The following is a 144,179-nucleotide window of genomic DNA, read 5'->3' as shown; positions in this document are numbered from 1 at the left end:
TTGTGTACATATGGATGCATGGCAGGTGTGAAGAGTTTGGCTTTGAATGCCTTGGCAGATGTACAGGGTGGATGGTTTTGCGGTAGGCTTGTACAGGCCTGTTCGCAGTGAGGTCAGCTGTGCAGGTGGTATCAGCTGTTTGGCAGCTCTGAATGTGTGCACGTCCCAAGAAATGAGTGGGCTTTTGCAGGTTGTATTTGAAGGTGTGGAAGCATGGAGGGCAATTGAAAATTGATGTGGCTAAGGTTGCCCTTAATTTGGTGTGAAATGGAAAGCATAAGGGTGATATGGCCATCTTCTAGGCCTTACAAAAAATAAAATAAAATTAGTCAACGTGGCTAACTATTGAAAAGCCACTTGGCAGCTTGTTTAATGGCCAGCGCAGCTGCCAGCGCATCCTCTCGAAGGTTGGCGAAGGGCGAGTCAGGTCAAAAGTGAAAGGTGGCCGCTGTGGAGAACATAGCTCTGGTCAGTCTGTAGAGATAGACACTAGCGAGAGGTTAGTGGCGCTTGGGAGCCGCCTTTGCTATAGAGGCATTTCTTCTTTTCCCAGCCTCCTTTGGTGCCCCCCATTGAGGATCTTTCTTCAGGTTCCTTCAGTTTATAGGTTGCAACCATGGCGTTTGCTTATCCTAAATTTCACGGTGATAAGAATGAGGATGTAGAGGATTTCTTGGAAAAAATGGAGTTGGCATGTATTACCAACAATGTGGATAATTCGGATCAAATTTCAGGCTCTTCCAGATCTTTTTGAAGGGCACAGCGGGTACATGGCTTTGAGGGTTTGAAGCAAAAAGAACGATTGGTAGCCCATCTCGAATGACGATGGTGGAAAACCTGAGAGAAGCCCTTACAAAGGAGTTTCAGAGAAGAGAAGATCCCAATGACGTTTGGCAGGAGCTCCAGCAGCAGCTGAAGCAAGGTGAAAGCCAAAGTGTGGCAAGCTATGTTACAATTTTCAGTGAGCTATGGACAAGATGGTGTTTAGCTCTTGAAACAGAAGTTCCCCCCATGTTTGTGAAGAAGATGCGATTCATAGCAGGTTTGAAGCAAAGTTTGTTGGTAAAAGTGGGCTTGAAGCAACCTTCTACTTATGAAGAGGCGGTGAGGATTGCAAAAGAGAAAGAATGGAAGCTGAAGAAAATGGCGGATTATGGGATGATCAAGGAGGACGAAGTGGTCAAGAATGGTTGTCTTGATGTGAATATGGTCCAGGTTGATTTTGTGCAACAAACACCTACTATGTACCAACAAATTGGCAAGGGAATGTACCAGGTAAATCCTAAGGCAGTTGCTAGGGATTTTGGGCAGTTTAATGAGAGCATCATGAAGTCTATAGCGGTGGATGTAATGCCAGCTTATGGTTATGAGAATTACCAGATTTCTAATAATGTTTCCACTAGTCATGTGTTAAGTGATGTTATTTATGCTTCTAAAGTTCGAGTAGAAAAAATTCTTGCAGAGAATAAGGTTTTGCCAATCATAGGTAGGGATTTAGATGTCGGCATACGCTTCTCTTGGCTTAAAGAGCCAGTTCAGGAACCTAAGGGGAGGAGGGGAGAGACAGAAGATGGTCTACAAGAAGAGGATGGAGTGGAAGAGCAAGTAGACAAAGAGATTGAAGGAGATGGACTGCAAATGGAGAATCTAGCACGATTTGACACGAGGGGTGAAACAAGGGAAAATCTTGAACCTAAAGAAGAACCAAAGGTGGTTGGCAATGAGAAAGTAGAGGACAAGATGATGCTTGAAGCACCTTCGGAAATGAGTCTCTCTTTCGAAGAGGACAGTGGAAGTGGAAAGCTGGTCACGGATGATCCTGTGAGTGAGAGCAATGCTTAACTGCTGGATTCTGGGAATTTTCTTATTGAACCGGTTGAAGAAGAACTAATGCTTGGGAAACCCGGCATGTGGGAGCCAGAGTCAGGTGAATTTGGAGTTATGAGGTCTGGGAATGCTATGCTAGAAAAAGACAAAAATTTTTCCACAACAATGAATGCTTATGAGCCAGGTAATCAAAGGCCCAAGGATTTGGGTTGCAAAATGTTAATGCATATGCTTTTAACTGTGGCTGTGCAGTGGGCAAGTGGGGCCCAAGTATGTTTGGATTTGACCCAAGAAGAAGAAGATGTGGATGAGGGTTATGCAGACCCAGTTTTTGGTGATGCTAAGAGTGTGCATGAAGAGTGTGATGCTAAGAGTGTGCATGAAGAGGATAGTCAGAATGGTGAGATGCCATTAGTTTTGAATGAAAGGAACTCTCAATTGGTATATCACCTAGATGAACTAGATGGGCAGGCATGTATAATTGGAAGAGACATGCAACAGTGGCCTTTTGACCCTAGAGGCTGACAGTTTATGGATACTAACTGCTAGGACATGAATGTCCTGCAGGCTAGGTGGTTGGCAAAGTATGTTAGGAGTTTTTCAGACAGGTATTTTTCGGCTTGTGTACATATGGATGCATGGCAGGTGTGAAGAGTTTGGCTTTGAATGCCTTGGGAGATGTATAGGGTGGATGGTTTTGCTGTAGGCTTGTACAGGCCTGTTCGGAGTGAGGTCAGCTGTGCTGCAGGTGTGGTATCAGCTGTTTGGCAGCTCTGAATGTGTGCACGTCCCAAGAAATGAGTGGGCTTTCGCAGGTTGTATTTGAAGGTGTGGATGCATGGAGGGCAATTGAAAATTGATGTGGCTAAGGTTGCCCTTAATTTAGTGTGAAATGGAAAGCATAAGGGTGATATGGCCATCTTCTAGGCCTTACAAAAAATAAAAGAAAAATAGTCAACGTGGCTAACTATTGAAAAGCCACTTGGCAGCTTGTTTAATGGCCAGCGCAGCTGCCAGCACATCCTCTTGAAGGTTGGCGAAGGGCAAGTCGGGTCGAAAGTGAAAGGTGGCCGCTGTGGAGATTAGAGCTCTGGTCAGTCTGCAGAGACAGACGCTAGCGAGAGGTTAGTGGCGCTTGGAAGCCGCCTTTGAAACCAGGAGCGAAAGAGAGAAAGGGTGGCCTTGGAGGCATGGCTGACAGCGCGTGAAGCCAAGTGAAGGCTCGCGGCTCTCGAGGTGGTGATCGTCTGCAGCGCGGAGTACAAAGGGTGGTGACAGACCAGAGGAGAGCCAGTGAGGAGAAAGTAGCCGCCTGGTAGATAGAAGGCTCTCTGGTGATACTACAGAGGGAGAGGCCAAGAGGAAGGTGGCCTGGTGATGTTTGGAGGTCTCAAGGAGTCGAAGCGTGGAGAGCAAATAGAGGTGGTGTTGCCGCCTGGTGTGAAGAGTCGACTGGGGAGCGTGGAGCGCAGCCGTAGGTGCTGGCGAAGAGCTGCAGCAAGAAAAGGGTGCGCAGCCGAGAACCATGATCGCTATCGCGGCGGGTGATGGTGGAGAGCTAATAGGAGGAGGCTTCATTTGACAGCGTTGTCATTCTGTGACACGTCCATGTAGGGAAAATCTTCTCTGTGATCAATTCACATGAATTCAGAGACAAGGACATGCAAGCAGTGATGTATAAACTGTACATGGGCTTGATATGCTAGTACTCTGTAAATAGGAGTTCAAATATAGTGTGATTTCAATTATAAAGTGATACACTGGCATGGTTGATTTCTTTTGGGGTATACAGGGCATTTAGAGAAGGGGCAGCGTATGTTTTAATGGTGAATATATGTGGAGCAGCTGGTATGTCAAAAAAGGCCAAAGACATTGAAGCCAGGAGACTCAGGAGCAAAGCATGGAAGCTTCGAGGGTGTAGTTCATAGACTGATCTAAATGATACGGTGCATGAGTTCTATGTTGGGTGCTTGTCAGAAATGGGCAGAAAAAAGATGATGTGGCCAATGTGCCTTGACATGGTGTGAAAAGAAGCATAATAGGGTGGCCATCTCTTAGGCCTTAGAAGTAAAAGATAATATTAAGGTGGCCATAACAAAAAGAAGAAAAGCCACTTGAAAGCTTATAGGGCTGCCACCAGCGCATCTTCTGGAAAGATGGCGAAGCTGGCGAAGGCGCAAAAGGTGGCGAGGAGGGAAAAAACTGTGGGAGCCGGGCGGTGCAGAAAAAGCCAGAAAAGGGGGAGGTCTCGTCATTCTCTGATGATGAGAGGGGAACGTGTGAAAAGAGGAGGAGACTCTCGGGTAGCGGATAGCTGCCTGGTTAAGGCGCTGCAGAAAGGAGAGTGTGGGGGTTCTCAGGTGCAGACGTACTGGGGGGGGGGCTCTTGGACGCTGTGGAGCCAGGAGCTGAAGAGCCGCCGGGCCGTGTGGAGCTGCTGGGGACACGCTAGCGCAGCTTTGTTCAAGTGATGAGCTTCAGCTTGTTGAGGCGTTGCAGATAACCAGAAGGCAAACGGGGAAGGGGGCTCTCGGGGTGTATGTGCAGGAAAAAGGGAGGCCGTCGTGTTGGTAAAGAAAGCTCTGGTGTGAGTAGAGAGGGCGCAGCTGTGGCTAGTGTCAAAGGGCTTACAAGCTGGTGACTGCAGCTGCAAGTGTATACAGAGAAGGGTGGGGTGGCTGTGTTCTCTATGGAGGGAGCCTTTGGCCGTTGAGAGATGCAGAAAATCTGCTGAAGCCTATGCTTGGTCGAGGGAAGCTGAGATGTATTGGAGCAACAACTCTTGATGAGTACAGAAAATACATAGAGAAGGATCCAGCACTAGAGCGCCGCTTTCAACAAGTTTATGTGGAGAGCCAGCATCGAGGGGGGGATGATGAGCAGAGGGTGGAGGCGCTAGAGAGAGAGAGAGACTGGAGATCTCAGCGCTGGAAACTTAAGCTTGTGGAGGTGGAAAACTCCTTGATGATTCTTGTTGCTGGAGTTGATGGCAATAGCCTTACAGTGCAGCCTTGTTAACAGTGTGGGCATGCTGCTGATATGTCTGAGGTATTATCATTATATGATCGTGTTGTTGTTGAGATTTTGGTGTCTTATTGCTCATGAAGCTATGTGTAATGGGTGCTGACGGTGTTTGGGCCATGTTCTTGCTTTAATTGAAGACTTGATGATCATGATGGTTTGGTGTTTAGCCAAGAGAGAAATCTTTTTCCCCTTGTACATGCGTCTCTGAGAGAGGAGTGAGGAGGTTTGGCGGGATTTATTTTCTCTGAATAATCAAATCAAGTGAATGCAAATCAACATAACTCTCACAGCCAGACACCCAGTGTGTTCCCGGCTAGACCGCACACGTCACGACAGCTTTGGTGAACCCGACGTGAAACCGCTGGGGTGAGAGTACGTAGAGATGGCTAGCAAAATGGAGCATTTATATGCAGAGATGAAAGAGCTTGAAGAGCGGTTCAGGAAGATTGAAGAAGAAAAGCGAAATCAGGAAGCGGTGGAAATTGCGGTGCAATTGGTATATGACAGGGTCAATATATTTGATGGGGTTATGATCCAGAAAGCTATCTAAGGTGTTACGAGACAGAGATGAAGAATCAAGGGGTTCCAGAAAACAAGATGATTCCATCTTTTGCATACCTTGTAAGTCCTGATTTAAAAGATGAAGTGCTGGAACTAGCAGAGTATCACTCCAAACGATGGAGTGATTTTCCAGATGCACTTATTTATGCTAGTTCCAGGTATAATGTGAGCTGTGATAGTGTTCCAGCAACAATCAGAGCCAATTTAGAAGCGGTTGTCGATGCATGTCTTATGGAGGACAATCAATTGCTATTCAAGGCTGATACAGAGATTGTGGAGGCTGTTTATGCTAAATTGGGACTGCAAAAAGCCATTAGTGAGCAACAAGGCCTTCACAGTACAAAAAGGGATGCTTTGCTACAGCCTCATAAAGATGCAATGGGTGAACTCTGCAAGTATAATCTGTCTTCCTTGTTTGAGGGTGCAGACATACAGGGTCCTATGATCATACCAAATGATGTGTGTATGCCTATGCTTGAGGAGACACTTGATTCAGAGAGCTTCAGGACAGGTGCTCAAGACCCAATACACGAGGAAGAGGACATCGCTAATAGTTTCCTCTTGGGCTGTGAAGCATGTAAGCTGTGTAAACTTGAGGATTCTCATGACGAAAGTGCTCATTTGAAGGGTATTCCTCAGGTGTCGTATCATATGTGTAAAGAACAACAGGAACCAATGCTTCTTGTTGAAAGCATGAATGCAGAGTTTGAAGATCTAAGACAAGAAGAAGATGCTATTATTACTGCATTCTTATCTGGTTATGATGCTTATAAGCAGGATGATGTACATGAATATGCAGACGGGCCACAAGTATGTGTGATTGATTTAGAGGGGGTGAGTGATATGGGTGATTCCAACAGTGATGTTGTTTCTGAAGCTGGTTGCCAAGGTTCTTTGGATTTGGGTTATTCTGGAATGCTAACAGGGTGTTCCAACAATAAACAGGGTGATGCTATGTCATCAATGTCAGGGTTTCCTTGCAACCACATTTGTGAGCAACAATCTCGAGCTTGGAAGCCTGTTTATGATGATGATTTGGAGAGGGAAATTGAATCTATCTTTTTGAATCATACAGGGTTCAATGACATACAGATTCAAGGGTACTTGGGTGAGGGACCCATAAATCTAAGCCCATCTGCAGACAGGTATCAAGAAATACTGGGAGATAACATGCAGGATATGCAAAGTGTGGTCACAGAGCCTCAAGAGGCTGCATATGAGCAACCAAATGGATATAGCTATGGGGGTATGAATGTTCATGATAATCAACATGTGGGATTGCAAGATAATAATGGCTTCAATGTGATTGATCCTGGATTGGATGCTATATTAGATGATGCATTGGATGATTTCATGGTATATAATAGATCCCCATCAGCTTTGGGCTCTTCTATGCTTGATGCTAGTCAACTGTTGGTTGCAAGTGAGGATGTGCAGGTGTTATGTAAGCCAAATGATTGTGATGAGATTGATTCAGATCTGGAGGCTATTTTTGATGGTGCCTTGTTGGATTTTGTATGTGTTGATGCTTTTCCGACTTTGGATGAGAAGAATGAAGGTTTGTCAGTGGGTGGGGCACAGTAGATTTGGATGGGATGTTACCAAGTGTATGTTCCATGCTGTTAATGCAGTTGTTATTTGGTGTGGCCATACAATATGTGATGCAAAGGCTTCAAACATGGCTTGAGGAAAATTTTGAAGCAAATCATTTTGAAGAGCATCCCACTTTGAATGATGAGGGTAATTATGCATATGTAGAGAATCTAAGTGAGGATAAGGCTTTACATGAGCAAAGCATATGGCACATATGCCAAAAGCGATTGGTATTTGATCCAGGTGGGAAAGCAGAACCATTCAGATTTGATTGCTAAGATACAGGACCTGTGTGGCACATACCAGAGGATGTGCAGGTTTAGAGGGGGTGGAAATCGTCCTGTGACACGTCCATGTAGGGAAAATCTTCTCTGTGATCAATTCACATGAATTCAGAGACAAGGACATGCAAGCAGTGATGTATAAACTGTACATGGGCTTGATATGCTAGTACTCTGTAAATAGGAGTTCAAATATAGTGTGATTTCAATTATAAAGTGATACACTGGCATGGTTGATTTCTTTTGGGGTATACAGGGCATTTAGAGAAGGGGCAGCGTATGTTTTAATGGTGAATATATGTGGAGCAGCTGGTATGTCAAAAAAGGCCAAAGACATTGAAGCCAGGAGACTCAGGAGCAAAGCATGGAAGCTTCGAGGGTGTAGTTCATAGACTGATCTAAATGATACGGTGCATGAGTTCTATGTTGGGTGCTTGTCAGAAATGGGCAGAAAAAAGATGATGTGGCCAATGTGCCTTGACATGGTGTGAAAAGAAGCATAATAGGGTGGCCATCTCTTAGGCCTTAGAAGTAAAAGATAATATTAAGGTGGCCATAACAAAAAGAAGAAAAGCCACTTGAAAGCTTATAGGGCTGCCAACGCATCTTCTGGAAAGATGGCGAAGCTGGCGAAGGCGCAAAGGTGGCGAGGAGGGAAAAAACTGTGGGAGCCGGGCGGTGCAGAAAAAGCCAGAAAAGGGGGAGGTCTCGTCATTCTCTGTAGAGAGCGGATGATAAGAGGGGAACGTGTGAAAAGAGGAGGAGACTCTCGGGTAGCGGATAGCTGCCTGGTTAAGGCGCTGCAGAAAGGAGAGTGTGGGGGTTCTCAGGTGCAGACGTACTGGGGGGGGCTCTTGGACGCTGTGGAGCCAGGAGCTGAAGAGCCGCCGGGCCGTGTGGAGCTACTGGGGACACGCTAGCGCAGCTTTGTTCAAGTGATGAGCTTCAGCTTGCTGAGGCGTTGCAGATAACCAGAAGGACGGGGAAGGGGGCTCTCGGGGTGTATGTGCAGGAAAAAGGGAGGCCATCGTGTTGGTAAAGAAAGCTCTGGTGTGAGTAGAGAGGGCGCAGCTGTGGCTAGTGTCAAAGAGCTTACGAGCTGGTGACTGCAGAGCTGCAAGTGTATACAGAGAAGGGTGGGGTGGCTGTGTTCTCTATGGAGGGAGCCTTTGGCCGTTGAGAGATGCAGAAAATTTGCTGAAGCCTATGCTTGGTCGAGGGAAGCTGAGATGTATTGGAGCAACAACTCTTGATGAGTACAGAAAATACATAGAGAAGGATCCAGCACTAGAGCGCCGCTTTCAACAAGTTTATGTGGAGAGCCAGCATCGAGGGGGGGATGATGAGCAGAGGGCGGAGGCGCTAGAGAGAGAGAGAGACTGGAGATCTCAGTGCTGGAAACTTAAGCTTGTGGAGGTGGCAAACTCCTTGATGATTCTTGTTGCTGGAGTTGATGGCAATAGCCTTACAGTGCAGCCTTGTTAACACTGTGGGCATGCTGCTGATATGTCTGAGGTATTATCATTATATGAGAGAGAGAGAGACTGGAGATCTCAGCGCTGGAAACTTAAGCTTGTGGAGGTGGCAAACTCCTTGATGATTCTTGTTGCTGGAGTTGATGGCAATAGCCTTACAGTGCAGCCTTGTTAACAGTGTGGGCATGCTGCTGATATGTCTGAGGTATTATCATTATATGATCGTGTTGTTGTTGAGATTTTGGTGTCTTATTGCTCATGAAGCTATGTGTAATGGGTGCTGACGGTGTTTGGGCCATGTTCTTGCTTTAATTGAAGACTTGATGATCATGATGGTTTGGTGTTTAGCCAAGAGAGATATCTTTTTCCCCTTGTACATGCGTCTCTGAGAGAGGAGTGAGGAGGTTTGGCGGGATTTATTTTCTCTGAATAATCAAATCAAGTGAATGCAAATCAATGTAACTCTCACAGCCAGACACCCAGTGTGTTCCCGCGGCTAGACCGCACACGTCACGACAGCGTGAAAGGCAGACAAAGAGGAGGGAAGCTGCCACCTGGAGAGCAAGGATTTTCTAGAGAGAGTAGAGACAGGCAGGTCGTCGCCTGGCAGGTACTTGTGCAGATAGCCGCGTGGTGGTCGAAGGGGTCGCCCTGGAGTGGTGTGCAGAGCTGAGGGCTGTAGTGAAGGCAGCCACCTTGGTAGATGAAGTGTGCTCTCGTGATTCTGCAGAGACAACGTAAAGGGTAGCCGCCTTGTGTTGGAGGTCACGCAGGAGTGATCGTGTAAGCCAAAGGGGCTGGAGCGCAGCCGCCGCCGCAGGTGTGAAGGGAGCGCAGTGGAGAGAAGGTGGCCCTTGTTGGATGCGTGGCTAGTGATTCTGCAGGGAGCCAACGGAAGGTGGAGTTGCCGCCTTATGAAGAACCAGGCCTCTCGAGTGTACACATTGAGCAAATGGGGTGCGTGCATATGTGTTGGGGAGCGCAGTGTCACTGCAGTGTGAGTGTGTGATAAAAGGAGAGTGCAAGGAAGAGTGGGTTGAAGCTTTGTCAATTGATAAAAAGCTATGTGTGATGGATGACCCCTTGTCAATGAAACAAATAGGGGTTGTGTTGATGATATGTGAATGGCTTAGCCTTGCTGACAGATAAAAGGCCTTGATAATGAGATGTGTGAGCCATTGAAGCTATCTTTTCTTTGGTCTCTGTGTGATGTTTTGAGAGATTTCTGTTTCCAGCATCGTGCTGGTGGTGCCCCTTGTGTTTGTTGTGTCTTCCAAGGCTGCTGGGTAGGTAGCTATAGAGGCATTTCTTCTTTTCCCAGCCTCCCGACAACGTGAAATATGAGATCCCAATTGGGGGGTCGTAGAATTGGCATGCTTGCCAACGTTTGCTTTAGTCGATCATAGGCTTCCTGAAACTCCTCGGTCCACTCAAAGACAATGAGGATCTTGTATAAGGGTCTGGCTATTTCAGCATAAAAATTTATGAAGCGTGATAATACCCCACATGACCCATAAACATTTGCACTCCCTTGTAGTTGGTAGGCAGTGGCAGCTCCAATATCAGCTTAACCTTGGTATTGTCCGTGGATATACCATTATTTGAGATAATGTGTCCCAATATCACACCATGCTTCACCCAGAACTGACACTTCAAGGGGCTCAGTGATATACGATATAATTGACACCTCTCGAACACTTTCCTCAAGCAGGCCAGATGGTCTACCCATCGAGAGTGTGCACATTGTGAGGCCGAACAACATAACCTTGTCTACAAATGTCCCCCCACAGTGTGTTGAAAACTATCTTGTGCTCGTCCTTTGGTGCTATGGACACTTGATTGTAGCCGAAAAATCCATCAAGAAAGCTATAAGCTTCTGTCCCAGCCACTCTTTCCAAAACGTGTTCTGTATAAGGCAATGGATATTGGTCTTTCCTAGTGGCTGCATTAACCTTTTTAAGATCAACACAGACCCTAAGTTTTCTATTATTTTTTGGCACTATCATGATTGGTAACAACCAATCCGTATGTTTTATTTCATAGATGAAATCCGTAGCAATGAGCTTGTTAATTTCCTCCTTTACAATTGTCGCATACATAGGATTCATCTGGTATGGTTTCTGCCTGGTTGGTCTCGAACCTTCCATGATTGGAATCGTATGTTGTACCACCTCAGGTGGTACCCCCTTCATCTCCTTGTAATTACAGGCGAAACAATCCTTAAATTCCATGAGGGGAGCAATGAGCTCATCTTCTTCAACCGAAGTCTTCAACCGAAGTCAAATCTTTAGCAATGTATACGGGCCGAGCTTCTTCCCCTGGTCCCGCAATATCCACCTCCTTAACTTTTGTCGGGCCATTGTACAATGTGGACAGCCCATCCTCGTTCACCCTTGTAGCTGTCAATCGGGACCACCCTTCTCTTGTGGCCAGTTTTGGAAATAGTCGCATCCGCTCGATTTCTTCCCTTATCTCCTAATTGAGCTTAAGCTCTTTTTAGGACATTGAGCGGTGTGATCTTCCTAGATTTATACACTAATGGATGGTGGCCTAATTGGTAGTAGAAGTAGAGCCATTTGCTTGGTATGGACAATACTTGATTAAATGATCAATTCCACATTTATTATAGGTGAGCACTAGCATGTCATTGGCAAAGCCGCCACTTGTTGTGGTTGATGTGTATGACCCATATTCTTGTTTGGGCACTCGATGACTCGATGTGGCCCTCCACAACTGAAAGATCCTTGCCCCCTCTGCGCAACGGATTCGGGGATGCTAGCAGCGAGACGGAAGTAGCACTTCTTGCGCGAGCAGGATCCCTAACTTGCGACCTTGCCCATGGATATTCGGACAAGAGGCTAATCCCTTGGTTCTTCAAAAACCAAACCTGAAAAAACTTCCCCCTACCGGACCCTCCTTGTGATAAGTATTTCATCCAAACTACATTTTGTATAAGCCATAACACTCTAACTTGGTCCTTTTTTAGATAATATTTCACCAAATAGACAAATCTATAAGCCTATGTTTTTATGTCCAATTTTCTAGGAATAGAATATGGTGGCATGCATCTTCATCATCAATTGTAAAAGCCAAATTTGATGTTTCTCTCCATTGTGAAAATATCTTGCCATATGGTCAAATTCTAACTTACAAGTTAAACCCTTCTATGATAATATTTCAAAATACATTGGTCAAATCCTATGCATGCATATTATAATCATAACACTATTGAATAAAGTTTTGGCCATGTGGTCAAAACCTAATATTTCTATGCAATATCTTGCCATATGGTTAAATTCTAACTTAAACCCTTTCTATGATGATATTTGGACATACATTGGTCAAATAATATGCATGCATATGGTAATCATAACACTATTGAGTAAAGCTTTGGCCCATGATAATGGAAATCCATGTATTCCAATGAAGTAAGAGAAAATTAGGATGCTAAAATAACGTATATTTTATTTAAAAATTAAAGAAGGATTTTAGTTAAGTTTATCTTTTTGCATAGATAAATTTAAATGATGAAAGAGGAATTCCCACCATATTGGAATTCAAATATTTAAATGAGGAAAGTGTAATTTTTAGCATATTGAAATTAATGGAAATTTTAATTAAATTCAAAGATGAATTTTAGATAAATTTATTTTATCTATGAGAAATATTTAAATGGTAAAAGAGGAATTCCTATGACATTTGGAATTCCATCATTTAGATGGGAAAAGAGAAATTCCTAGCATATTGAAATTAATGGGTATTTCATTTAAATTCAAAGATGAATTCTAGATAAATTTATTTTATCTATGAGAAATATTTAAATGGGAAAAGAGGAATTCCTATGGCATTTGGAAGTCCATCATTTAGATGGGAAAAGAGAGATTTCTAGCATATTGAAATTAATGGGTATTTCATTTCAATTCAAAGATAAATTTATTTTATCTATGAGAAATATTTAAATGGTAAAAGAGGAATTCCTATGACATTTGGAATTCCATCATTTAGATCGGAAAAGAGAAATTCCTAGCATATTGAAACTAATGGGTATTTCATTTAAATTCAAAGATGAATTTTAGATAATTTTATTTTATCTATGAGAAATATTTAAATGATAAAAGAGGAATTCCTATGACATTTATAATTCCATCATTTAGATGGGAAAAGAGAAATTCCTAGCATATTGAATTAATGGGTATTTTATCATGAGAAATATTGATGATGATAAAAGAGAAATTTCCATGACATTGGAATGCAAATAATTAAATGCAAAAAGAGGAATTTCCATCGTATTTGAGATCCAAGAAATTAAATGGAAAGAAGAGGAATTTTTACTATAATTCAATTTATGATTATTTATCAAAAGTGGAAATATGGATAGAATTGATTTCTGTAAATCCTATGAATTCTTTTATTCAAAAGAGGAATATTGAATATAATTCAATGGAGGAATTTAGAAGAAATATAGAAATAGTCGTTCGAGAAAAGGAACTTTTAATTAGGCCAAGCAATTGGTAGAAATTTAGAAAAAATCCCATTATCGGAATCAAACTAGAAAAAGTACTAAATGGGAATAGCATGTGAAATGGATGTGATAAGATATGTATGAGATGTGATAGGATGTGAATGGATGTAATAAGATGAAAATAGAATGTGATAAGATGTAAATGAGATGTGATAAGATAGGTATGAGATGTGATAGGATGTGAATGGATGTGATAAGATGAAAATAAGATGTATGTAATGGAAATGGGATGTGATAAGATAGGTATGAGATGTGATAGGATGTGAATGGATGTGATAAGATGAAAATAAGATGTATGTAATGGAAATGGATGTGGAAGTGGATGTGTATGTGAAAGAATGGATGTGGATGTGGATGTGTATGTGGAAGAATGGATGTGGATGTGTATGTGGAAGAATGGATGTGGATGTGTATATGGAAAAATAGATGTGGATGTGTATGTGAAAGAATGGATGTGGATGTGTATGTGGAAGAATATGGGTAGATGCAAGTGGATGAGATGTGATGAGGATAAATGAGGAAAGATGTGATGAGATGAAAAATGATGTGATTGGATGAGAATAGGAATACATATGAGTTGGATATGGATTAAGTAATGTGGACAGATGTGGAACAATGTGAAAGAGGAGAGTTCATTATAGAAACTATATTTATGACCTGTTTTTAATTGGATATGGATTAAGTAATGTGGACAGAGTTGGAACAATGTGAAAGACGAGAGTTCATTATAGAAACTGTATTTATGACCTGTTTTTAAATGACTGTTTTCTGTCAATAATAGTGGGGAAGCATTTTGACTGTCTTGAGAATGAGGCCTTGAAGACCTAACTGATAAAGTTGCAATAGCTGACGGAGAGTCAACGGAGGACGTCTCGCATAGCAAGGTCAGCGGAGGTCTTGTGATCTTCAACGGAGATTCCATCTTGATTTTTATAAGTGAATATATTGTCAAGTACTATGAGCTAGGAACTATTGAAAATGCCCCTGAGGGAGAGGTGGTGAGCGTTTCGGTTGCCAATGATGCCATAGGTACACCGATGAAGGAATGATTGGAAATTAGGACTCAACTAGATGTTTTGGAGGATTATAATCAGTGACACTATGGTTTCATTAAATGATTGTTTTAAAGATAGCTAAATCTGTGAAAAAGGCAATTGTGTGATTGGCGTTTAATTTGCATCGTTTAATTTGCATGAATATCCGGCTAGGGGGCCTGGGAACTCTTTTCCCTGGTACTCGGGACAAAACCTAACCAAATTCCTAATTGGATCCCATCACTACAGTGGTTGGGCAGTTGGCTAACCCATGGGACTAGATGGAGTTAGGCTCAACTGATGGATCCGTAAAATGAGCCTCAATTTTGTTATAGTACGATAGATGAAGTAAATCCCAGATAGTAATTGTTATGTGGAAAAAGAATCAACAGTTGTGCCTCTCGATGGGGAAAAAAGCATTGGTTTCTATGATCCATCAATAGAGGTCCTTTCCATTTGAACATCGGTGTAGAGGCACACAAAGCAGTTGGGGGAGCTAAAGAGCTCAGAGCATAAGCAACTAGAGGTTTCGCACTTGCTCATCAGGGGCAAAGAGGAGATTAGAAAGTGGCTTGACATGAGGGGGCTCTCCAAGCATTGGATCAAGGCATTTATTAGTCAATAGCATCAAGCAAAAGTGGCAACACGGTCGAGTAGGGGAAATCAAAAGCATTGCAATGGAAGTGAGAAGCCCAAGCTCCACAACTATGGAGAACAAAAAGCTGCAGAGGAAGATGAGAGAATGGACAGTAACAAATGGATGCCTTCATTACGGCTCAATGGTGTTCAGTGGCAAAAAGTGAAGGTGGCCTAGTTGATAGGTGGGAAGAGGGCTATCTCTATCAAAAAGTCTGAATGAGATGTGGTAGCGCTAAAGATAGTATACTTAGCAAAAGCTTATACCATGGAGTAATAGATACAAGAAGCGCATGAAGTAATGGATTCTCTAGAGATTCGCAATTAATATAGGAGCCAAGCGACGATGACAGTAGGCTGTGAGAGAATGGAGGGAAGCCGCCTTTGGAACTCGACGACATTAGGCAGAGAGAAGTGAAGCTGGCAGCATAAGAACCAAGAGGATGTAGATAACACTGGACCGTGGAGTGTGCATTGTGGACCAAATGAGATGGATCCTAGCAGACTGACAGGAAATCGAGTGGCCATGTTTCTTGGTGTATAAGATAGGGTTTGAAAACCTTTATTTATGGTGTAAAGAAAGAACTCTAAGCCCCTATTCACATGCTTATTCAAAAGCATTATTGTAAACTTATTAAGTGTCTCTTAAAAGGTTGTTCACACAATGGGTTCTTTGCTTGAATATAGCCAAAATGATTTGTAATTCTTTTTCACCCATCTTGGCATGAGGGTATGAGGGTAACCGTACCTGAGCTCCAAAGCTCAAAATGAGAGTTTGTTCTCATCCCCCCTGAGCATGAGGGTTCTACTACCCGAGTGACTGTGAGCTCAAAATGAGTTTTGGCATGTGTGTAATCACGATGGACTTTTTGATAAATGTGCAAGCAATTGGGCTCATCACATGGGTGTGTCGCCTGAGTGTTTGTGACCAAAGTGAAGTTTGGTGGATTCCAAACTTGTCTGACACATGCAGGAGAAGTCTAGTGGATTCTAGATGTATTTTTTGGTTACTATTATAATCCATGTTATTTGACGGATGATAATCATAAGCCTTAAAAAAAGGCTTTCATAAACCTTATATTAGGGCTTTGATAATCCTTGAAGCTTAAAAGGTTGAGGCTTACACGGGTAGTAATCGAAGAGTGAAAACGTCCTAAAGATGGTACTATGGGGGGCTATACGTACAGGGAATGGGCGGCTGTAGAGATGGTGCTGTGACTTGTGAAGAGGTGTGGTAGATGGTATGGGCAGGTGTAGCACACACCTTGAAAATCTAGAATTTTGAGAAACCCTAATGATGCAAAGACTAATGCAATAATTTTGCTATTCCTTCTTCTCAATGGCACTTCCTTTTGCGGGCACCATATTGAAGAGTTGCTGCATACATGCTCTTAAAAGATTGTCTTGGCAGCTTGCATTCTGCTCTTTGAATCTTGGGCTCCACACCAACACAACATCCCATTCCGCTTTATCCAGTTTCTTAGCATAAACAAACCCGGCTCCATAACTGGTGCTATCTCTGCATGCGTGGCCCCTTTTCTTGAATCTTTCCTTGACCTTTGAGTGGCTACCAGCCCACGGTCCCCATCTGAGGTGCTCCCAGTCCCCATAAAGTGCCACTTTATCTTTTGCCTGCCTTCGTCGTTTTCTTCAAAGCATCACCTTCCCATGGTGGTTACTCTATGAAATCCCAAGCCCACTATTATTCTTGCTCGAAGTGATGTCAGCCCCACTAGGATCAAGTTGCATGCATCTCTGATGAGCTCGAGTGCGTTTGGACCTCTCGGGCCTGTGCTAACATCTTCAGCTAGCCGGATACCTTACCTTCCATTGAACCCAACTTTCCACTGGCCTCATGGGCGAGTTGGCCAACTTTCTAGATGTTTCTTAGTTTGCCACTGGAGATGTGCTCTGGGTTTTGTATTTGCTAATCTTGTGAAGGGATAGGTGTGAATATGCATTGCTTCTTGTATAAAATCTATAGCATATGGTTTACTAGTATGCACAATGTTGCTTAAGCTCGCGATGATGATAATGGCAGTATGTATAGTGTACAACCTATTGATATCGGTACGATTGGAAATTACTAGCAACAAAGCTTTTGGGGACCTTTATATAAGGTGGGAACAAGGGCTAAGGCCACTTAAATTTAATATGTTGTGCTAAGGTTTAAGCCTTAGCTAAATCTTAGTAGGCAAGGTGGCAGCCGCCATAGTCATGTAAGAACTCCTACCACATGGAAGCTAGATTTGGAAGTTGCATGGGAAGCGTGGGCAAGCCCATGAAAAGGAGAGGTTGAAAGGTGGCATGCCTCAAGTGGAAGCTGAGAATAGAAGGAAGGTAGGAAGGCTGGAAGCTGTTGGTCGCCTACATCATCTAGATAAGTCTATGCTATTTAAGAGGGGGGAGAGGACTTGCCGGCATATACTGTGGTGCTGTTCTCATGAATATGGGGCAATATAGTGACGAAAGTGCTAGAGGGCTATTAATATTCTTATCTTGGGCTCTCATTGCAAAGAGGTGGATCCAGCAACACAAAAGGAAGTATAGGCTAAGAATCGAGCTCAGGAGAATGCTTGAAGGTTGTGAAGATATTTTTGCCACTCAAATTATGGTAATGCAAAGCCATCACACAAGGTAACCCATTTTGATGTTGGTATACAAAGATGAGCCTATGTGTAATTCACAATTTAACACCTACATCTATTGAAGACATATATCTCTTGTTTCTATTTTCCTTTTGTGCAAGTTTGATGAATATTGTCCCTTGAGTGTGTATTGCATCATTCTATCATCTGTAAAGATACATAGCATATGCATGAGGGTATTGTGTAAAGATTTTGCATGATGATGAAATATGAAGATGATGATGAGTTATTCTACCAAAATCCATGTGTAGCCAAATGATGGACAAAGAGTGTACTTGAGTGTTAAGAGTTTACGCTATGAGAGTGATAGATGCTACTAAGAGATGATCATGATGGTTTCTTCAAGTGTTGGTGTCTGGAAGTTGTGGGTTGTTGATTGTTGCTGGTGTTTGGGTCCCTTGCCTTCTCAAGGGTGGTTCCTCCGAATGATTTTAGTAGATTTTGATGCTCAAGTGTGTTGGTGGTTGATGGTGGATCAGTATATGCTAGGTAGGTTGTTGTTTGGGAGGGTTTAGAGCACAATGGATTTAAGATTGTTAGATACCTGCTACGGGCATTACCACAGGAGGGGACGGCCTCTGGCTGACCACCCAGCCATAGAGGAAGAATGAGGATTGCCCCTCATCCCCCAGGCTATATAGTGTGTGGCCTGCCGTCCACACTAGCGTGGCCGCCCATGACTCCGCATGGACGTCCTCTCCCACTGAACCCCGGACATGGCCATCCAGTCTGCCGCCGTCGGTCACACAGGCGTTATAGCCTACGCGACATTACCCCCCCTTAAGAAGAGTTTTTGTCCTCGAAAACAAACTAGGGAAACCTTTTGAAAATTACACTACGGCGTTCCCAGGTAGCTACCTCCTCATCCCTATCTGTCCATTTAACAAGTACCTCCTAGTACACTTTATGTCGAATTTGTCTGTCACGATACTGTAGAATCTTTTCAGGTTCATGTGGTATCTTTGGTGGCTCTATCAAGTCCACCAAAATCTCTGGAGAAACTGCGTTCTCTAACCCGTGAACTGATTTCTTCAGTTTACTGACATGGAAGACAGGATGGACTTGAGAACTCTCGGGTAACTCAAGTTTATATGCTACGTCCCCAATCTTCTTAAGGATTTTAAAAGGACCACAATATCTCGGAGAAATTTTATCACACTTTCCCGTTTTCATGCGCAGGGACCTTGAGGAATACAAAGTCACCTTCTGCAAAGGTCACCTTTCTACGTCCTTTATCCGCATAAGTTTTAGCACGATCCTGAGTCACCTTCGGCAAAGGTCACCTTTCTACGTCCTTTATCCGCATAAGTTTTAGCACGATCCTGAGTGCTACGAATGCTCTCATGTGCAGCTCTAAGCATATCATTCATATCTTCAAGGAAATCCTTGACAGATTGAATCTCCTCCTTTTCTAGGCCTACAGCCATTGGAGATCTCGGCTGGAATCCATACATTAACATGAATGGTGTAAATCCACTCGCACTGAATGCTTGGAGCTGTTATAAGCAAACTCCAATATGGGCAAATATTCTTCCCAATTTGATTGCACTGAATGGTGTAAATCCACTCGCACTGAATGCTTGGAGCTGTTATAAGCAAACTCCAATATGGGCAAATATTCTTCCCAATTTGATTGCTTCTTACTTACATAAGAACGCAACATATCCTCGAGTATTTGGTTTTCTGTTTGACCATCAGACTCCGGATGGTCCGCCGTACTCATACTCAGAGTAGTATCCAACTTTTTGAAGACTTCCCTGCAAAAGTGGCTCTGATACCAGTGTTAGATACCTGTAACGCCGCTACGGGTATTACCCACAGGAGGGGACGGCCTCTGGCTCACCACCCAGCCATAGAGGAAGAATGAGGATTACCCCTCATCCCCCACCAGGCTATATAGTGTGTGGCCTACCGTCCACACTAGCCTGGCCGCCCACGACTCCGCATGGGCGTCCTCTCCCACTGAACCCCGGACATGGCCATCCGGTCTCCCACCGTCGGTCACACAGGCGTTACAGCCTACGTGACAAAGATCAAAGAGGTAGAGGAGGTATAGAGAGGCAGTGAGAGCCCTACCACGAATTTTTGTCATCTTTCTGGTGCCCCCATTGAGGAGCCATCTCCAAGTACCTTTGGTGTGCGTATTCAATGGCTCTAGATTTTCCAAAGTTTCATGGGTTGCTAGGAGAGGATGCATCCAAATTTATGGATGAGTTTAATTTCACTTGTCTTATTAAGGACAAACAGGATCCAACAATTATGTTGAGGCTTCTTAGCAATTGTTTGCATGGAGAGGCCAAGACCGAGTTTAGAGGTTATGAACACACTCAACAAGCAGCTTAGCCTAGACTAGTTGCTTTGGAATATAATGCCACCAAGTCTACCTTATTGAATCACTTCAGGAGAGTAGAAGACCCAGAACAAACATCGCATGAGATCTTTGGCCTCATTTAGAAGGAGAACCAACAGTGGTGGATACCTTCTTGCAAGAGTTTAACCAACTATGGGATAGATGGTGTGCATCTTTAGGGGTTGAAGTTCCCCCCGCTATGCTTAAGAAGGACAGGTTTGTTGCCAGTTTGAAAGGGAATTTGACGTTGAAAGTGGAATTGAAGAAATCTTGGACTTTTGAAGAGGTAGTACAGATAGCAAGAGAGAAAGAGTGGAAGCTACATAAGAAAATGGAGTTTGGTATGGTGATCAATGACAAAGTAAGGACCCTCTTAGCCTTGATGTGAATTTGATAAAAGCATATGGAAGTGGAGAATCTAGACAGGTGCAGCATGCACATGCCAAAAGTGCCAGTAGGTTGAGAGAGGGATGTACTATGTACCCCCTAGTTTCTTTGCTAAGATGGACACATGCCAAAAGTGCCAGTAGGTTGAGAGAGGGATGTACTATGTACTATGTACCCCCTAGTTTCTTTGCTAAGATGGACACAATGGTGTAGCCAAAGAAGGACATTGAAGCTATGCAAGTAATGGAGGAGGAGATAGCTACAGCTTGTGCAGTATGGAAAGGTTGAAAGGTGGCATGCCTTAGCTGGAAGCTGAGGATAGAAGGAAGGTGGGAAGTCTGGAAGCCGTCAGTTGCCTGCATCATCTAGATAGGTGTATGCTATCTAAGAGCAAGGAAAGGACTGGTTGGCATATACTATGATGTTCTCATGAATACGGGCCAATATAGTGATTAACATGTTGGAGGGATGTTAATAATTGGATCTTGGGATTTGATAGAGCAGAGAAGTGGATTTGGCAACACAAAGCAAGTACATGCCTAAGAATCGAGCTCGGGAGAATGCTTTTGAAGGTCGTGAAGATATCTTTGCCTCAAATTATGGTAACACCAAGCATCAATGAGGTAACCCATTTTGATGTTGGTATACAAATATGAGCCTATGTCTGCAATTTGTTAGCTAGTGTATGCAAATAAGAGGGATAAATGTTGCTTGATTAGTCAAGTAACATTGATTTTCTATTTAATATAATATTAAATTCAATCACAAGTAAAATGTACCTACGTGCAAGCATGAGCAAATGTCAAGCTCTTATTGAATGAATCATAATTTTAAACAAGTGAAGTGCCAAACATTCTCATGCATAGGTAGAAATGTTTGGTAAAGCGTAATTACAAAAAATGTGTGCCTTTTAAAAAAAATAGAGCTTTTGTTCTTTTGATATTGACCGTTAGATGCGTTGAAAGTATTGTGTAGAGTAAATCTATGTTCGTACTTATATTCCACATTTAGTATATATAATAGACGAGTAAGCGCAAGGTTTGCAAAAACATAATGCAGAGACATTCATAAAGTTGAGTGCTGGATTCTACTATTGTACCACATTCATGGAAGCAAAGGGATGCATCATATTGATTTATTATATGGCCTTATTAAAGTTGAGTGCTAGATTCTAGTAGTACTCACATGATAGAGTAGAGTGGAAACAACTTTATCTTTAAAGTAGTCTAGTATGATTCCTTCACATGGTGAAGGAATCATACTCTCCTAGTTTTTAGTGCGAACAGCTTTCTCTCTCTCTCTCTCTCTCTCTCTCTCTCTCTCTACATATATACATATAGTGTGTGTGTATACATATATAGTGTGTTTCATCACACTATTCTCTCTCTCTCTCTCTACATATATACATATAGTGCGAACAGCTTTGTCCTCTCTCTCTCTCTCTCTCTCTCTCTCTCTCTCTACATATATACATATAGTGTGTGTGTATACATATATAGTGTGTTTCATCACACTATTCTCTCTCTCTCTCTCTCTCTCTCTCTCTCTCTCTCTCTCTCTCTCTCTCTCTACATATCTACATATAGTGTGTGTGTGTATACATATATAGTGTGTTTCATGATACTATTCTTGCGTGCGTGATCCTCAATCCAACGCTCGTGCAAGTTGAGGATGACGAAGTAGAGATGTCTTGACCCAAAGATATAGGGAATTGCTCCAACTAGGTAAATGGGAAATTCCATAGCTTTGTAGAGTTAAATTAGACCACCATCCATAGCCGTACAAGTAATAATTCCGTGATCTATGGCCGTACATTGTCTATATCCGTACAAAGAGTGGTTCAGCATTATATACCATTGAACCAACTAAGACCATTACAAAAACCAACTGTTATGTGAGTGTGAAAAGACATGACTATACAATATACTCCTGCTACGGAGGAACTTGTTGCATATGAGAGATGAAGATTGGCTAATGTTTTGGCACACGTTAGGTTCAACGGACATACAACTCGTTGGCGTTTGAAAGATTTTGGGCAACTACTTTGCGGCAAACACGAGCCTCATGATAGACTTTCCCGGGCTGGCAGAGGTAGTCAAGATGGGGCGCACAATGGGCGTCGACGGAGCAAATGCAGAGACCCTCCAGGGCACAGCCATCCGATTGGGTGGGTTGCAGAGGAGAGATGCCCAGAACGGCGTCCGACCACTCGCTGGAGAAAATGCCGTCGGGATCGAGGCGTTGCTTTACGCGAAGGAACCGGTGGAGGTTGGGGTACTTGTCCCACACACCCAGAAAGGCTACCGGTCTGTTCTTGCCCCAGTGCGGGCGCCCGCCGTACTTGAAGGCGGCCATCTGCTCGATTTCCTCCAGCACATCCTCGAGCAACCTCGGCCGCCCGGCCTCTCTTGAGCGGTAGTAGGTGATGTCCACGCTCACGCCATCGTCCTGCTCTCCGAGGAAGGCGCTGGACCCCTTTACGAAGCGCATGTAGACGCCGTAATAAAGGTCCACCCCGCAGAGGCCCTTGGCATCGAGGTCCCGCAGAGCCTTAACGTCCTGGAGAAAGGCCTGCAACTTGGTGACAGGAATGGACACCGTGGTCTGGTGGAAGAACTCCCCTTTCACACGGCTGTCCCACGCACACACGCGGGCGTCATCGGCACTGCTGCTGCGCAGGCACGAACCCGATGCTTGCAGTCGGTTCTGGTAGCCGATGACGGGATAGCCCGTGAAGGTATGGTCGTTGTTCTTGAGGCCGTTGCCGAGAGCTAGCAGGGTGGCGACCTGCACACGGGCTGAGACGCACTTGCCCTCTGCGTTGTTCGTAGATTCGAACGAAGACTCTGCGCAGGTATTATTATTCACATACCGACAGGAGAATCAGCAGTAGACTAGGTGCCTCGACCATTCACGTCCCTCCTTTCTTTCATGATAACGTAGAAAGCCCAATTGACGTACGTAGACTTACCAAGAGCTCGGACTGCCTCCACGACGGCGATGTCGGTCGGACGAAACCCAAGGAAGTCGTTTACACCGTCTCCTGCTACATCCATCGACACTCGGTCGTCCATCTTGTAGACTGCCTTTCGTCGCGAGGGATGCCAGGTAACGTCTCCGAACTCATGGGCAGACCCGAAAGCTACAATTCTCTCCTCCAGGTCCGCATCGGCCAGGACCTTATTCGTAATCGAGCGTTTGAACATCGGCTCCAGCTTCAATCTCACCTGCAAACAACGTCACGACTCCCATCTCGCATCAATTCTCTAACACATGATGGCCACACTCTGCACCAAAAGGAGACGTAGATTCATGCTTTTTACCTTCGATATCACACCTAGTACTCCCAAAGACACTTTTGCGGCGTTGAGCTCCTCCGAATCGGCCTCTGTCAAGTCAATCACTTTGGCATAACCTTGCTTTCTTGTGGCAGGAATGACAAGAGTCAGGCCCGTCACATACTCGTGGACAGCACCACCTTTCTGAAAAAAGGAGCTGCCGTGTGCCCCTGTGCTCAGGAGACCGCCGATGCTAACACCTTCCCAATAGGGAGTGTATGGTAGAGCGAGGCCTGCTGCTGCAATGCCATCGATCAACTGCCGGAGCTCCACACCGCTGTCTGCTAAGACAGTCATCTCCTCCTTGTCGATTACAAGGTTTTGGTTGTAATCCCTGGTACTGATCACCAGCCCATCATTGCCGCCCGGACAAATAAGCTTTGGTATACTGTGTGCCCACCTAGACACAACCTTCACCTTCTGCTTCTTTTGAACGGCTTCTGCCACCGCAGACATAATCTCGTCTTCCGTTGTGGGATACACAACTTTAGCTGCTGTGCACGGTGTGCGATCAGGCCAGATCCCATAGCAGCTAGAGATGTTGCAATGACTTGAACCGCATTGGACCGGATCTGTTGGCGGACTCCCTATGGTTACTCTGGACTCCTGAACTATTATGGAGGCCAGCATATAAATGCAAGCAGTAGTGACCTTGAGAACTCGCGCGTTGTTTTGCCAAACGAAGAAATCCATGATCACTTCCTCTACATGTAGGGATGTTGAGATGCACGACATCTTATGTTGGGACTTGCTTGCAACTCTCGCTGTATTCTTCTCATTACTATGTGGAGTGTATTGCACTATACGGTAAGCAAGAGCTCTAGATGTGGAGTGTATTGCACTACACGGGTGGTAATAAGAAATTTTAACGTGCGCTTAATATATAACGGTTCACTCCAAACCTACCAAGCGGTTGGTAAAGACAATGGTCCAGATTCCTATGGGCGACTAGTTCCGTGACCAGTGTTCACCAAAAACCTGGGTTTAGTGGAATGTGAATTGTTAAAATTGAGATTTAACCTGAAAAAACTATAATTAGAAGGTTTTGATGAATTGTAATTTTTAGAGGTATATAATTATTTGATCTTTATTTAAATTTTTGAACATTTAAAAAATGTTAAATATTCAAGCTTCAAAGAGTTTTAAATTGTCAATATAATTCTTATAATTTTTGAATCGATAGAAAATATATTTTTATATTAAATAATAATTAGTAAATTAGTAATAGTTATTAATAATTAATAATTATTAACTTACTAATTAGTTAATAGTAAATTAATAAAGCCTTTGTTAATAGTGAATTAGTTAATGACAAATGTGTTCACTTACATTACTATTAGTCAATAGTATGCATAAGTTATAATGCCTTAATTTTTAAAATCTTTGAAGTTTGTAACTTGTTAATTAATAAATTTAATATCAGATGGTTTTCACTCACCCACTACCCAACCATCACTCACCCACTGCTAGTGTACAGTCACCAGTCCTAGTTAATTTTACTTCCATCAACTTTATTGAGTTTAATTGTTAGGACAACGGAAATTAGTTAAAAAAATTCTTTGAAAATAAAATATTGTTCTTTTTTTAAAGGAACCCAAGGTCCCAATGCCTTCAGGCTTCATTGCTTCAACGACTTCATTCTCTCCCTGCATGTGTGACTAGTTCCTTCATTCTCATTGCTTCATTGCTTTGGACGACTAGTTCCGTGACCAAAAAAACACATGATGCTATATGATGATGATGTACCTCACGCTGCAACACTTCTGGAGAAAGATTACTTGTTGGCCCCCTGTGCCACAACCATCCGCATGCGCACTGCCATACCCCAAGGGCCGAACAGGCATGTTGAATCCCTAGCATTAACGGAGGTTTTAAAAATTTTGCACCAATGAGGTGTTCTGAGGGGTTCACTAGGGGCACCTTCTCTTCTCTCTGGAGAGTTTCACAAAGCTACCAGGTGGTAAGAATTTGAAGGTTCAGGAAGGGGAGGAGGAGGTTTGAAGAGATTTGGGTAGCATTTGATTCTGGAAGCCTCAAAAGACATGCGAAGCACGAGTTCCCAACTAGTGTACAAAAAAAAAAACAAGGGCCCCTACGAAGTACCTTTAAAACCAAGATCCACAAGAAATTTCATAAACAAAATTGGGCACCCATATTGAGGAGATTTATGAATGAGGATTTATATTGAAGTTGTACTCACATGCTTTTATTTATCAAACAAGATATTATATCACACTTTGGTTTTATTTGTGACCTTTAGGGTACTTATGTTTATTACATATAAACTACTTTTCTAATGCAAAGACCAATATCACTCCTAGAGCAAGGTTGTGAGCAAGGTTGAATCATAAAGGGATACAAGAAGGCATTTGTTTCAATCTTATGCATCTAGCAAGACTAACATGACTACTACAAAGCAAAGCTTCTAGCTTGCATGACTATCTCACTTAATTATATTATGGGTGTGTCTCTTAGTGCCACTAATGTGATGGTTGGGAAAATTTATCCTACTATGTCAATAGCTGCATGCCTCGCCAATCAAATGGCATGTGGCTGACACAACCTTATCCTTCTTAAACCTATGTATTGCTGAAAAGTAATCTTCAAAAGTTGATGTAAGAATGAAGAGAGGAGGGATCAAACTTACTAGAATTTTACTAAAGGAGGCTTTCTTGCCACCAGGAGATGGTTGTTGACATCTTAAGTTGACAATGAGGTGGCCTAGATCTACGTGTTACTCTATGTTAACTCTGAAATACTACCATAGTATAGTTCTTTGCCTTAGCATAAGAATAGTATTCTCTGTTAGGGTTCCAAACATCATTGGAGTAGAGGTGTCACTTTCATTCATGTTTTAAAATGCCTACGTGTACATGATTTGCACATTGAGCACTTATGATGGATTATCTTTGTAACACGAGGATATGTAATCTGATGATAGATGAAATTACAATAGCAAGACATGATGTTTTGTCTTTCTTTCTATTCTACTTATGTGTTTGTTTGTTAACTTATAAATGCTTCGTAATGTTTTTTGTTTGTAAATCTACCAGCACTTTTAGCCAATCATGGTTTGCGATTGATGAGTGCTTAATTATGTCTTCCATTTTGTTTTGACTTCTCTAATTATGTGGTCTCCTATATATGGATTTGGTGTAGGTTAATCTCCTTCCTCAACCCATTTGACATGATTTTTTTTAGCGATCACTACAACAAAATGTGGGTCTAGCAACGCTTTTATAACTACAAGGGCACAGAGATGTCGAGCCTATTTCATTTCTAGAAATTCTGCTATTTTCTCGCTGCAACGGGATTGTTTTTTAGCAACAAAAAATAGCAATGAAATTTTGTTGTTAATAAGCAGTGATCTAGTAAACTATTAAAAAAAACTGGGGCGAATTGGGGAGCGAATTGCTTTTGATATCCATACAGTAAAACTTCTTCAATACATTAAGTTCAAGTCATACTCATTGTCATCAACATATATAATGTAAAACTTTACAAATATATAAAAAAGACAATTGCAATTCATACTTGGCAAAATGTCATAATTCTATTACAATGCTTGGCAAAATTACATAAGTGTATGAGTCCAAAAGGTCAATGAAAACCTATGGACTTAGGGGTTGCATTGAGGGATCCACATCTCATGTATTTCGATTATTATTGTCCCTGGAAGCTCCACACTCTTCTCTCACATTTCCATTACTTCTTGCTTGCACATTTGCACCACCATTTGTAGTAACACCACTACAAGAGAAGCAAGCATTAGCAGTGCTTTATGTTACATTGCTATAAGCATCGTTATTAGTGCGACTCAACCACGCTATATAAACGGCGTTAAATAAGCATCGCGGTGTGTTAAAATGCCGCTATAAGTGCCATTATAAACACTGCTCTCAACGACATTGTAAAGAAAAACAGAATGTACAACTACAATGGAAATAAAAACTTAAACTAAATTAAAATCCAAAAAGCTTGACAAACATCCAAATCCTTTCGAAATATAACAACAAAATCACCAAATCGTTTATAAACTGATCAATGTGTACATATGTGATATATATTGAATTAGTACCATCATCAAATCCATCTTGGAATAAATCCATGCATGGAAATCGGTCTGTATCTAAATCCATCATTTTGATGGCTCCTATATCAATACAAAGTCCTATTCCACTACTCGAAGAAGATGTAGAGGTTTTATCATCATGGTTCTCATGGTGGTCATATTGATTGTTAGTTGTATCTTCCATTGAGTGATTGTCCACCATACATTTCTTCTTCAACATCTTGATCTTGAAATAAACGTCTAGATCGAGGAGCGACATATTACATACCACCAATTAGGATCCCTTTGGTCCGGATGAAACACAACCTAAAAAGAAGAACCACAAAATATTTACAAAAAAATATATACAATGCCTTCCTTTTGTCTATAGATTCATCAAAATTGAAAATCAAGTGTAAACATGTTCACAATGTTATGGTAGAACATATGTGTCTTGAATCTTGCCATGATTTAGTTGAGTTAATTTGCAAAAAAAACCATTTGGATGCTTCTTGATGGTTGCTTAAGTACCTCTATATTATACCACTTAACATTAAAGATGAACACTTTGAAAGCTCTTAATCCAATCTCCAAGTTGTCTTGAATTGTTCCACAGCATTCAAGTTTCTTTGCTATAATATTATTATCTCTTCTACTAGCTCGACTATGTTGGTCAAAACTTGCCATTACACCACAACGATACGTGATTCTAGTATTCAACATTATATATCGTAGCAAATACAATATATGTTAGTTAAATATTAAAAAATCTTTACTTACATGGTGGTTGCATCCCCTTGCATACTCCCATTCTTCTCTTGTAATCTTCTCTCTCGTCCTTTTAGCTTGCTTTAGGGCATCTTAAGCCATTCAATATTGAATCATTTGGAAGAGCCTTTAGGTTCGTTGGGTATGCCATGTGTGCCTTTGTGTTGATCTCCTAAATGCTCTTCTCTCCTCTATGCTTATCTTTCTTGCATCTTCATATTTATTAATCCACTTTTCCATCACAGAAGTGTTAAGAAAACAAAATGTAACAACCTTTTGGCACATGGACTCATCGATCTTTCGAATGCATCCTTTTCCATGTGACACCATTCATTCATCCTCATCGTTATGCATGAATCTAGGCATAGATAGATCAATTTGTTTCAAATATTTTGAGATGTATACGAGTGATTCTTGCACCAACCATCCCTCTGTCATCATGCTTCCTTCTCACCTTGCCCTTGGCCTCACAAATCCCTTCAAGATTTTCATGAAACATTCAAGAAATATCATCCACCAAATATACTAGAAGGTGCAATTGAGTTGTGAGTATGCTTCTTGGAAAGCTTTATTCAATCATACACACCACCTCAATTGACTCAACTCGATCCTTCTCAATGGAATCTCAACGAACCTCCTTTGACACTATCCACCTATTCAACAAAGGAAGAAATGATAAATTAAAGAAGAATAGATAATTTCAAAGCTATATGTTATACCAAAAGCACAAATCTATAGTTTTGACTGGAACTCACCTTGTTGCTAGTCCACCTGATTTATAAATGGCATTCTGAGATTTCTCTTCTCCGCACCTACCGATTAAAATTGGAAGTATGAATAAGTGAAATCAATTTTTGAAAAAAATAAAAGACCAATACACAACATAAACCGAGGAGTGCCCAAAAAATAGATATAGTTATGTACGTACTGCTCTCTTGGACTGAATTCCAAGACTTCTTCGATTAGAAGTACACGGATATGAAGGGTGTACCTCTAGAAGTGGTCCAGCACACCATTCCAATGGTTGATGGAGCCAGGCCGGTCAAAAATAGATATAGTTATGTACGTACTGCTCTCTTGGACTGAATTCCAAGACTTCTTCGATTAGAAGTACACGGATATGAAGGGTGTACCTCCAGAAGTGGTCCAGCACACCATTCCAATGGTTGATGGAGCCAGGCCGGTCAAACAACGAGTCTATCCTATGAACCCTAAGTACTTCAAGATGGTCAAGGACAAGATTGAAAGACTTATCGATGCTAGATTCGTCTATGAAATTGAACATACGAAGTGGGTATCGCCAATCGTGATAGTGCACAAAAAGAATGGAAAATTCAGAGTGTGTGTTGACCTCAGAAAGGTTAAGGTTTCCACCATTAGGGACCACTATCCCCTCCCATTCAGTCACTGAACATGTCCTAGAAAGGGTAGCGAGAAAGGAAGCTTACAGCTTCTTAGATGGATTTTTAGGATACAACGAGGTGGTGATTGATCCCAAGGACCAGCACAAAACTACTTTTGCCACACGCATATCGAGTCACGCCCTTTGGGTTGACTAATGCCCCTGGAACCTTCCAATGCTTAATGTGTACGGCTTACAAGGAATATCTTCGAAAGTTTCTTGAATTCTTTATGCATGACCTTTGTGTCAATTCCTCTTGGAAGGAGCACCTAGTATGTCTGCACAAAGTACTAGAAAGATGCCGGTTATATCACATCTCATTGAACCCTCTCAAATGTCAATTTTGGGTCTAGCATGGCATGATCTTGGGACATATTATCTCCAAGAACAGAATTTCAACTGATGACAACAAAGTGCAACTCATTCTTGAGTAGCCTCCCACCCACTAACTTCAAAGGTGTCTAGCGCTTCATGGGACATGTCGACTAGTATCGCCAATTCATTTTTATGTACGATAATATTGATAGACCTCTTTACAAAATCTTTATAGTTTTTGGGTGGACAAAAGAATGCCAAAGGGCCTACACCACACTCAAAAAAGCCTTGGCAAGCGCTCCAATCCTCGATCCCCCAGCTGGGATCTCATCTTCCACGTCCACATAGATGCCTCAGAATTTGCTATAGGATACGTGTTGGCTCAACCAGGCAAACACAATATGGACTTCCCCAATAGTTTTGCCAGCTGCTAACTCAACGAAGGCGATAGAAATTACAACACAATTGAGAGAGAGGGGTTAGCGATGGTTTACATGGTTAAGAAGTTCTGCCATATCTTTTGGTGACCAAGTTCGTTTTCTTCGTAGATCATCAAGCCCTCTTCTACCTGGTAAATAAGTCTTGTATAATAGGCAGAATCACCAAGTGGTTGCTTATCTTGCTTGAGTTCAACTTCACCATTGGTGAGGAAAGGCTCCCAGCATGTTCTTTGCAGACCACGTCAAACAGGGAACAGCGAGTGGGAGTAGACGATGATTTACCAAACACCAACCTGTTTCAACTTTACTTAATTCCTGAATGGGGTGAAGAAGTGGCTCACTTCTTAGCCAATGGCTATGAGTTGATCCTCTCGTCAACAAGGACCATGCCCATCATTTAATAAAAAAGGCCGACCCTTACCAGCTTATTGCGGGTTAACTTTACAAGCAGGGCAATGACAAAATCCTAAGATGTGTTAGAGAAGACGAGTATGTCCTCCTCCTTAAATAGGCTCACTCTACATGTGCTGGTGCGCACTTTGCAGCACATATCACTGATCGTAAGGTTCTCACATCTGAGTTATAGTGACCCACTTTGACGCTACTGAGTATGTTGAATGATGTGATGAATGCCAGCACATATAGCAATCCCTCATTTCAAGGATCACATGCCCCTAAATCCCATCGTGTCCTTACAACCATTTCAAGGATCACATGCCCCTAAATCCCATCGTGTCCTTACAACCATTTGAAAAATGGGGCATAGACTTTGTAGGACCCATCAGTCCGGCAAATAAACTAAAGCCAGATATATAATTGCTACCACGGATTACTACACCAAGTGGGTAGAAGCTCGCGCAACCCGCAAAGTTGATGCTCATTCGACGACTAAATTTCTCTATAAGTCTGTGATCACACGCTTTGGTTTCCCTCTCAAGCTTGTCAGTGACAATGGAATGCATTTCATCAACAAGGTAATCAAATTCCTCTTGCAAGAATTCCTTGTCACCCATAGGAAGTCCTCCCCTTACTATCCTCGAGCAAATGGCCAAGCCGAAAAGCATAAACAAAACCCTATGTGCCATTGTCACCAAAACAATGGAGGCCAGTCGACAATTGGGAACAAAATTTGCCAGCTCCACTTTGGGCCTATAGAATTTCATATAAAGTAACAACCAATGCTAGTAGGCCCTTTCAGTTTAACCTACAGTACTGCAGCGATCATGCCCATGGAGTTCTTAGTCCCAAGTCTACCTGTAAAACAGTGCATGAAAAACTCACCAAAATGCACTAAGTTGTTCCCTCTTTGAGCTTGAAAAGCTTGATGAAACACGCCTCTTTGCACTCTACAACATGATTTTAGAGAAGCTCAAGCGTAAACAATGGTTTGATGAGATCAGCTCATCAAGGATAAGCAGATTAATGAGGAAGACATGGTCCTCTTATTCAGCACAAAAACACATAAGAAAAAGCTCAAGCTTAGAGGCTTAGGACCTTTCCTAGTCTCTAAGATCACACCACAAGGCGTTGTGTGCATTGAAACACTGGATGGTGTTGAGATGGCTAGTTACTTTAATGGTAGCAAACTCAAACGCTACTATGAACCTCTCACAGAGGCCACCTTTAAAAACCATCCATGACAAAAAACAACGAAAAAAAGACCATGAAGATTTTAAAAAAACTGCGCAAGAAGAGGCTAAATCAAGGCAAGCCAAGCTTAGGCAAAAACATATTATGGTCAACACGGCCCAAGTGGTCGACTTAGAAGAAGAAGATTGGGAGGTGAAGCCAACTTGGTTATAGTTAGGAATTACCACCCTGACTAGCTTTGTCCAAAAATTAGCTCTTGTTGATGTTGGGGATAGTTACAATTTAATATCATATGAAACATGGCGTTCCCTAGAGCAACCTACACTGAAAGTAACCCCAGCCATTGTTACAACAATTGCCTCACAGCATGTTCGTTTGCATTGGTATAGTCATACTTTTATTCCACATCGAAAATAATCCCTTGGAAAGGAAGTTTTATGTTATGCTTGCAGGAATAGTGCATGAAGAATTCCTCCTAGGCTTGGGATGGATGGACCATAACAGATGGAACATCAAGACTATGATGAGCGGACAATGACCCTACCACTAGCCTTTGGCCAAGTCATTGTTCCCATGATGGATGAAGAGCTAGTTCATGCCAAGTCATTGTTCCCATGATGGATGAGAGCTAGTTCGTGCCGCTCCCCCTGCCAAGCACTCCCCAACCCACCACCCACAATCACCCCGACACCTCACCCTTCTTACTCCCCCAAAAAAGTGGCCACTCATCATGCCAACTACATCAATGTCTCTCACATCCACACTACCACCACACACAGTGAACAGCTCACTTTCGCATTGCCATCTCACCAACTAGTCGCCCCACCAAGTCACACTAACCCCACTAACACATCTAACCATACTAATAAATCTCCACAAGGTTTGATATCTCACCACTAGGCACCCAAGAAACTTCTTGCAAGACAAGGCTACTATGATGGCGCATCTCAATTGTGGATCCCCAAAAGGTCCCACCATCCCCCTCACCAAAATAGGCATCCAGAGCTCCTTGTCCCCAGCGTAGGCCCCCCATTCGCCAACCTCAAGCCTACAAAGTAAAAAATCAACTCAAACCTAAATGTTGTTTAAGGCGTTCTGACCCTTGACCGAACCCTAAACCCATGCACTCAACCTTTCGATGGATTCCAAAACCTCTTCTCCACGCCCAAAATTTCTATGAAGGCAATCATACCATTTGGATCCCCAAACCTCTCCAGCTTAAGACCCTACCTTGTGTCACACCAAAGCCACCCACACTTCAATGGGTACCTAGGGTCACATCTACGCAGTGAAGATTACTGAGGATAAAGGGAAGCAGAAGGTCTAGTGTGACACACCCACCCCCATGCTACCACTGGTGGGTACCTAGGGTCACATCTGCGCAGTGAAGATTACTGAGGATAAAGGGAAGCAAAAGGTCTAGTGTGACACACCCACCCCCATGCTACCACTGACACACCTTTTTACACATACACCTTCAACATCATCAATTCCTCTGCCTATCATTCAGAGGCTCAACATGACTGTAAAAGTCCCATCAACCCCTCAGCCCACAACTACTTCCTCACCCTCATTGGAATCTCTTCAGGAAGCACTACCACCTATCTCGCCATTGCCTAATTGGAATAGACTCCTCTCCTTGGCAAACTGGGCACGCGGTCAATACAAAACCCACAATGGGGTGCTGATAGCCTAGCCTCTATGTACAAAACCTGTTACTAGGTGCACAAAAAACAATGCCATGGCCTTTCTCTTCTCAGAATATGGATTGCCACGAACGTTCCAAGATTGATATGGTCGTTCCTTCTTCCACTGGTTTCCACGGCCATACCAATTCTTGATCCAAAGACCCCAACCATCCCATTCACTGAAGATCCCATGCCCATTCACTAAAGATCTCACACCCATTCACTAAAGATCTCATGCCCATTCGCTGAAGATCCCATGGCCGTACGTTGAAGTTCACATGCCTGTGCGCTCACCCTATCTGACTTCGCACACCCGTTCCCTAGATTTTCCATGGCCATGTCTTTCCCCCAGAACTATAAATATGCCCCCCCTCCAATTCCTCACTTTTCACTTCCACCCTAGCAAAACTATTGCAAAATTTTCTCCTAAAATTTTCCCTTCACCTACCAACCACCAGCACTATGTCAAAAGCTTCTGACTCATCTTAGGAAGTGATCCACCACACTTCTCTTAGAGGAGGAAGAGACCTACCAGCGGATGCTTTGAAGAATATGCCAAGAACCCAACCTAGATTTCCCATTTGGGTGAGGCATTGATGAAGCAGTGCAATAGACACACGGTCCATTCTTTGATGAAGAACAACTATAAAGTCGATCACAAGCTCCTTCACTACACAGGTCCCTAATATAAAGCCTTTGCTCTGCTGTTGCTGCCCCCCATGGTGGTGCAGAAGTTAGAGTTGCCTGGATTGGGGAGACTACCCACCTTGGAGCCTTGGGGGCCGAACCTCTACATGTCACTATTTTTCACAGAGACTTATGACGCCAATCAGCACACTGGCAAAGTCCTGGACAACAAAGCATAGAGGCTCAAAGTACAGCTCAGTGTGTGTAGCTTATGTGAGAGGCTCTTGCACTCCCACATATGAAGATGCCATATGTACGCCTCATTAACGCCACAAAGCTCACCCGTAGGGGCAACCCCAACAAGGATGGCATAGAGTGGGGTAATATTACCCAAGAAGACTTGATTATGTCGGCCCGAGCCTTGTAGTTCCTCCTCACAACAATTAGGTGGACTGAGTGCTTCAACAGGTGCAGCCTAACCACCCTTTCTCGAGTCTACCAAGGCCAGATGGTGAACTGGTTTACATCTTTCACGAGCTACATCTGATTTTCTCCAACCCACAAGGAAAGCCAACGGCTGCCACCCTACTCATGAGGGTGCTTTATTATGCTATTGGGTGGGACAAATTTCCAAGGGCAACCCAGCTGAGTGAGCCAAATGCAGTGGTCCCTCCTCTTCCCTCACTAACCACTTCCCCTACTCCACCACCAGCCAAGGAGGCCACGTCACATGCCAGCTGTCACCAATCCAGCTCAAGCAAGCCCTAGGCCCACACAGAAAGAGCTCGCTCTACGGGGCTACACAGCAGCTGCTGCTAAAGCCACCAAGAAGGCCACTGAGGAAGTAGATAGGCACACCCAAGAAATCCTAAATAGAAGCCTCTATGAAACACCAACTCAAGAGCGGTTCCGGGAGATGCCCTCTTATGCGGAGGCAGGGCCCTCTTCACCCAATGATGCACAAAATACCATCAACACTCTCCGTGGACCATTGGGCATGCTCATGCAGCTTTAGTTCCAGCCAAGCTTATGCAGAGAGCATCCATGCGGCCCATGGAGATATTCCAAACTTCACCCTTGGATTTTCACTCATGGTGCAGCAGCTCATTACGTAGATGACAGATTATTTATATAGGCAACAGGAAATGGCCTAGGCGACTGTTATGTCTGAGGATCTATACCAAACAAACTTACATTTTATGGAGCTGTAGAAGAAGTTTGACCAGCGCATTACTGAACTCCAACAACAGGTCCACCAGGCCCATGCAACGGCCAAGAGAGCCCATAAAGAGCTTACAGTCATTAAAGGCTTGCATCAAGAGGCCATAAGTCAGACCCAAACAGCGAAGGATGCCATAGCTCGCACTACCACACATTTTGCAAAGCATCAGGACCTCACGGAAGCTACCATCCATTCCTTGCAAGAGCAGCTCAGAGACGCAGAGGCCCAAGCAGCCCAGTCTCCATCTACTTCATCTGCTTGTTCTTGCCTCTTGCTTGCCTCCTTAGCTCTCACACGAACCAGGCTCTGATACCATAAAGAGAATGTGGGTGAGAGGGAGAGCTTCAAACCCTAGCAAGCAAATAGACACACACACAAGAGAGAGCAAGACACAAGAGAGAGATGGATAGCTGAATTTTCTTCTATCTTCTTCTTCTCTACTCAACCAACATAACATAAAGATAAGAGTACACACTATATGGGTTAGTACTCAACTACTACAACATACAAGGGTCGGTCCATAATGTGAGCCTGACTAAATGAGTTGGTGCTATAACTATGCCAGTCTCTAATAATCCAACTACTACAACATACAAGGGTCGGTCCATAATGTGAGCCTGACTAAATGAGTTGGTGCTATAACTATGCCAGTCTCTAATAATCCAAAATGGCTCTGTCACACAGCCTATCATCCCACTGGCCGCATATCACCCATAATCTCACCAACCATGCTAGTGGTGTAGATGCAGAAGCTATCACCCAGGCGGGTCATCAATGTCTGCCATAGCACTAGTTGAGCTCGATATCTCAACACTTTCTCCAGCACACTCAACCACAAGGTGGACGTGCTCATGGAGACTGCACCGAGCTCCCAATTTTGGCATTCCCCCTGCAAACCCCTTACCTCCTTGATCTCCAATTCCACGACATCCCCCCTAACCTTCTACAACATGATATCTATGTTGGATGAGCCACTCTCCCACCACAGCAATATTCCTATGCTCTGACTAAGCACCCCCCCTAAATAGCCTCAGCCTCCTTCCCCACTTTTTCTTCCAAGGGTTTCTCTCCTTCCAACACCCCCATGATTGTTTTGAGCTCCCTATTCACCCTCTTCAAGCCACCCTCATAGCCTGGAGCCTCCTTCTCCGCTAGAGCTTCCCTTCCGACCCTACCCACCTCGTCGATCAGCTGACCTCTCTTTACCGGATGGTGTTTGCCCCCTATCCATATCTCCCCCTTATCTCTAGTCAGGTGTTGCAATACCTCTGCACTACAGGGACATCACGTCATCCATGACACTTACCTCTCTCTCCTACATGATCCTCTACCACCCTACTAAGCACCTGGCTTACTTATCCTCTACCACTTCTACTTTCTTGAGGTCAAAGTCATGGAGTCCACTAGCATATGCCAATTTGATGACACACACATTGCCTTTCCATGCGAGTATAGCGAACACGAGGCCACCACTGCTATCAACTTTTTTTATGCTCACGATCCTCAAGTTGCCATCACGCTAAAGGTGGCCCTACCCTGGAACGACAACGATGACAGCAATAATGGGCAGGGCAACTTGCCTCCTCCACCCCCACAACCTTCTTCACCACCACCCTCCTCCCCTCTCAGGCTAATCATTTGCAACTCCCCAAGCACAACCCCCACCCTCACCACCCCCCTCAAGCACCTCTACTCTTCCTCTTTTTGGTGCACCACCTTCTTCTACCCCCTTCACTTTCCCACTCCACCCCCATCACCCACACCCCCCTCGCCGCCGCCTTCGCTATCCCTCAACTTAGGAATGCACACAACATTCTAGGATATACCCTCCACATCCGCCAAGCCCCACCTTTTCTCGACGCGCCGACCTCGCCACGTGCCCTTCATTGTCTCAACACAGAGGCCGAACTTGACCTATGAGACAAATCAACGTCAATGTCTTATGGATGTCTAGAAAAAAAAGGACAAAATGAACATGAAATAAACTATGAAAGTACTGAGCTAGTGGGGGGTGTGATGGATGGAGCACTACTACTAGAGGCTCAGTATGCAACCTATATGCATAGGGTATACAAGAATGCAATGCAGATATGTCTAGCTCCAACCAGTACCATAATGGGGATGTAATATGTGATACATAGGTGATGGTGAGGCAAAAATACCTCGGAGCATGATCTCCGGGTGTGAGTGTAAGTGAGATATGGTGCTGATGTGTCGAGCCCGTATCTCTGTGATCTCCCTCTAATGTAGTCTGGAAGTCTGGTAGCGTGGTGCTCTTAGTATCCATCTAGCTCGAAGGTCAACAGCAGCACGCTGAAGTGTAACCCCCTCCTATGTCAGGGTAGGCACTTGGATAGATCTCTAGAAGAAATCAGTGAGCTTGGAGATGTTGCCCACCTCTCCCTGTGGGATGAGTCCATATCAGTGTCTCTTTGTGGCACTGTCTCTAGTAAGAATTGGACAAATCTGCACTGGTCTGCAGACTCCATGATCTGGTGGAGTGAGGGATGTCCACTGAAGATGGTTGTGTATCTCTCTCTAATGACACTATATGCTCTGCATTTGCATACATAATGTTCCTCACTCTCAACCTCCTCCTGGCATAGTCTGCATATCCTCTCTGCTCTGGGGATCCATACTGCCCTACCTACCTCAATCTCAAGCTGGTCTGATGACACTCTGAGCTGGCCAATCACCACTCGGGCACTGTGAGTCATGTACACATCCATGTATCTAGGTCTTTGTATGAATCCATCCGCTAAGATACGCATAAACTGATCTCTGTAGTATAGCATCTTCAGCGGTAGAGGCTGACTGGGTGTAATCCAAGTCTCTTAAGTGTATCGTTGCCATAAACCCTGCCAAAGGACTCTGTTCCTCTCACTGTGAGAGAGCTAGATGTGTGGTGCATGTATATCATACTGGAAAGGTGGCAAGTGATCTATGTCGAGACCATGCTAAGAAAGCCACCGTATTATCTGCGAATACCATGATCTCCTATCTCCACTCTTTGCGACCTGCCTGGATGCCTCAAAAGCTCTATGTGAGAGTCAATCCAATGGCATATCTCTGATCCTCTGTATCATCTGGAAGAGGGCCTCTACTAGCATGGGAGGTGTAGCAAACTCCGTCCGGACAATGTCATGTAGGACAGAGGGTTTGCTCTGCGGATCATCCGTCAGAGCATGAGAATCTAAGGCCTCTCTATCTGAGACCATGTGGAGGTGGCAAGCCCAGGTGCCCATACTGCTGTAGCATACATCAAAGCAGGGGTTTGCTCTGCGGATCATCCGTTGAGAGCATGAGAATCTAAGGCCTCTCTATCTGAGACCATGTGGAGGTGGCAAGCCCAGGTGCCCATACTGCTGTAGCATACATCAAAGCAGGGGTGACTAGTGTGTCAAATAACCACCCCTTCGTGCGGGGCTCCTAGAAGTGTGCCTGGTGACACTGTCTCTCTAGCATGGCCAGAGCTACATACCTCATGTTGTGAGTCTATTCTCCTGGCTGCCAATGCCATAGTAAATCTTCTTGGTGGAGTCATAAATGTAATCCCCAAGTACACATATGAGTCTACCACCTCTATTTGTCCTCAATTGAGAGAGAGAAGGCAAGACTCAATTGAGACAAATGGGATTGTCCCCTTTCATATTTCATGAAATGTCATATACATGAGCTCGTATTTACAATGTCCGGCTGCCCAATTACAAATGGGGGCCCAAAACTAGTCTTCCTAGTTTAACTAGCTCTATGTACATTAATTCACTATGAGGACCAACAGTAGACAAGTCATAAGCTCAGTCATCCCATGTCTCTTTTATAATAAGCTCTTAGCGCGGTTACAAAAAGATGAGTTACAAAAAGGCATAGTAGCCACGCGAAAGGTCATGTTAACCCCGGAGTGGTTAACATACCCCCCTCCCTATAGCAGGCCCATCCTCAGAACTGGTTGAAGAAGCTATCTGTAGTAGATAGAATAAGTTCGGACAAAGTCCCATATCGCAAGGTAGGAGCGAGAGGGGCACGATGAAAGACCCAATAGCTAGTCCAAAAGGTGGTCTCCATCATGTCTTTAAAAGTATGGAGCCTCCAAGTTGGCATCCACATGGTGTGCTCGTAGTAGCCGAATAGTTGCTTGAGAGTTGGACCTTTGTTGATGTCAAAGGCGAGACCTTGGGATCCTTTGAAGTAATGGTCCCAGGTGGGAAACGACTCCAGCAAAGTGATGAGGTTTAAGAAGTATATTGTGTTGCTGGTCCAGGGACCTGATTGTAGCAAGTGTGATGGATAAATTTGTAAACATGCTTGACCATGGATTCTTCAGTGTATGGATGTTGCACGGATGGGGGCGCGAACCATGGGAAGTTGAATTGCAACTTCGGATTCTTCTGTTGTTCTTCATGGAACGTCTTCCAGGCCCACTGTCGTGTCGACTAGGAAGGTAATTGGGGCTAATCCTCACGGGGCATGCTATAGTAGACTTCCCATATGAAGGGCTTTTGTTGAAGAAGTGCCATTGCCAGGCCGGCTACTCGCCCATGAGATTGAATGTGATGGGATGAGCAGTGTGGCGGGTTGCCAGTGGTATCCACCGCGCAGGTTTGCGGTGGGTGGTCATGCTGCCAGGTGTTGTGCTTTGTGTCAAGGTATGAGTGAAGGGAATGGATGTCGAGGCAATTGGTGATGCAGGTGATGGGGTGATCTTGGAGTTGTCGACCGACCAGGATGGCGATGGCCTACTCGAACTCCGTGCAGTCGAGAGGATCATGCCAATTTAGAGGGTTAAGCGGAGGGTCGACTTCCTCATGCTCAGATGGTGGTGGTGGCGAGATTTCTCCTTCTTCGAGTGGTGGGTTTGTGGGTTGTGTTGCCAGCGACGTTTCTTTCTTTCTTCTCTCTCTCTCTCTCTCTCTCTCTCTCTCTCTCTCTCTCTCTCTCTCTCTCTCTCTCTCTCTCTCTCTCTCTCTGTTTTGCATTTATGGTTGCTTACTTGCTTGTGTTGTGGCTTGCTTTCTTAGATTGTTGGTGTATATGAGTAGGAATGGTAGTGCTCCCCCTTCTCTTCTCTTCTTCTCATTGCTATCTACCATGCCCTATTTGCATACTATTGGCATGAGGTAGAAATTGAGATCTCCATAGCTCTTTCCCTCTTGCTCATTACCTAGCCTTGGATCTCTCTTTGGGTGACACAAGGAGAGTGTGGAAGAGCCCCGAGCAGCCTCACATCAGGGAGTTAACCCTCATAGGGTTAGCTAAGTGCCATTCACGAGATTTGACCCTTGCATGCACCTTTCTCTTCTTCTTTCTCTTGTGTGTGTGAGGAAGCATGTTATCCATTAACAGTGAGATGAACTATCTACTGGCCTTGCCCACTAAGCACAATGCACATACCTTGATCGGGCAATCCAGATTTCCATTATTTCACATCACTGAAACATTGCATGAACTAAACATGATTGGTAGATCTATCATGATTGGCCATGAGCTTGGAAGTTTCTATGGACATGAGTCTAGATGACTCCTTTGGGTCATGTGTAGGTCTTGGGTCATGTGTAGGTCCTTGGGTCATGTGTAAGTCTTGGGTCATGTGTAGGTCCTTTTTTGGTTAAGGCAACATGCAATCCTTATGCAAACCCCCTTCCTAAAATTGTTCAATATTGCTAGAGTAGGCATCTAGAGATTGCAAGGTTAGTGGGATACCAACTTTGAGCATTTATAATAATGTAGGACCAATTATTTTATTTGGTATAGAACCAGTCACTATGGGAATTAGCATCACAAAGGGTTTTAAACTTGATGGCACAATTGGACTTGTCACATGAATTCCATAGAAGCTCCAAATATAGTTGGCCCACCATTGACCATCTTGTAGGATCTTGTGAGAGGATTCGTCATCACTTTGCCAGTGAAATGTCCTCTTGCAATTATGTAATGTGGTTCCCCTAGAACAACAAGGGATTCGTCTTCCCTTACACAACACCTTGGCACATGGTCATTATGTAGTTTATATAATTATTTGGCTATTAATTGATAGGGGACTACCAAAACTGAATAAATTATCACATCTTATCCTTATTTAGGGCCTTATCAGTTGAGAATCCATAAGCGAGGTACTCAAAAATTTATCCACTCCATTCTGAGTAACAAGTCGAGTTTGAACAAAGTTGCATGTGGTAATTCATCATTACGTATGCCATTAGGGATCCTTTACATATGCTCTACTAGTACATGTTTCCCCTTCCAAACTGTGATAGTACAATTAAATTCCATCAATAAAAGTAACCATCTTGTAATTTACCCAGTTATGCATGGTTTGTTAATAAGGTATAACATGGCTTAGTGATCTATAAAGTGTTAATGGCTACACTAGCCTTTCCAAATGTAATGGATAATGCTTACCTTAACCTACCATGGGGAACTTATCGGCTCCAAGCTTGTATCTCTAAAGCTGCACTTGTCATACTTAGCTCCACTCCTTTACCTCCTTCCTCAAGCTATCACCCCAAGAGGTTGCCTCTCTCCATACAGTACTCTCACTCCTCTCTACTCTCACACTCATGAACACAAGCATAAGAGGAATATTCACCAGAATGAAGTACTCTCTCTCCTCACCAGAATGAAGTACTCTCTCTCCTCTCAACTCTCTCTCTCTCACACACCATAGACACAAGAGAGCAAGGAGATAAGAACTAGACTCAATTGGCACAAAGGAGGATTGTGTATTTGCATTATGAGAATTTGATATTTATACAATTGGCCCTTATATTCACACTTGGGCACCCAAAACTTAAAAAGAGATGAACCCAATGACTACAAGAATTACATAGGCTTGGACATGGTCAATTGTTCTCATAAATTAAAACATTTGCATTTTCATTTCATGACACTTGTTATGCTATCTCTCATATGTAATGGAGATATGCTAAGTTAACCTTAAAATGGGGTTGAGATCCCCTCTACCTAATGCAAATTTAAACCTCATAATCTATTGCCACAGTCCTTGTAGCAGCTTTTTCTAGTCTAGAGCATGCGAGAAGACTTGTTCAAAGAAAGTACAGTGTCTTCCCAAAGTTAGTATCTATCATGTCTTCAAAGGTGGTATGCATGTGGGATGGAAGACCCAAAGCGTGTGGTAGTAGAACATTACTATGCCAATGTCTGAAGGCCCTATATTGAGGTCAAATCTCATGCATGTAGCATGTAGCATGTAGGATGGAAGACTTGGAGCCTGTGGTAGTAGAACATTATTATGCCACTATCTGAAGGCCCTATATTGAGGTCAAATGTCATGCCCTCATGACTGTATCTATGTAGATTATCATCCTCTATGTCCATAAGAAGTATGATAAGCTTGAATGTCTAAAGGCCCTGTATTGAGGTCAAATCTCATGCCCTCACAATTGTAATTATGTAGATAACCATCCTGTATTTCCATAAGAAGTATGATAAGCTTGAAGAATCTCATGATGGTGATGACTACTGGATCTCGAATGGCTCCCCATGCTTGCACCATTGTGAGCATAAATTAATGCTGTTGATTTAAAGTGTCAAATTTGCTATGCTAAAAAATGAGGGAATTTTAAATAAAATGTGAATCTCTGGCCCCCCTTTCATTGCACTCCTTCTTTTAACTAGCATGTACAGTGGATCGATTCTAAGATGTCATGGGCATGCCCTGTCAATGTTTGTATATTGCTTTATTGCAAGGAAGGACAACCTCCAATCTAGATGGATACTAAAGTCTTCAGTTGAAGCATAGCCGCCATCAGCATTTTATTTCATCATATCCTCTATGCTACTCTTTTTCATGGTCTTGCTTCAACCTTTTATAAGCATGTGCTATCATGTAGGTGACAAGGCGTATTTCTAGTAGATCTGCAAGAAGCCATGGATTTGCTAGTCTAGAGCTTTTTGCGACATTGGCCCACAAGGACTCCTGTTGCTCCAAATTTCTAAGCTTAATTACCTTTGGCATATCCTCTATAAGGGATATGAGATTGGTTGCCTTAGGTGCAGTTGCATATGCTTCTAGCTGGTGAATAAAGGTATCAAGAAATAACTAAGTTCCTTAAAGAAATTTATTGAAGAGATGAATCTATTGCTATAATATTAAAAAGTGTTGATAAAGGACCATATGAATCACTTGTGGCTACACTTAAATGTACCTAACACAGTTTCACGACATAGAATCATCTTTTCTTGAGTATGAATCAAAATTCAAGAACAAAGAAACATTAACCTCATTGTCAAAAGCACTCTATGCAAAGAGTGGGAAATTTTAAAGGAATATTGAATCAATTTCTTCACTTACAAGATGCTATCATTGTGGAAAACTTAGTCACACAAAGAATGAATGTCACAAACACAAGCCAAAGCTTATGTGTGACTTCTAGGAAAAGTTGGTCACCTAGAACAAGAGCGCTAACATAAAAAGAATCAAGAAAACCACATCAAGGTTAAAGATGCTACGGATGAAGACAAAGAAATGCTCTTCTAGAGAAAGAACCATGGTGTTCCTCACCCCTTGTATCTCTACAAAAAGTGTTGCAATCAGCCTATGATGCACTCAAGCTGAAATTTTTAGCCAAAAGTAGCTATAACACCAAAGTAGCCTAGCACATGGGGAGAGAGAGGAAGAGTCAAAGCCTAAAAACTATACCTAATCAAGCATCAAGGGGGGGTGTTGAAATAAATGCTGCTAGAGTGCCAAGTCACCTAGCCAAAGAAATCCCATAAGCTCATAGCAAGCCTTGTTGTACCTACCTTATATAAAAGGGGCCACTTTTAAGCAATAAATAGAAGCAAGCTCTCAAGCCTCTCTATGAGTACAAGTCTTAATCTTATAACCTAATTGTGCTTGAGTCTAAAGCTTAATTAATGTAGTTTATTGATTGTTATGATTATACTTAGGTATCATCCACACTAGCTTATCTTAGCACTAATCCCATTATAATTAGTATAGGAATAATTCACTATCACCATCACCATATCCATGGAAGCTTGGATCCTCAAGTTTTAACATGTTGGAGAAATAGAGTTAGGTCATTAGGGGGTGATCTTAACTCTTTTTTTCTTTGGTTGTTCTATTGGAGCTCAATCTAAGTTTTAGCATCAAATACTTTGTTTTGGCTAAGAATGTCAAATGCTTCTCTAATCCTTTTTGCAAGGCCACTTTGTCCATGGGAAACTCTTCTGGCTACTAGGAGTGGCTATCTGGCAAAGGAATCTCGATGACATGGCTAAGTGCCTATGTGAGGATGTACAAGTTGACAACTTTGTTACCATGCTTACTAAGGTAATGTGTGAAGTCTCTATGCATGCCTAATCATCTCTCTCTCTCCTTTGTGCAGCCCATGTTATATTTATTAGATGGTTTTACCTACAATGTCAGAATCATAGATGCCAACCTACATGCTTTCTCCAACTTGGGATCCTAGAGAGTAAAGAATTCAATATTATCATTGTTTACTTTGTCGGTTCATTAGATCTTAGAGAAATCCAGCTTTTTTGAGAAGGGTGTAGGCTTGGTTTTGTTGGGCGGCAAAGTTCAAGGTTTCTTTGATAAGCTTCTTTGTTATTAGGATTTCTTTCTTCAATCCATCCATGCTGGTGACTCTTCCTCTCTTTGAGCTTTGTTGATAAGAAGCCAAAAACTTGACGCAGAGCTTTGTGTCACCTTACACTATACTACCTCTCCTAGAATCGCGAGCCCTCTTTGGATGAGCTTCTCCTTCACTTTAGCATCATTATTCCATTCCATGCACCTTGGAATGGTGTTGAAAGTACACATTCTTGTTATTCACTATCTCAATGTGACAGGATTCTGCTCTGGCATTGGGGACTGACGTAACTAGCCTTCTGATGGGACAGGCTTACGGTTTCTCTACCCTTGGTCTTCTTCTTTGGGGTTTTTGTCATCTCTGTCCCCCCTCCCCCCCGAGGATAGTGGGGTGACCTTGGGTCTTCATATTCAAAGGATCAAGGCTCACGTCTTTACCTGCCCATGATACTAAAAAATAGAAAGCGTATTAGTCAACTAACTGGAAGGATTACCTTCTTCCCTTGTTAGAGTTCTTTATTATTAAATTGGGATTGCTGGTGTGAGACTATGATTTGTGTGTTAGTACAGAGGTGGTTTAAGGTACTGGAGGATGATTTGTAGCTCTCTGGGGGGGAATGCCAATTATGGCCGTGATTTTATAGATTATAGAATCACAGTCTGAGGCACCCCTTGGATTTCACCTTCATGTGTGCAGTAGAACTTCAAAGAAGGATCAAGGATTAAAAATTTGAACTATGCATGATGGATAATCCCCCGTGATTATGCAGTTATAGTGAGTGATGATTGGTGATATGTGAAAAGATGCAAGGGAGGAGAGAGCTTGAGCTCTTGCAAAGCACACACACACTCACAAAACCCTAAAAGAGAACACACAAGGTGAGAGGCTGAAAATCTTCTTCTTCTTCACCCAACACTCAACACTCAACACACCATATACAAAGATAAGAGTACACACAATATGAAAAGGTACTCAACCAAATACATACTAGGGTTCTCTATAGTGTGAACCCAACTAAATGAGCTGGCGCTATAACTATGCCAGTCTCTAGAATGGCTGTCACACAGCCTGTCATCCCACTAGCCGCATATCACCCATGATCTCACCAACCATGCCAATGGTGTAAGTGGGGCCTATCCCCCAAGCGGGTCATCAATGTCCACCGCCTCACTAGATGAGCTTGATATCTCAACACTCCCCCTCAAGCTCCACCCCAACTCATGTACACCAAGCGAAGCCCTGAATCCGTGGAGCTTCTCTGTACCCAATGCTTTGGTGAAAATGTCAGCAAGTTGATCCTGTGTGTTAACATAAACAAGGTCAATGTCTCCTACCAAAACCTTCTCTCTGGCAGCAAAATGGTAGTGGATCTCTATATACTTCATGCGAGCATGAAAAACTGGGTTCCTGGCCAACTTGTGTGTTATCACAGAAAATGACAACTTGTCTATCCACCACTGATAGACCCAAATCTGCAAGTAGCTTTCTCAACCAAGCTACCTCACATGCTACCATAGCAGCACCTCTGTACTCAGCCTCTGTATTGGATAGAGCAACCATGCTTCTTGCTGCTCCAAGTCACAGCAGCACTCCCCAAAGAAAACATGAAGCCACTAGTAGATCTTCTATCTAAGATACTACCAGCCCAATGAGCATCTGTGTACCCATGTACACAGATCTCTATCCCAGTTTCATAAAATAGTCCACAATGCAAAGTAGACCTCACATACCTTAGTATGCGTCTCAATGCATCCAAATGCGGCTTTGGAGGAACATAAACTGACTCACCAACCCAACAGCATAGCTCAAATCTGGCTTGGTGATCGTCATGTAGATCAAGCTTCCTACTATGTGCCTATACATAGTAGGATCCTCCAAAATCTCTCCTGAATCTGCACTTAACTTGCCATTCTGATCCAATGGCACTGAGATAGGATTACAGCTTGTCATACCATACTTGGACAACATGTCCAAGCCATACTATCTCTGCAGTAATCCAATACCATGTGGTGACCTAATCACCTCAATGCCCAAGAAATATATGAGCTCCACTACCTCATCTACTCCTCCTTTAAGTTCAAGCATGTGAAATATCTAGAGGTGGATGAGGCTGAACTTAAAAAGCTAAAGACTACTTCAGAAGGCCCACTTCAAAAGGATGGGGGGCAAGGATGATGAATGTAGCCCACATCACGAGAGGAGTCCCATGGTGTAATAGAGACCTCCAAGTATTTGGGTGGAACTTATAACCCAATAAGTGGATATAAACTTCCCTCTCCAACTCCATAGGATCTCATTGCCTCTATAGAATCCATAAGTGTACCATGTACCACATCGCTAACCTCTTCAAGGAGGATCTCTATTTACCATCACCAGCACCCTTCCTTCAGGGTGAATGCCCTCCATTAAACCTCCACTGATTGGGCATCTCCTTCACCCTTTCTTCAAGGTGAATGCCCTTTCTCCATTAAACCTCCACTGATTGGGCATCTCCTTCACCCTTTCTTCAAGGAGGATCTCTATTCACCACCATTCACCCTTTCTTCAAGGTGAATGCCCTTTCTCCATTAAACCTCCACTGATTGGGCATCTCCTTCACCCTTTCTTCAAGGAGGATCTCTATTCACCACCATTCACCCTTTCTTCAAGGTGAATGCCCTCCATTAAACCTCAACTGACTTGGGATATCCTTCTCATCGACCCTCCGTTGCTAGAGAACTCAAGGACCCATCAACCCTTGCCCCAATCTCAACATGGATCATGGCCATGCCAATATCCTTTCTCCCTGAATCCCCACTTGGAGATTTCTCAACCCACAACCCATACCTCACAACCTCTCTCCTCATCACCACCCTCGGTAATGGTATCACACAATCACCACCCAGGAAGAAGTACGACCATCTCAACCCCCACCTCTTCTTCCCCGTTGCCCATCCTCCAAGGTGGCAAAGAAGAGGGAAATGTTGATAACCTATGGATCCCCAACTAGGCAAAAATCAATCCATCAAACGTTAATAGGTTAGAGGGATCCACTAGATGTGTGCACATTTAGTGATGCCATGGATAGTCTCACCTACAAAATCCTTATAGACATCCTCTACAAACATCCCTTAGAAAGTGATTTCTTATTCAACAAGATAGAGCTCTACATCATCTTTCCTCCACCTCAACCATGAGACACATGTCTTGAAGAATTGCAGAGTCCAAGAGAAATACAGATGGGAGCATTCAGAAGAGCACACCCTGCCCATCATTGCAAGGAGCTGCATGGCCAACCCAAGTGGCACATTCCCTACCTTCTCTAGAAGTACTTGGAAGTTTAGGGTGACCAACTATCTAGGATCATTGGGCTCTATTACCCCATCAAGCTCCTAGGAGGACTTCCTCAAAGCAAAAAAGGAGACCGAGGGGGGTGGGGTGGGGTGGGGTGGGGTGGGGTGGGGTGGGGGGAAAAGGTACTCTACAAATTCCTAATCATTCCTCCCCCAAGAGAGAAAGAGATTATTAATATTCTGAGACTATGGACCGCTTTTGTGAAATAGACAACCAAGTCTTGGAGCCAGCAATCATCACTACCATCAAAAGGTCTTATCTGATCCTTTTCTAGCTAGAAATCCCATTCACATCAACCAAGGCCCCATTTTGCATCAAATTTTTAGATACTAAGAGACCATCGTATATATCAACTTTGGAGTTATCTTTAATACTCAGTTCTGTGCCCCTTTAAGGATCTTTTCCCACCACAGCCTTCAACCACAACCATCATAAGTTCATGACCACCTTCACAACAACTACAATTGATATTGATTTTGAGGACAAAACCATCATTAGGGAGGATGGCATGCTAACCACATTATTTATCATTACTCCATATGCGTGGTATCATTTTATGACACACCTTTTAAATATATGCTTCATGTAATGATTTTGGAATACAACAACTGAGCTTTCAACTTACAACTTGTGTAACAATGCTTGTACTTACCATCGAGCTTATGACATGTACATAGCCTAGTAAACTAGCTTATTTTAAATTTTGGGCCCCCAGATATTCCATGGATGGCTGAGCATTGCAAGTATGAGGCTTGTATATAAGTCATTTTTTATAAATGAGAGTGCACATAATCCCATTATCACAATTGAGTCTAGTTTTATGCTCTTGTAGTAATAGCTTGCTTCCTTCTTTGCTCTCTCTTTTTTCTTACTTGCTTTCATGCTCATGGATTGCATGAGTGTATTCTATTCTCTCTCTCACTCTCCATTTTCAACTCTCCCCCATTCCTCCTTACACTCACATTAGCATTGAGATAGAGAGAGGGTTCTCCCTAGCTCTATCCCTCCTTGCTCCATAACCAAATTCAAAGCTCCATTATTGTGGTGACACCAATGGCGGCAAGGTTGAGGACCCTCACTTCTCCACACAAGAGAGGCTTGTTTGATCTTGAATGGCTAAGAGTGTAAAGCAGCTATGGCCCTTGCATTTCTCCCTTCTTCTCCCTCATGCAAGGTATAAGAGTTCCTATTTTGGTGAACATATTTGCCATTGTTACTGTGGAGGCACCCTTGCTATACTTTTGCATTTTATTGTTTGGAATGCATGGACCACTTCTATGCCATGTACGACCAAATCTCATACCCCAATAATTCATGAATTACATCTGCAACATGTACGACCACTTCTCAGACCCAACAATCATCACCCCACCACCATATTCTTTTGGCTCATCAAAGATCTTATCCAAGCCTTTCCCAACTAGATAGCCCATTCCAATTCATGGGCTTGCATTTGACATCAACTAGGGCCCACTCTACATCAAATTTTTGGATGCTACCATTGATGAGTGGAGCGGTTCGCAGCCCACTGCATAATTGACTTTGAAGATAATTTGTTGATACTCACTTATGGGCCCCTTACAAGATCTTATTGAGTTCATGGGCTTGCATTTGACATCAACTGGGGACCCACTCTACATCAAATTTTTGGATACTACTAGCAAAGTGGAGTGGTTCCCCAACGCACCGCATAATTGACTTTGAAGATATTTTTAATACTCTCTTTTAGGCCCCTTACAAGATCTTTGGCCATATACCCTTTTTAATGAAACGACCATCACAAGTTGGTGAGATCGCTTGACATGACTATGACATTCTAGCTCTCAGCACTAATTCTAAGGATGGAATCATGATTAGGCAAAGAGGTATGGTAACCCCATCGGTTAAATTACTCCGATGGTCAATAGCACCTTTTTATTACATCTTCGGTATTAATGCAATGCAATTTAGGCAGTGATTTAAAGATATCACCAAGCTTGCCACTTGTGTAATGCCACTTAATCCATACATATCAAGCTTATAAAATGTGTAATACTACTAGCGTATGCATAAACTAGGAAACTAGCTTATTTTAGCTTTTGAGCCCTAGAACATTCCTTAAGAGGTGGGGCATTATAAATATGAGGCTTGTATGTTTTTCATTTTTTACTAATTAGAATACACATAATCCCACTACCACAATTGAGTCGATTTTTTTACTCTTTTGTGGTGATAGCTTGCTTGCTTCTTTGCTCTCTCTTAATGCTTGCTTCTTATGGATTATGTGTGAGACTATTGTGAGTGAAAACTGCTTGCTCTTCTCCCTCTCCCTCTCCCTCTCCCTCTCCCTCTCCCTCTGTCCCCCTCATTTCTTACACTCACATTACCATTGAGGTAGAGATAGAGCTCTCCATAACTCTCTCCTTCCTTACTTCCTCCTACTTCATAACTAATTGCAAAGCTCCATTATCTTGATACTAATGGAGGTAAGCTTAAGGACCCCCTTTCTTTTCCCACAAGAGAGGGTTTTTCTATCTTGAACGACTAAGGGTGTAAACATGCTATGACCCTAGCATTTCTCTCTACAACAAGAAACTAGGGTTGGCCACTCAATGCATGGAGTGACAACATGGGTGTGGGTCACCATCCTAACATCTCAAGAGGGAGAAGTTCACCATGAAAGCTTGGAGCTCCAAAGAGTAAGTGTACTCACATATGAAAATGTATAATGATCAAAAAAAGGGCTCAATGCCCATGATCCCTATGTGTAATATAGCCTAAGGCCCCCAAAAGTACACATGTAAATGACCCTAAGCCCAAGTGCCTAGGCCCCATCCCCCATGTGCATGTGCAACCAAATCTACATTACAAACCATCCCGTCCTACAATGATTTTGTCCTCAAAATTAAAGGATGGTCATGCACAAAACATATACAAGAGGCTATATACAAAAGCCAAAAAATGCACTTATGACCTAGGTGTATCTGCAATAATCAAAAACATGTCCACAACACCCACCCGGATCGAATGAAAAGGATAGGAGGGTGTCATCGAACGACGGCGGTGAAGATAATGATAATGATGCTGCCTAGATCGAATGGAAATCCAAGCCATGCGTGACCCATGAGCGTATTGATCCCGCCTCCTCCTAGATCAAATGGATGGTGTAATGCACCACATCCATCGATGAGATGCATCCAATGTCCCCCTGGGTCAAAAGGATAATGCACCCATGCATAGAACTCTATGGGTACATGATAGCCTGTATAGAACTACCCACTCGGATCATATGTGAATACATCATGATGGCGTATCAATCCCACATACACAATGCTCCCCAAATGATACACATCATGTCCAAAAGTGAATGCCTGATAGACTATGTCTGAGAAATGCATAGGCATCCATGAGAAGCAAAAGAGAATGCCTCATACTCCATAGCATGCTCCATCAAATGTAAATCCATGTCCTCACTGCATCCATCACCATGCATAGGTCCATAGTAGGCATGATCCACATCACAAGTGAATCCATGTCCTCACTACATCCATCACCATGCATAGGTCCATAGGCAGCATGATCCACATCACAAGTGACTACCTAAGCATAATCCACATATACCAAGGCATAATCCTCATCGCTATCCACAGCATAACCCTCAGTAAAGTGTTAAATTCGATTAAGAGCAAATTTTAGGATGTATTTCCTCATGGATTACCTCCTAAACGAGAGGTGGGCCATAAAATTGAGCTAGTATTGGGTGCACTACTTGTTAGTATTCCTCCGTATATCGGCTTAGTCAGACTGAAGAAGATGAGGTAGCCAAGCAACTAGCTGAATACTTGAGGATGGGCCAGATTAGACCAAGTAAGTCTCCTTGGGGGGTGCACCAGTTCTCTTGGTTAAGAAAAAAGATCAAGTTACCTAGCGGATGTGTATTGATTACAAACGTCTTAACAAGGTTACAATTAAAAATAAATACCCATTGCCTAGATCAGACGATCTTGTTGATAGGTTGCAAGAAGCTAAGTATTTCACAAAGCTTGATTTGCGAACCAATTATCATCAGATCAGTATTGCAGAGAAAGATGTTCCTAAAACTACTTTTAGGACATGTTATGGCCATTACGAATTTTTAGTGTTACCCTTTGGTCTCACTAATGCACTAGCAACTTTCCAATAGATGATGAATGATTTATTTCGGGATCTGTTAGGAAAATGCACGGTGGTTTTCTTAGATGACATTTTGATATACAGTGAAACTTTAGCTGAGCATGAGAATCATCTTAAAGAGGTTCTACGAAAGCTTAGGAAGGAGAAACTGTATTGTAAATTATCTAAGTATGATTTCTTCAAGAAGGAATTGTTATACTTAGGTCAGAATATCTCTTGAGATGGCTTAAGTATAGATTTGGATCGAATTCAAAAGATTTTGGAATGGCCAGTTCCACGTACAGTCAAGCAATTAAGATCATTCTTAGGTTTAGTGGTGTTTCTTTGAAAATCTATCAAGGATTATTCGAAGTTGACAATGCCTTTTACCAATTTTCTTAAGGGTAAAAATAAGAAGTCTGATTCTCTGATTGAGTGGAATGAGAAGCTACAAGGAACTTTTGATACTTTGAAAAATAAAGTTCGAGACGCTCCTGTGTTAGCCTTGCCGAATCGTAGCATACCTTACATTGTTGTTGAGACTCATGCTAGTGATTTTACGGTAGGCACAACTTTGTTCCAGGATGGAAATCATGTGGCCTTCGAGAGTAGAAACTCAACGATGCACAAACTAGGTACCCAGTTCACGAGAAAGAGTTGTATTCAATCATTTATGCTTTAAAAGCATGGAGACAGTATCTCTATGGGTCCAGCAGCATGTAGCTCTAGTATGAAATGGCAAGAGAGTAAATACTATGCTCTACACAAGAGTGACCCTTGGTTGTCTGACCCTAATCCCAACCCAAGGTTAGGTCTAACCCTCGTCCCACTAGAGCATATTCCCATGCTCCCATGCTCACATTCCTAGAGTCGGTTAGCCTCCTAGTATATGCACATAATATGACTCCTAGTATATGCACATAATATGATGCACACATAACACTGTTAAAACCCCATAGATCTCTCTAGCTAATCACTATGCATAAACACAGATAATCCAAGCATATACTCATCCACTCGACCACCCCCGAACCCAAGGGTGCACACATTAAAGTAATGAAGAACCACATACCTAACCTTGGTGTCTCCTACCACCAAGAGGTGTGCCTTCAATCCAGTAGCACATAGCTCTAGTATATGAAATGGCAAGAGAGTAGATTCATCCACATCCACATTCATACATCCACATCCACATCTACTTTCATACATCCGTACATCCACATTTACATCCCTTGAGAGTGTCCCATGTCTCTATTATATAGGAGAGCTCTCAAGTGACTCTCGACTCTCCATTTCCATGTGTGACCCCGTAACCCCAACCCAAGCTTAGGTCTAACCCTTGTCCACTAGAGCATGTTCCCATGCTCCCATGCTCACATGCCTAGGGTGGGTTAGCCTCCTAGTATATGCACATAATATGATGTGCATATAACATACATCCCCTCTCTCAAAACATTGTACTCTTGTAATGAAAAGAAGGAAACATGCGTTGACGTTCTCTCAAGTGACTCTTGACTCTCCATTTCCATGTGTGACCCATACATAAGAATGAACGGACTATAACCAGTAGTTGTATGCTTAGAACTGTTATAGGAAAATTCCATCATTGGAAGATACTTTTCCCAACTCGATGGTTTTCCAGAGATATATGCGTGAAGCATATTCTTTAAAATATGATCCACATGCTTTGTTTACCCATTAGACTGCGGGTGATCTCAAAGGAACTCATACTCAAAGTAGTTTCCAATTTCTTGAATTGAGGGAAAGGAAACTTTGTAATCACTTCATCCCTGAGGTTAAAATTAAGTGGAAAGATAGGGAAATCAAGGATTCGACTTGGGAGTCAATTGAGAACGTTTAGCGCAGGTTTCCTTCTTTTCATTGTAAGAGTGCAATTTTTTTAGAGAGGGGAAGTATGTTATGTGCACATCATATTATGTTCATATACTAGGAGACTAACCCACCCTAGGCATGTGAACATGGGAGCATGGGAACATGCTCTAGTGGGATAAGGGTTAGACCACCCCTTAGGTTGGGGTTAGGATTAGGGTTAGGCAACCAAGGGTCACACATGGAAATAGAGATTCAAGAGTCACTTGATAGCTCTCCTATATAATAGGGGCATGGGGCACTCTCAAGGGATGTTTTCTTGTGTGGAGCATAGTATCTACTCTCTTGCAATTTCATACTAGAGCTATGTGCTGCTAGATTGAACGCATACCTCTTGGTTGTATGGGACACCAAGGTTAGGTATGTGATTCTTCATTACTTTGATGTGTGCACCCTTGGGCTCAAAGGTGGCAAGGTGGATGAGTATATGCATGGATTATGTGTGTTTATGCATAGTGATTAGCTAGAGAGATTTATGAGGTTTTAACTATGGAGCTCCTCACCACCATTCTCACTGCATTAGGGAGGAACAGTGAGTTGCAAGGCTGACACCCCAGGATCATTTGTGGAATTGCCAGTGCAAGGGGAGGATACATTGCCAAATGAAGGTAAAGAGATTGACCCTCCTAAAGGCACTCAATAAGGGCAATCTATGGGAGTAGTACAATCCCCTCAAGTAGGGATAGAGTAGACATAGATCAAAACATTAGATTGGAAGTGTTTTGTGGACGTGAGAATGGTCATCAAAGTGATTACTCACTTCTTTTCACGATGGTGGCATCAACATTTGAAAGAAGACTGTGTTGCATGGCAAAGGGCCAACCCTTCCACATTCATTAACTATTTCGACAAGCTTCACTTCTTGGCTAAGCATTCCCTCATCACATTTGATGTTATGTTCACGACCTATTTTTGGCCACTATTCATCTAGTTCAAGTGAGAGCCTCATAAGCTTCTCATTTGCCATACAACTTACCATAATTACTTTAATGCCAAATCTTGATAGATTTCAAGGATGGAACATGTTCAAGAATGGTGGTCAACAACATTCACCAAAGATAAATAGACCTTGTTCTTCAAATCCTTTGCACCAAACAATGCATACTACTCCCACCCCCTTGTAATCTCTTCAGCATTATGAAAAAAAAACTTGAAATGCGGTTGATACAAATCTTTCATGTAACCAAGCATGCCTTCAAATGTGTGCATGCAAAACTATTTCAAACCCCTTCACAAGACAGTGCCCCCCATTGCACATATCCCATGCGAGGTATTTTTTGATCAGTTTGTTGATGGTAATAATCATCAAACATGCCATGGCTTTAATGACCATTTGAAATACATATGATTCAACGTTTCGCCCTTTCGTAGAGTGAAAAGACCACTTACACATTCTACCAGCACAAAATCCTCCAATGGCTCACAAAGACCACTTACACATTCTACCAGCACAAAATCCTCCAATGGCTCCCAAAATGCGAGGTCTATATCAGTGCTATCAACACCAATAGTCACTAAATGAGTCAAACAGTTTTGTCAACTTCACAGGAGTGGGCTTGGTGACCTTGTTTATCTTGGTGACCTTGTTAACACTAGGGTTAAATGGAACAGTGCCAGCACCAGAATCAATAGACTTTTCCCTACTTCTCACTATATAGAGATTTCTAACTGCCATATTTCTTACATAACAACATGAGAATCAATAAACTTTGCCTTGCTTCTCACCATATAGAGATTTGTTGAAATTAGGGTTAGGGTTGCAACAATGCACACACACAAGGTAGAGAAGCTTGAGAGCACAAACTCACTAGATTAGAATAGGATAAATGTGTGCCAGAAACAAAAGATAAGTACACACCCCAAAATGAGTAGATAAGAGGGTGTACATACACACTGGGAAAAAAACCTCTTAGTGAGGGAAAAAGTGCCCCGGTGGTCCTAAGTGTGTTCACACACATCACTACCATATAATGCTACAAATCCCCCCTAGAGTGATGATGTGAACGTGTATAGGGTATGGCCGATCAATCTTGAAAAGGTAGTAAGCCCAAAGCTTTACGAAAAGCTTCGAGCTTTTTACGAGGACGAGCCTTCGTGAGAATAAATCTGCCATGTTGTCATGTGTAGGCACATAGACCAAGTTGATCTCTGCTGTAGACAGTCTTTCCCTAACATAGTGGATAATACACCTCAATGTGCTTAGTCTGAGCATGAAACACTTGGTTCCTCACATAACTGTTAATGTGCTCTGGCTGTCAGTGAAAATCATAGTGCTAGACAACTATCTAACACCCAAATCAGCCACCATAAGATGTCTGCGCCACACACACTCAACTGTTACAGATATAAAAGCCCTATACTTAGCTTCACAGTTGGAAGTGGCCACGGTAGGCTGCTTCTTGTTGAGCCATGATATACATGGATCACCAAGGTGAAAGCAAAGCCCACTAGTGGACACTCATGTGTCATAACATCCTGCCTAATTTGAATCATTGAAAGCATGCAGCTGTGACTCACCCCCCTTTGGATAAAATAATCCAAAATATTGAGGGCCCTGTAAATAGCAAAAAATTTGCTTAACAACCTGCCAATGCTTCGTACCTGGGCTATGCATAAATCTGCTCAACTATGAGACCACATATACTGTACATCTAGCCTCATGTTACACGCATAAAGAAGGGATCCAATAGCCTCATGTTACACGCATAAAGAAGGGATCCAATAGCCTACTAATACAAATTAGCATCAAAAGAGTCTCCTGTATCTTGAAGACTAAGTCGAGTACCTATCTCCATAGGTGTAGTCACAAGTTTACACTCTTCAAGATTAAACTTCTTCATCAATAGCTTCTGTATATATTTAGACTGCAACATAACAATGCCATCATTGTGCTGCATAAAGTGAATTCCCAAATAGTAATGCAAGGGTCCCAAATTTGACATCTCAAAACGATGACTACAAATCAGCCTTAAAGACTGAAATCTAATCTATATTGGGTCTCGTGAATAGCATGTCATCAATGTATAGAACGATGACCAAAAATGTGTCCTTACTCCTCTTCGCATAGAGGATACTGTTGCAAAATTAATTTGCAACCAAGTATGCATGAATCTTCTCATACCATGCTCTAGGATCCTACTTAAGGCCATAAAGAGTCTTTTTGAACCTGCATACTTTAGACTCTTCTCCTTTCACAGAAAAACCAAGAGGCTACGATACATACACCCCCTCATGTAAATCACCATTCAAGAATGCAGTCTTAATGTCCAGCTGATGTACATTCCACCCATGATGTGCTACCAAAGCAATGAGACACCTAATGGTAATCATACGAGATGTGGGTCTCATCATAATCAATGCCCTTTTGTTGGGCATACCCTTCAACAAGTCTAGCCTTGTAGCAATCAATGCTACCATCTTTTAAGTAGAGTTATATTCATCCTACATAGCATGCATCCAATGATCATCATCCTGTGCTTCCTCAAAAATGAAATAGATTCCTCCTCATTACATAAAGTAGAAATGAGAACATGATCCACATGAGAATAATCTACATGATCCACATGAGAATAATCTGCATGATGAGAACCTACACAAGTTCTGCTAGGTAAAGGAGCTGCCAACAGGGATTTCATTAACGTCTTCACAATTTCGTGATCACGTTAACAAAACCTGTTGTTAACATATTAAAACTTGTGATCACATTGTATATTCACATGACCTGAGCAATGACCTGCCAGAACCCACTAGTCCCGTAACACCTCCGGGCTTTTGGTTTTCCCGGTTGGCCCGCCGAGATAATCAGTTATCCCGACGGGCCCGCCGGGAAAAGAAAAGAACACCGACGGGGTTCTATTCTGTTTGTAAACACTGCCCGACACCCATAGTGGAACTTTTGGGGAGATAGTCCTTGTTTTGGGGGCGTGATATCTCTCCTCAAAGTACTTGTAGAGCTCTCGAGTTGCTAGAAGTGTCCTCTTGGGAAGAACGTCCTTATCTTAGGGGCTATCGTCTTTCCTTGTAGGCACTCCTAAGGCTATTGAGCCACTCGTCCTTAGTTCTTTGAATTGGGGGCAGGGTGTGGTTCGTAGCTAATACTTGCGGAGATTTAGGGCCAAATTTGGAGTCATTCAGCTTTGCATTTGAGCTACGTAGGTAATCTACCTCATTCTGCTTTATGAATGGTTGGATGGAGCCAAGAGTCCTGCTTAGGGGCTTGTATTGGTTCTTGATACTTGATATAGTTTAGAGTAGACAAGGGTCTATTGTCCTATACTAGAGTATTGGGCAAGGATAGATCTTTGATTTTCTTTGTGAATGTTAGAGAAGGTCTATTGTCCTATACTAGAGTATTGGGCAAGCATAGATCTTTGATTGTGTAAAGTATCCTTAATTGGGTACAAAAGGCATCCTTCATTGGGGGTGCAATGTGCATGATAGTTTCGAAGTAGTTTTGTAGTAAGACCTTGCAAGATAGTTTCGAAGTAGTTTTGTGTTATGTGATGATCTTTTGTATTTATCAAGATAGTTTCGAAGTACTTTGTCTGCTAATGTATGTTTTGTAATACGTGAGTGACTTTGTTGTTTTTTCATTTGTGTATTCATTGTTATATGCTTGGTTGAATAGGTTATTTGTTGAGATGGAGGACAATGTTGGATCCAGTGATACCTCCAATAGAGTCCAAATTTCAAATAGCAAGAAAAAAAAGGCACCTGGGATAGAGTGGCAATATGCAATTAATGTTGGTCATCGATTCATAGATTGGGAGTGTAAGCTATGCCATGCAGTAAAATCAGGTGGGGCGCCTCGACTAAGAGAACACTTTTTAAGCGGACTGAAGAAAAAGTCATGTACCCACCCCTCTGCACCTGTAGTGGCCAAATGCATAAGAGAAGAAATTCAAAAGAAAGATTCAAGAAAACATGACACTCCTACCGTTAATGTATCAAGGCAGCAAGAACACTGTTGTTCTAATCATCAAACTCCCGCTACATCGCCTGCTTGTACCCCGAACGGCAATGTGCAACCAGAAAGTAATCTACCCAGTGCATCTTCCTGCAAGCGAAACTTTGACGTAGGAAATATACCCATGCGTCAAACTTCATTGCAAGAAAGACAATGTCAAGGTCGACTCGATGATGCACAACTCGCCCTTGCTGCTCTGCTGAAGCGATTTACTTTTCTGGGAGTGCTATGATGATGGTGGATAGTGAGCATTGGAAGAGAGCATGGAAGAAAATTGGTGAGTTTGGACCAGGGTTTTCACCGCCTACGTACCATGCTATGCGAAATGATCTATTAGAGAAATGTTATGCACAAGTAAAAGAACATGTACAAAGAATAATTCTTAGCAATATAGAGCTTTCTGGATGTAGTATAGTAAGTGATGGATGGTCTAATGTACAAAGAAAACCATTAATTAATATAATGGTTATTTCACCTAGAGGTGAGACTTTCATCCGTACCGTGGATTCAACTGGTTCAATCAAAATTGGGGCTTACATTGCTCAAGTCATTGGCTCTATGAATAGAGGAAGTGGGTGCCAAAAATGTACTCCAAGTCGTCATGGACAATGCAAAGAATTGCAAAAATGCATCCAAAATCCTACAACGACAATATCCACATGTTTTTCCGGTAGGCTGTAATACTCATAGTTTGAATCTTGTATTAAAAGATTGGTATAAAAGTGATGATACCAAATGGTTTGCCTCAATCGTCGCTCGCGACACTGCTCGCCAGCTTGTGAGATTCATGCTCAAGAGACAGAGAGTGTTAGATATTTTTCGACCTCGCATGTTAGTTATGTTAAAGCTTCCAGCAGAGCAGAGACTAGGTTTTGCACTCACTTTTACACTTTTGAGTCTCTTCTTAGAAATAAAGATGCAGTTTGCGAAACATTTACATGCATGGCATTTCATGACTGGGAGAGCACTCAACTTGAAAAAGTGAAAGAGAAAATCAAAGTCTTAAAGGCAGCACTTACGAGAAGAAGTTGGTGGAACAGTGTGATGGATGCATACCATGTAATGATGCATGTTATGTATGCCATACGAAGTCTTGATCAAAGAGCGCCTAATCTCGGAAAAGCATGGATGCAATGGTGGACTGTCCAGCGGAGTTTGGAGTGTCCTGAGAAATTAGAGCATTCAATGGTGGAAAAGCAATGGCGTGTACCATTCTCCAGTAGACAAAGAAAAGTCCTATTGAAGTACTTTCATGCTAGATGGATTGGAGCGCATTCACCACTACACAGTGCTGCTTACATGTTAGATCCTGAATATTGGAATATGGATTTGATGTCCAACGTTGAGGTGGTGCAAGATTTTTATAAAGTGGTAAACACTTTCTATAATAATGTTGATGAGTGCATAAAGGAGATGACCTCATTTCGATTGAAAGAGGGTTTATTTTTCAACTCCCTTGTTCAACAAATGGCTAAAGAGCAACCTGCATCGAAGTGGTGGATGATGAATGGTGGTGAGCATTATGCTTTATTGCGCAACCTTGCGATGAAGGTTCTAAGTCAGTGCTCTTCAAACTCGGGCTCAGAAAGAAACTGGAGCATGTACAAATATATTCACAGTACTATTCGCAATCGACTTCTTGCAGATCGAGCAGATAAACTTGTTTACATGTATTGCAATGAAAAGATCTTGCGAGACATTAAAGCGAAGAGTATGAAGAAGATATGCCCAGATGGATGTACAATTGTGATGATGTAGTAGACGAGAACTTTGATGTTGGATGCACATCGTGCACCACCCTTAAGATAGAAGACAATTTAGACATTGACTTAGATAAGCTTAATTTAGCAGACGAGAGAGTAAACGGTGAAAGAATTTTGGAGCAAGATACTGACAGAGGAAGAAGTCATTTCATTAATTTCATAAAAAGTACTTGTACAAATGATCGTATTTGGAGAAATTATCAATACAAAAGTAGGATTTATGTCTTTCTTAGCTTTCATCTTGAAATAAATTACGAATTGCACTAGGAGTTGCATCTAAAGGTCCTGGTGGTTTATATTCGCTAGCCATGCCGAACACTATATAAATACCTTGATTTATTAGGACACTGCACAATGCACATGTGGAAGTATTTTGCATTTGCCTCACTAAACATATTAAGTGGTAGTAGTGTCCAGAGGGTAGTATATACTGGCCGCTCCACCCATTGAATACTTTGTAACATACAGGACATTGGGGGGTGGAGGAACTAGTAGCCTCAGCAGAAACTCCCACAAGATCAGGATGTATCAAAAAATGAGAGATGTGGTTTCCTTGGCACACAGGAGCAATACGTGAAGAGATGCTCTAGCTGATCTTTGTGAGCTGCTCTTGAATCCCTCTATTGGCCGGGGGAGGAGTTGACGCTTGAGATAATCGCTCAGCTTCTTTCTCCTTCTCTGCTAACTGTGCCCCTAAGCTTTCTTTGACCTTGTTTAACTCCAATCCAGCGCCCTCCACCATGAGAGCAAGTTCCTCCCTTGTGAATGTCACTGTCTCCACGTATGTCGTGGTGGGTGTTGACAGTGGCCTCTCTAGAGGCGAAGTCCACTGGAGTTTCTAGGATAAATTGTGCATATAGCATCTTAGCAAAATAGAGTGGAGCGTCGGCTATATTTAGAGGACGACCGTACACCTCCAAGAAAATGCGCTCGGCATTAGTTTTGATATCATTGTGAGTGCAACGTGAAATCTTCCATCTTCCCTTCTTAATCTCGCCATCTGGACATGGCCATATTTCCTTTATCATCTCTGTGGTTACGCATTTGTTTATGTCTTTCCATTGGGCATAAGTAGGATTTGTCCATTTCGACAACCTGCATGCTGTTCTTGTAGCTTCGCGGGCTGTCAGGCCATGTGCAAGGGCCTTCATTCACTCATATGCCTTCTTGGCTAACTCTTGATGCTCGTTTGCTTGCGTCTCTGCCATATCTGCATGAACGTAAATGACTTTAGGATTTTAATGAACTGTAAAGATCAACGTAAGATAAATTGACCATTACCCTCAAAAACTTAAAGTTTAACACCACGAGAGGAGATATGTATTGCAAAGACTCAATGAGAAATATCCACTTGACTCCAAAAATACTTCAAACAATGCACGCACATCAAATTTTGAAGAGAAAACATAAACTTAAACACCACAAGAGGAGAGAGATATTGCAAAGACTCAATGAGATAATATTTCAAACAATGGACACATCAAATTTTGAAGAGAGAAAGAAATTGCCATTCCTGAAACTTAATCTCCTGATACTGTATCATTACAAAATTGGGGTGAATGACACCGATAGCTCTACAAGAGGACGTTGTGCCCTCGTTGGGTCAGTATTTAGTGATCTAAAAAATTCCAAAATTGGGGTGAATGACACCGATAGCTCTACAAGAGGACGTTGTGCCCTCGTTGGGTCAGTATTTAGTGATCTAAAAAATTCCACTACTTGCAAAATTGATTTTCGCTCATCGTCGCGATTAGGCAGGCACATCCAATTTTTGACTCTATAAATAATAGTATCCATGGTAACTTTGTATAGGAACTATTGTCCATCCACAACTCTTGTACTTTCTGCCAAAAGTCATATAAAGTTTGTAATAAATATCCTAAGGCAAAAATATCAGATGATGCAGGAGTGTATGCATCTGCCAAAAATGGATCATAAAGCTCCGGGGCTATCCACGGCCGTTTATTTCGCTCTCTGTCTGTGTAGGAGACCGCCTGTGCCACCTTCTCAGGGTTCTTGTTTGCTTCAAATACAAAATTGAGAGACACCCGTTTTTTGGGCGCTCTCAGCAGTAACCCCCAATCGATAATACCTACGCGTGGCTTCAACTCTTTTGTAAAATCCAACACTACATTGAATGGATGTAGGTCGGTATGTACAATTCCTGCCAGATGTGCTACCGCTAGGCCTTCCACCAGGGCATTCATGATATGTGACATGGTTATTACTATTTGTTTTATTTTAGAAAGTTCTAGATGACTTGAAGGAATATTATCGGGTGGGGGTTGTCTCCATCCTCGATCCAAACGAAAAATTACTTTGGTGAACTCACTGAATCTGAAGGGGACCTTCAGAAGAGTATCACCAAGCGAGCCGCCATTATAGTATGGGAAAATAATGATCCAAGGAGATTCTTTTGTGAAGGCAATACACCTGACAATTGATGGGTGTAGAACCTGCATGCCCTGCTCTGCCCTTGAAGCTCTCGAACTTGGCGCTGCCTTCTCCTTTGTAGTGCTTTCCGCAAAAGTAATGTGCTCCGGCAAAAATGATATACCTTTAACTGTATACTCTTTTACTGTGCCAAAAACACCAGAGCCTATTGTTCGCCCTTCGAACAGAGCCTCGTGCGGGATGCCAATGAGGTGTGTGCACATAGAATTGTAGATGGTACGATTAATAACACCTGTCCCACTTGCATCTGCCTGGCTGGATGTTGCAGCGACGTCCTGGGCAATGCGCACTCTTTTGGGGAGGGACTCTGCATCCAGCGCCTTCATGCGCTTGCTCTTGGCTCTTTGCTCGCTCCATACGTCCCATAATTGTAGACGTTGCATATTAGCTTCAGGCGGGGCAGCATCTCTAAGATCATTGCATGCTACACGCATGCTCCCCAAAATGGTTCGTGTTATATGTTGATGGTTGAAATCTACTATCTTCTGTCTATCAAGCAACTCAGCGTTGCCTCCACTTCGAAGCCGACGTTGTGCATTTTCCCATATCTGGTCTATGAGTATCTTAGACTCATTGATCTTTTTGACGATGTCATCAGCACATTATGACACTGTGATGAGGCTTCAATGCGAATTGCTCATAGAACGATTTTACGCTCTTCAGGAGAAAGCATGTTGGTCGTCTTCGTAAATCTAGCAAATATCACTAAACACAAAAAAACAGAATATTAAACATTACGTGAAATCAACATCAAGCAAACGTGAGAGAACAGCAACAAGTGTATCATTACTTATCAATGTTCAAACAAAAACGGAATATCAAATAATTTTAATGAACTCAACATCATCCAATACATCATCAAACGTGAGAGAACAGCAACAAGTGTATCATTACTTATCAATGATCAAACAAAAACGGAATATCAAACAATATTACTGAACTCAACATCATGCAATACATTATCGAACGTGAGACAACTGCAACAAGTGCATTATTACTTATCAAGTGTATACATGTTGCACTCCTCATCTACACACCTATCGACAGAGAGAGAAAGAGAGAGTTGTGAAGGGTATTATGAGAGAGAGAGAGAGAGGGGGGGGGGAGGAAGAGAGAGAGGTGTGACAGATAGAGAGAAAGGGAAATTACATGACATTTTTAATAGTTTTGTGAGTCCTAAAGAGAGAAAAATAATGTTTTGTATTTCTAAAGCACTCCTCATCTACACACCTATCGTGATAGAGAGAGGGTTGTGAAGTGTATCATGAGAGAGAGAGAGAGAGTTGTGAAGCGTATCATGAGAGAGAGAGAGAGAGAGAGAGAGAGAGAGAGAGAGAGAATTGTGAAGTGTATCATGAGAGAGAGAGAGAGAATTGTGAAGTGTATCATGAGAGAGAGAGAGAGAGAGTTGTGACAGATAGAGAGAAGAGGAAGAGAGAGAGTTGTATCATGAGAGAGAGAGAGAGGAGAGAAGAGAGAGAGGAGAGGAAGAGAGAGAGTTATGAGAGAAGAAACATTAGATGACATTTTTAATATTTTTGTGAGTTCCTAAAGAGGAAAATAATGTACTGTTTTAATTTTTAAGTAAATAGAGGAAGAAAAAAGAAATTATTAAGAATTATGTATATTTTAAGAGAAAAAAAAAGAAATCCTTATCTACACATCTATCGTGTTGTGAAGTGTATCATGAGAGAGAGAGAGAGAGAGAAAGAGTTGTGAAGTGTATCATGAGAGAGAGGGGGGGCAAGAAGAGAGAGAGAGAGATTCATTTTTTTGAGTTACGAATCACGATATTATAAAATAAAACGTTTAGACAATATGATGTAAACTTTGATCCATGAAATACTCATGCCGCGTTAGCAACCAAGTATCGCATGGATCAAACACAATAAAAACAATACAAGTCAAATCAAACAAATTTACGACATTTTTTCGACCTCGCTAACGATCATATGCCGTAATATGCAAGCAAATTTACGACATTTTTTCGACCGCGTTAACGATCAAATGCCGCAATATGCAAAAAACAATATATGCACTAGCGGACGACACCAACTTGCCGCGTTAACGATAAAATGCCGCCCGATTCTATGGGAATACGAATAGGATACGAACATACACTGGCCGCGTTACCGACCATATGCCCGCATTTGACAAAGGGAAGGGAAGGGAAGGTGACATCGCCATAACGATACTATGCTTGCCGCGTTACCGGCTAGTACCGCTACGGCGTGCCATACTTACCATAGGACACAGACTAGCCGTGTTACCGACTAAGTGCCCCAGGGTAAGCACCATTCCAAAGAATGGCCTTACACACACACCCCTCGTGTGGCAGACCACCCACATCCTGCCGCGCATTGCGACAATGGGTGGCTGCCCGCACGAACACACACCCACACACACATTCCTCGTGTGGCGGACCACCCACATCCTGTCGTGCATTGGGATAGTGGGCGGCTGCCCGCACGAACACACACCCACATACACACACACACACACACAAACACAAGTTTCATTACCTATGTATACTGTCAGCAATGAACTCCCAAAGGGTCCCCCGGGCCCATATATATAGAAAATTATACCCCGCTGGGCTGGATGACGACCCCGCCGGGACCTGCCGGGGTTTCTTTTTTCCCGGCGGGACCGCCGGGTATAGCAAAACCCCGACGGGATTTTATCCGGTTATCAGGGAACTTCCCACCGGCTTTTTTGGGAACATGTTAACATGTTAACATGTTAATAACATGTTAACAAAAAAAAATTGTGATCACGTGAATATAAAATCATTGGCTGCCAACTTGCTATCCCTCTCAATGTCTACACAAGCCATTTTAGCATACGCCTAGATTCTTCTATGGCTACTCTCTCCTCATCCAATAATTGCCTCATCAAAAGGTTGATTTTGCACCCGCAATAAAGGCTGAATTTCAACACTTGGTTGAGCATTCAATTACTCTACATATGGCTGCCCTCCATTAAACAAAGGTAGGAGCGAATCAAACATGTCCTGTGAACATATATTCTACTGTGTTTTGCATGAAAGCATGGGCTAAATTGAGTTTTTGACAAAAACAACATCTCTACTTACCAAAATCCACTTTGAGGCTGGTTGCTAGAGTCTATATCCCTTGCTAGAGTCTATATCCCTTGCTTTCTGAATTGTATTCCACAAATATGCATTTAACTGCCTTATCATCAAGCTTATTGCGTTGTTGCTCAGGCACAAGAGAATAATTAAGACAACCAAAAACACACAAATGAGCCAAAGAAGGCTTCCTACCATGCCGAGCTTCATAAGGAGTTTTAGACTGCAAAGCCGTGGTAGGGCATTTGTTCAACACATAGTTTGCGCACATAGTTGCCTCTAACCAAAGACCATGAGGTAAATCTTGGGCTTTCACCATACATTGTGCCATCTCCATGAGAGACTTGTTCTTCCTCTTAGCCACACCATTTTGCTGAGGTGTGTATGGCACTGTACATTGATGCCTTATGCCTTTTTCAGCCATATATGCATGAAATTCTTTGGACATATACTCCCCTCCTCGATCTGAACGAAGGGTGCCAACTTTACATTGCTTAAAGCACATAAAAACCTCTCACTTTTGCTTTGATGGATACACCCAGCTATATATGGAGTAATCATCAATAAAAGTGATGAAGTAGAGATATCCCCCAATAGATGGTGTCCTCATAGGACCACATGCATCACTATGTATAAACTGTAATTTCCTAATAGCTCTCACAGATCCATCCTTTGGAAATGATGCCCGATGCATTTTACCAAGAATACACCCCTCACATACATGTCTAGCAAGGGTCTCAAGAGTTGGCAACTCAGACACCATATCATGCCTTTGAAGGCGTAACAAACTGCCATAATTTAGATGGCCAAATCATGCATACCATAATTCTACATCACTCATAGCACGAGTCATATAGAGACTGAGCAAGCATCATGCTGCAACTACTCAAATACATTCATCTTGTATAGGCCATGAAGCAAGGTACCTGAGGCAATGATAGAATAACCATCATTTCTATCCTGAACTGTACATTTGTCATCCACAAATTTCACCATCAAGCTTGACAAGGCTAAGGTTGAAACGGACAACAAGTTCTTCTTAATGCCAGGCACATATAAAACTTTAGAAAGAGTAAATGTGCCCCCATTTGTAGTAGTCAGCACAACTCTATAAGAATATGGCACAGCAGAAAGAGATAGCAATACAAAGCACAATAGACAATGCAATAGATACACAATGGAGAGAATTTAAAATTCTAATTATACCAAAGAGGTACAAGTGATGGTGTTGTCCACTTGTGTGCTCTCAAGTAGAGTTTAGATGGCGATCTAAACAGACTCTAGATGGAGTATGTACGAGATGTAGAAGGTGGTGGATACTCACAAGCATTGGATACATTAGTTCATGGCAAACATGTCCATATATAGTACTGTAGGCAGTGTGGTAGACGCATATACAACGAGAGCGGTTACACTACATAGACACAGTCACCCCCTGCATATCAAGAACGCGGCCCACCGACCACCACTGACAACCGCCCACTAATGATGGACCTAGTATCCGAGGAAATAATTTAGGGAATATTCCTCATATCGTCGCCTCGAGGGCTCCCGCTCTTGAACCCCCCGCCAGGGGGGCTGCTAGCCCCCTGGGATCCCCCCCCAGCTGGGGTGATGCCCCTGACCCTAGCTAACGCTTGTACCCCTGACCATCTCCTAACCATCATCAATGGTCATAGTAATGACCCCATCGACGTCTAAGCCGGGGTTCCCACTAACGACATATGCACCATGGCTACTCCTCATCATAAATGGGGGCCTAACAAATGTGCATTATACATCAAAGTGAGATACATGCTGAGAGGCGGGCATTGAGTGTATACTAACAAACTCTACCAACTCCTTTGATAGGATATGAGGAACCATTTGCACATGTAACGGTTCTTGGACTTGGGATAGATTCCAAAGACGAGAATAAATTTTTTTGTGAGGTAATGTGCTTACTAGCACCATTGCCAAAGTACCAAGCATCCAATTATGCCACTCACATGCATACATCATGAACAGAAGGGTCATAATTGCAATGTATAGTCCATGCCCAATCATCTTGAGCAAAACTTGCAGATTCCTTCTTCTCTACACTTGGTGCAGATGCATCAGTCCCACAACCACGCCCAATTCTTTCTTTTTCTCCTTCTCTAGCCTTTTCTTGCACTCATTTATGTAGTGCCTTGGTTTCCTGCAATAGTGACACTTGCCCTTCTTTTTAGGAGCTTATACCCTTCTTTCTCTGCACCCTTACCTAAGAATTCTGATTTTGGCTTATAGCTACCATGCAAAGAAGCTTTACCTTTACTTTCAGACTGGCAACAAAAGCTTGGTCACCAACTCGCATAACAGATTTGTTTTGCCTAGACTGCTCTTCTTGCAAGAGTACTAAAACCAGTTTATCAAAAGTAAGGGCATTTGGATTTCCCTTCATCATCATGACTCTAAGGGTAGAGGCAAAACTCTGATAAGAATCCGATAATGCATTGAGAATTGTGGGCACCAATGTGCTATCAGGATATATCTCATCCACACTAGCAAGCTGCTCCTTAAAATCTTTGATCTTGGTTAAGCAGCTGTTCAGAGTCTCCCTCATTCATGTGCTCAGACTCCAACTACGCAGATATGCAACATGTGCTTCATTGCGCACGTGGTATAATGCAGCAAAGTGCATCCCATGCCAGTTTTGAAGTCTTACATGACCGAATATGAGAAATAATGCTTCGCTTCATAGAAAGTGCAAGCAATGCATGTGCCTGTGCATCTCTTCCATCCCATCTCGTTTGAGCAGCAGTGGGAGGTACTGGTGGTGCATGTGGAGGAGCCACATCTATACCAAAGGCCTTTAGCAACCAGTACATGGCCATCATATAGGACCACAATGGGTAGTTACTCCCATCAAGTTTGTCCTCAATAGACAACATGTTGAATACATCACACAGATTTTAAAAGCAAGCCAATGTCACCAGTACGACGACCAGAAGGAACATCAAACAAGGTCATCATTTCCCCACCAAAGCGAGCCACCCCTTGCATCAAAGAAACTTGCATGCAACCGTAACGCGAGAAGGAACTTCACACAAGGAATAATGATAAGGGCTGCCACATCTCATCTCCACTTGTCTGTCAACACTAGCATCACAACCACGACGACAACGAGCCACAAGGAACAACAAACAAGGAGCAATGTCATTACCTCCTCCAAAGCAAGTCTGCATCAAAGAAACGTGCACGAAACCATAACAAGAAGGAACTGCAAACAAGGAGCAACGTCCATCACCTCCACTCCGCCCTCCCACCAACATCACCAAGTGTCAAAAACACATGCGATCTTTCACATCACTAAATCTACCATCATCATAACAATCTCCTCTTCTAAGGTCTTCAAACATTAAAAACAAGGATCATAGTTAATTAATACTAGAAAAATCATAGTTAATTAATACTAGAAAAAAGGAGTCTTGGGTGGCTTATAAATAGAAAGCATATGGAGGTCATCATTTCATTACGTTAAATAGAGAGGAATCGAGGATATGAAGGGTCATCATTTCATTACGTTAAATAGAGAGGAATTGAGGATATGAAGGGTCATCATTTCATTACGTTAAATAGAGAGGAATCGAGGATATGAAGGGTCATCATTTCATTACGTTAAATAGAGAGGAATCGAGGATATGAAGGGTCATCATTTCATTACGTTAAATAGAGAGGAATCGAGGATATGAAGGGTCATCATTTCATCAACTTTTTCAAGCATTAATAGACTAAAATAAAACCTTAGAATCTCATAGAATATATTTAATGGAAATGCAAGAAAAACATTTTTGGTGGCAATAATATCTATACAAGATTAACCACAACCCCACCTCCCTCCATGTGGGCAAAGGAGGTCCATCACCTCCACTCTGCCCTCCCACCAACATCACCAGGTGTCAAAAACACATGCGATCTTTCACATCACTAAATCTACCATCATCATAACAATCTCCTCTTCTAAGGTCTTTAAACATTAAAAATAAGGATCATAGTTAATTAATACTAGAAAAAAGGGACCTTGGGTGGCTTATAAATAGAAAGCATATGGAGGTCATCATTTCATTACATTAAATAGAGAGGAATCGAGGATATGAAGGGTCATCATTTCATCAACTTTTTCAAGCATTAATCATTATAGACTAAAATAAAACCTTAGAATCTCATAGAATATATTTAATGGAAATGCAAGAAAAACATTTTTGGTGCCAATAATATCGATACAAGATTATCCACAACCCCACCTCCCTCCACGTGGGCAAAGGAGGTGGGGCTAATTCAAAATAACCACTCCTCCTCTGCAAGCGTGAGGAGAGAAGCCAAATCTCACATCTTCCAATGTAATTTTGAATTTGAATCTAAGAAGATCTCATCTCACATCTTTCAATGAAATCTTTGTATACATGCTTACATACCTATAGATACACACATTTATATATATTATGTATGTATGTGTATCTATAGGTATGTAAGCATGTATATATAAATAGATTTATATGTATGTCGACGCACACACATGTATGTTCATGCGTACACACACACACACACAACACACAGACACCAGCACATGATATGTGCACACATGCATACAAACACACATACACACACTCACACACATGGACACACGTGCAACATATAGAGATATGCACACTTGCACACATACTCAAGCTTGCACATACACACACAAACATATATATTATGTGCATGTGTAAGAGAGAGAATATACATACACACACACGTATACATATTATGTATGTATGTGTATCTATAGGTATGTAAGCATGTATATATAAATAGATTTATATGTATATCGACGCACACACATGTATGTTCATGCATACACACACATACATAACACACAGACACAAGCACATGATACGTGTACACACGCATACAAACACACATACACACACTCACACACATGGACACACATGCAACATATAGAGATATGCACACTTGCACACGTACTCAAGCTTGCACATACACACATGTGTATACATGCACACAAGCACATGTGTATACATGCACACAAGCACATAAATACTCACATACACACAAGTACATGTGCACACACATGGACATGGACATGCACACACTCACACACACACATATGCACCTGCACGTGTGCACACACACATAGATGTACACACGAGTATATTCACATGCTCACACACACGTACATGCAGACACTCACTATGGATACACATATATAAAAACATACACACCATGTACACACAGACACACACAACAAATACACACTAACACATACACACAATCAAACAATCAAGACACTTGCACAATACATGCACGCATGAAGACATTACACAATCACACATACGTGTGTATGTGCACACACAATCACATACATATGTATGAAAAAGAGAAGACAAAAGACATTGTATATAAGATACACTTATTTAAGAGTGAACACACCTCATCATGCATCCCCACATGCTAAAATTTAATATTAATTAAAAATATATGTGTGTATGTGTTTATTTATTTTATAAATGCACATGTATATATAGATATACGTCTCTAAATATAATAAAATATAATATTATAGATAATATATATTTACATGTGGGTGTGTGTTTGTGTGTGTGTGTGAGAGAGAGAGAGATAATATATATTTACATGTGGGTGTGTGTTTGTGTGTGTGTGAGAGAGAGAGAGAGAGAGAGATAGAGAGAGAGTGTTTGTGTGTGTGGAGAGAGAGAGAGATAGAGAGAGAGAGTGTGTGTGCACGTGTGCATGAGAAAGAAGTGTGTTTGTGTGTGTGCATTGTTACCATATTATAGTAGTGATGTGTGTGAACACACTTAGGACCGCCGGGGCACTTTTTCCCTCACTAGGAGGTTTTTTCCCCCGTGCATTGTATATACGCCCATTATCTTCTAGGGCTTGTTATCTTTCATTTTTGGCACTCATAATACACTACTGTGTTGTGCTCAAGCTTCCTCATCTTCTTGAAGTTGTGTGTGCATTCCTGCAACCCTAATTCCAACAATTGGTATCAGAGCAGGCTTCCTCCTCCCGGGCAGCATCACCGGCACCTGCCGCGTCATCTCCTCCGATTGCGACGAAGTTTCACGAGCGTCTGCAGGTTAGTATATGCCGTGGGAGAGCCCGTAGGGCCTGGTCATTTCAGAATTTTGATCTGAAGTCATTTCGCCCTCCGTTTTTGCATTCCAAGTACTGCGCAGGCAAAATCGTCCTACTGTGCAGATTTTCTGTCAAGATTAAAATCTGCAGGACAGGTGCCCATTCGTCTGTTTTGGGCTGTGCTACATAGCACAGGTCGATTTTATACAGGTTTACCTCTTACAGACAGCATTTACATCCAGTAGTACAGTCATTGGCCATGGCTGACAACAATGATGTATTCCGCATGTTGGCTGCTGAGGATAAGTTGGATGGCACCAACTATCCATTGTGGGCATATATGATGCGACATGTATTGGTAGCAAAGGGGTTATGGAACATTGTGCAGGGTATTGATGCACGTCCTATTGTGGCTGGGAATGCTGCAAACACATCAGAAACAGGTACTGTTGATGATGGTGCAGGCACAAGTGCTGTAGCAGCTGTTCGAGAACCACCACTTTCAGCAGAGCAGATTCGTTGGGATGGTAGAGATGCGCAGGCTCATGCCTTGATTGCGCTGTCTGTCAAACGTACCATTATCCCACATATTCGCTCCTGCAGGACTTCTAAGGATGCTTGGGATGTACTTGCCACATTGTATCAGGCAAGAAATGAGGCTCGTGTTGCTTACCTCCGAAAACAGTTGGAGAGTGAGCATATGAACGAAGGTGATTCTATGGATAGCTTTTTGACAAAGATCAAGGATTTCAAAGAGCAGCTCATTTCTGCAGATGAAATCCTATCAGACAGTTCACTTGTGCAGACTATTTTGAATGGTCTACCAGATTCTTATCAGGGTTTTGCTTCCACTCTTCGCTTGATGATGAAAGGCAATCCCAATGCCTTATCATTTGAGGAGTTAGTTTCTGTTTTGCTGCAAGAAGACCAGTCAAGGCAAAACAGGAATATTATGCGTGTCGCAGATCAAGCTTTCGTTGCTAGTCAGAGAAGCGGGAAAGGTAAAGCAGGCTTTTCTTCTAGTAAGCAGAAATCTGCAAATGCTGCGCAACCAAAGAAGGAAGACAAAGATGAGAAGAAGGGTGACAAACAGAAGACATTTTGCAAGTACTGTAAGGGAAATGATCATGTCATCAAAGCGTGTCCTAAGCTGGCTGCGAAAGAGGCTAAGAAGAAAGAGGCTGGTATGGCTGTTGCAGATGCCTCTCCTTCTAACAATGAATCTGCTAATGTTGTGCTAGATACAGAATGGGCATTCAATGCGCAGTGCAGTTATGACCCATCTTTGCATGACACATGTATGTCTGCAGTAGATTCAGATGTATGGTACTTTGACAGTGGTGCCACTAAGCATATCACCTCGCAGCGCAGTTTATTCACTTTCCTTGAGTCTGCTCCCACAGGGAATACTGTCACTTGTGCCAATAACTCCTCTTATCCCGTTAAAGGAGTTGGACAGATTGTGCTGAATGTTGCAAATGGCAACACCTTTACACTTTTTGATGCATTGTATGTGCCAGGGATCAAAAAGAATCTGCTGTCAGTCTCCGCATTTGCCAAAACAGGTTTGGTTGTAAAATTTGTGGATGACAGATGTACTGTTCATGATCTCTCTTGTGGTGACATCATTGTAGCATCTGGTTCACTATGTCGAGGGCTGTATAAGCTCAATATGGATGGCAAATGTGTAGAGGATTCAGCATGTGCTATTATGGATACGCAGGCTATTTCAAATGCAAAACTGTGGCATGCACGTTTTGGTCATCTGAATTTTGCAAGTTTGCTGCGCCTGCAGAAATCTGAAATGGTGTCTTCTTTGCCTAAGCTTGAGGCACCTGTCAAGCATGTTTGTGAGGGCTGCATATTGGGTAAAATGCAGCGTGCTTCCTTTCCCAAAGATGGATCAGTGAGAGCTGAACGCAGATTGCAGCTTGTTCACAGTGATGTTTGTGGTCCCATGCAAACTCCATCATTTGGAAACTACCTTTACTTCGTGACTTTCATTGATGATTTTACCAGGCATGCATGGGTATATCCTTTGAAGGCAAAGTCCGAAGTGTTTTTGTGCTTCAAACAGTTTTTGGTTATGGCTGAAAATGTGTCAGAAAGTAAGATGGGCACCCTCCGTTCAGATCGAGGGGGGGAGTATATGTCTTCAGAATTTAATGCATATCTGGCTGAGCGTGGGATAAAACACCAATGTACAGTGCCGTATACACCACAGCAAAATGGTGTGGCTGAGAGAAAAAACAGGTCTCTCATGGAAATGGCAAGATGTATGGTTAAGAGTCAAAGTCTACCACATGGTTTTTGGCTTGAGGCTGTCATGTGTGCCACTTATGTACTAAACAGGTGTCCCACCAAAGCATTACAGGTTGTCACTCCATATGAGGCTTGGCATGGCCGCAAGCCATCTGTTGGCCATTTACGTGTTTTTGGTTGCCTGGCATATGCATTAGTGCCTGTGCAACATCGCAGAAAATTGGATGACAAAGCTGTCAAATGTATTTTTGTTGGATATAGTGCTGAGAGCAAAGGCTATCGTTTGTATCATCCACAGACAAAGCGCATTTTGGTTAGCCGTGATGTTGTATTTGTGGAAGATGCAGTTCAGCCCTTGGTTTCATGTACTAAGGAGACAGATATCAGCTCACGTGATGTCTATGATACATTGTTGCCTCTTTTCAGTGGTGCACAGTCAAGTGCAATACCTCATGAGGCAGTTTTTCAGCCTATGCAGGTTTTAAATGATGGCACAGATCAGCCTATATCTGATGCAGATATGCATGATGCACTTGAGGATGAGAGACAAGAGATTGAGGGCTCTAGGAATATGCCTAGATGGCTGGTGCAGACTTTGCGTGACAGCAAGTTGGATGCCCCTTTGTCTAGTCGCACTCGTTCTGGCTCTCATGGTGCCTCTTATGCGTCAGATTGTTATGCATTGGCTGTTTCTAGTATGTGCGATGAAAGTGAGCCTGTTTCATTTGATGAGGCACAAACTTCAGAAAATTGGATGGCTGCTATGCAAGCAGAATACGATGCTATTATGAAGAATGGTACATGGTCTTTATGTGACTTGCCCCCTGGCAAGAAGGCCATTGGCACTAAGTGGGTATACAAATTGAAGCGTAAGCCCGATGGCACAGTGGATCGCCATAAGGCTAGGCTTGTTGCAAAAGGTTATGCTCAAGAGAAGGGCATTGATTTTGATGAGACTTTTGCTCCCACATGTCGTATGACCACTGTTCGTAGCATCTGTGCATTAGCAGCTCATAATGGTTGGAATGTACATCAGCTGGACATAAAGACTGCGTTCTTAAATGGAGATTTGCATGAGGAGGTGTATGTATCGCAGCCTCGTGGTTTTGTTCAAAGAGGGCAGGAAAACAAAGTGTGCAGGTTAAAAAAGGCTTTATATGGTTTAAAGCAAGCTCCACGAGCTTGGTATGAAAAAATACATGCATATTTGACTGCACATGGATTTCAGAATAGTCCAACAGAAAGCACTTTGTATGTTAAACGTGTGGATGGTGTACATCTAATCATTGCTCTCTATGTCGATGACATGCTGCTCACAGGACCAAATGAGAGTCATATTGCTGATTTTAAGGCTGATTTGAATGCCTCTTTTGAGATGTCAGATTTGGGGCATTTGCATCATTATTTGGGGATACAATTTAAGCAGTGTGATGGAGGTATTGCTTTGTGTCAGACAAAGTATATTGAAACATTGTTGCGGAGATTTGGCCTTGAAGACTGCAAGCCTATTGCTACTCCAATGGAGACAGGTTTGAAGTTGAGTCTTCATGATGCTGGAGATCACTTTGATGTCACACTCTATCAGACAGCTGTTGGTTGCCTCATTTATGTATGCATTACGAGGCCAGACATTCAGTTTGCAGTCTCACAGGTGAGCAGATTTATGCATAGCCCAGGCATTAAGCATTGGCAGGCAGTGAAGCGTATCTTTCGCTATTTGAGTGGTACTCGGCATCTTGGGTTGTTTTATCCCAAGGGGGGATCATTGCCGCCAGATTTACATGTTTTTTCAGATTCTGACTGGGCTGGTTGTTATGACACACGCGTGTCCACGAGTGGTTTTTGCTTCATGCTTGGAAGCTCATGCATATCATGGTTGAGCAAGAAGCAGCCTACTGTGGCCACTTCTAGTTGTGAAGCTGAGTACAGGGCAGCTTTCACAGCTACGGTTGAGTGTGTGTGGCTCAGACGCCTTATGGCTGATTTGGGTGTTGGGCAGCCATCTGCCACCACCATCTTCACTGACAGTCAGAGCGCATTGGCAGTTGCGCGGAACCCAGTGTTCCATGCTCGTACGAAGCACATTGAGGTGCACTACCATTATGTCAGGGAGAGACTCTCTGCAGGAGAGATCAGTTTGGCTTATGTGCCAACACAGGATAACCTTGCAGACCTTTTCACAAAGGCTCTGCCTCGTGAGAAGTTCGAAGCTTTTCGCAAAGCTTTGGGCTTACTCCCTTTTGTGGATTCGTCCACATAGCTAGACACTTCCCTATACATGAGTGCTAGCTCTTGTTCACCGCATCACTCTAGGGGGGATTTGTTACCATATTATAGTAGTGATGTGTGTGAACACACTTAGGACCGCCGGGGCACTTTTTCCCTCACTAGGAGGTTTTTTCCCCCGTGCATTGTATATACGCCCATTATCTTCTAGGGCTTGTTATCTTTCATTTTTGGCACTCATAATACACTACTGTGTTGTGCTCAAGCTTCCTCATCTTCTTGAAGTTGTGTGTGCATTCCTGCAACCCTAATTCCAACATGCATGACTGTATCTGTGTGTGTGTGTGTGTGAGAGAGAGAGAGAGAGAGAGAGAGAGAGAGAGAGAGAGAGAGAGAAACACAGAGAAAGACAGAGACATGGAAGTCTATGTGTGAGAGTGTGTAGGGGGAAAGAGTGTGTGTTTGCATTAGTACATGTGCATGTGTGTGTGTGTGTGTGTGTGAGAGAGAGAGAGAGAGAGAGAGAGAGAGAGAGAGAGAGAGAGAGATTACATGTAAGATGCATTTATTTGAGAGTGAGCACACCTCACCACTCATCCGTATCATTAAAATTTAATTTAAAATTTAATTAATTAAAATTATATATGTGTGTGTGTGACAGAGAGAGAGAGAGAGAGAGAGAGAGAGAGAGAGAGAGAGAGAGTTTCTATGTGAGAGAGTGTGTGCATGAGAGAGAGAGAGAGAGAGAGAGAGAGAGAGAGCTTGAGAATTTTGATGCAATAAGATAGTTTGTGTGGGAGGAGATAGTGTGTGTTTTCATTAGTGTATGTGTGTGAGAGTGTGTAGGGGAAAAGAGTGTGTGTTTGCATTAATACATGTGTGTGTGTGTACATGTGTGTGTGTGTGTGTGTGTGGAGGAGAGAGAGAGAGAGAGAGAGAGAGAGAGAGAGAGAGAGAGAGAGAGAGAGACATGGAAGTCTATGTGTGAGAGTGTGTAGGGGAAAAGAGTGTGTGTTTGCATTAGTACATGTGCATGTGTGTACATGTGTGTGTGTGTGTGTAAGAGAGAGAGAGAGAGAGAGAGAGTTTAGACATTTGAGAGAGAGTTTAGACATTTGAGAGTGTGTGCATGTGTATGTGAGAGAAAGAGGGTGTGCACGTGCACGTGCATGTGTGTGTGTGTGTGTGTGTGAGAGAGAGAGAGAGAGAGAGAGAGAGAGAGATTACATGTAAGATGCATTTATTTGAGAGTGAGCACACCTCACCACTCATCCCTACCATTAAAATTTAATCTAAAATTTAATCAATTAAAATGATATATATGTGTGTAAATCTATTTAAGTGTGTGTGTGTGTGTGAGAGAGAGAGAGAGAGAGAGAGAGAGAGAGAGAGAGAGAGAGTTTCTATGTGAGAGAGTGTGCATGAAGAGAGAGAGATTGTGTGTGTGCATGAGAGAGAGAGAGAGACAGAGAGAGAGAGGCTGAGAATTTCTATGTAGGAGATAGTTTGTGTGGGAGGAGATAGTGTGTGTTTTCATTAGTGTATGTGCGGTGTGTACATGTGTGTGTGGTGTGTGTACATGTGTGTGTGTGAGAGAGAGAGAGAGAGAGAGAGAGAGAGAGAGAGTATATACATGCATGTGCGTACATCTACATCTATGTGTAGAATGTGCTTGAGAGAGAGTGAGATGGGGCAGACCTGGAGAGAGAGAGTGAGATGGGGCAGACCTGGGGAGAGAGAGTGAGTGAGAGAGAGAGAGTGAGATGGGGCAGACCTGGAGACACAGAGAGAGAGAGAGAGAGAGAGAGAGAGAGAGAGATGTAATGAGGGAGGGTGAAAAGAGAGAGAAAGAGAGTGAGAGATAGAGAATAAAAAGTAGCTTTTAATAAAATATAAATTAAATAGAAAACATATATGTATATGTGTGTATACATGTGTGTGTGTGTGTTTATTTACATTTATATGTACATACATACATATGTATGTATGTATATATACATATATATGTATGTATGTATGTATGTATGATATATCTATCTATATATTTAAAAGTGACCACAACTTATCACCCATCTCTGCACATTAGAATTTAATCAAAATTAATTAAATTATGTCGATGTATGTATTTATATTTTTAAATACATGTATATGTGTATAAGTATATGTGTCTATGTATAGGTTTATGTATCTAAAACATAATATTGTATATACTATATATTTACATATGTGTATGTGTGCGTGAGAGAGAGAGAGAGAGAGAGAGAGAGAGAGAGAGAGAGAGAGAGAGTGTGTGTAAGTGAGAGAGAGAGGGCGCTTCTATGTGTGGGAGAGTGTAAGAAGAGAGAGAGAGTGTGCATGTGTGTGTGTATGAGAGAGAGAGAGAGAGAGAGAGAGAGAGATGTGTGCATGTGAGAGAGAGAGAGAGAGAGTTTCAACATTTGAGAGTGTGTGTACGTGACATGACAGAGAGAGGGAGAGGGTCATGTGCATGTGCATGTGTGTGTGTGAGAGAGAGAGATGGTTGTAGAGAGGGAATAGTTCTTTTCTGGAACCTTGTGCAATACTAGTATATTATTAGGCTCAACATAAAACTTAAATAGGTGGTGTACCTCGAGCACTTTTTTTGCGCGCACTTTGTAATAAAAGGCCAGCATTGAAAAAGAAATCACTCTTTTTTCTAACGCACACGAATCCTATCCTCCACACTGCGAAGTCGCTGTTAACTTTGTTGAATCGTGCACGCTCTTTGTCATGCCACCTCTCAGCTCGGCTAGTTTGTTGTAATGATCTCTGGTCGCGGCTGAGGTGAGGCTTGCTCCTTCTCCTAATGACGGAGTAGCCCTCCGACGACGATCATCCTCAGCCTCATCAACAGCAATGATGTCTCGCGGGTGTGGACGAGAATGCGGTTGATGGTGTTTGGCTATGTGAGATAAATACGTGAAGGATGCTGGCCGAGTCTAGCTTGGGCCGTCTTCCCCAATGGTGCCCTCACGATTCCTCCTTGGCGTGGGCGGGTCTCAAGAACAGAGCTTGCGCTGGAGGAGGGAAAGAGAAGAAAAAGAAGAAGAAACGATATTCTTCTTCTCCAAGACGATCACTCTTTCGCAACTTCGAAGATGGTAATCGCATGACAAGCCTGGCTGCGGCCCTCTCTGAGAATTCATCTGCATCCGTAACCTTTTCTTATGAAAGTTCATCGGAGGAGCAAGCCACCACAGTATCTAGCGAGCAGCCAATATGGAATAGGGACGCCTTCCCAAGAGACTCCTTTTCAGTGGAACCCTTCGACACAGTCTCAGCAGATCAGGTATTAGTGTATAAAATCCTCTCCCTTTCCACCGTCATATGTAATGCTTGAATCCATTTTGGGTGGCAATAGGACTACACATGCATTCCTTGCGGGTTTGGAATTGTAGTATGTGCCTGCGTAGCATTTGGACTCATTGAGAACTACTTGGCATCTAGATTCATTGAGAACTTGCCATTCTTATATCAACAGATGAGAGACGAAGATCTGTGGCATTTTCGGCATGGACCCTTGCCAGGTGATCTTGCTGAGGTCGAGGCCTTTTGTCGAATCTTTCGAGTAGCAGAGCAAGTGCATAATGCTGTTATGGAGGCCTTGCGCTTAGTGAATGATGCTAGAGAGCTTTCAGGCCCCCAATCTGATAGCTACAATGGTACAGCTTTTGGTGATTTAGAACCTCTTAAAGCTCAAGACGTTCCCTTGCTGGAAGAGAAAGTAGTCTCTGGTCTGGGGTGTATTGGGGCACTTCTCCACCAACAGAAACAAGAGGTTCTTGGTGGAAGACTCAGTCTGGGATCCACGTCCATCGCAAGGCACAGCTTAATACCGCCACTTGCCCAATTTCGAGCCAAACTGAAGAGATGCTGCGAACAACTGGAGGCTTTGCTTCTCTCTTATTTTCCCATAGATGATGACCAGTTCATGATAATGCACAAGAAATTCCAGAAGCTGCGGAATGTTTGCTTTGATGCTGGTTACCCCAGGACAGAAGGATCACCCAGCCATGCAGACATCCCAAACTGGGGGGCTGTGAGGTCAAGGACACCATGGAATGAGAAGACATCAGAGACAGACAGTGAGGTAGTGTTTTGGAGAGGTGGCCAAGCAACAGATGATGGGGTACATTGGATGATAGAAAGAGGCTTTAAAGTCATTGTTGATTTGCGAGCTGAAGACAGTGGAGACCATCTTGCGAAATCTGCTATCACTGCTGCGGTTTCTTCAGGTAAATTAAGGCGTATCAGCTTGCCTGTTGATCCAGGGAACAATCCCTCTAAGGATCAGGTAATGGAGTTTGCCAAGTTGGTGGCTGATACAAACAGCCGTCCTCTTTATCTACACAGCCAAGAGGGGGTAGGTAGGACTTCCGCTATGGTGGCTAGATGGCGTGAAATCGGTCTTCTAAGTCCGTCTTTGGAAGATCATGCCACCCCAGCTCTTTTGAATAATCATGTATTCTCTATGGGAGTTGATAAAGAGCTTGCAGACAATCTGTTACAATGTGAAGATGAGATTGCTGGCCAAGCTGACATCAGATCCACAACTGGAAGCGTAGAGCTCGTCAGCAGCTATTCACTTGGGGCTTTAGGTGAACAGAGAGTTACACTGCAAGAAGCTGCTGCAGCTTCTACACCTTTTGAAGCACAAAAGCCACCACTCAACTTTTTTTCAAAGCAAGATATGTCGAATTTTCTCAAAGGAAGACAGGTTTCACCAGCCAGATTCAGGTGGAAGAGGAGCTTAAAGGCAGCCAAGTTAGCAATTACTCAAGGAGATGAAGCTGTCCCTTCGCTCACAAGTATTGCAGAGCCTGCTGGAAGGTGGTGTTTAGATGGTCCAGGGATCCCTAGAGCTGGTAAAAAGGAAGACAGTCTTGATGCAGCAGATGAGAGTATACAATCCAGGAAAACCAATATATTTGGTCTTGCTGAAAGCACAGGAAGTATTGTTACAGGTGAACAAGAAAAGATTGCACAGAAGATCCTCACAAAGGGAGCACTTCTTCGAGTTCCCGGCATTGATAGTGGTCTTGTGGATGACAGTGATGAGGTGATGGTTGTTGGTGATATGTGTGCTTCTACGACAGGTGTAGTCAGACTCCAGTCTAGGAAGAAGGCTGAAATGTATCTTGTCCGGACAGATGGGTTTTCATGCACAAGAGAAAAGGTGAAGGAGTCAACATTGGCGTTCACACACCCCAGCACTCAGCAACAAATGCTCATGTGGAAAACTGCTCCCAAAACTGTTCTTCTTTTGAAGAAGTTGGGTGCTGAGCTCATGCAAGAGGCACAACTGGTACTCTCTGGCACACTTAGCTATCTCATGCATTCATGCCAAGAAATGGCATTAATTTATTCTGAACTTTGCAGGCCCAATGAAGAAGCTTTTTTCTTTTTGTAACATGCGGAAGCTTACAAACGAAGATTATATTTTAATAAATACTTTCAGCCCTTGGTTCTTGACGATGAATATCACAATGTAGAGAAGATAAGAGTGTAGAGAGAGAGAGAGAGAGAGAGAGAGAGAGAGAGAGAAGACAAAATTGGGTATACCCTCTGAAGGCCCCCCCATCACGTAGGGTGTATTTGCTTTATTGAATTAGTAGAATGACAGTGTCTTCGCTGTAAATAGCCTAGACTGAACTGACTTGACTTGGACACCTCCCTTGGCTGAGATACCTTTCAGCCTAAAGTTAGAGAAAGCAGGGGTTTCTTCCAAAAAGAAGGGGTTTCTATCAAAATGGGCAGCGGAAATGAGACAAAGTACTGAGAACAGAAGTACAGAAATGAAAGAGAGGAGAGGGTGGTATAAACTCTACTATATACACCAAAATCCGGTACAAACTGAGTGGGGGAGCAAGGCATGCTATATATACAAGAAGGGCAGCGAGTCGGCCAGTAGCAACTGAGCTGACAGCCCCTGATGGGGCCCACGACTGGAAAATGCCTAGTCGGCCAGGAGATACACGCTGGCCAGCATTAGGACCTCAATGGAGTCTTCTTGGGCCCTTTTATTTGGCAGTTTAAGGGAGTCAAACCTTTTCTCTTAAGAAGAAACGTTTTCTAATTTGAAGCTTCAAAACGGCTACTTTATTCGAATTTGAATTTTGGGGAGAAAATGGAATTTAAAATCTAGCAGATAAAACCATATCATGTAACATATCTATGGAAAGCTCTTGATGCGTAGATCACGGATCTGTAATCTCCGCTCAAATCGGAGCTTGTATGTAGAAGTTATGGAGGTCCGAAAATTGTAAAATTGCCCCCTCCTCCCTCCCTTCTTTTTGGGGAGAAAAGTGCACCCTTTGACCACTCTTACACCTCTCTTAATCACCAATGGTTTTTGCTTACATGGCGGGCTCCTATTTGTCAAAAAGTTAAACGTTTCCATAACCTCATGGCAAATTAAAGGGCCCAAAAAGACTCCATTGAGTTCCTAATGGCAGGTACAGCAGTTGGCCAGCTCATACAGCCCCCCTACTCCCAGCAAAGCCCCTACCGAGTAATATGATACAGACAGGAGATGTCTGCTAATATCCTCTCTCAGCTCCTGGATGTGGAACCAACCCCAGTGAGCTAGAGTGCTGATGGAGCATCTGCTGAGGTAGAGGCTTCGTGAAGAGGTGTGCCGCATTGTTCTCTGTTGAACAAAAGATAAGCAAGATGTCACCAGCCAAAATCTTCTCATGAACAAAGTGATATTATATCTCTATGTGCTTGGTCCGGGCATGGAAGACCGGGTTTCGAGCAATAGTTATACAGCTCTGGTTGTCGCACTACTGGATGACTGTGGGTTCCTTCTGTGGAAACCCAATCTCACCAAGTAACCTCCATAGCCACACCACCTTGCAAGCAGCACCACAAGTAGCCTGATACTTTACCTTAGTGTAGAAGACAAGGCAATAGTTGGCTACCTCTTGCTGCTCCAAGAAATAGCTCCTGAGCCAAGGGTAAAGCCGTAGCCTGAAGTAGATCTCCTCGTGTCTGGATCTCCTCCCCAATGAGAGTTACTCCAACCTTAGAGACTGACTCGGTCCTTCGTTCCCCCTCTAGTGTTATAAAAGAGTCCAAGATCCTTCGTACCTTGTAGAGTCCAAGATCCTCTGTACCTTGCAGAGTCCAAGATCCTTCGTACCTCCAGTGTTATAAAAGAGTCCAAGATCCTTCGTACCTTGCGGATCTTGCAGATACTGCAAGATCCGCAATCCTGCGTCCCAATGAGTCTTCAGAGGTGTCTGCATAAATGAGCTCAATAGCCCCATTGAAAAACTAAAGTCCAATCTAGTGTTCAACAACCAAATCAATGAACCAACAAGATTCTGATACAAGGAGGCATCAACCGGCTCACAAGGATCATGTACTGTAAGTTTGGTATTCGGGTCCATCGGAAATGAAATAGGCTTGCAGTTCTCTATCCCAAAGGCCTCCAGCAACTCATGAGCATATTGTTGGTGAGAAACAAAGAATCCCCTCTGGATTTGCCAAATCTCCAATCCCAAAAAGAAATGGAGTAAGTCTAAATACATTAGCTCAAACTCCTTTGACAAGGCAGCCTTTGTCACAGCTATGTGCTCCACATGACTGCCAGTGAGAATAAGATCATCCACATAGAGGATAATCAAGGTGCCCATATCACGCTCCCAAAAGAGATATAAGTTCGGATCTGCAACTGATCTCTCGAAACCCTTTTTAAGAAAGAAAGAATCAATCTTTTGGTTCCAAGCCTTGGGAGCTTGTTTAAGACCATACAAGGCCTTCACTAACCTGTAAACCATACCTTTTGATCCTAGAACCTCAAAGCCTGGAGGTTGCTCAACATACACTTCCTCTTGTAAGTCACCATTAAGGAACGCAGATTTCACATCCATCTGATGCACTGGCCACCACTGAGAAGAGGCAAGGGCAAGAACTATCCGAATTGTGGTCATCCTAGCTGCCAGTGCAAAAGTGTTCTCATAGTCGATGCCAGGCCATTGAGCATAGCCCTTAGCCACAAGTCTGGCCTTGTGCTTGTTCACCGACTCATCAGACTATATTTTGACAGCCTTGGAACCAACTCCCAAGTGTTATTCTTCTCTATGGCTTCAAGTTCCACTTGAATGGCTTTTCTCCAAGTTTCATGGGAAAGAGCTTCCTTAACTGAAGTAGGCTCTTTGTCTTGAATGATACGAGACATCAGTATATTGTTCACCTATAAAAGCTCCTCTGATTGACTTTTATCACGAACTCTGTGATCTTCGAGGTTCATCCTCTGTGGTCCACTTGGAGGGATACTCCGTAACACCCGACTCTCGAATGGTGTCCAACAACCACTTTGGTACTCGAACAGAATGTAGAGCTCCTGCAGATGCTAGATGCTGTGGCTCATCTCCAACCTCGGGCAACTGACTGAGGTCGGCTAGTTGGAACAATATCCTGGGAATCATCCTCATACTCATCTGGTTCTCCAAGAAGTGGTGGCTCCTCAACAGTGGAAGTTGGAACATGCTCATCAAAGACAACATCTTTGCTGACAACAACCTCATTCCGCTCTAGGTCATATAATCTATAGCCTTTGGAAAGAGAGTTATATCCCACACAAACAAGCTTCTGGGACTTTGAGTCAGGCTTCCCCCTCTGCTTCTTTGGTATGTGAACATAGGCATCACTTCCAAAAACACACAAATAGGAGACATTTGGTTTCCTGCCAAAATAAGCCTCATATGGAGTCATTTTAGATATTGAAGTCGTCGGAGATCGGTTGAGGGTATGGATAGCCGTAGCCACAGCCTCTTCCCATAGTGGACGAGGAAGATCACGATGCTCCAATATCGTCCTCTCCATCTCTGCCACAGTCCGGTTCTTACGCTCACCCACTCCATTCTCTGACGGTGACCCTTATTGGCCAGTTCCCACTTAATGCCATGCTCTGCACAAAACGGCACAAAAGCATTAGAAGAAAACTCCTCTCCTTTGTTAGCCTGAATAGTCTTCACCTGTGATCCAGACTCCTTTTCCACCATAGCATGCCAATCCTTGAACCGAGCAAAGACTTGGTCCTTGTGGAAAAGAAAATACACCATGTGAACCTCCTACAATCATCCACAAGCATCATGAAATACAAGGAACCTCCCAAAGATGGGGTTTGCATAGGTCCACACAAGTCAGTGTGTACCAACTCCAAAGGTTTCCAAGCCCTTCTAGTAGCTTGCTTCGGAAAAGATTCCTTGTGTTGCTTCTCATGAATGCAAGAACTGCAATGTTCCTGCTTGTCGCCAACATCTGGTAGCCATCTTGGAAAGCCCGCCACAGCGCATCCACATTCAAGTGGCGAAAACGAAAATGCCACAAATCACCGAGCTAAGTATCTGGAAGAGAAGAGATTGCTGAGAGTTTGTAAATCTCATTCTCCACTCCGCCTTCCCAAACAACCTAGCCTGTTGCTTTGTCCTAGAGAGCAACAAAATGCTCATCAAACTCCACCTGCATGCTAGTCTTGCAAACCTCATGCACTGACAAAAGGTGAAAACCAAGAGATGGAACATAAATAACCCGGCAGGAATGCTTTTCCGCTCTGCCATCGGGAATGATCTCCAACCTGCCCTCATTGTGAATCGGGATAGTGGATTTGTCACCAATAAAGATGTGACCTGTTTGCCTTCGAAGATCCTATAACAACTCTCCACAATGGTTATAAGTCCGCTCGGCCTTCAAAGCATCACTCTTTGAATCGGGCTTCTTCTCAGAAGACTTCGCCGGTGAAGACTTCCCTTTGCCCTTGTTGTTATTGTTGTTGTGGCCTTACAACCGCCGATAGCCAGTCAAAGCCTCAGAACCCTCGCCTTGTGGATCTTCCCCCCGTACACAAGTTGAGGATCTGACTGTCTAGCCTACATATACCAGGGATCTCCAAGTGATGTAGCAAGATTCTCTCATCCTACCAATCAAGTGTACACTACCAGTCTACCTTGCCAGATTTTTTAGGTCTCTCAGCAATTCCATATGGAATACTAAGTGGACACGAAAGTTGTGAAGTGTAAGATAGAGAACCTAGGGATTGCACTCATTAACATGGAGTACACTCATGTCCCACTCATCAGAGGGAGTAGCACCTACTGCACTCATAACGGAGTACACACATAACTTCTCAAGAGAGAGAGCTCACCATGGAAGCTTGCTCTAGACAAGAAGATAACCAAATGGTTAATGTGTCAAAAGGTATCAAAAAAGGGTATACAAACTATCCCATAAGTGACTTATATAGTCACTTGCTCCTAGGAACTTTCACACATGGGCTGTCCATAAACCATAGTCACAAGGGACGGGAGACGAGGACAGGGACGGGGACGAGGGACGGCCATAAGTAGGGAACGGGGATGGGGGAGGGAACGGCACTCAAAAAAGACTTTTTTTTAAAAGTTTTCTACTCTACACTTGTTCTACTTTGGAAGTACATCAAAATGAGCACAAATTTACACTTATTCTACTTTTTAAAGTCTAGATAGGAGAGAGTAGGGCCTTGTGTGAGAGGCTTGGAACTTGGAAGTTGGAAGTTAGAAGAAGCTTGAGGGAGAGAGACTAGAGAGAGTAGATACACTCATAGAGTGTAGCTTGAGACTTGAGGCTTGAAAGTTGAGAGAGAGAGTTGCTTGAACTTTGAAGTTTGAAGCCTTGAAGCCTTGAAAGTTGAAAACTTGAAGGGGTGTGTGTGTGCTTGTAGCCTTGTTCTTATATAGATATTAGATAGGCAAGGGCAAGAGAGAGAGAGAGAGGCAAGGGCCAAGCCTCAAGGCCCAAGGCCCCAAGCTAAAGGCCAAGGCAAGAGAGAGGCAAGGGCCAAGGTCCAAGGCCCAAGCCTCAAGGGCCAAGGGCCAAGGCCCAAGCCTCAAGGGCCTCAAGGCCCAAGCCTCAAAGGCCAAGCCTCAAGGCTCAAGGCATCCCCAAATGGCCAAGTCAAACAGCCATAAACGACCAAGCGGCATCCCCAAATGGCCAAGTCAAACAGCCATAAACGACCAAGCGGCATCCCCAAATGGCCAAGCCAAACAGCCATAAACGGCCAAGGCAAACGGCTAGAAACAGGCAAAAAAAAAACAGTCGGACTGCACGCAACGGCTCCGTGCCGTCCCCCCCCACAGTGCCGTCCCCGTTCTTGTCCCCGTTCCTGCCGCCGCCGTCCCCTTGCCCATCCCTTGTGAGGGATGCCTCGAGGGGGATGTCCGACCGTCCCATACCGTCCTCGTTGCTGATCCGTCCCGACTTGGCGTCCCTCCATTCCAACTGTCCGTCCCTTCCGTCCCCTGTGACTATGCCATAAACCCAAGTCTATGCTCCATATCATGTGCCTAGGCCCTCATCCTACATGCGTACATAATTTCCTACGTTACAAACCATCCCCTTCTACAATGATTTCGTCCTCGAAATTGAAGGGTGGTCATGCAAAACAAACCAAAACCGACCCATAACATGTGGAGTCATAGACCATAGTAAGTGGCACTAGTGCACGATCCTATGTAATGAGCCGAGTCGCCACCAGCATCAAATGGAAACCCTCGAATGTCGATGCGCAACAACATCAACATCAAAAGGTCCTCGTAGCCTCCTGGATCGAATGGGAAACTCCATGGATCAACTCCCAAGTTGTAGAACATGATGCTGCCCGGGTCAAAAAGATGATGTAGCCATGCATCCTCAATCATGACATAGTCCCTTGGATCAAATGGTAGTCCAAAGAACTAGTGGTCCATATGCACACATGCATAACCACATGTACTGAAGGAAGCTCCATCCAATAATCTACCAAAATGATGATCCACATGACCGCTGGGATCAAATGGAAAATGTGAAGGACCATCATCTATGATGAAGATAGTCATGTGCTCTCCATCAAAATAACAAATCCAAATTGCACAAAGCACATCCGAAAATGAATGCCCAGCTGCATAAACTATCATCTCATGTCGGCATCCACAAAGTCCAAAGATACACATCTCATAGCGGACATCTGTATGGGCATAGGTGGAATCATCCCAAGGTAGGATCAAAACGTACGTATGGATCCAATCCGTACCGTACATCCGTACCGTACGGGGATCCGTACGTACGGATCGATCTGTACGTGTTTCCCACCCCCCCGTTTTGTCCTTCTGTGCGGCGTGCCTACGTCTTGGGTTTGGACTCTGGAGGCCGTACGACCTCAACCTTCCGGTAAGGGCCAGCCGCCATGCTCTCTCTCCTCCACAGTCGCACTCTCTCTCTCTTCGCTACTGTCGCCGCCGCCTTCTCCCTGGGCCGCCCCCTGCTCACCGCCGCCTCAGTTCGCCTCTGCCTTCACTGCCCCTGTTCGCTTCGCGCCTTTGTGCGTAGCCGCCCTCTCTGTTCGACACTGGCGCCCAGTACGGCTGGCAATATGCTGGCATGCCCCTTTTCCCCACCCACCCTTGCTCCCCTTTTCCCCACCCACCCTTGCTCAGGCCCCCAAGGCAGCAACATAACTCTCTCTCTCTCTCTCTCTCAGAGCCTTAGCCCACCATCTGTGGACCGTGCACACTGAGCTCTCAGCCTCTCTCTCCTTCAAGTCTCTCTCTCTCTCTCCTTCAAGACCCACCCTTGCGCCTGTTCGCCTTCGCATATCTGCACCAGTTCGCCTGTTTCGAACCTGTGTCGCCAGTTCACCTCTTGTTTCGCACCCGCCCTTGCTCAGGCCCCCCCTTTCCCCAGTTCGCCTGTGCCCGCCATTTCGCCTCTGCCCCCCCTTTCCCCAGTTCGCCATTTTGCCTCTGCCCGCCAGTTCGCCTGTGAAAGCCATTTCGCCTCTGCCTGCCAGTTCGCCATTTCGCCTCTGCTCGCCATTTCGCCATTTCGCCTCTGCCCGCCAGTTCACCTCTGCCTCCCCTTTCCCCAGTTCGCCCGTGCCCATCCCAGCTTGACATGCTGGCTGTCACCTGGGTGATGTTTTGCAACTTAAAGGAATGCCTCTTATAATATTGATTTCTTTCTGCATATATCCTTATGCATCCACTTGAAAATGGGGTACTGAAAAATAGGTTACGTGTCCTTACAAAGAAAGATGAAATGTGTCCCACTATGACGTGGCATGATGGTGTGGTATTGGGATCCTATGTATTAGCATTTCTTGCTCTTTTTAGTAAAATTTTTAGGGTTACGGTTTTCATTTTGTTGTAATGTTTTGACAACTATGTTTACAGCTCAATAAAATTTGAGTTATGAAGGACCTAATTTGTCATCAAAACCAACGTTACTTCAACCGCAGGTAGCATCATTTTTGCACTACCAAGAAGGAATGAATGTAATTGTTGAGCCAGAGGTTCATGATCATTTCGCAAGGGTTTCTGGGTTTGGCTACATTCAAACATTTTTCAGTCAGGACATAAGGTTGGTTTGTTGGGAACTTTCAATGTATAATGATTTGGAAATGCATTAAGTTATCAAAAAGATGTTGATTTTAAAACATATGTCGATGTAGAGATGCACAGCTGCTAGGCACATACATTCATGCATACATGAGTACATGCACACTTTCAATCTTGTGAAACTTTGTAAACAGTGATTTACATGAGAGAGTCGATTTTGTGGTCTGCCTTGGTGGTGATGGTGTGATCCTGCATGCCTCAAACCTTTTCCGAAATGCGGTGCCCCCTGTCGTCTCATTCAATTTAGGTTCACTCGGTTTTCTGACTGCACACCCTGTAAGTAGCATCCCACTTCAAACATGTTTTGGATATCTTCTTTAAAAGCACTGCACATTTCTCAAAGGAAAATCTTGTGTTTAAGGTGATTGTGTTTTCAGCAGATAAGCTACAATGCTGGATAAGTGACACATATATGCTGGGTGGTTGGCAGTTTGAAGGTTTTATGCAAGATTTGAGGGCAATCATTCATGGTAATACCAGGGTGGAAGGCGTGTACATAACACTTCGGATGCGCCTACGGTGTGAATTTTTCCACAATGGGAAATCGGTCCCTGGTAAAATATTTGATGTTCTTAATGAAGTTGTCGTAGATCGAGGCTCCAATCCTTATCTTTGCAAGATTGAGTGTTATGAACGCAATCGGCTCATCACAAAGGCAAGCTTTGTTGCTTTCTGCTCCAACAGTGTTATCACATTGTTTTGAAGTCAAAACAAATTTTTTGATAGCTAAATGCATTTCTAGTCAATGAGATTGTAAATGTTGGCCAATAATACAATATTTTTGTATAGGTTCAAGCTGATGGAGTGATTGTGGCAACACCAACGGGGAGCACAGCCTATTCTACAGCTGCAGGTGGATCTATGGTGGGTGAACACTAGAAGGAAATTAGAAAGATTGGCTACATCTTAAAAAAAAAAATTAAGTTTCATATCAATTACTCTTTTATATCAGCAGGTGGATCTACGGTGGGTGAACATTAAAAGAAAATAAAAAAAACTGGCTACATTGTTTTTAATGAAGTTCATATCAATTATTTTTTTCCTATCCTAATTTTCAAAAACTTGGGAATAATGTAAGAGACAATTTTGGATCGAGCGTGGAGCTTCCCCCCTATGTGCGGTCCAGCATGCACAAGGGGGCTTCCTTCACGTGCCTACATCTTTCCTGCCCCTTTGCCCTTCCTTACTCCTCATCTTTCTGGCCTGCACCTCCTAGGTGTTCCATCATTGTGGAGAATACATTGTCATTGAGCTTGCTGGCAGTGCAGAGCTCTTAGGTTTATTTTGCATGGTGGAAAGACAGTTTCTCCAAGGTTCGGACCCACTAGTAGAAGCAACTGGTTTCCCAGTGATGGTATGTGTAAGATCCCTGTTCCCACCGAGCAACAGATTCGGGATACTAGCAGCGGAAGTAGCACTTCTCGCGCGGGACAGGGGTCCCACATTCGGGGCCTCACCCACGGATATCCGGATAAGAGACTAATCCGTCGGTTGTTCCAAAACCGAACTCGGAAAAACTTCCTTTACCGGAAAGCACAGGCGATTCTACCAGGATAACTTTTTACTCTAACGTAGTCAAGATCATTTCTGATCGAGTTGATCCAATTACATCTATAAGATATTTGGTCAGATCAAGGGAGAAACTTGCACTTGGATCATTGGGATCAACGCTTTTTTCCCCATTCAAGAGGCACAGCCGTTGATTCCTATCCATAGAACAGTTACTGTCCGGGATTTATTTTATCTATCGTAAAAACAAAAGTTTGAGTCTCGATTTATGGATCCATCAGTCCAGCCTAACCCCATCCAGTCCCATGGGTTAGCCAACCGCCCAACCACTGTAGTGATGGGGTCCAATTAAGAATTTGGTTAGGTTTTGTCCCGGGTACCAAGGAAAAGAGTTCCAAGGCCCCCTAGCCGGATGTTCATGCAAAAATAAAACTAGTCACACCACTCACACACCCAATATGAAATTGCCTTTTCACAGATTCAACCAGTTTAAAACAATCCTTTAATAAAACCATAGTATCACTGATCACAATCTTCCAATTTATCCGGTTGATTCTTAAATTTCCCATCATTCCTTCATCAGAGTATCTATGGCATCATTGGCAACTAGGACGCTCACCACCTGGCCACACAGGGGCTGTTTCCTAATCCCTAGCCCATAATACTCGGCAATATAATCTCTTATCAAGATGGACTCTCGTTGAAGATCAGCAAGATCAACCAACAGATCCATATAAAGAGCCATGGACTCATCCATTGAAGACCAGCAAGGTCAATCAACCAGATCCATGCCCGATTTCAGAAAACAACTCCTACTCTTGTTCCAATATCTTCCTCGACGCACGCGTGGGTATCCTAGGCGACCCAGAGCCCGAGCACCGTATGGTCAGCACCCTCTAGGATCCTTCGCAGGTGACATAGCGCTTCACTCATAGGCCGCTTCCTTGGCCCCTCATCCACCGTACTTACCGGAAGCTTACCATTTTAATCGCACCGAGGCTGGTCAAGACCTCGGCCGACGTTGCTACGCGAGACGTCCTTCATTGACTCTCCGTCAGCAGTTGCAACTTTATCAGTTTCACAAGATGGTCAAAATGCTCCCCCAGCATTCTTGACATAAAACAGTCATTTACAAACAGCATTTACAAACAATTTACAATACAATTTCTATTTTAACTTTCATTTTTTCACATTATCCCTCATCAATCTACATTACTTATTCCATATTCCATTTATATGTATACTCATCCCATCACATCACTTCAGATTCCTTCACATCACATATCATATATTCACATCCATACATCCATATCTACATCCATACATCTATTTTCACATCCACATCTACATGCACATTCATGCATCCACATCCATCCATCCGCATCTACATGCACATTCACATCCATACATCCACATCTATATGCGTACATTCACATCTATATGCATACATCCACATCTCTATGCATACATCCACATCCACATTCACATTCACCTCCATACATCTACATCTACATGCATACATCCACCTCCACATTCACATCCACATCTATACATCTACATCTACATGCATACATCCACCTCCACCTCCACATCCACATCTACATCTATGCATCTACATGCATACATCCACATCTCCATTCACATCTACATCTACATGCACCCATCCACCTCCACATCCACATCTACATCTATACATCTACATCTACATGCATACATCCACATCTCCATTCACATCTACATCTATACATCTACATCTACATGCATACATCCACCTCCACATCCACATCTATACATCTACACATCTACATCTACATGCATACATCCACATCTCCATTAACATCTACATCTATACATCTACATCTACATGCATACATCCACCTTCACATCTACATCCACATCTACATCTACATGCATACATCCACCTCCACATCCACATCTACATCTACATGTATACATCCACATCTCCATTCACATCTACATCTATACATCTACATCTACATGCATCCATCCACCTCTGCATCCATCCACCTCTGCATCCATATCTACATCTATACATCTACATCTACATGCATACATCCATGTCTCCATTCACATCTACATCTATACATCTACATCTACATGCATCCATCCACATCTCCATTTACATCCTCATCTATACATCTACTTCTACATGTATACATCCACATCTCCATGCATACATCCACCTCCACATTCACACTCACATCCATACATCTACATCTACATGCAAACATCCACATCTTCATGCATAATAAAATTCTTTTAATTAATCTAGGATGATAGTTCCTAGAATATGGTAGGAAGTCCTCTTTTTATGCTTTGAATGAAATTATTTTATGCGTAATTTCTATAAAAATTTTTGCCATAGCTCCACTACTATGACTGATAAATCTCAATTTTTTCTAAGAGACAAGGCTTATCATTAAGGAAATAATTAGAATGGTCTCTAATTGGATCATCAATCCATAATGGATTGAATCATCAATATACATAAACTAAAAGCATAGAAAAAAGCCATTAATTTGACCTCAAGCATAGCTTAATCTTGGATTAAGGAAAAGCCTTATGAAAAGCTTCATTTGGATTGAAAAGGATCATGAGTATGACCATTTCTTAAGTGAGAGAGAGAAAGACCATTAGAATTAAATATAAGTAGAATTTTATGTAATTCTTTACTATCATTAATTAACTTCAATAGCATTTCAAAAACCATATCAATTAAGCTTCTCAAGCTTGAGAGGGGTTGAGAAGAGAGAATCATTGAGAAATTATAGAAAAGATCAAAATTCACTATACTTATCTTATAATTTGCCCCAACTAATCAATTGGTTTAGTATGTTGATGGAGCCACCAATGGAGATTGAAGAAAGAGAGAAGTATCAAAAACTAGTGAATTATTAAAGAATTCACAGTTCTTGGCTTAGGTAGAGTAGAGTAACAATGCATAAGACACTATATCTTTTTCAACAAGGAAAGGCTTCTATTTATAGGAAAAATTGAGCTCCTAACCAAACAAACTGATTCTAGAATTTTTCAAGTCAGTTTGGTTGAATTTGGACTAGATTTGGACCTAGTTTGGTTACTTTTTGATTCGATTTGGTTCCATTTTGATTTGGTTTGGTTCAAGAGATATGAGAGATAAAAATATCACATTATTTTTGAGTTTAAAACTCATTCAAGCATGTGAAATATGCACCTCCTTTAAAGAATTCCCCTTCCTTACATATGTGTCAAAATTTTATTGCTCATAGTTTTTTACTAATAAACTTTGTACATTTTCAACTCTTCATCTTATGTGAAATATGCACGTTCTTTAAAGAACTCCCCTTCCTTACATATGTGTCAAAATTTTATTGCTCATAGTTTTTTTCTAATAAACCTTGTACATTTTCAACTCTTCATCTTATGTGAAATATGCACCTTCTTTAAAGAACTCTCCTTCCTTACATATGTGTCAAAATTTTATTGTTCATAGTTTTTTACTAATAAACCTTGTACATTTTCAACTCTTCATCTTATGTGAGCATTTACTCATTTTTGGATACCCAAAATATCTCATATTTTTAATATTGCTCATAGTTTTTTTACTAATAAACCTTGTACATTTTCAACTCTTCATCTTATGTGAGCATTTACTCATTTTTGGGTATCTTCTTTTACAATTTGGATTTATCTCCTCCCTATACATGGATTGATGCTATTGGCCCATAGGAACCTCAATTGGACCATAATCCAAAAAATTTCTGAAAATCTAGACCCTTAGACTAAGGTTCTTTATACTTATTTTCAATTAATTCCAATTGCACATTGAAAAATTCTTTTTGAATTTCTGTTTCAGGGGAACTTATTTTAATAAGATGAGTTATTTTTCTATCCAAAAATATTCATAATCTGAATATTCTCTCTCTAGAATAATTTTCTCTCTCTAGGTTAAAACAGTTAGAAACAAGGTCTTTATATTTCTGAAGAGAGATTGATTACAGGGGAAGATACTAGACATCAAAAAGGGGTTGGGGGGAGAAATCTTACAGTGTGCTTCCCCGGACTCCCCAAAGAGTTCCATGAGCTTTCCCTGAGTTGGGGCGCTCTTTGGGCAAGGTTTTGATTCCCCTCTATGGCAGCACAGCGGTGCGATGGCAGCAGGGATCCCAAGTGGGATTTTTGGTAGGTCACATCCGCACCTCCCGTGAGAGGATAAACACTACTCATTCTCCAAACCATCTTTGACAGCCTCACGAGCTGAGGAGAAAACCTTCAGGCCCTGCAGCATCTGCACTTAGTCATATGGATAGCCTCGTGGAACAATCTGAGGACTGGGTGGTGTTGTATGCAACAGGTGGAAGAAGGTAGTGTGCGAGGAGCTTCAGAGGGTCCTAGTTTGGGGAAACCTAGATGTACTGATGCTACAGGAGAATCACTTGACTGTGTGCAGGACTAGATGGTGCAGAAAGTACTGATCCAGTCACATCCATACCTTTTGGTCACCCGCCTATGGGACCTATGGGCAACCAGCATTGCTATCTAGCTTTTCCCACAGGTGGTGGACTAGCGGACCATTGTTCAAGGCAGGTCTTGATGGGTGCTCTTATCTTTGGAGGAGAACCATGTCAGCTGACCCTAAGGAGGCACAAGATCGTACAGAATTCTGGATCTAGGTACACTAGGGATTATCGTGAGCTGACTTTTGGTGCATGAGGAAGGGGGGGGGGTGGGGAGGAGGGATTAAACATGGTAGAGACCTCGGAGGATTGCAGCGGTGGCTGCAGTGATGTTATTCTGGCTGGCTTGGAAGGGGCATCGTGGGAGGAGCTCTTCTTAGTTTTACATGGACAGGATGCTTGGCACCTTCCACAGTTTGGCCAGTCCTCTCGGAGCCTCAACTTCTCCAGGTCTGACTGGCACTTGCTGGGGCCAAGCATGGCTTGCTTGGATTGTTTCTATGTGGATGAGTGAGCATGTGAGAGGGGAGGCATGGTGGGCACTCTCACGGGGGAACCACTTTGTCAGACCATGCTCCGGTTATTCTTGATCCAGAGGTCTGTATTTGCATTGAGGAGACCAGGGCATCTTTCCCTTTTTGCCCAGGATTTGCTGCAGCTGCCCTGGATGGGATACTTCAGGAGATCAACACTTTTCTTCAGACCTCGGTGAGAGTGAGAAACACCCCAAGTATGAAGCCCACTTACCTCTGTGTCCGTCCAAGATCCATACACGCACAAACATACACATGAAGTATATCCAAGCATTTGCAATCCATGGTCATCTACACATAAACAATAAACATTATCCTGAGGACATAGGTGGGTTTGACTAGCACTCGCCACCCAACCGTATGCTCCAAACCTATGGATATAAGGGTAAGCCACCCCGGAACTAGAGACTAATACAATCCCAATGAAGCCTGCACCCTCGAGGCATGCTTGCCCCATACAACGCACCCAAGACTTTTTTTGTGCGGCTAGTCATTGCGCTTACGGATAGTTGGGTCCTTGAGGTCCCTCTACCAAGGTTAAGAGTCCCACCAAGGCCCAAATGAGCCATAAACCCAACTATATAGCACATAACTCACTTCACACTATAGCAAACTGTTCGGCTTGCCTCTAAGCTAAGCTCGTTATGTCTGGACACGGAACACAACATTCTCCCCCTCCTAGTAGAGCGAGAGCCTGTTGCATATCCTGCAAGAAATCTATGGCCTGCCGGTCTTGGATTTTGCTCAATCCTATAGCGATTGGTGATCAAGGTTGAAAACTATACATAAACATAAAAGGACTGAAACCTATTGCCGACTACTTATTGCTGTTGTACGCGAATTCAAGTTGTGGAAGGGACCTTTCCCACTCCGATTGCCAAAGGCTTGTAGCATATCTTCCAAAGTCTGATTAGTACTGTAACATGCAGTGGAATTATGCGTAGATGAAGGATCCTGTCACACAAAGTCTCACACCACCTTCTGTATCCTGAGTTTCGTGAGTCTTTAGCAATCCACTTTATCACTTCAAACTTTGAGAGAGAGAGAAAGAGGAATGAAATGAAATGAAATGTTATATTAACGTCTTCAAAAGGCCAAAGTGACCTATGAGACCAAAGTTACAACCATATGACATCTGATACACTATCTGGAAAAGAAAAGAAAGGACTGAAGTATCTAGCCCTACAATACATCAGTAGGAAGCTTCAGAAGTAGTAACTAGGGAGAGTGGGAAGCTAATGCTACTAGTCAAAATGGGTTACATGAGTACATGGATACATGAATACATGAATATGGGGGAGTAAGGCTCTCCAATATCATGCATAGTAAGCCGTACACCTGATTCTACTGGAGTAGAAATGGGCTTACATTCATCCATGTGAAACTTTTTTAGCAAACGTTTTATGTACTTAGTTTGCTGCATAACAATGCCATCATCTGTATGCATAAATTGTATGCCGAGATAGTAGTGTAAAGGCCCCAAATCTGACACATCAAATTCAGCTTTGAAATCTGAAATTTGTGCTTTGCTAGTACCTGTAATGAGCATGTCATCTACATACAAGATGACTATGAGAATATCGGCACCGGTTTTCTTCACATACAATGTGCTTTCAGCTGGACTATTCACATAACCTTGGCTGGTTAGATGAGCATGTATTTTATCATACCAAGCTCTTGGAGCTTGCTTTAACCCATACAATGCTTTGTGTAACCTGCATACTTTATGTTTCTCACCAGGAACTACAAAACCAATGGGCTGATTTACATATACTTCCTCCTGTAAATCCCCATTTAAGAATGCAGTTTTGATGTCCAATTGATGCACTTTCCATCCTTTATGTGCAGCCAATGCAATCACTGATCTTATTGTGGTCATTCTCGAAGTAGGAGCAAAAGTCTCTTCATAATCTATTCCCTTTTTCTGGGAGTAGCCTTTAGCCACAAGTCTTGCTTTGTACCTGTCAATAGTACCATCAGACTTCCTTTTGACTTTGTACACCCACTTTGTTCCAATGACATGCTTGCCTTGGCTATTCGACAAGATCTCAAGTATTGTTCTTCATGATAGAAGAGATTTCAGCTTGCATAGCTTGCACCCAATGCTCATTCTCATGTGCTTCTTCATAAGAAGAAGACTCTTCTGAATCAAAGAGACCACCCATGGCTAATGCAGACTCCCCACGATGTATATTTAATGCATGGCTGGAACTAGCCCTTGTTCTACCTGTGAGTGGAGCTGCAAGTTTGCTTTCTTGCAAAGTTTTCAGCAACCATCTTGGCACTGACTTGGCTGTGTCTATGGCTGTTTGCTCTTCTCTGACAAGATCTTTCACTTCTTCCATAGAAGGGGGCTAAATGGCTGGCTGTTCCACATGTTCTACATGAGGATTTTCTTGTGTAGGGGCATGGTTGATATATACGTACGTACGGATCTGATCCGTACCGTACGGCCGTACTGTACGGATCCGTACACGTACGGATCGATCCGTACGTGTGGGTTTTTTAATGCTGAAAATCGCCGAGCGTGTATGAATGGGCGCCCGCCTGGCGGCTGCCTTTGGGTACATACTAGGCCTTTCAAGTTTAATTATTAGACTCCAGAGAGCGTGCGTTACAGAGAGGCGATAGCAGGAAGATTTCGAAAAAGCCCAGGCGACCACAGCGTTGGAAATTTGCCGCCAGGCGTGCGTGTAGGTAAACTGAGCATCTTCCTCTCTCTCTCTTTCTCTCCCTCTTGAGTCTTGAGTCTTATCTCTTTCTCTTGCATATGTGCTGCGCACTTGGCAGGTGCAGACAAAAGTCTCAAGAGCCATCATGCCTAAGCCAACTAACCCGTATTGGCAAGAGCACACCAATGTGATCCGCATTGTCAACACGCCAGGGCAAGCTGGATCTGGCACGCGACGATGGCAATGCAAGTATTGCAACTTTCAGCTCACTAGTACCATTTCTCGCGTCGTTATGCACTTGACAGGCATTGGCACAACCAATAACTGTGCAGGGTGCAAGGCAGTACCAAAGGACATTAGGGATAAGTTGATTGCTGAGAATTTTCCAGCAATGGGTGCAGGGAAAAAGGTGAAAGGTAGTCAACAGACACAGGATGCTCTCCATGATGCACTCTTGGGAGACTTGGGTGGTTCTTCACAGGTTCAGGAGGAGCAGCCCACTGGTAGTAGGAAGAGGGCTCGTTCCATGCATGAGCAGCAGGACTATGTGGAGGATGATGGAGAGATGCATGCACCAAGGCAGACTACCTTGCCTTCTCGAGTTGCCTCTCTTTCTTGGGTGAAGGAGCGCCAGAAAGTGGCTGAGATGGAGATTGCTCGCACTCTCATTGAGTGCAACATCTCCTTTCATGTCTTGAGGACTGAGCAGTGGCAGAGGATGGTCAGAGCCATAGCCCAGGTTGGACACACAGAGGATTGGTCGGGGTTGGAATACAATAAGATGCGGACCACTACGCTTGAGGAGCAGAAAGCATTGATAGATAAGGCATTGGTACCAGTGAAGGCAGGTTGGGGGCAGTTTGGGTGCACCATCATTTCAGATGGCTGGAGTGACATTCGTAGGCGACACATCATTAATATTCTTGTGTCGTCTTGCCTTGGCACGTACTTCTTGCGTGCTGTTGATGCAGGAAAGGCTGGAGAGCGGATTACAGGTCAGTTTATCTATGAGCACATCCGGCAGGCTATACTTGAGGTTGGCCCAGAGAATGTGGTGCAGGTTATTACTGACAACGCCTCCAATTGCAAGGCTATGGGTGAGATGATTGAGGCAGAGTTTAAGAACATTGTCTGGACTCCATGTGCAGCTCACTGTCTTGACTTGTTGATGGAGGACATTGGGAAGTTAACATGGGTGTTGCCTATTGTTTCCGATGCCACAAAAATGACTACTTTTTTTCGCAAAAAGCACAAGGCATTGGCTATCTTTAGGAGTCACAGTACACTTGACATGGTGCGGCCCTTGAAGACCAGATTTGCATATATGTATCTTGTGTTGCAGCGACTCTATGCAGTGAGGGATCCACTTCTACAGACAGTAGTGGACCCGAAGTGGAGAGAGATGCATCACGCACAGGAGGAGTCCACTAGATACATACAGCGGCGGGTGCTTGATGAGTCCTTTTGGTCGGAGGTGCAGGCTATGATAGTAGCATTGCAGCCAATTTATGTGTTGCTGCGTGTCACAGACATGGAGGGCTCCACCATGGGCCTAGTCTATCATCTCTTCTCAGAGATGAAGACACACATCAGAGGCTGCAGATCACTGGCGCTTGATCGGTATGTACTTGCTTCTGCAATGATTACTCTCGAGTCTATTAACTATTTAGTACAATACTATAATGTATAATAGTAAATACTATAATCAAAATTCAGCCTGTTAACTAATGTTGCGTCAATGCTTTTACAGTCGGGAAGAGATCTTGGCTATTGTAGACAAGAGATGGACATTTATGAGTCGGCCCATTCATGCGATGGCTGCATTGCTTCATCCTTTCTACAAGAAGCCAACTCTTTTTAATGACAGGAGTCTACTACAGGGCAAGGATGCGTACATTGGCTTGATTTGCGAGGAGGATGAGCAGTTGGACATTGATGCAGAGCTCGCAAGCTATGAAAATAATTTAGGGTCATCCTTTACTAGAGCTGTGGCGTTGAGGCCGGAGGCAACGAAGTTCTCTCTTACATGGTGGCAGAGTTATGGAAGACAAGGTCTTCCAAAGCTCACTCGTATCGCTTTACGTGTCCTCTCACAGGTAAAGTTTTCTATCTTTACATTTTTCATACATGTGTTTTGGACCTGGGACCATGGTTCATTGTCCAATCATCAATGTCTATTGTCTATGACCATGTCCAATGTCCATTGTAATTTGTCACCATTGACACGTCACAATGCACATGTGACATGTAGGATTGCTCTGCTGGTGGATGCGAGCGCAATTGGAGCGCTTATTCGCTAATTCACACGAAGATCCGTAATCGACTCAGCACTGCACAGCTAGAGAGATTGGTCTACTGCCGAGCAAATATGAAGCTTGTGCGAGATTACCACGCTTTGGGGACACCCAAGCAGGTTAGAAAGTTGAAACTTTGGGCTAGCGTTTATACATATTACAAGCGAATATTTGTAATTACTAATTACTACTTTCTACGCTGTTAATAATGTGAACACTGAATTGCATTTTGTTTTTTAACAGACAGATCCATCGAAATTGAAGTTGGTCTCGGAGGGGAGTGCAGAGGAGACTGAGCAGCAGCAGCAGCAGCTTGTGAAAAACGATCAGGAGGAGATTATTCGCATGCTGCACAGAGAGCTGGAGAGTGTGGATCGACGTGTGACGAGGTCACGTGCGCGAGTTCTCAGTCTCCCGTTAGTCGGGCGAGATGCAGGTCCAGAAGTTTCACGACGAGAGACCATTCGGCGAGGAAAGCTTCCTGTCCGTACTCCTCGGAGACGGGCAAATGAGGCTGTTCCTCTCATTCAGCCTACGGAGGATGATGATCCAGGACAGCAGAGTATGATGGCAGAGCCAGAGTATGATGAAGAGGGCAACGTCCTGACAGATGGGGACTTGCTCTCTTCAGGAGTGTCATCATCCTCATCCGATGAGGAGTTTTGAGATTCAAAGAGTAGAGTCTCGAGAGTCGAGTCGAGACTCTTTGTTATTGCTTAGTGTTTTTTACTTTTGAGTCTTGACTCTTGACATCAGACATTTATGATTTGTTATTTGTATGCTCTAGTATGAGCCTTTTAGGTTGACATCAGACATTTGTTATTTTGTCTTGACAGCCATTGTGTCAAGTATATGATGTGTGTTTTGAAATTAGTACATACTACATGCAAATTGGTTTATTTTGATTCTTGAATGTTTCAAACTTTTATGTACCTTAAATGTAGAAAGGTGTTGAATGTCCTATTGTTTGCCAATGGTACGTATTTTTACGTACATAAAAAATTTTACTGTACGGAACACCGTACAGTACGTACATATACACAACGTACAGTACGTACACATCAACCTTGTGTAGGGGCTGGCTGATCGGAATCCCCCCTAATTGCAATGGGTAATAGTCCCTTAAACATGTCCTGTATGCCTGTATCATTACTTTTATACAAGCTATACATGGGCTGTTCTGAATTTTCAGCAAATACCACATCTCTACTGACAAAAATCCTTCGTGTTGTTGGATTATAAAGACGGTATCCTTTGCTCTCATTGCTATAGCCCACAAAAATGCATTTCATTGCTTTGCCATCTAACTTTGTTCAGAGTTGTTCTGGCACATGTGCATATGCCAAACACCCAAATGTACGCATATAATCCACTGTTGGCTTTCGACTATACCAAGTCTCAAATGGTGTTATGCAGGCTTAGTTCCGTACGTCGTAATTGTATGATATAGCCCCTCAGTTCTTTGTACTGATGATATGATCGCTCGCTGAAGCTCTCACGCTCCCCCCCCTGCTTGCGCTGCTGCCTGTGCACACTCCCCCCCTTCTCGCCCACGCGTCTGCTCCCCCCCGCCTGCCCTCACGCAAGCTCCCCCCCCTCCGCCTGGCTTTCTTGCGCGCCCCAGCGTGCCCGCGCCCTGATTCTCACCTTCGCGCCTCTTCATCAGCACCCCGCCCCCCCTCCGCCAGCCGTCGCCCTCTCTTCCCCCCCCACCCCCCCCCCTCTGCACGCTGCTTCTGCCGCCCCCCCCCCCCGCGGATTTTTTTTTCTGTCCTCGCCGCCTTATCCCCCCTCCCCTTCTTTCTGTGTTTTTTTCGTCCCCTGGGGTTTTTTGCCTTCCGCCTTCCCCCTCCGCCCTTTGTGTGCAGCTCAGTTCTTGCAGGACTCTCCGCATTCGCTCCGCCTTCGGCATAGCTTCAGACTCTGATGGAGGCTCCTCCCGTCCCACCTCAGAGGGACTCTCTCGCAGCCCCCTCGCCCGCCCCTGAGGATACCCCCATCAGGCTCTCTTTCGCCAGAAGAGGAAGCGAGCCTCGCCGTAGAGGTGGAACACCTCCAGGCACATTTCACCATCTGGCGTATAGTCGGCACTCGCCCTAGCAGAGGGGAGATCCGGGATCTTCTCCAGGCCCGCCTGCTTGCAGATGTGGGCAAGATCCTGGACGTTCAGCTACTGGGCCTTGGACACTACTAGATCGAGTTCGAGACAGCCCAGAGCGTGGCCAAGGTCCTTGCCATGAGTCCCCTTGACATCAGGGGCGCTTGGGCATTCTTCAGACCTTGGCAGCATGGCTTTGACCTAGCAGCGGCCGAGCAGGGAGAGCGCCTTTTCCATGTTACAGTTTGCTTCCCTGGGCTCCGCCGTGAGTACCTCCCGCTCCTTTCTAGGCTAGGAGCATTGGTGGGTTCGGTGCTTGAGGCTGGCCCCATAGCAGCTTCAGTGGTGGCCAGAGCAGTTGGACTACCCTCGGTCAAAGTTTGGGTTCCTGACATCTCCTCCCTTCCGAAGGTCATTTAGCTACCTAGGATAGGGGGGGGGATGGATTGATCAGAGAGTGGAGTTTTCGGGACTCCCGAACCAGTGCTTTATTTGCAGGCAGGTCGGCCATCTGGCCAAGGCCTGCCCTCGCAGGAGACCCAGACCTTCACCGCAGCAGCAGCATGCCCTTGATGGCCCGCCCACCACAGCTGCAGCTCGGCAGGCACCCTCTGGGACACCTGCTCAGCCCACAGAGACCTCGGATTGGCAGCCTGGTCAGGGGCGCCGTCGAGGGAGACAGCCCCAGCAGCATGCCTAGAGACCGATGCAGCAGCAACCACAGGCTGAGCATCACTGGGTTCCCGTGAGGAACAGCTTTGCTCCCCTACAGGAGGAGACCTCAACGCCGACTGAGGACCAGGAGATGCCAACACCCCCTCCTTCGCCCCCACCCCCCCTCCCCCGTCCCCCCCTCCGGCCTCGCTTCCACCTTCACCTCCTCCCGTCCCCGCTCCGGTTTTGGCAACGGCTCCTTCTCCACCCCCTTCTCCCTCCCATCCTCCCCCCCGCTCGCCTCAGCTCCCCGGGAGGCCCTGGCAGTTCCCTGGCGCTCACCTGCAGTCCGACGGACACTGAGCACCGACCTTGCTCGAGCACCGCAGAGGAGACTTACCATGCCAATTCGGGCTTCACAGATATCCTCTATCCGCAGTCGGCTGAGTCGTCTCGATTTTAGACAGCGCTCCGGGGCTTTTGATTATTCCTTCACACGGCTTTTTGGAGCAAGAGGGCCCCCATGAGCCAGCACCCATCAGAGTGCATGTAGTGATGCCTCTGGCCCGAGGGGAGGAGGCACTTGATTCAGCGGTGGCCTTCTCATTCCCTCTCTGTGGCCCTAGCGACCGGGAGTGGACTATGGATCTCGCTCTTAGCACTTTGAAGACTCAGGCAGTTGAGTTTTCCCACCATGTGAGCGATCTGGAGGTGACAGATGTGATAGGTCGACTATGGGAGTTGGCTCATTTTTTCTTTGATCCCGGGAGTGTTGATGCCTCCGGGATTCGACATTTGGTGGTTCGCATAGTGGCAGACTTAGCACGCGACCCTGGATATGTATGCATACACGAGGTTGCTCTGTCTGAGCGGGAGGCAATCGCCATGGGACACAGCCACTGGCGCCTGGTCCGAGATTCTTGCAGCACACCGGGTGGGCAGATTCGTAGCCGCTCGGATGGGGACTATTCTCCATCCAAGCCGCTTGCGAAGGCCCGCCGTACGGCTGAGACAGCATCCACCTCAGCAGGTCATCCATGAGGATCATCTCATGGAATGTACAGGGCCTTGGCGGCGCACACTATATACGTTACCGTGGTTGCTTGAGGCAGGAGCTTCAGAGATGCCTGGTTGGGGACAATATTGACATTTTGATGATGTAGGAGCACCATTTGGGTGAGAGCAGGATCCGGAGATACGGTTCGGTGATGCCTGGTAGATGGGACACCTTTGGTCTGCAGGGTTTGGCCCCTTGGGTGGGCAAGGAGGAGTATGTATGGTCATTGCGGATGTATGGCGGCAGGCCATTATGGATCGTGGGATCATTGTGCCTGGTAGAGCACAGTATGTCATTCTGAGGATGCATGATGCGCTCTTTGGTGTGCTCAATGTCTATGCGCCGAACCATGCTAGTGCTAGAGCAAAGTTCTGGACCCAGGTTATGGATGCATTGCCAGTGGCCGCACACTGGTGTGTCGGGGGAGACTTCAACATGCTTGAGGACCCGGCCGATAGGGTGGGAGGCAGTCATGTAGTGCACGGCACAGAGCTTGCAGCTTGAGAGCGATTTTGCATGACATTGAGGATCACTGATGCATGGCAGCATGAGGCTTTCTCCCGCTCTCAGGACAGTCTTAGTTTCTCTCGGTCGGATCGCCGGCAAGGAGGGACTAATCTATCACGGATTGATCGCTTCTATGTGGGCGATAGGTTAGGGGAGCGACGGCTCTCCGTTGGCATTCTCGCTGGCACCTCTTTTTCAGACCATGCGTCAGTTATTTTGACACTTGAGGAGAGGACACGGGAGACCAGCTTGCAGTTGAGGATCCCAGAGAGGATACTTACAGATCCTAGTCTCGCTGAGGACATTGAGAGGATATGGCATGATAGCCAGAGCTCTGACCAGGATGCAGCAGGCCAGTGTGTCCAGGGACTCAACGAGCTCAGCTCTTTTTTGCACACTGCAGCCTTGACACGGCTGGGAGAGACACGCGAGCGGGAGCGGCGGTTTAGACGCAGCCTTGCTTCGCTTCAGCGCCTTCAGGAGCAGCAACCTACATGTGAGTGGGTGGCGTCCCAACTGAGCCAGGCACGCCAGGAGGTTAGAGAGGCAGAGGAGCAGAGGCATGAGTTTTACTATCACTGCCAGGCCTCTCAGTGGACGCAGCTTGGTGACAGAGTGACTGGGGAGTTTTTTGAGATTACTGGACCTCGCCATGCTCGAGCAGGAGTCCGCCAGCTCAGGAGGCAGGACGGATTGGTAGCCACTGAGCCCGAGGAGATCAGAGCCATTGAGTTCTATAGAGACCTGCTTTCAGCGGAGCCAGCCACTGAGGCTCGGGATGCTTGCAGACAGACTGTGCGGCCCATGTGCACAGGAGGGTCACAGATCATATGCGTAAAGTTTTGGGTGAGCCTCTTTCAGAGGTTGAGCTTGCTGAGGCCTTGAGAGTCCTTCCGCGCCACAGTTGCCTTGGGGAGGATGGATTGACGCCTGCCTTTTTTATGCGCTATTGGGACCTTTTGGGGCCAGGCCTCCGTAGGGGCTTTCAGTATGTTTTGGACACTGGGGTGATGCCACACAGCTTTTCACAGGGCTTGATCTTTCTTATCCCCAAGGGGGAGGAAGTATCAGATGATATTCGGCATTGGAGACCTATTACGATCCTCAATACTGTCTACTAGGTCTTAGCAAAGGCCTTGAGTTTGAGGATCCAGCCCTTCCTGGGGGAGTTGATTCATGCTATCCAGACAGGATTCGTTAAGGAGTGTAGTATCCTTGACAACATTTTCACCTTCTGGGAGGCGACGGCCTGAGCTAGATTTCTCGGTGAGGACCTTGTCGTGATGCTTCTCGATTTTGAGAAGGCATACGATCGAGTCGATTGGAGTTTCTTAGAGGGCACAATGCTTCGCTTGGGCTTTGAGCCAGTTTGGATTCAAGGAGTGGCGGCTCTATATTCCACAGCTCGTAGCTAGGTGCTGATGGGGCAGGCGGACGGGGGCCGAGTTTTGAGTTGACCAGATCAGTCCGTCAGGGGTGTCCTCTCGCCCTGTGTCTTTTTCTCTTCTTTGCTGAGGCCATGAGTATGTATCTGACGACAGAGGAGGTTGGTTTGAGAGGACTCCAGCTCCCAGTTCGGGGGGAGGACCTGCTCGATGCTGAGTTTGCTGATGACAGGGGTTTATTTTTGCATGGCCAGGAGGCCAATCTTCAGAGGGCAGAGCAGTCGCTTCAGGTTTTTAGTACAGCTTCGAGAGCATTGATCAATTGGCGCAAGACAATGGCCTTTTGGATCAGTAGCGCTCCCACTCTGGCATGGAGCCCAGACCCGGGCTTTCGATGGATTCCTCCTAGCACAGCAGTGCGGTATTTGGGATGCCAAATTGGACTAGATTTGTCACCTGAGCAGCAGATTGCCCCGCTTCTTCTGAGCATTCGGAGGAAGCTTTTGTATTGGAGTACAGCTCGGCTATCCTTGGCCGGGAGGGTGGTGGTGGCGAATCAGGTGCTTTTAGCGACCATGTGGTACATCACGTCTTGCTGGATCTTCTCGAGCTCTTGCATCAGCCAAGTACAGAGGCTGATCAGGAACTTTCTTTGGTCTGGGCGGGACGGTCAGTCAGCCCGAGCTAAGGTCGCTTGGGCAGTTATTACACTTCCGCTGGCCTGGGGGGGGTTTTGGGCATTATAGATCTAGTTGATCAGAGTAGAGCCTTGTTGGGGAAGCTTATTGTTCGGGGGCTGCTTCCAGGCGCTGAGCTTTGGAAAGAGCAGCTTTTGCAGCGGCTGCAAGCTCGGGCTCCTCCAGCAGGGGGCACTTGGGCACCGGAGATACGATGGATCTTCATAGAGATGAGGATGATAGGCCTCAGTAGAGGATGGGAGGACAGATTTGCCTTGAGCATCCTGCGAGCTTGGGAGTTGCTGAGACCGAGACTCTCTTTTTTTTTTTTCCGAGAAAAGATCATGTCATTAGTTATGTAAAAAAAACGCCTGTAGGGCTACAAAAGAGATCTCTCCTGCTCCTAACAGAGAGAGGAGCAGTGCATACATCAAGGCAGCCCGGGAGACTCTCCCTGGGTGCTGCAAAATACAAGCTTCAGTCTAACGGACTGAGCGGCTAAATCATACAATGGGGGGGGGAAAGAGCCAAACAGGTGGCCTGTAGTGCCAACGGGGGGATCCCGTATGAAGGGTGTAGAACGGACCACAGCGCCAAGTGGTATGGAAGGCCTGGCGCCGTAAAATCGCCTCATCCGAGTCTCCCCGGATGCGGTCGTACTGTCCTCGCAGGGTGTGGATCAACTCCTGCCAAATCCCCCGAATAGTCTCTGCGGGTGGCTCTAATCTCCCCTCAAAGGCCGTAAAACACCGGGCCCTCCAGGTGAACCAGATGGTGAGGCTGCTGAGGAGCTCCCATCGTAAATCCCTCTCCTGTGTCCAGCTGGCGGATGAGAAATCCGGTGCCGGAACCAGTCGAGGCTGGCCCCTAATAAATCTGATGGCCTGACTGCCCTGCTCCATCTCATAGCCCATAGCAGGCCCTGACGAAGTCGACCAAGCAGCGGCACCCCACGTAAACATACCCTCTGGAGAGAGGGGGGCCAGAATACGCAGCATCCGCAGCCAAATCTGCTGTGCCTGAGGGCAGTCCCAAAGGCAATGTCTCTGTGTCTCCATAGGGTGGCCGCATCGGACGCTGGCCGCCGGAAGACCGCTGTAAACAAGCCAAGTGCCAACTGCTGAGCCCCTGTGGGCGACCAGCCACTGAAAAGCCGAGATCCTGCGGGCCTGTCGACTAGCCCAAAGCCGAGCCCAGAAATCCTCCAGGAACTCCTGTGATAGTCCCTGCAATCGCCAATGCCCCGCTGCCGCTGGAGAAACCGTCCTCCTCGCCGTCAGAATATGCCGTCCCAGCCGAACAGTATACTGGAAAAAGGTGATCTCTGTGGCCTCAAGGGATGCATAAGGATCATGCCACTGGTACTCTCCGGGGTCCCACTGTAGCCGGGCCAAGGGACGCGCTGCATATGCCCATATACGCCAATCCGGGAGCACGTCAGCAGGGTCGGGGTCAATATGCCACTTCCGAGAAGCGGCAGCCACTACCCGAATCCTCTGAAAGGTGCACTCTGCAACCAAAGGCGACTCCACCTCCACTCTCTGGAGTCGGCCCTCATCCTGAATCTCATAATAGAGGCATCTGCCATCCTCAGTGCTAGCTCTGACAGCAATCAGGATCTCCAACTGTGTAAAGGCTCCCATCCACCGTGGGGCCACTGGCTCGAGAGGTGTGAACCACTCCTCTGTAAGTGCTTCCTGAATATCATCCCTCATAATCAACCCCCCTCTGAAGTGACTCAGCCTCTCCACCTGGGTCTCCTCTGGTAGACTGCAGAAAGCCTGCCAGTCTCCAAAACTACGAGCTGGGCCTGCCGCTAAAGGTCCCCAGGCTAGACGAGGCCGAGAGCCCAGCATATGACCCTGCTCTGTACGAACCGCTGGGCTCCAGATAAGCGGCTGCCTGGCCCGCTCCTCAACACAAGACGGAGGCCGCTGAGAGAGCCCCGGTCTCAGCAGCTCCCAAGCTCTCAGGATACTCAAAGCAAATCTGTCCTCCCATCCTCTACTGAGGCCTGTCCTCCTCATCTCTATGAATATCCAGCGAATCTCTGGTGCCCAAGTACCCCCTGCAGGAGGCGCCCGGGCCTGCAGTCGCTGCAAGAGGAGCTCTTTCCAAGGCTCAGCGCCTGGAAGCAACCCCCGAACAATAAGCTTCCCCAATAAGGCTCTGCTCTGATCGACTGGATCTATAATGCCCAAACCGCCCTGAGCCAGCGGAAGTGTAATAACTGCCCATGCAACCTTTGCCCGAGCTGGCTGACCGCCCCGCCCAGACCACAGAAAGTTCCTGATCAGCCTCTGTACCTGGCTGATGCAAGAGCTCGAGAAAATCCAGCAAGACGTAATGTACCACATAGTCGCTAACAGCACCTGATTTGCCACCACCACCCTCCCAGCCAAGGAAAGTCGAGCTGTACTCCAATACAAAAGCTTCTTCCGAATGCTCAGAAGAAGCGGGGCAATCTGCTGCTCAGGTGACAAATCAAGGCCAATCTGGCATCCCAAGTACCGCACTGCTGTGCCGGGAGGAATCCATCTAAAGCCGGGGTCCGGACACCATGCCGGAGTGGGAGCACTACTGATCCAAAAGGCCACTGTCTTGCGCCAATTGATCAATGCTCCCGAAGCTGCACAAAAGACCTGGAGCGACTGCTCTGCCCGAATAAGATTGGCCTCTTGGCCATGCAAAAATAAGCCCGTGTCGTCTGCAAACTCAGCATCAAGCAAATCCTCCCCCCGGACTGGGAGCTGCAGTCCTCTCAAACCAACCTCCTCTGCCGTCAAATACATACTCATAGCCTCCGCAAAGAAGAGAAAAAGGAAAGGGGCGAGAGGACACCCCTGACGGACTGATCTGGTCAGCTCAAAACTCGGCCCCCGACCTCCTGCAATCAGCACCTGGCTGCGAGCTGTGGAGTACAAAGCTGCCACCCCTCTGATCCATCCTGGCTCAAAGCCCAGGCGTAGCATAGTGCCCTCTAAGAATCCCCAATCAACTCTATCGTATGCCTTCTCAAAATCGAGAAGCATCACGACCAAGTCCTCGCCAAGAAACCTAGCTCGGGCCGTCGCCTCCCAGAACGTAAAGATGTTGTCAAGGATACTGCGCTCCTTGACAAATCCTGTCTGAGTAGCATGAATCAACTCCCCCAGGAAGGGCTGGATCCTCAAACTCAAGGCCTTTGCCAAGACCTTGTAGACAGTATTGAGGATCGTAATAGGCCTCCAATGCCGAATATCATCTGATACTCCCTCTCCCTTGGGGATAAGATAGATCAAGCCCTCGGAAAAGCTCTGCGGCATCATCCCAGTGTCCAAAACATGCTGAAAGCCCCTGCGGAGGCCTGGCCCCAAAAGGTCCCAATAGCGCATAAAAAAGGCCGGCGTCAGTCCGTCCTCCCCTGGGCAACTATGTCGCGGTAGGACCCTCAAGGCCTCGGCAAGCTCAATCTCTGACAAAGGCGCACCTAGAACTGTGCGCATATGGTCTGTGACCCTCCTCTGCACATGGGCCCACACAGTCTGTCTGCATACATCTCGATCCTCAGTGGCTGGCTCCGCTGAAAGCAAGTCACGATAAAAAGCAGTGGCAATGGCTCTGATCTCCCCAAGCTCAGTAGCTATCGATCCATCCGGTCTACCAAGCTGGCGAACCCTTGCTCGCGCATGACGGGGTCCAGTGATCTCAAAAAACTCCCCAGTCACTCTATCACCAAGCTGTGTCCACTGAGAGGCCTGACGACGATAGTAAAACTCATGTCTCTGCTCCTCTGCCTCTCTAACCTCCTGGCGTGCCTGGCTCAGCTGGGATGCCACCCACTCACATGCAGGCTGCTGCTCCTGAAGGCGCTGTAGCGAAGCAAGGCTGCGTCTCAGCCGTTGCTCCCGCTCGCGAATCTCTCCCAGTCGTGTCAAAGCTGCAGCGTGTAGAAAAGAGCTAAGATCAATGAGTCCCTGGGCACACTGGCCCGCTGCATCCTGGTCTGAGCACTGACTATCATGCCAGATCCTCTCAATGTCCTCAGCGAGACTGGGGTCTGCAAGTACCCTCTCTGGGATCCTCAATTGCAAGCTGGGCTCCCGTGTCCCCTCCTCCAAAGTCAGTATAACTGGCGCATGATCTGAAAATGAGGTGCCAGCAAGAATGCCGACGGAGCCCCCTCGCTCCCCCAACCAATCGCCCACATAAAAGCGATCAATCCGAGATAGATTAGTCCCTCCCTGCCGGCGATCCGACCGAGAGAAACTAAGACTGTCCTGAGACCGGGAGAAAGCCCCATGCTGCCATGCATCAGTGATCCTCAAAGTCATACAAAACCGGTCCCAAGCTGCAAGCTCCGTGCCGTGCACTGTAACATGACTGCCTCCCACCCTATCTGCCGGGTCCTCAAGCATGTTGAAGTCTCCCCCAACACACCAATGTGCGGCCTCTGGCAATGCATCGGTAATCTGAGTCCAGAACTCTGCTCTGGCACTAGCATGATTGGGCGCATAGATGTTGAGCACACCCAATAGCTCATCATGCATCCTCAGAATGACATACTGTGCTCTACCAGGCACAATGATCCCTCGATCCACAATGGCCTGCCGCCATGCATCTGCAATAACCATGCATACTCCTCCCTGTCCACCCAAAGGACCAAACCCTGCAGACCAGAAAGTGTCCCATCTACCAGGCATCACCGAACCATATCTCCGGATCCTGCTCTCACCCAAGTGGTGCTCCTGCATCATCAGAATGTCAATGCTGCCACCAACCAGGCATCTCTGTAGCTCCTGCCTCAAGCAGCCTCGATAGCGTATAAAGTGTGCTCCGCCAAGGCCCTGTACATTCCATGAGATGATCCTCATGGATGTCAAACTGAGGTGGGGGCTGTCTCAGCCGTACGGCGGGCCTTCGCAAGCGGCTTGGATGGAGAGTAGTCCCCATCCGAACGGCTGCGAGTCTGCCCACCCGGTGTACTGCAAGAATCCCGGATCAGACGCCAGTGGCTGTGACCCATGGCGACTGCCTCCTGCTCTGACATAGTAACCTCGTGAATACTCACATATCCTGGGTCGCGTGCCAGATCTGCAACTATGCGCACGACCAAATGCCGAATCCCGGATGTATCCACACTCCCGGGATCCAAGACAAAATGAGCCAACTCCCAAAGTCGGCCTAGCACATCTGTAACCTCCAAATCGCTCATGTGATGAGAAAACTCCACTGCCTGAGCCTTCAACGTGCTGAGAGCGAGCTCTAGAGTCCACTCCCGGTCACAAGGTCCACATAGAGGGAATGAGAAGGCCACCGCTGAGTCTAGTGCCTCCTCCCCGCGGGCCGGAGGTATCACTACATGCACTCGGATGGGTGCTGGCTCATGGGGGCCCTCTGCTCCAAAAAGCCGTGTGAAGGTATAATCAAACGCCGCCGAGCGCTGTCGAATGCCGAGGCGACTCAGCCGACTGCGGATAGATGAAATCCGTGAGGCCCTAATCGGCATAGGTCTCCTCTGTGGTGCTCGAGAGTGGTCAGTGCTCAGCGCCCTCCGGACTGCAGGTGAGCGCCAGGGAGCTGCCAGGACCTCCCGGGAAGGCGAGGCGGGCGGAGGGGGAGGAGGGGGAGGCGAGGGAGGAGGAGAGGGAGCCGCTGCCGAGACCGGAGCGGGGGCGGGAGGAGGCGATGGTGGAAGCGAGGCGGTGGGAGGGGATGGGTGTGGGGGAGGTGAAGGAGGGGGAGCTGGCATCTCCTGGTCCTCGGTCGCTGCAGGGGTCTCCTCCTGAAGGGGAGCAAATCTGTTCCTCACGGGAACCCAGTGAGGCTGAGACTGTGGCTGTTGCTGCAGCGGTACCTGGGCGTGCTGCTGTGGCTGTCTCCCTCGACGGCGCCCCTGTCCAGGCTGCCACTCCGAGGTCTCTGTGGCCTGAGCAGGTGTCCCTGAGGCAGCCTGCCGAGCCGAATCTGTGGGCGGGCCATCCGTGGCCTGCTGCTGTGGTGAGGGCCGAGGTCTCCTGCGAGGGCAGGCCTTGGCCAAATGACCGACCTGCCTGCAAATGAAGCACTGGTTCGGGAGCCCCGAGAACTCCACTCTCTGATCTATCCACCCCCCCCTATCCTAGGTAGCTGAATGACCTTAGGAAGGGAGGAGATGTCAGATACCAACACTCTGACCGAAGGTAGCCCCGCTGCTCTGGCCACCACTGAAGCTGCTGAGGGGCCCGTCTCAAGAACCGAGCCCACCAATGCTCCGAGCCTGGAGAGGAGCGGAAGATACTCCCGGCGGAGACCAGGGAAACAAACTGTAATATGGAAGAGGCGCTCTCCCTGCTCCGCCGCAGCTGGGTCAAATCCATGCTGCCAAGGCCTGAAAAAAGCCCGAGCACCCCTGATATCCAGAGGACTCATGGCAAGGACCTTGGCAACGCTCTGGGCGGCCTCGAACTCGATCTGATAATGTCCCCGGCCCAAGAGCTGTACATCCAGGATCTTGCCCACATCTGCAAGAAGGCGAGCCTGAAGTAGATCCCTGATCTCCCCTCTGCTGGGGCGAGTGCCGACTATACGGCAGATGGTGGAGTGAGCCTGAAGGCGTTCCACCTCTGCGGTGAGGCTCGCTTCCTCTTCCGGCGAAAGAGAAAGCCTGATGGGGATGACCTCGGGGGCGGGCGAGGGGGCTGCGGAAGAGTCCCTCTGAGGCGAGGCGGGAGGAGTCTCCATCAGAGTCTGAAGCTCAAGCGAAGGCGAGGCGAAAGCGGAAAACCTGCAAGAAGCGGTCTACACACCAAGAGGCGGAAAGACGGATGACGATGAAGGGAAAAAAATAAAAAACCCCCAAGGGGTGAAAAGCAGCACTACAGAGGAGGGAGGGGGGGGGGAGGGGGGGGGGGCGGCGACAACGCGAGAAGGAGGGGGGGGGGGGGGGGCGCTGCTGAATGGAGGCGGGCGAGAGGAGGCGAAGAGGCGGGGGGGATGGCGAGCAGGCGGCAGCGGGGGGGAATGGCGAACAGGCGGCAGCGGGGGGGAGCAGGCGGCAGCGGGGGGGGATGGCGAACAGGCGGCAGCGGGGGGGGGGGATGGCGAACAGGCGAAGAGGGGGGGGAGGCGCAGCGGCGAGTAAGGAGGGGGGGGCGGCGCAGCAGCGTGAAAGGAGAGGGGGGGCGCAGCGGCGAGCAGAGCAAGCGGGGGGCGGAAGGAAGAAAGGCGCGAGGAGGGGGGGGAGCGATGGTGCGCAAGCAGGGTGGAGGCGGGAGCTTCAGCGAGCGGGGCACATATCCTCCTTCAGATCTCTCGAGACCGAGACTCTCTTAGAGACCTCCTTCTTGTGATGAGGAGCGGGCCAGACAGCCGCTCATCTGGAGCCCAGCGGTTCGCAGAGAGCAGGGTCATATGCTGGGTTCTCGGCCTCGTCTAGCCTGGGGACCATTGGCGGTAGGCCAGCAGGTAGTTTTGGAGACTGGCAGGCCTTCTGCAGTCTCCCAGATGAGATCCAGGTGGAGAGGCTGAGTCACTTCAGAGGGGGACTGATTATGAGGGATGACATTCAGGAGGCACTCACAGAGGAGTGGTTCATGCCTCTCGAGCCAGTGGCCCCATGGTGGATGGGAGCCTTTACACAGTTGGAGATCCTGATTGCTATCAGAGCTTGCACTGAGGATGGTAGATGCCTCTACTATGAGATCCAGGATGAGGGTAGACTTCAGAGAGTGGAGGTGGAGTCGCCTTTGGTTGCAGAGTGCATTTTGCAGAGGATACGGGTAGTGGCCGCCGCTTCTCGGAAGTGGCATATTGACCCAGACCCTGCAGATGTGGACTCTGATTGGCGCATATGGGCTTATGCAGCGCGCCCTTTAGTCCGGCTCCAGTGGGACCTTGGCGAGTATGAGTGGCATGATCCTTATGCATCCCCCGAGGTCACAGAGATCACCTTTTTCCAGTATACTGTTCGGTTGGGACGACATATTTTGACGGCGAGGAGGATGGTCTCTCCGGCTGCATCAGAGCATTGCCGGCTACAGGGACTCTCACAAGAGTTCCTGGAGGATTTTTGGACCAGGCTCTGGGCTAGTCGACAGGCACGTAGGATCTCGACTTTCCAGTGGTGGCTGGTTGCCCACAGGGGCTCTGCAGTTGGCACCTGGCTTGTCTACAGCGGTCTTCCGGCGGCCTGCGTCCGATGCGGCCACACTATGGAGACACAGAGACATTGCCTATGGGACTGTCCCCAGGCGCAGTAGATTTGGCTGCGGATGCTGCGCATTCTGACCCCCCTCTCTCCAGAGGGTATGTATACGTGTGGTGCCGCTGCTTGGTCGACTTCGTCAGGGCCTGCTATGGGCTATGAGACGGAGCAGGACAGCCAGGCCATCAGATTCATTAGGGGCCAGCCTCGCCTGGTTCCTTCACTGGTTTTCTCGTCCGCCGACAGCTGGACACAGGAGAGGGATCTACGATGGGAGCTCCTCAGCAGCCTCACCATATGGTTCACCTGGAGAGCCCGGTGTTTCAGGGCCTTTGAGGGGAGACTGGAGCCACCAGCAGAGACTGTTCGTGTGAGGATTACTATTATTACTTAGTAATTCATCTACTATCTGTGTATTAAGACTGAAACTGAAAGTAGACTTGAACACAGATGTTTGATTGATTGATTGAAATTGTGATACAATAGGCTCCTTATATAGGAGTTCAAGAGACACAAATGAAAAGACACATCCCATGACCAATAGTCATGACTCTAGGTGAAGAGACACATCCTTTGGACGAATAGCTGCAACCATTGGATGAAGAGTTGCAACCCTAGAGCGAAGGGGTGTGACCAGTCGTCGAAGGAGTGTGGCTCTTGATGAAGAGGCATGTCTCTAGAGCGAATAGTCGTGACCATCCAAGTGTAGGGGTCCTCTGTAATCATGTCACTTCAGTATCTGTAATCATGAGGAGACTGTGTATAATGAACTAAGTCACAATCGTGACATTCCCTCCCATTTAAAATAAAACCCAGGGGTAGTTGTTGTGACTTTGGAAGAAGGGAAATGATTGTATTGCTTCTGCATCCAAAGCTCTAGCTGCTAGATCCCATGTCATGGCATTATTGTTGACCATAACAATCTTGCATATACCAAACTGAATATTAACTGCATCTGCAACTTGCCTCATCTTTACCAAAAGCATGAGAATCATATCTGTAACTTGAGTAGAACTTTTGTTAACATCATTGGTAACTTCGAGCTTTGTCCAAGAAAAGATTGAATCTTTATCTGCTTCAAGTGAAACTATTGGTAAATTATCTGATTGTGTCACCACGCTTTCCGGCTGAGAGGCGACAACCACCTGTTGGATGTCCGAAAGAGATTCCACTGATTTTTCTGGAACACAAAAGTCTTCAAGTGTTGTCGTAGGTTGAGAAGAAATATCTTCCATATGCTTTTCTGTGCTCAGAAAGTTGTTCTCGGGACGAGTTATGTCCAAAGATTCATTTGCACCACTGAAGGTAAGGACTGGAGTCTTCATTTTTGAAGAATCATCATTCACCACGGCATCCGGTATCTGGTCAGAGGCAAAGACTCCGTTTTGCACGGGCGGTGACGAGGCTATTGCTTCTGCCTGGGTCACGGCAAGAGAAGGGGTTGTGGACATTGTATTTGTCATACATGTACCAGAATCTTCTGAATCTTCAGCTTTCTCAGCAGGTATTAAGGCTTCCAATGTAGAAGGGGGAGGTTGAGGTTGTTTGCGCCTCTTAGACCTCTCAAGGAGCCTCTTGCACAACGTGAGAATGAGTAAGTCTTCAACACTGCCACCAAGAGCTTGCAAGGACTTGAATGTAGGGCATTGCTCGCGAGGGGAAACTTGTCCAACGTCGCGGCGTTCACGACCGAGTACTCGACTAGGGTCGGACACACGTGCCACTAAGTAAGCCCATCTTGATATGGCTGATTTCTTTCCAAGATGTGATCCTTTGGAAGCTTCATGTTGCTGCTTTGGCTTTTGCTGATAGTGATTCAAAGATGGATCTTTCTCATGACTGTTGTAATGCTGAGAATGTTTGCGATGAGCATGCAGAGGCTCGAACGAAGTTATTTCATGTCTGGTGGTCTCCACAGAACTGTGCTGAGGACAAGAAACCTGTTGTGGGTGTTGTACGCCGAGAAGTTGCTTGTCGGGAGCTTGAGGAGGCTTTGGCTCACCATGGATCAAGTGTGACGAAAAAGTAGCCAGAGAAGGCTTCAAGAGTAGTTGAAATGCCTTCATTTCATGCCCGAGAAGGAAAATCGGTGAAGAAAATGAGGATTTGAGGCCGCTTTCAACACTTTATGCTTGTTGTAATTTCTGGACAGCAACAAAATTCTGCACTGCAGGGTTTGGTGGAAGCCTTACATGCCAAGAAAGTCATTGCCAAGACAAGAGGGGCATACATGAAGAGGGCTGCATCCGGGGGGTTGGGGGTGCCGGTTCACATTAGCGGGGGCTGATTTCGTGCGCGCGGAAGGAGGCTGATATGCTCGCGCGTCAAAGAGGGGGGCTGAAAAAAATATTTTTTGAAGAGGAGAGGGCGCCCAATGGGCAGGTTTTTAAAAAAAAGTCTAGGGTCACTTTTTTTTCTTTTATAAAACATGCCGTTTTAATGTGAAAGGGCATGTTTTAAAAGATGTGTCCTTTCGAAGGGGTGCATCACTTGGAGAGGCTCCGAGAGGGTAAAAGGATCATGGAGGGGGCTAGACAGGCACGTAGGCCGAAGGGCAGCAAGGACCCGTCTAGGCACGAGGCACGAGGGCGGTGACTCCGGGTGCACGAGGCGCGTTCACGGGACCGCCGAGGGCGCGGGCAGAGGGGGACGGCTGTAAGAACTCCATCGGATTGGGACGGGAAAAAAATTTCAGCGAGGCTTAATCTTTAGGCATTTGCTACGGGTGAGAAGATCTTTCCTCCGCCTCCATACAACACCGAGAAGAGGGGTGGACGAGGGAGTGCCGCGGAGAGGGTGAGGGCTTCACAACCCACGGGTAGGAAAAAAATTTGCTCTGATACCACTGTGAGGATTACTATTATTACTTAGTAATTCATCTACTATCTGTGTATTAAGACTGAAACTGAAAGTAGACTTGAACACAGATGTTTGATTGATTGATTGAGATTGTGATACAATAGGCTCCTTATATAGGAGTTCAAGAGACACAAATGAAAAGACACATCCCATGACCAATAGTCATGACTCTAGGTGAAGAGACACATCCTTTGGACGAATAGCTGCAACCATTGGATGAAGAGTTGCAACCCTAGAGCGAAGGGGTGTGACCAGTCGTCGAAGGAGTGTGGCTCTTGATGAAGAGGCATGTCTCTAGAGCGAATAGTCGTGACCATCCAAGTGTAGGGGTCCTCTGTAATCATGTCACTGCAGTATCTGTAATCATGAGGAGACTGTGTATAATGAACTAAGTCACAATCGTGACAGTTCAGGGGATTTGGCAGGAGTTGATCCACACTCTGCGAGGACAGTATGACCGCATCCGGGGTGACTCGGATGAGGCGATCTTGTGACGCCAGGCCTTCCACACCACTTGGCGCAGCGGCCCCTTCTATACCCTACACGCAGGCTCCCCCCGCTGGCACTACAGGCCACTTGTTTGGCTTTTCCCCCCTCCTATTGTATGATATAGCCCCTTAGTCTGTGTACTGATATTTGTATCTCTCTGCACCTAGGGAGAGTCTCCCTAGGTGCCTTGCTTGGATCTCTGCTCTGTTTTCTCATGAGCAAGAGGGGATCTTTTGTAGCCTTCGGGCGTTTTTATATAACTAATGAAAGGATCTTTTTTGGGGGAAAAAAAAGGTTCCGTATGTCGTATGGATCAGATCGTACGTACGTTTCGTACCATACTGTACCGTACGTATCCGTACGATCAGGTACGATTTTTCCCTGTTTCTGCCCGTTGGAAGTAGCCGTTTTTTTGCCCATTTTTTCTGACCGTTTTGTGTCCTTTTTTTGGCTGTTTTCCTTTCATCTCTCCTGAGTCCTATAATAAAAGATTCAAGGACCAAGCCTCTCCTCCATCTACTCCAAGCCTCTCCTCCACCACCCTCCATCTACTCCAAGCTTCTACTCCAAGCGGCAAGCCTCTCCTCCACCCTCCTCCACCCTCCTCCACCCTCCTCCAAGCTTCTTCCATCCCACTTGAGCCTCTACTCCAAGTTCTCTTCCTCCAAGCTCTTCCCATAGTTCATCTTCTCTATGCTCTCTACTCTACTCCACGCTTTAGCCCTTCTCTTATCCATCATGCCTCGGGAGGAGCATGAGGCTTTTGATTTGCATTGCCTCAATGTGGAGAAGGACACCAAGAAGTTCAACTCCCATCATTGGACATGCCGATATTACGGCAAGTCATACACCAGTGGTGCAACAAGGCCTGTCAAAGATTGGGGGACAAGTTGCCCCATGCAAGGAGATTCCGCAAAGCATTGCCGATGACATTTTGTGGAAGATGAGCGGCGGCTCAAATTCAAGTAGAGGAGCATCATCAACACACGCAGCGACACCACCACTAGCACCACCATCGGCACATGATGAAGCGGCCACCGGCTCTTTCATTGGTGTATCCTCCACTGCCACTTCCACGGATTCACGGTCCGCCTCCGCACCGGGCAAAAGGCAAAGGGTGGTGGAGCGTGAAGGGGTGCAACCCTCTCTCCACCAAGTCACGGGTAGTGTGAGAGGTTCGGTTGCATTCCTTAAGGAGCGGCAACGCCTTGCGGAGATAGAGATTGCTCGCACCATTATTGAATGCAATCTTGCCTTCAATGTACTCCAAAAGGAGCAATGGAAGAAGATGGTGACGGCGATTGCGAATGTGGGCCCATGTGAGGGGTGGACGGGGGTCTCTTACACGGCTATGCGTACGAGGAAGATTGATGAAGAGAAGGAGAGAATTGATTGAGCCCTTGACCCGATTCGAGCCGCATGGACGAAGTATGGATGTTCTATTCTCGCAGATGGATGGAGTGATCAAAGGAAGCGTGGCATTATCAACATCCTTGTGTCTTGCCCGCTTGGCACATACTTCTTGCGTGCGGTTGACACCGGGAGAAGGGGGAGAAAGACTACCGGGAGTTTCATCTACCGCCATATTAGGCAAGCGATCATAGAGGTAAGCATTATTTTACTTAAGTGTGGCTGATTTTGTCATTTGTGCAAAGCCCTCAACTCATATGATTTATCTACCATGTAGGTTGGGGCTCAAAACGTGGTGCAAGTCATCACCGACAATGCATCAAATTGTCGACGCATGGGCCGCTTGCTGGAGGCGGAATTCCCCACCATTGTGTGGATTCCATGTGCGAGTGATTGCATTGACTTACTCATGGAGGATGTGGCGAAGCTCGGGTGGGTGAAGAGGATTGTGCAACAAGCTACATCTATTGTCAACTTCTTCATGCTAAAGGTGAAGGTGCTTGCTATGTTTCGTGAGCATAGCAAGCTTGACTTGAAGAAGCCATCGGCCACGCGCTTTGCCTACATGTGGCTGGTTTTGGAGCGTCTATACGATGTGAGGCCCGCCCTTCGCCAGACATTCGTTCCACCATGTGGAACGAATGGGATGAGCACGTCACTGAAGAGGCCAAAGCCATGCAACACTTTTGCCTAGAGGAGAGATTTTGGACTAGAGTCCGAGCAATTGTCATTGCTATGACTCCATTCTATAGGCCAAAGCCATGCAACACTTTTGCCTAGAGGAGAGATTTTGGACTAGAGTCCGAGCAATTGTCATTGCTATGACTCCATTCTATAGGCTCTTGCGGATGACAGATTGCGAGGGGTCCACCATGGGCCTTCTTGTCCACTTCTTTAGAGCTGCCCTTGTGGAGTTGGAGGCTTGCACAGACATTACATTTGACGAGCGAGCACAAATCATGGAGATTGCACAGAAGAGATGGAGGTGGATGCACAAACCAATCCACGGGTTTGCAGCATTGGTACATCTAGCCAAGTCTCCAGTAGTTTGCACCGATAGGGAGCTTCGACAAGATCGGGATGCATATATGCTTCGAGCTGTGCGAGTTGATGAGCACAATGCCTTTCTTGAGGAGTTGGGCTGCTATGTTGATCAGAGAGGTCAAACCTCCTTTTCGTCTCCCACTTGCTGGAGGAGGGAGTCACTTGTGAAGCCTCTTTTTTGGTGGGACAATTTTGGGTATGAACTAGAGCATCTCCAACCCATAGCCTTAAGGGTCCTAGCCCAGGATTGTTCTACGGGTGCATGTGAGAGGAACTGGAGTTCCTATTCTCTCATACACACGAGGATACGCAATCGACTGAGCACACGACAGTTGGAGCGGTTGGTCTACTGCCGCACTAACTTGCGCATGATGCAGGGCATTCTTAGTATGGGTAGTCCCAAGGAGGTAATTGACAAGTCTAGACTCTAACTTGTCATGACTCATAACTTTTTAGTTTTGTGTACAGACTCTAACTTTTGTGCCTTAATGTGTAGGTCAATGTTGACACTTTCACGTTGACGAGTGAAAACTTTGCAAGTGTCAATCAACAACCTGATGAGGAGGAGGAGGCAATCTTCATGGAGCTCTATAGTGAGCTTGTGGCAGCAGATACTCGCTGCACCAGGAGTCAGCATGGACGGGACCGAGCAGTTGGAGTTCATAGGCCTCCGCCTTCGACATCGACAGAGGGTGGCCTTCGCACATATGTGAGGCGGGGATCCTCGAGCTCCAATCCCCGCCTTCATGATGATATTCCATTGCCCCCTCATGATGATACCCCACTGCCTAGAGAGCCCTTGTTTGATGATGACAGCAACCTACTTAGCGAGAATGATCCCCAGAGTGTCTCGTCCACCTTCGAAGAGTCCTCTTCAGAGAACTCTCGTGATGGACACTCTAGTAGTGATCATGTTGATGATCATGCAGATGTTGGTGATGATGTAGACTTTTGATATGTTATAGCTCTCTAGGCATTGGGCATCTATCTTTCTAGCCCATTGATGATGTATTGTAGTATGTAGTATCATGTATGTATGCATGTTGGCGATCGCCCATGCCATGAGTTTTTGGCCTATCCTCTTGTAGCAATTTTGTACTCTAACGGCATGATGACATTATGTTCATGGTTCTACTATTTTGTAACTTCTTGTCTACAATTTTTAAGTTTAGGAAGTATTTTTTCTAAAAAAGACGTACTAATATTGTACCGTACCTCAAAAAATTTTAAGGTACCAATTAGTACCGTATTTTATCGTACCGTACCGTATCGTACCTTTCGTACTAACTAAGCTTGGTGTTATGGTTTTCAAAGCTTTTGTTGGACACTTGTTCTCAACACATGAGTTGCACACATTATAGCTTCCATCCAAAAATTGTGAGGCAACTTTTGTGCTTTCACCATGCATCTTGCCATCTCCATGAGAGATCTAGTTTTCCTCTCAGCTACACCATTCTGCTGCAGTGTATAAGGCACAGTACATTGGTGTTTGATGCCCTTTTGAAGCATATAATCCTTGAATGCATTTGACATGTATTCTCCACCTCTATCTGAGCGGAGTGTTTGGACTTTACATCCACACATATTTTCAGCCATTGCTACAAAGTGTCGAAAGCATGCAAACACCTCTGCTTTCGCTTTCAAAGGGTAAACCCAAGCAAACCTGGAGTAGTCCATAGTTACCACGGAACGGGAACGTTCCGGGAACGTCGGATGCTAGAACGGGAGCGGGAACGGGAGCGGGAGCGGATCGGGAACGTCGCGGAACGCCACGTCATATGACATGTCAGCATATGACACAAAAAAATGTAACTTTTTGTATACGGATAGCCAAATATGCTTCCTAATATTTGCTCCCCCAAGACATGAACATACATTTCTGCAAGCAAAACAAACGTTCCGCAAAAAAAAAAAAAATAAAAAAATAAAAAAAATTGCGGAACGTTCCGGCGTTCCGGGAACGTGCCTTCGCCCGGAACGGCGTTCCGGCGTTCCAGGAAGGCGGAACGACGTTCCGTGGTAACTATGGAGTAGTCATCAATGAATGTGACGAAGTAAAGATGCTCCCCTATGGATGGTGTCCGCATTGGACCACATACATCACTATGTATGAGCTGTAATTTACTTTCAGCTCTAACAGCTCCATCTTTGGGGAATGGTTTTCGTTGCATCTTTCCCAAAATACACCCCTCACATACATGTCTTGGTGGAGACTCAAGAGGCGGCATATTATCAACCATATGATGCTTCTGCAAAAGCATCAAACTCCGAAAATTTACATGCCCAAAATGAGCATGCCATAGCTCTGCATCATGCATTGCAGGAGTGTGGGCAGCCACTGTATTTGCATCATAAGTACGCTTATCATAGCTGTCCAACTTATACAAGCCTTTGTATCGTGTTCCAGAAGTGACTATTTCATAACCCTTTGATGGGTCTTTTACCAAACACTTCCCATCTTCAAATTCAACCTTTAAACCTTGGTCGTTTATGGCTGAGACGGAGAGCAGATTTTTTTCTTTATCCCTGGAACATACAATACATTTTTAGTACATATATTGGCACCATTGGCTGCAATAAGTATGACATTGCCAATTCCCTTTACTGGATATGTGGTATCTGCACATGATACAGCGCGGCCATTTGAAGCATAAACCAAGTGCTAAAATACATCTTTGCATGAAGTGATGTGGCTCGAAGCACCACTATCAAAATACCATGATACATCCTATCTGTCAGATGCAATGCAAGACATATCATTGTCTGAAGCACTTGGTGTGTCACTAGTGCATGTGACCAAAAAAGTGTACTCTTCTTGAATTACATTAGCTGATTGTTGTGCTTTGTCATCAGAAGAGTCTGCTACTACTGCATTGCCTGCTTCTTTCCTTTTCTCCTTTGCAATCCGCTTTCTGCATTCACTGATGTAGTGTCCAGGCTTATGGCAGTAGTGACATTTGCCCTTCTTTTGGGGCTTGTTTGCATCCCCTTTGTCAGATTTTTCACCACCAGAAGAGGGCTGTCCATGACCAGCCTTGCTAGACTGTTGTCCCCCATGCTTAAAGCTCTTTGCTTTACCCTTATCCTTGGCTGTAAATGCCTTATCTCCACCACGGTTGCTCGATAAGTTTGCTCTTGTTTGCTCTTCCTGCAAGAGTAAACCCACCAGCTCTTCAAAAGTGACGACCTCCTCTCATAGAGAGGTTGAGAGAGGTGTGAAAGTCCAAGTAGGAAGGTGGTAAAGAATGAAGAGTGTTGGTGACCAGCTGTCTGTCTGGGATAACCTCATCAATGTTGAGCAATTGTTCCTGCAAATCTTTCACTTTGGTGAGATGATCTGCCATGGAGTCACCCTCATCCATAGAAAGAAGATCCAATTGCCTCTTCAAGTAGGCAACTCTTGCCTCGTTGCGTACCTGATACATGCTTCCAATGTTGCCCATGCAAGCTTCGATGTCTTGCAAGAACGAATGTGCGGAATAATAGTCCTTTTCACTGAAAGGGCTATCAATGACATGGCCTGTGCATCCCTAGAGTCCCATCTCTTCTGCTCTTGTGTGGGAGCAGGTTCTACTTCAGGAGCTCTTTGAGCACCTCCCCTTTGAGGCGTGGTTGGCTGTATGGTAAGTGGGCGTGTGTCATCACCACACATGATGCCCCAAATCCCTTTGGCTACCAGCAAATTACGGATCATGAAACTCCAGAGGGAGTAGTTAGATCCATCCAACTTGTCCTCCTGGGTGAGCACACCAAATACATCTGTTGCATTTTGAGTCATGTCAACAAAATATACCTGCAAGCAAACCAAGCATCAATGTGCACTGCCAGGCAACCAAATTTCTTGTGCAAATGTTTGCCTGCAAACTGAAGCAAGTGTAAACCTGCACCAAATTGTCCAATCACACACAATGTGTATACGTATGCGACAAATCACACAGCTGTAATGCCCAATTACATGCTCCAATCTGAAAAGCCCTAATTTTTATGCACTCCAATTGCTTCAATGTGCAGTTAATCGGCCAATTTTCACAAAAGCCCCAAATTTATGCAACTGAAAGAGGCTCAATTTGTTGATTTTGACCTCAATTTGGAAAACCCCCAAATTCCAACCCAAACAACAGGAATGGCACCACCTGTAATTTTTCTGGCAAAGGGGAATTTTTGGCAAACCCCTAGAAATTTCTAAAATTGACCTGTTCTGAAATAGTTACAAAAGTTTTTTTTTTTTGGATAAAAATCTGGATTAAAAGTACCTGCAGGCGAGGACAATACGCGGATGGTAGAGACGAGGACAGTACGGAAGGCACGTAGGCGTCAGTCGGGCAGTACATGGACGTGGAGAAGAGCAGGTGAAGGTACAGGCTGGTGTGTGATTACCCACAAACAGGCGAAGGAGGTACAGTCGTCGTTGTCGTCAGGCGTGCACCTATGGCGTGTCAGACAGCGCGGGAATTTGAGGCCGGCGGGGCTTGAGGCCTAGGCGGTGGGAAGGAAGACGGCCCACGGCCTCAAAAGAAAGGAAAGTCGCTGGCACAAATGAGCGGCAGCGTTTCCTTGGTACTAGAGACACCGGCGTGGGAGGCGCAAACGGGCGGCGACGTAACTGTGCGCACTAGCGACACTCGTGGCGCATGTCAGAACCTGCGTGGCCGCCGACAGAGTCCATCGGTCGGGCGGCGGTGGTCCTCCCTGCACTAGTGCCGCCGGCTGGGCTGGTTGGAAGAAGCGGACGGAACGAGTGACGGATGGACTGGCTCCATCGATGGAATTTCGCAGGCGACGGACAGATTGGCTCTATCGATGGAATTTCGCAGGCGACAGACAGTCTGTTTGTTGTCGATGGAAATCTAGACGTAGCTGCCCCAGCTCTGATACCAATTGTTGGTGTTGGACTCACATACACACACACACACAAACCTGCATATTAGGGTTAGGTGCAAGATGGAGAAGCTCACATAGAAATGAGAGAGAGAGAGAGAGAGAGAGAGAGAGAGAGAGAGAGAGAGAGCCAAAAGTGTGGTAGCCACAAAAGTAGAGTGTCCTTTCACACTTGATATCCAAGGGAAAAAACCACATGGGAAAAAGTGCCCTTGGTTAAGCCCTGTTCACACATAGCACTACCATAAGTGAGCATATGCCTACAGAACATGACTCGCTTTGAGACGTATTTTGGTAGGAAACCAGATGTCTCCCATTTCCGTGTGTTTGGGAGTGATGCATATGTTCACATTCCAAAGAAGCAGAGGGGGAAGCTCGACTCAAAGTCCCAAAAGCTTGTCTTTGTGGGATACAGGTTGTATGATCTAGAGAGGAATGAGGTCGTCGTCAGTAGGGATGTGGTTTTTGATGAGCATGTTCCGGTTTCCATTGTTGATGAGCCGCCACTTCTTGGAGAGCCATATGATTCTGATGATGATTCCCAGTCCATTGTTCCAGCTGGACAGCCTCAGTCAGTTGAGGAGGTTGAGCCCGCAGCTACAGATGAGCCCCCTCAGCAGCAGGAGGCTGTGTGTTTTGTTGGAGTACCCAGGTGGATGGTAGACACCCTTCGGGAGTTAGGTGTTACGGAGCTTCCCTCCGAATGGACCACAGAGGACGGACCTCGAAGATCGCATGGAGTTCGTGATAAAAGTCATTCAGCGGAGCTTTTACAAGTAAACTATGCTTTGATGTCTCGTATCATGCGGGACAAAGAGCCCACGTCCGTTAAGGAAGCCCTTGCACATGATACTTGGAGGAAAGCCATGTAGGTGGAACTAGATGCCATTGAGAAGAATAACACTTGGGAGTTGGTTTTGAGGCCGTTGAAACAGTCTGTCATTGGTGTCAAGTGGGTCTTTAAGACCAAGTATATGTCAGATGGGTCGGTGGACAAATACAAAGCCAGACTTGTGGCTAAGGGTTATGCTCAGTGGCTTGGCATCGACTATGAGGATACCTTTGCACCGATAGCGAGGATAACCACGATTCGGACCATTCTTGCCCTTGCTTCTTCTCAACTGTGGCCCGTATTTCAGGTGGATGTTAAATGTGCGTTCCTTAATGGTGACTTGCAGGAGGAGGTGTATGTTGAGCAACCTCCAGGCTTTGAGGTTCCAGGATCAAACGGATGGTTTACAGGTTGCAGAAGGCCTTGTATGGTCTTAAGCAGGCTCCCAGGGCTTGGAATCAGAAGATTGATTGCTTCTTTCTACGGACTAGATTTGAGAGATCGATTGCAGATCCCAACCTATATCTCTTTCGGGAACGCGGTATGGTCATGTTGATCATCCTTTATGTGGATGACCTCATTCTCACCGGCGGTTATATGGAGCACATTGCAGTGATGAAGGCTGCCTTGTCAAAGGATTTTGAGATGACCGATTTAGGCTTACTCCACTTCTTCTTGGGATTGGAGATCTGGCAGGCCCAGAGGGGGTTCTTTGTCTCTCAGCAGCGGTATGCCCAAGAGTTGCTTGATGCCTTTGGGATGGAGAACTGCAAGCCTATCACGTCATCGATGGGCCCGAACACAAAACTTACAGTGAATGATCCTTGTGAGCCAGTTGATGCCTCTCTGTACTGGAAGCTGGTTGCTTCATTGATCTGGTTGCTGAACACCAAATTGGACTTAAGCTTTCTTGTGGGGCTATTGGGCTCATTTATGCAGACGCTGTTGAAGTCTCATTGGAACGCGGGATTGCGGATCTTGCGGTATTTGCAGGGTACAAAGGATCTTGGACTCTTCTACACCACTGGAGGTGCAACGAAGGAACAAGTTCGACTCCAAGGTTGGAGTGACTCAGATTGGGGAGGAGATTCAGACACGAGGAGATCTACATCAAGCTATAGTTTTACCTTCGGCTCAGGAGCTGTTGCATGGAGCAGCAAGAGGCAGCCAACTATTGCCTTGTTGTCTAGAGAGGTAGAGTACCGAACTGCTTGCGAGGTTGTGTGGCTGCGGAGGTTGCTTGGCGAGATTGGGTTTCCACAGAAGGAGCCCACAGTCATCCAGTGCGATAACCAGAGCTGTATCGCTATTGCTCGGAACCCGGTCTTCCATGCCCGGACCAAGCACATAGAGATACAATATCACTTTGTTCGTGAGAAGATCTTGGCTGGTGACATGTATAATGTTTGGTGGTTCCCAGTTTTTTTCCCTCCATTAGTCCTCATTGAGCCCAAAGTGAGCAAAAGACTCAACAACAAAGGGATAAACAGATTTGAGGATGTTTGGGATGGTCCTCTTCTGGGGTGGAGAGATGAGGATCAGCTATTTGTCATGTATGGTCTCTCAAGATTTGATAAGAATCATCTGCATGTAATTATTGGTAAGCTCAAGACGCTAACTATCAATACTTCTAAGCTTACGGAAAGGTGGATCAAAGATTGGGGGTGGATAGATGGACTTCCCCTTGGTCGGGAATCAATTGCCAAGTTTTATCAGATGTTAATGCAAGAGAAGAGAGATTTTAAACATTTCAATACAATATGGAAAGTAGCTTGGCCGAACAAATGCTGGGAATCCAAATGCAGAAGATTTTGGGGATCCAAACTGCCAACACATGCTCAGACTTTTTTGTGGAGAATCATGGTTGGGGCCATAGTAACATGAAACTTTTCGTCCGTTTCGTCATTTCGAAGGTTTTGTTTGGTTTCGTTTCGTCTATTTTGGACGAAACACAAAGGTTTCGAAATAACACTTATATACACATACCAAATTTATAACATAGCCAACAGAAAGATGAAGATACATTTTTTGGGACTAGTGGGTATGAAATTCATGATTTTGGGAGTATGTTTTTTGGTATTTTCAAAATTTGGGCAAGAAAAGGAAAGGAAGAAAGCAGGAAAGAAACAAGTTGGAAGGGAAGAGGGAGGTGAGAAGAAAAGGGAAGGAGGTGAGAAAAAATGGAGAGAAAGCTGGAAGACAAGAAAAGGAGAGAAAGAGAAGGAGGAAAGAGGAGGAGGGAAGAGGAGGGGTGGACCGTGGAGGAGAAGAGAGAAAGAGGAAAAGGGGGCATGGAGGAGAAGAAGTGACGGAGCGAAAAGGAGGAGTGGACAAGGAGAACAGGCGAAGCAACAGGTTGCGGCCGAGAAGAAGTGTCGGATGCTTGAAGTGGCAAATGGGCAACAAACAAGGATGGAAACGACGGGAAAAATCGCATTTGCAAAAATAAAACCTTTCGCCCTTTTTTTAAACCTCACTTTACATTTGGGTGAAACACCGTTTCGATGTGCAGGTTTCGTTTTGTTTCGAAACGTTTCGTGCCAGAAATGTTTCATGCCGTTTCGAGAGGGCAAAACGGGTTTTTATATGTTACTATGGAACTTGGGGCTCTTCCGTTAGGCTGTAAGCCGATGATCCGAAATATGGCCTTAGGGATATGCCCAAGATGCAAAACAACATCCGGGATTTCAAGCATGCCTTTTGGGATTGCCAGGCATTAAGATCCTTTTGGACACAGCTCTCTAAATGGGGGGTGTTGGGGTAAAGGCGTTATGCCCACCCTTATAGTGTGTACAAGCCCATAAGTTATAGTACATAGTACACTTAGTACTTTTAATGTACTAAGTGCACTATGTGTACTAGTGCAATATACATGTGTGATAGGGGAGTCACACACTCATGCTTTTCATGAGTTGACTTATCCCCACAACTCTCTCTCTCTCTCCCTTGCTTCTCTGTGTATGTCTCCCATGAATGAACTCTAAACCCTAATTCTGGAATTCTCCCCATCAACTGGTATCAGAGCAGGTGTCCTTCGAATCTCTGACGACGCAGGCAGGCAGCCAGCAGCTCGACTCTCCAGCAGCTGCTTTGCCACAGTAGCACACAGTCGAGACAGCAATCTTGAAGGGCAAAGCCAAGGGGGCAGGCGTGTCAGATACAAGGCAGCGTGAAGCGATGGCTTGAAAATACGCATGCGAAGGCGTAATACAACGAGCTGGCTACGTGGGCGAACTCAGGCCTAGAAGGCGCTAGGCGAATACACGGCGCAAACAAATACGTGTAGCGAGGTCTAGGCGGAGGAGTTCGCGGGGCAGGGTGGTACAGTCCAGCCTGCGCCTGCGGGCAGCCACTTCTGCATCTGAGCGTGGAGCGAAGGAGCCCGTCGAACTCAGGCTAATCGGCTGCAACGCGCATTAGCACTGGAGCCAAGCGAGCGAAGAAGATAGGCGAACGTCGAGCGTGTAGCACCAGCGCTTGGCGAAGGCAGCAGTACAAAGCGAGACTTGCTCAAGGCGCCCGTCAGCCTGTCCGCCCAGCACTTCGCCTAGCGTTTCTTCTCACGCTGAAGGAAGGGCCAGCGCTACACGTATAGTTGGCTTCGCCTGTGTTAAAGCTCGCCACCTTGTACTTCGTTCACTGGTAGGAGCGTAGCTGGCGGACGTCAACAGTACGAGTGGGTTTCATCTCCTTACTCCTTTACCCCAGGAGTCTTGAAGCTCTTCAGCAGAGGGTAAACCAGTCCCTACCTACACAGCTGCAGGAGCATCAGCATCAGCATCAGCATCAGCATCAGCATCAGCATCAGCATCAGCATCAGCACCAAATTCGCTTGCAAATCTCAGAGAAATTCAGAAAATTACAAGGTGCCCAATTGCTCAATTTTTGAGCAAAATTGGCAAAATTGGGTGACATTGGTCACAATCAGGATAAATTTGCAGGAAATTGGTCAAATCAGGATCAATTTGCAGGAAATTGGATGTCGAAATTTGGGGCTTTTGATGTAATTGTGCAATTAAGCACTCATACATGCTGTATGATGTAAAAAATTGCACATTTGGGCAAAATTGCAGCAAATCGCAGCAAATCGCAGTGCAAATCAAGGGGCTTTTGTGCCGTTTTGGTTGATTTGCATGCAGGCGATCGCATTTGATGCTGTGGATAATGTGTTGATGCCTTACAAGCACTCAATGTGCCTGTAAATCAAGGGGCTTTCATGTATTTGATGTATATGTGGCCAGGGGGAAGCATCGTGAACACTCTGGATGCCTTCATGTGCGTCAATGTACCATGTATGATCAGAAATTGATCTCAAATCAAGGGGCTTTTCAAGTTTGTATGCTTGTTGAGCTTGGCAAAGCAGCAGGCAAGACATTTATGCCTTGAATCCTCAGAAATCAGCTTGCAGTCAAGGGGCTTTTGCCCAATTTCTGTTCGGAACTGTTGTATGCAGTGTTCGTGACTGTAAAAGTCTGATTTTCACTCATTTGGACAGCCAAGAGAGCATTTATTGCTACTGTACCTGTTGGTACAGATTTGGCACAGCTTTGTGCATGTTTTGGCATGGCTGTACACTGTTTTGAGTGATCAAAAGGTTCAAATTAAGCTGCTGAAATTGCCGATACAGGTTTGGTACATCATTGGTGAGCACTTGGTACTGCTGTACAGTACTTTTGGAAGGGCAAAAGAGCACATTTAAGGTGCTGTCCAAAATCTGCAGCAACCAGATTTTGGTGTTTTCATCACATAAAGTGGGAGAAAAGTTGCATTCTTGCTTCCGCAGTGGGAGATAAAGCTTGGGAGAACATTTGTGAGCACTTTGTGTGCTCTGGGTGCAGTGTTTGCACATCTTGGGTGCAGTGTTTGCACATTTGCAGGGAGTCAGGCATTAAAGGTTGCATATTGCTATGGCAACCACAGGTGAGAGCTCTTCATTGCTTCACATCAAGAAGCTTGAAGGCTCGCATAATTATGATATTTGGCAAACCCAGTGCTACAATGTGTTGCTTCAGAAAAAGCAGCACAAGCCTATCAAAGAAAGGGGTGTGATGCCCGCTTCTCTTACTGCTGAAGAGTGGGAAGATATGGATGAGCTGGCAAGATCTACTATCATGTTGTCTGTGTCAGACTCATTACTTTTCAGCATTCGTGAAGAGAAGACAGCTTGGGGAATGTGGCAGAGATTGCAGGACTTGTATGCCCAACAAAGTGCCTCAAGCAAAGTGTATTGGTTGAAGAAACTCATAGGCCTTCAGATGAAGGAAGGGGCATCTATGACAGCCCATCTAAATGAGTTTAATGGTATTGTCAGCCAGGTCATCAATCAAAAGTTGGCAATGGACGATGAGTTCAAAGCCACTTTTTTGTTATGCACTTTGCCAGAGAGTTGGGACACATTCAGGACAGCCACTAGCAATTCGCATGCTATGCTGTCATATGCAGATGTTGAGGGTGCTCTTCTTCAAGAAGAGATGAACAGGAAAAACAACTCTGTGGGAAAGTCCAATGCAATGAATGCACGTGGGAGATCCCAGCAAAGGGGAAAAAGCCAAGAAAGGGGAAGGAGCAAGTCTCGCTCCAAAAAGGATTTGGAATGCCATTATTGTGGAAAGAAGGGACACATCAAAAAACAATGCTACAAATGGAAAAATGATCAAAAAGAAAAAGGAAAAGGCAAAGACAAAGAGAAGGATGAAGCCAAAGATGTAAAGCCGAAGGGCAAAAGTGGAGTCAAGATCGAAGAAATCAATGTGTCACATGCAGGTGGCAGTGAGGATGAGGTCCTCTTTACGTCTTCACTTGATGCCCATTCACTTCTTACAGGTGGTCATGGTATGCACTCATGGATCATTGATTCAGGTGCCTCCTTTCATGTCACAGGTTGCAGAGACTTGTTTGTCAGGTACACTGCTGGCAATGAAGGAGTGGTTTATTTGGGTGATAACCATGCATGCAAGATTCTTGGCAGAGGTGATGTAAGGCTTGTATTTTCAGATGGCTCACAGCTTATGCTCCGTGATGTCAGGCATGTGCCTGAGATCAAGAAGAATCTGCTTTCTACTCGACAGCTTGATGATGCTGATTATGTTACCACATTTGGTAGTGGAAAGTGGAAGATTAGTAAGGGCTCACTGGTTGTTGCCAGAGGCTCTAAGGTGGACACTCTTTATTTTATGCATGCAGGTGTTTGTCACCATGCTAATGTAAATGCAACCGAGCTGCCGGAAATTTCTATGTGGCATAGCCGGTTGGGACACATGAGTGTCAAGGGAATGGAGCAATTGTCTCGTTTGGGTTACTTGCCTTGTCTAAAGTTTTCAAGCTTTCAGTTTTGTGAGCATTGTATATATGGTAGGCAACTACAGTGCCCCCACAAGAAAGCTCTTGGACAGAAAGATGCTCAGTTAGAGCTTGTGCATACAGATGTATGTGAGATGCCTCAGCTTTCTTTGGGAGGGGCAAAATACTTTGTGTCTTTTATAGATGATGCCACACGCAAGGTGTGGGTTTATCCTCTTCGTTTGAAGAGTGATACATTCTCAGTGTTTGAGAAGTTTGTTGCTCTTGTTGAGAATCAAACTGGCAAAACACTGAAGGCTTTGCGTTCCGACAACGGTGGAGAGTATATGTCCAAACAGTTTCAGGACTTTTGTGATGCTAAAGGCATCAAGAGGGAGCTCTCTACTCCTTACGATCCTCCACAAAACGGGACAGCAGAGAGGATGAACACGACCATTCAGGAGAAGGTCCGTTCTATGTTGTCACATGCTGCATTACCTCATGGTTTTTGGGCTGAAGCTGTTATGACAGCCGTTCACCTTATAAATAGGTCACCTAACACGAGGCTTGGTGGGAAAGTGCCAGAAGAGGTATGGACTGGGAAGCCTCCGTCATACAAGCACTTGAGAGTGTTTGGTTGCGTTGCGTACGTGCACATACGCAGGGAAATGCGCACCAAACTTGATCCTAAGTCTCATAAATGCATATTCCTAGGATATGGTGACAGAGGTGAAATGGGGTATAGACTTTGGGATCCCATGAATAGAAAGATCATACGCAGCAATGATGTCATTTTTGATGAAACATGCATGTATAAGGAGCCTGCAAGGCAACATGAGCCTGGCAGAGTCATCTTTGATGATGATGGACATCATGGACAACAACAAAGGGCTGTAAATCAGCCATTACAGCAGGAAAACCAGCCCTTAAATGGTGCTGAAAATGGTCCAAATGGACAGCCAGAGATGGCAGAAGATATCCCTATGAATATACCACAGTTAGAAGAAATACCGGGCATGATATTTCAGCCTTATGGCATGGAACAGGAGCCACCAATGGGTGATATGCAGGCTGGACAGCAACCTGCAAATGATGATCATTGGGTACGGAGGTCCACTAGACCCTCCAGAGCCCCTGACAGGTTTGTTCCAGGGGTTGACTACTTGATGCTAACTGACTGTGGGGAGCCCTCATGTTACAAAGAGGCTTTACAGAGGGCAGACAAAGCTCTATGGGAGCGTGCCATGAAGTCAGAGATGGATTCTCTGCATAAAAATGAAACATGGAAGTTGGTGCATTTGCCTGCAGGCAAGAAGGTTTTGCCATGCAAGTGGGTATACAGGCTCAAAGTTGCACCAGATGCAAAGCCAAGATACAAAGCCAGGTTAGTGGCTAAGGGCTTCAAGCAGGAATATGGTGTGGACTTTGAGGAGATCTTCTCTCCAGTGGTCAAAATGACCACACTTAGAGCTGTGTTGGCTTTGGTTGCGCATGATGATCTGGACTTGATTCAGATGGATGTTAAGACTGCTTTTCTTCACGGTGATCTCCATGAGGAGATATATATGCAGCAACCAGAGGGTTATGCAGTAAGTGGAAAGGAGAAGCTTGTATGCAAGCTGAAAAAGAGTCTTTATGGGCTCAAACAGGCACCAAGGGAATGGTATCACAAATTTGATACATTCATGAAATCCCAGAAATTCAGGAGAAGTGACACAGATCACTGCTTATACACCAAGAAAGCTTTGGATGGCAGTCTCTTGATTCTCATTTTGTATGTTGATGATATGTTGATTGCCGGGAAATCTCGTAAAGAGATGGATGCTTTGAAGCAGAGGCTGCATCAAACCTTTGATATGAAGGATTTGGGTGATGCTAATCACATCTTGGGTATGCGGATACTTCGGGACAGAAATCAGCATGTGTTGTATTTGTCTCAGAAGGAATACATTGGCAAAGTCTTGCAGAGGTTCAATATGGACGGGGGGAAGAAAGCTAGTACTCCTTTGCCTCCATATGTGAAACTCAGTGCTATGGACAGCCCACAGTCAGATAGAGACAGGGCTGATATGGCCAAGATTCCGTATGCTTCAGCTTGTGGCAGTCTCATGTATGCCATGGTTGCTACTAGGCCGGACATTGCATTTGCAGTGGGAGTGGTTTCTAGATACATGGCCAACCCTGGCAAGAAGCATTGGGAAGCAGTGAAAGGTGTCATGAGATACCTGAAGGGCACACAGGATTTGTGCATTTGCTTTGGCAAACAGGATGCATTAGTGCATGGTTACACGGATTCGGATTATGCCGGTCATCCAGATAACCGGAAGTCTACTACCGGTTATGTATTTACATTCACAGGAGGTGCTGTGTCATGGATATCCAGGATGCAGAAGTGCACTGCCTTATCTACTACAGAGGCCGAGTATATTGCAGCCACAGAGGCTTGCAAGGAGGCATTATGGCTATCTCGGTTAGTGGTTGATTTGGGATATACAGGGGATATTCCATTGTTGCATTGTGACAGTCAGAGTGCCATCCAGTTGGCAAAGAACCCTGTCTTTCATGCAAAGACGAAGCATGTGGATGTGAAGTATCACTTCATCAGAGAGGTGATAGAGAACAAGCAAATTCAGCTGGTTAAGATTCACACGGATGACAACCCGGCTGATCTGTTGACAAAGAGTTTGCCTCCGGAGCGTTTTGCTCATTGCAGACACTTGATGGGCATTGGATGAGGCCATTTTCAGCCTTGATATGGCCTTGTATATTATCATGTACATGCTGATTTTTTCTTTTCCTTTACTTAAGGGCACTTTGCCTTTAAGTGGGAGGTTGTTGGGGTAAAGGCGTTATGCCCACCCTTATAGTGTGTACAAGCCCATAAGTTATAGTACATAGTACACTTAGTACTTTTAATGTACTAAGTGCACTATGTGTACTAGTGCAATATACATGTGTGATAGGGGAGTCACACACTCATGCTTTTCATGAGTTGACTTATCCCCACAACTCTCTCTCTCTCTCCCTTGCTTCTCTGTGTATGTCTCCCATGAATGAACTCTAAACCCTAATTCTGGAATTCTCCCCATCAGGGGGGGGGGGTGGAACATTTTTGGGCTGCAATGTACATGGTCCCATTGGGTTTTGGGTAAAAAGATTGGTCTAGCAGAGGAGAGTAATAGCCTTTTTGGATTTGCAAGATCTACATGCCTGTGGGAGATATGATCTAGGAGGAACACTCTGGTCTTTGTTAATGATGGCATGCAAAGTGTAGAGCCTAAGAAAGTTATTTTTTTTCCATGAAAAGATCCTTTCATTAGTTATAAAAAGAAAAAAGCCCAATGGGCTACAAACCCTCTCCTGCTCATAAGAAGGCAGAGCAGAGATCCAATCAAGGCAACTAGGGAGACTCTCCCTAGTTGAAGAAAAGTACAAATAACTGAGAGGCTATATCATACAATAGGAGGGGGGAAAATCCAAACAGGTGGCCTGTAGTGCGAGCAGGGGGTACCCGCGTGTTAAGTATAGAAAGGGCCGCTGCGCCAAGTGGTGTGGAAGGCTTGGCGTCGCAAGATCGCTCGAAAGATCAAGCCCTCTGAAAAACTCTGTGGCATCACCCGTGTCCAAAACATGCTGAAAACCCTTGCTGAGGCCTGGCCCCAAAAGGTCCCAAAAGCGCATAAAAAAGGTAGGCGTCAATCCATCCTCCCCAGGGCAACTATGACGCGGGAGGGCCCTCAAAGCCTCACCAAGCTCATTCCTGAAAGGGGCTCACCCAAAGCTGTATGCATACGATCTGTGACCCTGCTCTGCACATGGACCCACACAGTTTGTCTGCAAGCATCACGTGCCTCCGTGGCTGGCTCCGTTGAAAGCAGGTCTCTGTAGAACTCAGTGGCAATAGCTCTAATCTCCCTGGGCTCAGTGGGGCTAACGATCCGTCCTGCATCCAGGTCAGAGCTTTGGCTATCTTGCCATATCCTCTCAATGTCCTCAAAAAGACTGGGGTCTCTAAGTATCCTCTCTGGGATCCTCAATTGCAAGCTGGTCTCCCGTGTCCTCTCCTCAAGAGTCAAAATGACTGGCGCATGGTCTGAGAAAGAGGTGCCAGCGAGAATGCCAACGGAGCCACCACGCTCCCTGAACCTGTCGCTCACATAGAAGCGATCAATCCGTGATAGATTAGTCCCTCCCTACCGGCGATCCGACCGAGAAAAACTAAGACTGTCCTGAGAACGGGAGAAAGCCTTATGCTGCCAAGCATCAGTGATCCGCAGTGTCATACAAAATCGCTCCCAAGCTGCAAGCTCCGTGCCGTGCACTGTAACATGACTGCCTCCCACCCTATCGGCCAAGTCCTCAAGCATGTTGAAGTCTTCCCCAACACACCAATGTGCGGCCTCGGGCAATGCATCTGTAACAAGGGTCCAAAACTCTGCTCTGGCACTAGCATGATTGGGCACATAGACATTGAGCACACCAATGTACTCATCGTGCATCCTTAGAATAACATACTGCGCTCTACCAGGCACAGTGACCCCGCGATCCACAATGGCTTGCTGCCATGCATCCGCAATGACCATACATACTCCTCCCTGCCCACCCAAGGGGCCAAAACCCTGCAGACCAAAAAGTGTCCCGTCTATCAGGCATCACCGAACCATATCTCCGAATCCTGCTCTCACTCAAATGGTGCTCCTGCATCATCAGAATATCGATCTGCCCCCAACTAGGCATCTCTGAAGCTCTTGCCTCAAGTAACCACGATTATGTACATAGTGTGCACCGCCAAGGCCCTGTACATTCCATGAGATGATCCTCATGGATGACCTGTTGAGGTGGAGGCTGTCTCAGCCATACGGCGGGCCTTCGCAAGCGGCTTGGATGGAGAGTAATCCCCATCCGAGCGACTACGAATCTGCCCACCCGGTGTACTACAAGAGTCTCGGACCAGGCGCCAGTGGCTGTGTCCCATAGCGACTGCCTAGCTAGGGTCTCGCGCTAGGTCTGCCACTATGCGAACCACCAAGTGTTGTTTCCCGGAGGCATCCGCACTCCCGGTATCAAGGAAATGTGCCAACTCCCAGAGTCGGCCTACCATGTCTGTAATCTCCAAGTCGCTCACATGGTAAGAAAACCCAACTGCCTGTGTCTGCAAAATACTAAGAGCAAGATCCAGAGTCCACTCCCGGTCGCGAGGGTACATAAATTCTCCAAGCTAAAAGTTTCAAGGAGATATCCCCAACTCTATACCACTATGGAAAATAGTGGTATATTGTCTTTAACATGCAAAGACTTATATTTTTATTTCTCCTTAGCCTTGAAAAATTGGACAAATATTGGCTTCATGAAAGCCGTGATGTTTCTGACCATATTGGATGGGTGCCCTGCCCTTGCCTTGATTTTCTCACCCAGATTACGAGGGTCCCCTACCCGAGCTTGTGGGTGCTCGAAACGGTTTGTAATGTGAAGCACATTGAGTTGTGCATGCATGGGCGATATATTTTATGAGTTGGTTCCTTTTCTCGAGCACATGGATATCTAAAAAGCACTTGGGTGGATCTGCCTAAGCAAAATGGTGTTCAAAACGGACTTGAAGTGTCTAGGTTGGCTAGACACGCACACACACTTGTTGAGAGGGAGTATTGGTTTGAAAGCATGTGGACTGTTACAAATGCATGGCAAGATAAAAGCAGGAAAAATACTCAGCTAGCTGTGTGATTTGTTCTAACCATGACTTGTTCTATAACCATGCAGGTGCATCCAAATGTACCATGCATGCTTTTCACTCCAATTTGTCCACACTCTCTCTCGTTTCGTCCAGTCATCCTTCCTGACTCTGCGTTACTGGAGTTGAAGGTAAAGCAGTTCACAAATTTGCATGATGATTTTATAGGTAGTATGTATGATTCTCAAATGATGGTATCATTGCTTCTCTTCAATCATAGGTTCCAGAAGATGCACGCAGCAATGCTTGGGTTTCTTTTGATGGCAAGAGAAGGCAACAGCTTTCTAGAGGTGATTCTGTTCGCGTATGCATGAGCCAACACCCTCTTCCAACAATAAATAAGTCTGATCAGACCGATGATTGGTTCCAGAGTCTTGTTCGTTGTCTCAACTGGAATGAACGGCTGGAGCAGAAGGCTTTGCCAGCATCCTTGTAATTTGGAAAATGACATGATGATGAATATATTTTTCCTGCATAGGCAATCAGCCTCAAGGCCCTGTTGGAATGTACATTTGCCACCAAAAGGGCACCACTAAACCAAGCCTTAAATGCTGCCTATCTTGTTAGTAGGCATATGCTGCACATAAAGTGAAGTCATGATACAGATAACATGGATTGAGCCACTATACAGAGGGCGATAAAGCATGATCTCCATCCTGTAAATCCCTCTAAAAGCATCACCGTGAGGAAGGATGGGAGGCATGGCTGATTCTGATTCAGGGAGACTACGTGCAGTGTGTATATTATATATGTAGCCTGGAAGTTTATCAGGGATTCTTGTGGAGACTGGTATAGGTTGTATATAAGTCCTGTAGCCTCAAACTCAAAAGATGTTCTTGTAAGTATATGTTCCTCGTGAGGATGTAAAAAAAAAAAGTCCTGTTACCACCTCCAATTGGGGGGGCATCTTTATGCAACCAAATTACAATTACTATGTGAAGATGGGGAACAAAAGCAAATCAAATTGCACAATTACGTATGATAGGTAATCTGGGTAAAGAAAGGTTTTGTTTTGGGCCCAGTCATGTAGCCCAGTTGGTAAGGAGTTTGAATCTGTAAGTGAGTGCCTGAATTCAAATGATGCTGGCTGTTTGTAGCCACAATGTTGTGCCCCCATCACTCAACACACCCAAAAATGATGACGGTTAAACACACATTGCAGATGTCATTTCTAAAGATGCCTTTAGAGCAGTTTCCAAACTCACGACTTTTCTATAGATTGATAAAATCTATTCACAGCTTGAAGTGAAGGCAGGCACATTTTCCTCCCCTTTCTTGCTCTATAACTTCTCTTGAACATTCAATCTTATTTACAATAGTATAAGAACACCATTGGGCTATTGTGCACACCTACAAATCCATGTCATGGGTTGTAAACCACTATGGTGGTTGACATGTCTACATTTTGGGTAGCAATTGTTTCAAGTGTGGTTACACAAAGTAATATTTTCCACACTAAGTGCTTTTACAAAAAAGAGATGATGGATATTCAGTCTCTAGATGAGGCCAAATATAGGGTGATCGGAGGTAGTTGAGTGATTTCATGCACATGGTATATAGATTGGCCATCTCCCCCCATATTCCCCCTACCAACCATATTCCCCCTACCAACTTCTCTCACGACATGAGATCAGTCGGATCATCCGGTTAGATCTACTCGGATTACACGTACATTAGACATGGGTGTTGCAGCCAGAGATTGGTAAGAAGTGTGAGTTCTACAAAGATCACTTTTTGAGACTCTTTGAGGATGGATTCATGGAGATCTCAATATACATACAAATACACATCACATGTTATGCATATTGCCATTGACCAACTCAGAGTATCCTCCCACCGCCTCAGGATAGAGAGTGGCAAAGTTCACAGGAGGAGAGGATATGTAGATTATGTGCCATGGGAGCGGTAAAGGATGAGGTCCGTGATACGTTTATCTATCTGGCTTACTACTACGAGATATAGGGGAGATTCCATTGCCTTTTTTTAAGAGGGATTCGAGCCACTCACACGGGTGATGCATGATTTGCATGGGCGTGTACTTGATGGAGCTAAGAGATCACACATGATGGATGTAGTGTTGAGTAGGCAGCATGATGAAAGACCGGACCAACCCCAACAAGACCTCTCCTAGAAAGCTATCACATATTTCTTTGAGATGCATGCACATTAGAGTCCCATACCAATGCCTCTGGTCCGACTTTAGAGCCTACATCCCATGGCTTGCGAGAGAGACTGATCTACTCTACGAGCCAGACCCCCCATCCCCTAGAGCATCTTGTCCACCATATGGAGACAAATCCAAGAGGTTCTTTGCCAACATGACATGCTCCCATCATAGAGGCACATCCCACTTTTCTGCAATGAGATTGGTAATGGATGAGGAAGGGGGACTATAGGAGGATATCTTCTATCTAGATGCATATTTTTCATATTTTTCAGTTCTTCCACATCCATGGTATTATTGCATTTGGTCTCTTGTAGACGTTAATATCACTCTCTCTCTCTCTCTCTCTCTCTCTCTCTCTCTCTCATTTGTGATGCTCTCATCTTGTGCTAGTGTTGTGATGTGCTTGTAGACGTTATCACTTTATTTGTTTGTTTGTTTCTGTCTCTGTCCCTCTATTTGTGATGCTCTCTTCTTGTGCTAGTGTGGTAATGTGCTTGTAGACGTCAACATCTCTCTCTCTCTCTCTCTCTCACATTTGTGATGCTCTCAAGTGTATCTTCTCCTTCCCTTTATTGTGTGAGTGATAAAAAATAACGGTGGTATTGTCCACATAGCCTATCCTCTGTTTGTTGTTCCATACTTCTTGTAATTAATCTTCTCCTTCCCTTTCTTGTGTGAGTGAGCAAAAATAACGGTGGTATTGTCCACATAGCCTATCCTCTGTTTGTTGTTCCATACTTCTTGTAATTAATCTTCAATCATTGGATTGATTTTGGCCCATAGTTGAAAAACCTTACGATTTTGAGAAAAATTATTGTTTTTATGTTGTAATCCGCACGAAAAAGGAAACGGTGCGAATAATATTGGCAATTACAACGGAGAAAGCTTGATGTTTTTTGAAATTTTAGGATTTTTGTAGCTGTATTATTGAGATTAAAAAGTCACAAAAAATAAAATTTATCCTCGTGTTTTTTTAGTTCTTTGATTCATCTGATTACTTTTTTAGTTTAGAGTAGGATTATGAGTAGATTAGCATCTCTATATTATCTTAAGGAAGAGTTTCACAAAACTGCCACGTGTTAAGAATTTGGAGGTTCCGGAAGGGGAAGAGAAGGTTTGGGTAGCATTTGATTTTGGAAACCTCAAAAGACATGCGAAGCACGGGTTCCCAACTAGTCATAAGAATAGAGAAGAAATCTCAATTTTGTATCAAGCTCTAAATTCTTATTTGAAATGAATACTATGGTGCAGATTTTGAGTACTAGTGTGATGTAATCTCTCAAAGTTTCCCAAAGTTCCCATCAATGTTTAGTGATAATTCTAACACTAGCACCATCCTCTTAAATAGTTGTAAGCGTACCGCCAACATCATTGCATTTGTCTCACCATTTCCATACTAATGTCCTAATTTGTTTGCATGCACCTTAGGTAACTTCCTTCATCATTTCCCTAGTAATGTCTAC

The 144,179-nt window shown here is 44.9% G+C and overlaps 3 protein-coding genes across 6 annotated transcripts; 2 read left to right on the top strand and 1 right to left on the bottom strand.

Moving 5' to 3' along the window:
• Nucleotides 1–22,066: 22,066 nt before the first annotated feature.
• LOC147604871 (L-gulonolactone oxidase 3-like) lies at nucleotides 22,067–24,507 on the bottom strand. Its single transcript, XM_086794610.1, has 3 exons — nucleotides 23,662–24,507; nucleotides 23,310–23,565; nucleotides 22,067–23,184 (listed from the first exon to the last, which is right to left on the bottom strand). The coding sequence occupies exons 1-3, from the start codon at nucleotides 24,409–24,411 to the stop codon at nucleotides 22,334–22,336; spliced, it is 1,857 nt and encodes a 618-aa protein (XP_086650736.1). The 5' UTR covers nucleotides 24,412–24,507; the 3' UTR covers nucleotides 22,067–22,333.
• A 55,701-nt stretch (nucleotides 24,508–80,208) lies between these two features.
• Nucleotides 80,209–141,648, top strand: LOC147604869 (NAD kinase 2, chloroplastic-like). Of its 4 annotated transcripts, none has more exons than XR_015265355.1 (9): nucleotides 80,249–80,891; nucleotides 81,084–82,907; nucleotides 90,864–90,985; nucleotides 91,158–91,299; nucleotides 91,404–91,678; nucleotides 91,813–91,887; nucleotides 140,579–140,680; nucleotides 140,770–140,839; nucleotides 140,920–141,648. XR_015265355.1 is itself a non-coding variant. In XM_086794909.1 (9 exons), the coding sequence occupies exons 1-9, from the start codon at nucleotides 80,529–80,531 to the stop codon at nucleotides 140,946–140,948; spliced, it is 2,952 nt and encodes a 983-aa protein (XP_086651035.1). In that variant the 5' UTR covers nucleotides 80,249–80,528; the 3' UTR covers nucleotides 140,949–141,648. The 4 variants fall into 4 exon arrangements, 2 of the variants coding, with proteins under 2 accessions (XP_086651033.1, XP_086651035.1); XR_015265354.1 differs by having other exon boundaries at nucleotides 91,401–91,678; XM_086794909.1 differs by having other exon boundaries at nucleotides 91,454–91,678.
• On the top strand, nucleotides 99,922–103,561 carry LOC147604870 (uncharacterized). The gene is made up of 4 exons (XM_086794875.1): nucleotides 99,922–101,814; nucleotides 101,945–102,290; nucleotides 102,446–102,607; nucleotides 102,732–103,561. The coding sequence occupies exons 1-4, from the start codon at nucleotides 100,340–100,342 to the stop codon at nucleotides 103,152–103,154; spliced, it is 2,406 nt and encodes an 801-aa protein (XP_086651001.1). The 5' UTR covers nucleotides 99,922–100,339; the 3' UTR covers nucleotides 103,155–103,561.
• Nucleotides 141,649–144,179: the final 2,531 nt, after the last annotated feature.

This window comes from Cibotium barometz, chromosome 61 (assembly GCF_041138505.1).
Source record: "Cibotium barometz isolate CiBa-2024 chromosome 61, ASM4113850v1, whole genome shotgun sequence".
In the NCBI taxonomy this organism is placed as follows: Eukaryota; Viridiplantae; Streptophyta; class Polypodiopsida; order Cyatheales; family Cibotiaceae; genus Cibotium; species Cibotium barometz.
The sequence above is the reverse complement of the archived record's forward strand: the minus strand, read 5'-3'. Positions and strand labels throughout refer to the sequence as shown.

Coding starts and splice junctions, on each gene's coding strand:
- LOC147604869 (XM_086794907.1), top strand. CDS start 80,529: ATGCTGGCCGAGTCTAGCTTGGGCCGTCTTCCCCAATGGTGCCCTCAC. Junction 80,892..81,083: donor ACACAGTCTCAGCAGATCAG/GTATTAGTGTAT, acceptor TTATATCAACAG/ATGAGAGACGAAGATCTGTG. Junction 82,908..90,863: donor TCATGCAAGAGGCACAACTG/GTACTCTCTGGC, acceptor CTTCAACCGCAG/GTAGCATCATTTTTGCACTA.
- LOC147604870 (XM_086794875.1), top strand. CDS start 100,340: ATGCCTAAGCCAACTAACCCGTATTGGCAAGAGCACACCAATGTGATC. Junction 101,815..101,944: donor AGATCACTGGCGCTTGATCG/GTATGTACTTGC, acceptor ATGCTTTTACAG/TCGGGAAGAGATCTTGGCTA. Junction 102,291..102,445: donor CTTTACGTGTCCTCTCACAG/GTAAAGTTTTCT, acceptor TGTGACATGTAG/GATTGCTCTGCTGGTGGATG.
- LOC147604871 (XM_086794610.1), bottom strand. CDS start 24,411: ATGTCGTGCATCTCAACATCCCTACATGTAGAGGAAGTGATCATGGAT. Junction 23,566..23,661: donor TACTAGGTGTGATATCGAAG/GTAAAAAGCATG, acceptor CGTTGTTTGCAG/GTGAGATTGAAGCTGGAGCC. Junction 23,185..23,309: donor GGAGGCAGTCCGAGCTCTTG/GTAAGTCTACGT, acceptor ATACCTGCGCAG/AGTCTTCGTTCGAATCTACG.